This window comes from Physella acuta, unplaced genomic scaffold (genome assembly GCF_028476545.2).
Source record: "Physella acuta isolate Inbredline_101_S28 unplaced genomic scaffold, ASM2847654v3 ptg001434l, whole genome shotgun sequence".
Lineage (NCBI taxonomy): Eukaryota > Metazoa > Mollusca > Gastropoda > Physidae > Physella > Physella acuta.
In genome coordinates this window covers 1-102,722 of record NW_026732949.1, presented here as the reverse complement: position 1 = coordinate 102,722, position 102,722 = coordinate 1, and the positions used below count along the sequence as shown (strand labels likewise).

At 39.7% G+C, this 102,722-nt stretch overlaps 2 protein-coding genes and 1 non-coding gene across 8 annotated transcripts; 2 read left to right on the top strand and 1 right to left on the bottom strand.

The window, feature by feature from the left end:
• The first annotated feature begins 4,556 nt into the window (after positions 1-4,556).
• LOC131927725 (elongation factor 1-gamma) lies at positions 4,557-13,559 on the top strand. The gene is made up of 11 exons (XM_059283508.1): positions 4,557-4,645; positions 4,770-4,919; positions 7,590-7,653; positions 8,175-8,317; positions 8,568-8,711; positions 8,877-9,006; positions 9,247-9,362; positions 9,445-9,515; positions 9,999-10,171; positions 10,486-10,610; positions 13,372-13,559. The coding sequence occupies exons 1-11, from the start codon at positions 4,634-4,636 to the stop codon at positions 13,522-13,524; spliced, it is 1,281 nt and encodes a 426-aa protein (XP_059139491.1). The 5' UTR covers positions 4,557-4,633; the 3' UTR covers positions 13,525-13,559.
• LOC131927726 (small nucleolar SNORD12/SNORD106) lies at positions 9,078-9,167 on the top strand. Its single transcript, XR_009383678.1, has one exon. It is a non-coding gene; the product is annotated as a small nucleolar SNORD12/SNORD106 (small nucleolar RNA).
• A 406-nt stretch (positions 13,560-13,965) lies between the features above and the next one.
• LOC131927724 (serine/threonine-protein kinase D1) lies at positions 13,966-75,000 on the bottom strand. Of its 6 annotated transcripts, none has more exons than XM_059283502.1 (22): positions 38,426-38,556; positions 36,614-36,832; positions 34,767-34,898; positions 32,563-32,714; positions 29,714-29,933; positions 29,403-29,486; positions 27,765-27,897; positions 27,153-27,276; positions 26,718-26,795; positions 25,817-26,081; positions 25,523-25,563; positions 25,173-25,248; positions 24,785-24,891; positions 24,467-24,523; positions 24,048-24,152; positions 23,767-23,865; positions 23,331-23,415; positions 22,455-22,530; positions 21,808-21,914; positions 21,501-21,586; positions 20,844-20,985; positions 13,966-15,396 (listed from the first exon to the last, which is right to left on the bottom strand). In XM_059283502.1, the coding sequence occupies exons 2-22, from the start codon at positions 36,780-36,782 to the stop codon at positions 15,194-15,196; spliced, it is 2,541 nt and encodes an 846-aa protein (XP_059139485.1). In that variant the 5' UTR covers positions 36,783-36,832; positions 38,426-38,556; the 3' UTR covers positions 13,966-15,193. The 6 variants fall into 6 exon arrangements, with proteins under 6 accessions (XP_059139485.1, XP_059139489.1, XP_059139486.1 ...); XM_059283506.1 differs by having other exon boundaries at positions 13,966-14,638; XM_059283503.1 differs by having other exon boundaries at positions 27,765-27,870.
• Between the last annotated feature and the right edge of the window lie 27,722 nt (positions 75,001-102,722).

Genomic DNA, 102,722 nt, shown 5'->3' with positions numbered 1-102,722 from the left:
CCGTCACTAAACCCAGCTCTACGATTTGTAAACATTTAATTTAGCGTGACCACAACTCACCAGACAATGTGGGGGGGGGGGGGGGGGTGGGGATGGTAGTGATAGTGATAGAGAAAGAGAGGGGACTGTAAGGAGGCGCTTGCAGCTTGTTTTCTAACGGCTCCCAGAAGAGAATTATATATATAGATAGATTCCCCAGTGAACGATAATCGAAAAAGTCGACACTTCAGAAGTAGCAAGCATTGAATTGTTGCCCCTGGGTTGGCTAAAGCACGACTGTAGGGCTGGGGCCTGGTACCCCAAGCGGCTCTCAACTGTCCATTTATTTTCTACTTCACCTAATCTCACTGTTCTCTGATCAGTGTTTTAATTATGTTTAAAGTTGTTTTTCTTTGAAGTATAATATTTTTATGCGTTTTGAAAATGAAAGAATGAAATTATTAATATTTGCGCATGGGAACTAGAGAGCCGCTCCTTGACATCAAAAGAGCCGCAGGTTGCCGACCCCTGGGCTAGGAAAACAAATGCAACGTGGAGGACGCACTTGAAATTTTCGGGGGTGGGGGGCAGTAGACTTCGTCGGGGGGGGGGGGGGCGGGACACTGTTAAACAAAATATATATTCTATATAAATTTCATTTCGTTCGGGGGGAGGGGGGTGGGGGGGGGGGTAGGTAGATTTTCTTAGGGGGGGGCGGGGGCGGCGAAGAGGATGCCTGGAGATGCCTACTAATTGGACACAATTTTAATTATTTCATAAAAAACTTAATTAGGCATCCAATTTCGTCAAAGTTTGTGTCAGATTGCATTGTCTTCATGTCGTGCCAACTTTGAAACGAATGTGTCTGTTAGAATTGCCCGTAATTTTCGCTCTAGCATTTCGATCTACGACGACAGAGTAACGACAAACTGACGACTGACTGGACGAGGAAGCAACAGTAACAGTGTTTCTTCCAGACTTTTTTCTCGGGGGGGGGGGGGGGGGGCACTTGGAATTTGCGGGGGGGGGGGGGGGCGGACACTGTTAAAAGTATATATTTTCTATATAAATTCCATTTCGTTCGGAGGGAGGGGGGGTGGGGGGGGGGGTGGGGGTAGGTATTTTTTCTTGGGGGGGGGGGGGGGCGGCGAAGAGATGCCTGGAAGAAACTCTGAACAGTAAAAAGGTGGAAGTGATTTCCACTGAACTTTCACGTATATTATAATCAGTGTTTCTTCCAGACTTTTTTCTCCGGGGGGGGGGGGGGGGGCACTTGAAATTTTCGGGGGGCGGTCAACATTTTTCAGGGGGGGGGGGGCAGACACTAGCAAAAGTGTATGTTTACTATATAAAATCCATCTCGATCGGGGGGGGGGGGCGGTAGACTTTCTTCGGGGGGTTGGGGGAAGAAACTGATTATAATAGTAAGGGGTCGGGATGGCACTTCCAGTGCAATTGCGTTACAAAGATTATGAAGTTTATTGCAAAACAGCTTTTTTTTTTCGAGAAAAAACATAGAGGCGAAAAATTCTTAGAATATGCTGCTTTATAAAGTATGATTTAAAATTATCAAATTGTTATGGTTTGTTGAATAATCGGAAACTTTTTTAAAGATTTAAAGTAAGGTATCCCTTTACCGAAAATCACTTAAAATGTGAAAGAAAAAAAAATACATTAAAAATTACATGTGAAATTTCGTCCACATTGTAAAGTACTATTTCCCGATATCGGATGTAAAACAATCGTTCAAAAGTTGAAAGAAGTGTGTGCACACAATTTAACACTAATATTGAAGGTTTCGTCCACTTAACTTAAACGTAAGTTATTGGCTTTTGAGAAGGGTGTGTCCGGAGCAGATTGACATTTAAATCAAGCTTTACCCCTTAACCCCTGAAGAGGACGCCCAATTAACAAATCTCAGGTGCTAATATGGCCGCTAGGAAACTCTGAGCGCCAAAATGCACCGAGTCGGGGCGCCTTTCCTAAGAAATTTTTGTTAAAAGTAGTAATCAATAAAAGACAAACCCACAAACATACTTTCAATTATAGATTTACCCCCCACCCCCAGCTAAAACCATTGGCTTACACACATGCTAACTTGAAATCTACTTCAATATGAATCCCGTTATAAAGTAGTAAACCTAATCAAACTTTAATTCAGTTTATTTTCCTTCTAGCCTTTGAGGACAGTTAATTATTTTGATTATACATGATGATTATTCCTTGTTGTTGTGTGTTCCTATCGCCACTGCCAATCAATCGTGACAAACGTGTGACGATCTTTGTTAGGTTGCGTTCAACCCCTTCTTGCAGCACTTAGATCTATATTATAACACTTTTAACAATATTAACAACATTAATTGTACTTGACCCCCATGAATGTTATTTCACAACAGTTCTAGATTCTGAACTTGAAGGAAAATCATAGAATTATAACTACAGTCCGATTGTTAACAATCACCACGTAACAATCACGTAACAAATCATTAACGCTATCTTCAATACAGTCCTCAGCGTGTCTCCGTTGAATCTATCTAAAAATAGAAATTATTCCATGAAACAGTCTCAAAGTCTATGGTATTCGCATACTGTTTATAATATATACATTCCTCTATTTCACATAGCACAACCCACACCTAACCTTATTAATCACATGATACACACCAAATCACTTATCCCACTACTCCACTACACACATACACCTCACATCACATGGAGTACACAAAATCTTAACCCATCCGCCCAGAGGCGTAGCGAGGTAGGGTGTCACCCGGTGCGGCACTTAATGGTGCCACCCACCAGAGGCGTAGCGACCCTTCCCGGGGACAAACTTTCAAACTTTTGATTTGCACCCCCCCCCCCCCCTCAAACTTTCGATTTGCACCCCCCCCCCTCAAATTTTTCTCTATATATTTTGCTATTTTTTGTCTTGGTGTCACCCCTTTAAATGGTGTCACCCGGTGTGGTCCGCACCCCCGCCCTCCTCGCTACGCCTCTGCATCCGCCCCACACCCTATTACCCTAAACCACACGACTCTACGATCAGCCCTCACGGCACAATTTCATCACTCCGAAACAAAACCAACACCATTCCGCCCCACACCAAGTTCAAACCCCGAACCACCCCACCCTACACGCCATTCTCCTAGTCACATCACCCAACCGGCAAGTAACACACCCCAAGCTTCATACATTTATCATTCATCTTACTCCATACAGACCACACATACAACACACAGATCCCGTGAGTCCTCGTTCTGAAGCCTTGATGAAAGCCACGCGAAAATCTTGCCTCCAACAACTGTTAATTCATTATATTGTTAAAATCCAACTTTCTTGGGCATAGTTTCTCACATTATCATAGCATTTCTTTCAATCATCTACCAGGGTATGGAGGCAGTTAAATAGAAAATATATACTTGAACTCAGTATCCATCCCCACCTAAACCAACTGTATATTTTTAAAATTATTAAATGTGTATGAAATATTTTGTTATAATTAATTAATATAAGTTATATTGTGTTAGCGTTACAAAATGTCTGCTGCCGTGTTTCGTCTGCTAGACTACTTTGGTGTTTCCGACAGTTCTACACCATCTTTGTAATCGATTACTGTTATGTTGTCGATACTCAACGTGTTATAAACGTGTATAACGTCACAGTTTTGTCACTATTTTGTGAAGAAAAAAGTCTCAAGAAAAAGCCAAAGCAAATTGTGTATTAAAAGTTGTAAAGGAATTATTGCATGCCAGTACGTCTAGTGATTATTATTATTATCATTATTATTCTTTTTAAAGTGCGAAATGTGATGGATACGTAGTCTAAATTAACTTACCGTTAATTTTAATATTCTTAAAAATATTTTAACCTTTGGATCGGCTATTCAATCACATTACTAGATCTATACACACGTTTACTTATCTCGTTAGTTCACAAAAGCATTCAATCAAGACAAAAGCCGTCCATGTATAGAGGGCCACCGAGACGAACACGCCTCTTGGCGGGTAATCCCACTTAGCTGAGGAGCAGCTGACAGCCAGAATCACAAAACACAATACTATTATTACTACACGTTTATATTAAACTGTATGCTTATTAAAATTATTGAAATTTTTGGGGGGGGGGGGGGGGCGGACTAAAATTACCGGCGGAGGGGGGGGGGGGCACTGTTAAAAGTATAGTCTATATATTTTCTATATAAATTCCATTTCGTTCGGGGGGGGGGGGGGGCTGTAGACTTTCTTCGCGAAGAGATGCTTGGAAAAAACAATGATAGCATATTTTAACACACTACATGCGTTGCATATTAGGTAGGCTCCATGTATTATAGGCTTATGGCTTTCACATAATATTTTAGGCGGTTTTTGCATTCACCCTTAAATTAGCTTACGCATTCATTTCCTCTCTTTAGACACCCCATAGTATTTGTTAGTTTTTGCAGCAACACATAGAAGAAATAGAAAAATATATAGAGAGGTCTACAATTTATATAGAAAAAAATATAGTTTCTAGATTCTACTTTTATTAACTATTGTCCTCCCCACCACGGAGAAGGAAATCCTCTCTTCGAAATGTTATGCGAATACGATTATTTGAAGTTTGTAACTGTAATCGGCTTTTGCATTGTGATACTACTTCCTTTTACGTATCTGAGATGGCAGCCGGTGTAAGTGTTCATAGACTTGTATTAATGTTTTATCAATCCAACATAATCAAGTTACTATTTTCTCTTTATTTCACCGCGATGTAAAAATACTATCAAAATAACTCATCCTTTTTATATTTTGCAGACACTTTACACATACCCTCAAAGCTTTAGAGCCAACAAGGCCCTTATCGCGGCTCAATATAGCGGAGCTGATGTGGTAGTTGACAGCAAATTCAAGCTTGGAGAGACAAACAAGTCAGCCGATTTTTTGAAGAAGTTTCCTAATGGCAAGGTAAAATGTGAATAAAGCTATAACTTAGGAAAAACTTTTGTTAAATCGGCTATGTTGCGTGAAAAATGATAGATCTCGTATGGGGTCGTCCATAAATGACTCGGAGGGGGGGGGGGTGTCAGTAATTTTGTGGGGAGGGGGGGGGGGGGGTTCAGATGGCGTGACGTCACACGTTTGCATTATTAAAAAGCAATGTTAGAAAACGAATTTTAGGCGTTATTTCGCGTTTTAGAAAACTTATAAGTTATTAAAATAAAAAGCAATGTTAGAAAACGAATTTTAGGCGTTATTTCGCGTTTTAGAAAACTTAATATAGCTAGTCTCATAACGCGAGTTGAATTACCTCCCCTGACCCGCTTTTTTATGGCCACTTTCTAGTTCGTTTTTTTCGATCGCGTCTCGGCACTGTTGCTAAAAATAGCATTCGCGCAATACCATACGGGTAAATCTGTTTGGCGTCTGCTACACGTGATAGATCGTTGAATGGCCGACAAGCTGATATAAAAATTATTGCGACCGGATGCGATTTTCGTGGAAATTGAGCTAGATTTAGCAAAAGACAGCTATATTTGTGTAAAATATTGTTATTTATACTTCTACTTACACAGATATTTTGATAACTGCAGTTCAGCCGTCCATTTTTCTTTTAAAATGTATCTTTAGAATTTCTGTACCTTTTGGCAATCGGTCAGGAGCATTTGCGCACTAAACCCACCCCCCTACGGCAGATCCGATTTTTTTCCCAGTGAACGCGTACTGACCTCCCACATAGCTAAGATAGTACATTGATACTGATGGGAAAGCCTCTAAATCTGTATTCCTACTAGATCTAGAGATCTAGAAATAAATCTAGATCGTGGAGTTTTTATAATGACTTTTAAATTGAATGTCTCCAGTTTAAGATGTTTTTTTTTTCAAAACATAGCTACTTTTAGTACTATATTTAAGTATTTCAAACCCTTTTGGTAGTTTTTTCTTAAACTTAGACCTAGATTAGATAGGCCTATCTATATTTTGTACTTATAACTTGCAGGCCTATTAAAATAATAATAAAACAGTTTGCTTGATAACTTCATTTGGTCATTTCATAAACACAAATGTTATAAACATATAAAAATCAAAAACCATAGGTAATATCTGAATTCTGTAGCCTACCTTACATTTAGGCTAATACTGAATTAAAAAGAAATTACATTAAGGTTTGAAATTAATACAACTTGTAATTAAGAAAGAAAGCTTCAATTCTAAATACTACAAGATATAATAACAAACAATGAAACAAATTCAAACCCATTTAGTCGAAAAGATTTTTATTTTTTCCGATATTGACCAAAATAAGTTTTTAAAGCTTAGGCCTAATGTTTTTACAAACATAACTCAATTTTATTAGGCCCCTGTAAACATTAATTAAGATTCCTCTGTAGACAAAGCAATCTATTTGGCAGATGAAGTAGAGTTCATGTTTCTTGACCTCGGCATATGAAGTGATTGTCCGTGTGGTCAGCGATATACACAGCCGCCTTTACTTTTTACCTTTAATTTCCCCAATGTATATCAGGTACCCATCAGAAATTGAATTTTATTAAACAAACATTTTGATATAGGCCTAGATCTATAATCTATAACATTCCAAACAACATCTGTTCTGTAGAATTTACCTTTCTGCTTCCAAATGCGGTATTTTCCAATTGAAAATTCATCACAAAACATACAATAAATTATATAAATGGCATTTTATAAATTTATATAAACTATATTCTTTCACCTTGGTGTAAAAAAATGTAGGTATAAGCAAACTGATTTCAATAGTAAGAAATAATCATGTCTTTTCTTGCTTACTAGCTTTAAAACAAGTGAATTTGACTTTTTACCTGCGTTTTTGGTCGCGTTTCTATATATTTTATTTGCGACACTAAAAAAATTATATTTAATCAACCAATTATGCTAAATTAATAAAATTGGTACTGTTGGATTGCATTTTTAAAGCTCTACAATTATATGCTATTCTTTTTATAATTTGAAGAAAATTGAATTTATATGAGACTAACTACTTAATAAATTGGCCGATGCTAGCCGGAATAAGATACGCTTGCGATACGCATGCGCAATGGAGAGAAACTACGACTTGCCTTCGCTGCGATGTTTTCGATGGTACTGCGCATGCGTGTGTTTACAACCACAGAACCCTAACACCAACCCTAACCCTTCCCTTTACCCTGCCTAATCCTAACCCTACCCCTAACCCTCATTCTAACCCTAGCCATAGTTCACTGCGCATCTTTTGCCGACTAAGTGGAGATGTTGGGGAGAAAAATCTTCCGACTAGTCACTTCGTAATAAATTGCAATAGGAATTGATTAAAATACTCTATTTTGACGAGTTCCGACAAGATTTTGGAAAAATACAGATGTTTTAAGAAAAATTCAACTGCAATTTTGAGGGGGGTTGTAGGCTAACGTGCGATGTCATTTTAGGGGGGGGGGAATCGTCAAAAAAAAAGCGTGACATCATTTATGGATGACCCCAATGTTCAAATGATTGATTTTGAGTTGAATTTAAATAAAAATGTCTCTAGGAATCTAGACCTAGGATCTAATTTCTAAATCTATTTTAACATTGCATTCGGATGGTTAAGCCTGTCCTAATGGAATTTTTACTTATTCCATTTAGGTTCCTGCTTTTGAGGGTAAAGATGGATTTGTATTGACAGAAAGCAATGCAATTGCATATTATGGTAAGTCATCCAGTTGTGTGCATTGTTTTTGTTTTTTTTTTGTACGAAGTGACTGCTGTGAAAATGAATTTTCTCCCAAGCGCTATCTGAGCTATCTGGCATGTAAAAGATGCAAAATGAAATGACCTGAACATCTGCGCCATGCGCTCAAATTAAAAACTAGAGCTATGCGCATATTTTTCTGTCTAGAATCAGCCTTTTTTGTATTAATTTATTCAGATAAAACCTTTTTAAGAATGTATTGGGGTGCAGAGATTTGATAAGTATGGGCATAGTGCTGACTACCCCATCACTTACGCCAAAGTCAAGAAACAAACTACTCAAACCACTTAATTTACCTTTTAGATTAGACTGAATGGGGAATGTAGCTTACATTGCAATAGCTCTGTGTAAGAATTTTAAAAACAAATGTTAGTCTCAGCTGGGGATTGAGTTACTTTATATTTATACACTTAAAATTGCCTAAATTGCAGAAAGATTTCATTTATTCTAATTTAAGCCTGGATACATTTTTTCTACAGTATCTAGCTCCCAACTTCATGGTGAAAACAGCAAGGATGCAGCCCTAATTCAACAATGGATCAGTTTTAGTGACAATGAAGTTCTCCCTGCTGCCTGTACTTGGGTTTTTCCTTGCCTAGGCATTACTCAGTTCAATAAACAGGTTTGATCTTGAATTGACACATTTTTGTTAGTTGGCTAACGATAGTTGTTGTGGATGAGGAAGCTGAAGTCTCATCCTGTTTTAGTTCAGAATTAAGCTGAAAACCAGTTTTAAATTAGTTTATACGTTAAACATAAATTTCAACTGAATAACAAAAACTAGTCAGATTTACTAGCGATTTCATCTTTTAACATCACCAGAATGAGACTTTGGACAGCAATCCAGGATAGGTTTTGTGTTTTCTCTGCAGGACACAGACCGTGCCAAGGATCAGATTAAGAGAGTTCTTACTCTGTTGAATGATCATCTTTTGACTCGCACATTTGTTGTTGGTGAGAGGGTAACTCTGGCTGACATCAGCCTTGTTTGCAACTTACAAGCTTTGTATGAACAGGTACGTGGTTATTTTTGAGTTTGTCAAATGAGCTGGGATGATACAGTGGGTATTGAAATTTAATGAAACCAATATCACTCGCCGTACTGAGCTCATGATTTTTTTTACATAGATTTGTATGATAAAATGTAATCATCCAATCTATGTTCAATTGATCTTTTTCAGGTTCTTGATCCAGAATTCCGTAAACCATATCAGAATGTTAACCGATGGTTTACTACTGCTACCAACCAACCCCAGTTTAAGAAAATACTTGGCGAGGTCAAGCTTGCTACTAAAATGGCAACTTTTGATGGTACTTTTTTTTTGTCCCAGAAAAATTTAAAAAAAAAACATGTGGATAGACTAGTATTTATTTTACTAGATGTCTTTGATGATGATGACAAATTTTTTTCCCCGTCATATCGATAAATGATGTTACCATTTTTAAAAGCCAATTTTGACTGAATCAAAGACAATTTTTTAAAATTAAAAACAATTTTTTTAGTTTGGCAGCAATTAATTGTTTCTTGATAATTTTATATTTAACTTTCAGCTAAAAAGTATCAGGAATTGCATGGAGGTGCAACTGGAGGTAGTGGAGATAGTAAGAAAAAGGAGAAAAAACCAGCTCAACCACCACAACCCAAGAAAGAAAAGCCTGCTCCAAAGGTGATTATCAGTTTTTTTTTTTTTTATAGTTAATTTAGCTATTTAATGAGGCTAAGCATTTATAAAAAAATTTCTTTCTTAGCCTGAACCTGAAAATGAGGATGATGAACCAAAGTCTGAGTCTAAGGATCCATTTTCAGTTTTTCCTAAAGGGTAAGGATTATTTATGAAATGGATAGTTTTTAATGAAAACCCTCTCTTCAAAGGCATGCCTGTATTGACTTTGTGGCAGGTGTGTAAGACTGAGAGGTACACTATTATTGAAGTTTAACCTGTTGCAGTTCTTAGCAATTTGCTGGATTGTTCATAATATTCTTCATACATGTTTTTGTTGCAAATGTAGTATAACCTCATTGAAATTAAACATTTGAAATACAAGTGTCAAATTGTACAAATGCTGGTGTGAATTCAAAATAATTTTGTGACCAGACTGTTGACCTTTAAGATGGACAATTTAACACCAACAATGTAATTGCTATTTTAAATCCTGTTATAAACCTATACTTTACTGTGTCCCCAGACCTACTTAAGGTTCAAAAGAAGTTAATTTTAATTACTTTCAATGAGAAATAATTTTGTTTAAAACGTAATCTAGTCCCTATAGTCTTTTAATATTGTCTATTTCATATTATTCAGCACCATGAACTTGGATGAATTCAAGCGTGTATATTCAAATCAAGATATCTTGACTGAGGCTATACCATATTTTTGGAAAAATTTTGATCGTGACAATTATTCAATTTGGTATTGTGAATATACAGAAAATCTTCAAGGAAAGATGGCATTCATGGTGTCAAATCTTGTTGAGGGTATGTAGTGTAGGATTTAGTGTATACAGATGTTTGATAAGACTCTTCTGAAAATAGGTGTTACGTATTGTAATTTTGTTCAATGTTATGGATAGAAATTATAGTTAAGTGTATGGCAGGACTAGCATTGTGGTTAGGGATAGAGTAAGCATTGACATTAGCAAGACATGCGTGTAATTAGTTAACTTCCAGTAACTTAACACCCTTTTTAAGAAGAGTAATATTGCACACTGGTATAAGAAACCCACCGTATTTCATAGCTACTGTACATTGTGTGTGGAGCGCTTGAGTATTAGTCATTTTCTTCTATTTAGGTATGTTCCAGAGGTTAGATAAATTCAGAAAGAATGCCTTTGGCAGTATGCTAATTTTTGGAGAGTCCAAGAACAATTCCATTGCTGGTTTGTGGTTTTGGAGGTGTCCTGATCTTGCATTTAAGGTAAATTTTTCTCACCTCTAGCACACAATTTAAACTAAATTTTTATTGTGTATTACAAAAAAAGAATGAAAAAAGGCTTATTTTTTTGATGGACTTATTTATTAGTTCTTTAATGCATATACAATAGGACCATGATGATACTTGTGGGAATTGATGCTAATGAAATTAATCTCTCACTCGCCGTACTGAGTTCTGTTGGTTGCATTTATTTGTTCAGGGATGACATACCTTATTTTGGCAGATTTTCTATATCTTTCTGTTCTATTTTATTATTTCTATTTTCAAATTAAATACTTTTACCATAAAATAAATTGGGCAAGAAGTATTTTAAATGTTGCTGCTCCCAGTTTCTTTACTACTGTGTTATAATATGTATAATTAATTGACCTAAATTTTTAAAATCTTTTAATTTAAACTGCTAGTGTTAACTACACCATGTACATTTTCCTTTTTCCCCCACTTAATTTTCGAACTTGAAATTAAGGTGAATTCAAGTAATAGGTCTCAAAAACGACACCTTATTATTACATATCACTGATTTATAAAATAATGTAAACTTAGCCACCCCACTTTGGGCGAAAAAATAACTGAAATAGTTAATAGAAATGTTACTCTTAAGATTTTTTCGGTCTCGTTTATTTTTGAAATATTTGTGAAACTATTGAAACAATATTTCTGGTTGTTTTCATAAAATTGTTTTTAAAAAATTATAGCGCTTACTATTTCAGTAATCATTGAATTAAAAACTAGATTGCAAATGTACTAAAATTCTGTAAAGGGAAGCATTTTTGGTACAAAGGTTTAAAGTGAAATTTTAAAATGCTTTTCTGAGAGAATTATGTGTGTAATATTTTTTATATTCTGGTCACATCCCATTGTCCTAATTGCTCTATAACACATTCCAGTAGAACTATGATGATACTTGTGGGAATTGATGCTAATGAAATTAATCTCTCACTCGCCGTACTGAGTTCTGCAATTGTGTCTGCCATGCTTGTAATATTTTGTCTAGTCCTAATTGCTCTATAAATTTATTTCACTATGGACTATGATGATACTTGTGGGAATTGATGCTAATGAAATTAATCTCTCACTCGCCGTACTGAGTTCTGCAATTGTGTCTGCCATGCTTGTAATATTTTGTCTCGTCCTAATTGCTCTATAAATGTATTTCACTATGGACTATGATGATACTTGTGGGAATTGATGCAAATGAAATTAATCTCTCACTCGCCGTACTGAGTTTTGCAATTGTCTGCCATGCTTGTAATATTTTGTCTCGTCCTAATTGCTCTATAAATGTATTTCACTATGGACTATGATGATACTTGTGGGAATTGATGCTAATGAAATTAATCTCTCACTCGCCGTACTGAGTTCTGCAATTGTGTCTGCCATGCTTGTAATATTTTGTCTCGTCCTAATTGCTCTATAAATTTATTTCACTATGGACTATGATGATACTTGTGTGAATTGATGCTAATGAAATTAATCTCTCACTCGCCGTACTGAGTTCTGCAATTGTCTGCCATGCTTGTAATATTTTGTCTCGTCCTAATTGCTCTATAAATTTATTTCACTATGGACTATGATGATACTTGTGGGAATTGATGCAAATGAAATTAATCTCTCACTCGCCGTACTGAGTTCTGCAATTGTGTCTGCCATGCTTGTAATATTTTGTCTCGTCCTAATTGCTCTATAAATTTATTTCACTATGGACTATGATGATACTTGTGGGAATTGATGCTAATGAAATTAATCTCTCACTCGCCGTACTGAGTTCTGCAATTGTCTGCCATGCTTGTAATATTTTGTCTCGTCCTAATTGCTCTATAAATGTATTTCACTATGGACTATGATGATACTTGTGGGAATTGATGCTAATGAAATTAATCTCTCACTCGCCGTACTGAGTTCTGCAATTGTGTCTGCCATGCTTGTAATATTTTTGTCTAGTCATAATTGCTCTATAAATGTATTTCACTATGGACTATGATGATACTTGTGGGAATTGATGCTAATGAAATTAATCTCTCACTCGCCGTACTGAGTTCTGCAATTGAGTCTGCCATGCTTGTAATATTTTGTCTAGTCATAATTGCTCTATAAATGTATTTCACTATGGGCTATGATGATACTTGTGGGAATTGATGCTAATGAAATTAATCTCTCACTCGCCGTACTGAGTTCTGCAATTGTGTCTGCCATGCTTGTAATATTTTGTCTAGTCATAATTGCTCTATAAATGTATTTCACTATGGGCTATGATGATACTTGTGGGAATTGATGCTAATGAAATTAATCTCTCACTCGCCGTACTGAGTTCTGCAATTGTGTCTGCCATGCTTGTAATATTATAATTTTGTCTAGTCATAATTGCTCTAAAAATGTATTTCACTATGGACTATGATGATACTTGTGGGAATTGATGTTAATGAAATTAATCTCTCACTCGCCGTACTGAGTTCTGCAATTGTGTCTGCCATGTTTGTAATATTGTCTCGTCCTAATTGCTCTATAAATGTATTTCACTATGGACTATGATGATACTTGTGGGAATTGATGCTAATGAAATTAATCTCTCACTCGCCGTACTGAGTTCTGCAATTGAGTCTGCCATGCTTGTAATATTTTGTCTCGTCCTAATTGCTCTAAAAATGTATTTCAATATTGGTTGCAATGATTTTACTTGCTATCAATAATTTAACCTTATTACTCTTGATTACACTCATCAGTTACATTTTTCTATTTTTAACAGCTGTCACCTGATTGGATGGTAGATTATGAGTCATACTCATGGAGAAAATTGGACCCAGATAGTGATGAAACAAAAGAATTAGTGAAGAAATACTTCCTTCATGATGGGGATTTTGGTGGGAAGACAATTGCTGATGGAAAAATATTTAAATAGATGCATTAATGGACAATAAAACTGTTAAGCCTATAGTTCTCTGAATTGATTCTTTTTTACCGTAATGCAATTAAAAATGTGATGTAAGTAAGTTGTGAAAACACTTAGAAAAGTTAAAGTGAAAACAGTACCAAAATTTATTAACCATTTTATTAAAAAATTCCTTCTTAGTTACACAATTTTAATCTAGAAATTTCCATTAGCCATAGGTTGGTTGTAGCCCTTTAACTATTTTCTTGTGTAGCAGCAATCTTATCACTCTTGAGTGCAAATCTAGGCTTATTAGTCTTGGAACAAAGTTGTATAGTATTAATAATAAGCAGCTAATTTAATTGATTTGTATTGAGTATAAATTGACATTATTTTACTATGCAAGTTAAGAATTAATTTGTGGTCACAGGATAAAATTACTAGAATTAAGTAATTATGTAAGTAGTGGCATTTATACAGGCGCCCGAATATGGTAACTATGTGTTAACATTCTCACTTCATGACAAGTAATAATTAAAACAGGTGATCATACTGAAATAAAAGGAAAAAAAATGGGTTAATGTTACTTAAGAATTCAAATAAGGGAAATTGTTCTAGAAGTGCTTCTTGGGCTTTTTCTATCTACAGATAATGACTAAATGAAAATAAGACAATTTAACTATTGAATTCTTTTAATGAGCCATTTGGGTATTAAAAATGACCCCTGCCCAGTCAGATAAAGCACATATACGTTTTAAGATACTCCCATGTTTCTTCATCAATGGCCCAGAAGTAAAATCACATTTATTTATAAATAACTACAACTATACATTACAATGACCATCAATATAACCACTAATTTCTGATCAAGTATTTGATGAATATTTTACTCACAAGAAGTTGAAAAAGGAACAACTGATACATCATTAAAAGTATAAAATATATCTTTCTCTTAAATTTTAAGTGAAAGACAAGAGTAGAGAGAAATAAAAATACATAAGATCTAGACTTATTGTGCACCAGACACAACATGCCAGTTTTTTAAAGATCTAAATAGATTACTGGACAACTACACAGAAGTTAAAACTAATATGATGTTCATGCTTTACATTACAATTTTTGAAGCTTTTTTTTTCTTAGTCATCTGTAATAAAGAAAAAAAAGTATCTAGAGTGAATTAAATGAAAAAAAATTATTGAAATAACACAAAAAGCACCATTACTTACCCTGAGCTGAAATGGAGGTGATATCAAACCCTCCATACATTTGAAACCCTAGTTAATTGCTTCTTAATTGATGGAAAATCTAATTATTTCTCTCAAGTTTGATTAGCTTGTGGATACTTTACTGTGTTCTCTTAGCGCTCAAATTAGGGATAATTTTGTTTTGTTCTATATGGATCTTTGCGTGCAGGTGAAATAGTTTGAAAACCGGTGCATAGATTGTTGCTATTTTGTAGATAAAGAACTATTGAAATCTACAAGAGACAACATTTTGTTTGCCTAGCTGTGCAAAACACTTCACCTTTAACAAAAACGTTTTCATCATGTAAGAACTACAAACATCAACTGTTCTAAAGTGGCTGAAATAGTGCAAGGTGCAACTTGAATAAGGCACCATATAAAACACCATTCTGCTTTAAAAATCTACTGACATTTAGCTGCTGTCTAAGAGGCAGCTTTATAAAATCTACTGACATTTAGCTGCTGTCTAAGTGGCTGAGATGGTGCAAGGTGCAATTTGTAGTGGGCACCATAGAACAAGAGAGGTAGTTACCACTGTTAATGTCATAGTCGTCATCGTTGTGATCACCAGGCCCGGACGTGTGATCAATGCCCAAAGTTAGGAGCAGAAAACTTTTGGGTAGAATTTCTTTTATACTAAACTCATTTTCACTAAAGTCTGAATTGTGGAGAAGATAAATAATACTAAACTGTTAATATTAATAAACATAGCAACAGTAGAGATTTATTGTTTATAAATACATTCTAAATAAAAAGAGATTTTTAAAATCACGTAAATAAAGCAAAAAGAGGAGATATATAAACACAGACATTTTCAGTTTTTACTAAACACAAGTATTTATATTTCACACTTAACAACACATGCCACTTTGATCTCAATTTAAAACTGGACCATAGTTTAGTGATCTCATTTATTTTCTTGCAATGTTTTCTAGAATACAATTAAAAAAAAAAGCTTTATACAAGATTCAAATTTATTTTTATACAAATACATTAAGGGGGAAAAATTGAAGTCCTTGAATTGATAATAAAAACATTATCAGACATGGAAATATATACTGTTGTGATAAAAACATGATTAGAACCTTAAAATTACCAGTCACAAGGACTGAAAAATGTAATGAATCTCAAAATCACCAGTATTAATATTATTATTATATGTGTACCAGTATTTAAAACTAATAAATAACTATGCTAAAAGAACTTGGCCCAAAGGATTTACAAAAAAGTAAGCTGAGAGAGATAAGATACCTGAAGCAATTACTGTTTACTACATAATGACTTGTTATTTCATTTCTGGAAGTTAGGTAGCTTACTTTCTGTAAAATTTGAATTATTCTCTTTTGGTGGGAAAGTCAGTATATTTTAATTTATAATTTTTTAAAATCAGTATCGGTAAATAGATATGTGAGTTATGAGTTACACATTTTTAAACTGAGTCGTTTTCATAAAACTGAAAAATATGGACCCTTTTCTAGTATAGTCTAGATACTTAACAAGTGATGAATATTGAATGATGACCAGCTAATAAAAGGAGGACAGTAACAGGATAAAATTAAAAAGATAAAAACTTTAGCATTAAAAACCAATTTGCACTATACATCCTTGTGACACTGGCCTGGCTATCTCAAACAGACAAAACCAGCTGATACTAACATTATGCATGGCACACAAAAATAGTCAAATGAAAACAATAGAACAACTTTATTAATTAATTAAAAAAAATGATTTTGATTCAAAGACAGAAGAGTTCCTACTGGAGATTTCATGATAATTAAACTGATTTAACGCAATAAAGAAATGTGCACAAGCAATTGTTGAAAAAATATAAGCAGAGGTACTCAAAACAGATTATACTACATCGCAGAAATATAGGTAAACAAATAATAGTCTCATACAATTATAACATGAAAAGATGTCTAGTAAATTTATTCTAAAAATCTAACATATTACTAACATAATTTGCACAATAGAAAAATGCAATCTTAAAAAAATAACTAATTATTTAATCAAATATGTATGTTGATTTATTAAGTATTTGTTCAACAAGTTGAAATTTAACAAAGTTTTAAATCAACACCTGAATAGTCTAATGTAATTGTTTTGATTTAGATAGCTATGATATATTTAGTATTAAATGTTTACCCTAACAAAATGCAAATGCTTCAGTTTCTACATACAATTTCAATTCTTTTTTTTTAAAACTTTTGCAAGAACTACATAATCAAAACTTAACAGTACAGACCTTATCTATATACTAAAAAAAAACATGACACACTTTAATTCTAATATTAAACCGATTAAAGTTTTTAAAAACCTTCAAATACTAACATTAGTTTTTTTTAAAATTCTAAAATAAATACATGTTATAAAATACTATTCCAGATAACAAATGTTGAATTTTTAAAGTGACCACAAAATGTATTAATGTTTTACAAAGCAATGGAATGTTTGAGAAGACCAAATAAAACAAACATAACAAAAACTATGAGACAACAGCTATCAACAAAGCAGTGCAAGTTGAGACAAAGGAAAATAACAAAGGAAAATAATTCTGAACATTTCAAATGGGGTTCCAATATATCTAGCTATGTGATCTATAAAGCTATGGTATTAGTTAAGATACATTTAGGTTTTATTTGAACCATTTCACAAATATTTCCCACAAAAACAACCAGCTAAATTAAAAGCAGTACAGAGCAGTTAAAAATGCTAAAGCAAAACAAAGAAAACACAACAATCTCAGATTTACAACATTAGAAAACCATACTATCATACAAATTGTCTGTGCAATCAAATTATGTAACAGTTTTATACATCAATCAATGAGATTCCTAATGGAATCAGTCAACAAAAATATCAAATTAACAACAAATTGTGAAACATTTTTCTGAATTTCTAGCATATTGATGCTTGTTGTAGCTAATGCAAATATCCAGGAAGTGCTAAATTGTCTTCTAATAAATTCTAAGATTGAGATCACACCGTAAAATATTTCTACTTTCTAGAAAAAATATCTTTTAGCCTGTTTTAAAAGCAAGTTTTAAATAAAAATAGTATGAATTATTCATAAAAAACGGAATCAAAATCATTCTGCGCAAGAAAACCACGTAGACTATTGCGGTAATCATCTTCAGGTAAGCCTGCAATGTAAAACATTACTCTTCTTGTAAAACAACTTTGTACTGCCTATTAATATTAAGTAAAGGGTAGATTAATGGAATAAAAATTTCTGATAGCTAAAGATTTAAACAATAATATATCTGCCTAAGAGCAAAATTAACTACGGTCATTTATATGATATAAATATAATTTGAAATTTTTAATGTAGAAAATGGTAACAACATTTAGATTTAGTTGAAATATTAATTTTTTAATTATAGTTTTTAAAAAAAAAATCTCTTTAATTTGATTTTTTTAAAAAATTGTTTCGATAAATGCCAGAAGCAAAAAATGAGATGAAAGGTTTTTGTAGAGAATGCAAACCTTTGCTAGAATAAAGCTTGAATGAAAACAGATCCAAGAACACAGTGCCTGAGGTCAAGTCATGCTGTATTATTGAATCATGCTGGAATTGTACAAACTGATAACATATCAGAATGTTAATAACTTGCCAGGGCAGAATGTATTATATTTGAAAGCAAAGTCAAAAGCTTTTGATAAAATGAATTACAAAAAAAAAATCTCTTTCAACAAATATATAGAGGTATGGACAGTGATTACTGCTAAAAGAAAGCAGAGTAATGTTTACATTGATTTTAAGATCAACAGAACTTCACAACCAACCAACATTTTAATTTTCAGAGCTAAAATATAGTGATTCTAATCAAACATGGTTTAATTTACATGTTTATGTACTATAAATCTTTGACACAAAATAGAATAGCCTTGATTTTTATTATTGTAAATTGTTGTAATTTAGATTATGGCATAAGTTATACAAATATAATTTAGAATATAGATTCTAGTGATCTTTTTCTAATATTGTTAAGAAAAGTACATAGTTGTTTATCCTTATTAATTTTGAATATCTCTTGTCCTATCCATAATTTTAAAAAATTGATATTTTGAAAGAAAAGAACAAGCAAACAGTTTTAGAAATTTTTACTAAAAAAAAAATTTGTAGCAAATCCTACTACTGAGTGATCAAAGAATTGACATGCACAATTGTTATTATATGCCCCTTGCAGAATATCACACGTGTTGATACATAAGAAAATATGCCAACTCAATAGTAAATATAACTTTATAAATAGAAATATAGTAATCTTGTATTATCTGAAACTATAAAACAAACAGCTAAACACCTTGAAAAAAACCTTCAAAAGTTTTTTAACAACCTTAAAATTACTGTTTTGAACAGCTGTAAATAATTTACCAAATGCATATACAAATTCATTCAAGAAAACTTCACAACACAATATTTAAATCTGAGAAAATGAAAGATACCAGGGTAAGCTGAAACACGTCACACACCAAAAAGTTAAAACTCACTGTTTCTAAATAATTTTCATGAGTGGAAAATGGGGTAAAAAATGAATCAGTAGGCCTATGGTAAAATAAATCTTTCTGTCTGGCATAATTTAATTGTATACAATTAGCAAAATATAATAAAAAGTGAAAGCAATTTAGATTTATTATAATTATAATCATGAGAATTGAACATTCTTTATTAGATAGATAAAACAAGTTTGTTTACCTACATAGGATCAACCGATAAGACGTATTTAAAATACCATATCCTTATTAAAATACTTGAACACTTTGAATGAAAAGCTCTGTATTAGCTTTAATTTATCTTAGGCCCGTAGAGAAATCCACTGAGGTCAAAGAAGAGGGGAGTTAATTCCTATCTCTAAATACACTTCAACAATCAAAAACCTTTTCATTTATTTCAAATACTATAGGGGGCTATTTATAAATGAAGGATAGAAATATTATGCCATCATTGTAATATGAAACTGATCATTTAAAATTAAGGATGACTACCAATCATACAAGTGTTGACAACAATTAGCATAGACACACTGGCGATGTGAAGCTTATGTGGAACACATAGAAGCAGACACCTCAGCAGCAACAGTTCTCACTGTCTATAATAAATTCATGTAAAAGACGAAGATATGTACAGGGTGGGTGGGAGGTTTATACAGTTTCCATGTTAAAAATACCAGTTTCACAACCAACAAGTCCCTTGCTAAATACAAAAGTTGAAAAACAAAACACAACAAAACAAACCACCTTTCAAAAATTATTAAGGCACTTAACAGTATGTATGAAAATTTCTTACTTTAGAGTAAAATAATTTTAAGTAAATAAGGTGATCAGACAAAAGCCATATTTGTGTTATCTTTGTGCTGTTTATTTAAAAAAAAGAGACCAAAAAATTGAATTATGGACCTCAACTATTCAAATGAAAAAAAAAATTAAGTTTTATTTTTATCAAAATAATCAATAATGCCATCATTTTAAAATAACATGTATGTATAATTACTATAATTTCTGGCATAATGTGATGAAAGTAGTTAGAGATTAAATTTTTAAAAATATTATTATTAATATTATGCATAAAGATAACTGAGGCGAAAATTGTCTATAAAACTCTTGATACTTTGTTGTAAATAATTCTAACTTTTTATTGTTGAAAACTTTTTTTATAAATAGATCTAGATCTAGTAAATAGATAGATTTATCTGCAAAGTTAAAAAAAAATTATTAAAACCACCATGTGATCAAAACAAGGGAACAAAACTGGTTTAGCCATCAGATCATCAGTCCCATCTCTACCTGAGTAACAATAATGTAATTAAGTGTTTCAGCCTAGGAGCAGAGTCATGCTGCATAGTTTAGTGTAAATACCGCAACATTCTCTGTGGTCAAAGTAACACAAGAAGTTGGAAAGTATGGAAGTAAAAGCACAACATGAATAAAATAAAAAAAGAGGAAGAGAAATTGAGAATTGTTTTGTGTACAAGTGTAGCGAGCATAGGGTGGCCGCATACAATACAGAGCAAATAGCACAGTGGTCATGTCATGAAGCTGCTTTGTTATGATTATTAGCTTGCTTTTCGCGAAATTTGCTGAATGAGTATTTTTCATTCACACCTTTCTGACCAATCTCATCCCAGGTTTTTAGGTTCCTCTCCTGGCGGTATTTCTCCCACCTTTCATCGTCAGACTCATGGGTGAGGTACCTGATGCCTACCTGTCTCTCCAAGATACGCAGGTCACACCAGGTTTGGTAGTCCTAAAATAAAAGTCAAGGGGATTTAACTCAGCCAAATCTTGTGTCTGATTGGTTACTAAAAATAAAAGTCAAGGGAAACTAACTAAGCCAAACCATGTGTCTGATAGGTTACTAAAAGAAATGGAAATGGGGGCCCTTTCAGAGATAATTGAAAAAAGTTGACCCTGAATGGGCCACATAGAGATCAAATGAAAATACAGCTATTGTGGTAAATAAAGAAAACAGGGAAGGCTTAGGGAGATATGGAGATGCACAGTTGAAAAACAACTGATGAGTCAGACTGTCTTGGGGAACTGCAAACAAAGTTGTCAGAGACCGACAAAAGTTGAAAGTGTTTTCTGTGTCAGTCAATGTGTCCTGGGCAGAAGAGAAAAAGAGATAAAATCAAAGAGTGTCCACCCAACAAGTGGCCACACAGCAGAAGTACAGCAGTCCAGTGGTTTCTACCTGATTGTGTTGGAACTAATGTTTGATGCCAACATTAAATAGAGTAGAATAAAGCCAGGAATTCTTACCTGCAGAAATACATGGTTCAAGGACTTATCAACTGTAAACCTCTTGCGCATCTTAACTTGTAAAAGGTTGGAGATTAAATCAATGCCTTAAATTATAAAAAGTTTATAATAAAAATAAAAAATACGTCAATGCATACAATTGCTACAATCTTTAGATTTTAATTAACAAATAAAAAAAAAAACCAAAATAACAGATAAGCTAATTTATTTTTTGGTACATTTGTAATAACAAACAACCAAAATTAACACAGCATTTGATTTAGAAAATAAATTAATTTTCAAAGAGTTCAAATAAAGAAAGCATTACCTTCCTGTGATATGTCCTTCCATGGGTTGGGGGGATACATGAAAGATGCGTTCTGAATTTGGTCTGATATCTCTTCGTCTTCATTAAAAGGGAATGTTCCACTAAGGCTGGAGGAGACAGAAAGCATTCATTCAACCACTGAGTGATTTTAATCATTCATCATTCAACCACTGAGTGGTTTAAATCATTCAACCACTGGGTGATTTGAAATCATTCATCACTCAACCAGTGAATGATTTTTAATCATTCATCATTCAACCACTGAGTTATTTTAAATCATTCATCACTCAACCAGTGAGTGATTTTAAATCATTCATCATTCAACCACTGAGTTATTTTAAATCATTCATCATTCAACCAGTAATTGATTTTTCAGCTTGTGATGGATTTGAAATCATTAGGACATTTTATAATTTGATGGATGAACTACATCAGTATGTGTGGAAGAATGATTTTGTCGCTGGTTTCATTTAAAACAATCAGTGAGTGATACACTGAAAACATGCACTTCAATGAGAAAATGATAAACTAGAACCATGCACATGAATGAGTAAGTGATACAAAATGATATTTACGTAAGAGAATATTTAGGTCAGAGGGCATTTTGGTCAGAGGATATTTAGGTCAGAGGATAATTAGCCACTTACCTGACATAAACTACAACACCAACTGACCACATGTCTAAGGACCGGTTGTAGCCTTTTCTTTTTAACACCTCAGGAGCTGAAGTCAAATATCAAATATTAAAGTTTCATGTCAGGAGTTTTAAGTCAAGCAATAAAAATAAAAACAAGTTAGAAATTAAAATCAAATAACAGAAATTAACATAACAATTGAGAAAGTTGAGTCAACCTACAAAATGAAAGGAACATTGATTCAATGATATTGAGAATAATACCTGATCTTATGATAGCTAAGAAGCAATGTAACTAATACCTCAAAACGAAACTAAAACAACAATTATACAATGACCTCCTTAACTGACTCATTGCAACATTTCTCATTCACCTATTATATTATTATATCTCATTTAGTATTATAACTAAGTAATATTATTTCTTTATTCCAAATTTTTTAATGCTATGTTACTGCTATGTGTTTACTACTCCATTGCTTTTTATTAAAATGCTGTTATGTTTTTTTTTAAACAGCCAATGTGAAAAAAGGCCTCCTTGCCTACTGTTGTTACCGTTATTGAATAACTTGAATACCTCAATATGCATGTGTTAACATATCTCACTGTGCTATTGTTAACATACCTCACTGTGCATATGTTAACATACCTCACTGTACAGGTGTTAACATACCTCACTGTGCAGGTGTTAACATACCTCACTGTGTAGGTGTTAACATATCTCACTGTACAGGTGTTAACATACTTCACTGTACAGGTGTTGACATACCTCACTGTGCAGGTGTTAACATATGTCACCATGCAGGTATTAACATATCTCACTGTACAGGTGTTAACATATCACACTGTGCAAGTGTTAACATATCTCACTGTGCAGGTGTTAACATACCTAGATATGCAGGGGTTCCAACTACAGAGCGACGGAATGATTTTTCTCCAATGATTCTAGCAAAGCCAAAGTCACAGAGTTTCACCTTGAATGTATAGAAAAAATCATTGAGTAGAAATGAAAAGTTACCTACAGGTCTACACTCAAGGTAATATAGTCATCACAAAATTAAACATACATTTCATAGTAAAATTAATCAACGGGTACTAAATTCATCAAAAAATTAATCTGCAGGAATTTAATACATTTTACATCACAAAATTAATCTAAAATTATCACATAACTTTACTTGTAAGCAAAAATCAGAACTAACTTTATCACTGCGAATTTACAAACATTAAAATAAATGAGCAATAAAAATAAAAAAAAGGAAGTTTGAGCATAACAAAAAAGTGAAGGTACGTATGAGCTAGTTCAACAAAAAAGGTGGTTCTACCTGAGGAAATGCAGTCTCGGAAGAGAGTAGAACATTCTCTGGTTTGAGGTCACAGTGGACAATACACTTGGAATGCAAATGTTTTAAGGCAATCAGGATCTGGAGACAAAAATATATTTTTTTGCCTTAGTAAATCAACACTTAAACAAATACAGGGCGACATTGTTCACATGAAATGTTACATTATATTTGAAATTGTGTTAATAAAAAAAATTCATAAAAATTTACATTGTAAAAATGGTCATTTAGAATGGAAGTAGCCAGTGCCACTGAAGGATTACCTGGGATATAAGGAATTTAGTGACCCTCTCACTGAGACGACCTTTCGGACTAGATAAAATCATTTCTAACATATCACCTTTTAACTTCTCCATCACAACAAATATCTAGGAGAGAAAATGGTTATCTTTAAACAGTTGATAATGAGTTACTTCTTTAACAAAATGTGTGCCCTAGTTGAGAGAGATTTTCTATGACTAGAGAGGCCTCAGTATGGTACCAGTGAAAGGCTAAAGGTTGCATGGCCACGATTTCTTGGAGTAATTAGAAATCTCCACACGAACCCTCACATTAAAGTAATAATAAATCTCCACTCCAATCCTCACATTAATTAAAATAATAATAAATCTCTACACCGACTCGCTCATTAGTTAAAGTAAAAGTAAACTCATTAATTAAAGTAACAAATCTCCACACTGACCCTCTCGTTAGTTTCAAACATCTGCTCCAAGTTGACCACACCTGGGTGATGTAAGTTCTGGTCAAGGAAACAAAACAAACCGAGTTAAACTTAGTCTTGGCCAGACAGAGCTCCTTTTGTAAACCAAGTGATGGTCGAATAAACATTATGTCAAAACATGGAACTAATGAAAGATAATTAACTTAATCACATAAAAGGTGACATAGAATCAAAAGCAGAGGGACAAGTAAAAGCTAGATGTTTATTACAGTGTTAGTGGTACAAGAGCAGCTTCTTTAGATATTGTGGTGGCTAAGATCATCAAGCTAAAAATAGTACCTTTAAAATCTCCACTTCTATTTTTAGCTGAGCCTCTTGTTTGGTGGGGAATCTCATTTTGTCAATCACTTTAATCGCAACTTCACGATTTGTTTTCTTATGCCGACCTGAGGAAAAGTTTTAAAAATAAAATAAAATTAAAAAGTAAAATATAAAGGTAACAAAAAAAATAGTAGTTCATATAATAATTTTTTAATTTGATGACACAATGAATATATTTTAGTCCTTAAAATAAGCAAATGTCCCTAATGCAAATGATCATACTTATAGTACGATCCTTTGCTCATTTAATCATTTAATTACTCATAATTCACATCATTTTAGAAAATATGTTCAATGACTAGTATAGTGTATTGCACAAAATAATTCACGCAAATATTTTTTTTACCTCCATAGACAATTCCAAACTGGCCAGAACCTAAAACATCCTCTGGAATTATCTGGTACAGGTGGCTGATTTCAGCCTGAAACAATGGCGTTATGGTTTGTTAACATTTGCAACTTGATTGGTTTATTTGTTGGAAGATTTGAAGAATGATTAAATGGAAATATTTTAAATTTAGGATGATAACACTGAAAATGTTTTAATTATAATTTATAATTTAACCTTTTAAGTATTTTTCACTTTATAACAGAGTATAGTATGGTGCCATTAAAATAAACATTAGCAGTTCTACACCATAAAATTGAGATACACCTGTGTAATTTTGTTAACCAGCTGATCTATCAGACACTTACCTGTCCAGGTTTTTGGTTCTCATCATTGCCATTACTGTCTGCTGCAAAACAAAAGGTTCATGTAACAGCTGTTTTGTTTATCTGTTCTATAGTTTAGTATTCTATTCTTAAATAAGCTAAACTTAAAAACTTATTTAAACAAGTTAAACTTTTAACACTTGTACCATTATTTAACATTATTAAGCGTACTTGCATGATGCGCCCCTTTGAAAATTTACAAGTAATGATTTGTACTAAAGAAAACTAAAAGCAGGACATCAATTATACATCAAAATTATTGAGTAGCAAGTTTACCAGGGAGATTAGCAACACTGGGCTGTGGAGTGACAGGCATCAACGCCTGGCGGATGGCGTGCTCCCAGTGGCGCGCCTGCTCCAGCCCCACCCCACTCTCAGGGGAAACAACGATGTTTGATTCCTGGCCGTAGGTGGGGTCCTCCCCCACATAGTACGTCATAGAATCCGTGGAGAACTCAAACACATGAGGAAACCTGGAGTAGTCCTGGCCTTTGGGGGCTTTGGCTGATTCAACACCCGTAATACTGTTTAAATCTATTTTCTGACAAGTTTAAAAAAACAACAGTTAACTTATTGAACAACAGATTTATTTTGTTAACGATTGACAAAAAATGGTATTTAAAGACTTTGATATATTTTTTTAAAAATCCTGGACATATTTAACTACAAAAATTGGGGAAAAATGGTTTTTAAGAGATGGATATATTTTTCGAAAACCCATGTGCACCTAACAATGAATATACAATAAAAAAAAATGGGCACTCTTCTACAGCTTATCATGGATCATGCTAACTGAACATTTGCTTTTACTTAATAGTCACATTTTTTTTTACAAAAACAGGAATTTCATTTAAAAATGTGTCATTGAATTAATGAAAGCCTTCTTCTTCTCAACAAAAACAACTACTACAGTATTACTATTTAAAATTAAATAATTTAACTGGAATATAATACAAGTATTTTTAGTAAATAAATAATCTTCTCTCACAGATTTCTAGTAATTTTCAAACTGCCATGAAATGAGTAAACAGAGCTGTAGATGAGTACAAGTAAGGTCTTTGATAACCAATACTGACACCATGACATTAAAGACTAGATGCTAACATTTCCTGACCTTTTATTTACCCCTGGGCAATTAGACTGACCACATTTCTTTTAAAGACCATGTGACTCCTACCTTATAATACCTTGTTGATTTCTCATCTATAAATAAATAGATGGACTTTGGATCCAGTCGCCAGAAATGTCTTTTTCTCTGTAGACAGAAACACAATAGAGCTTATTAAAACAAAAAAGAACAAATTAATTTTAACTACTGTATTAAAAGAAACTGTATTAAAAGAAAGACCAAATTAGTTCATTTAAGAAACTTATTTAAAAAAATGAACTAATTGTAACTACCTTATTAAAACAGGAACACACTAGTACTTCACTTAAGAAATTTAATTTAAAAAAAAATTTAACTACCATATTATAAAAAAGGGAACAAATTAGTTTAAGAGACTTATAAAAAAAGAAAACTAATTAATTTTATTTACATGTGTTTCACTAATAAAAGAACCAAAAATTTTAACTCAGGGTTTTAACTGATTCTAAAACAAAGAAGAGTCACCATTTTATCCTTGTCAGTACAGTGGACCATCCAGCCTTCCTTCAGTATCCTGGAACCTGCTCTCTTGGTGTGTTTCACTGACTGGACAACTCTCATCAATGGAATGTTGCTGCTGTCTATGGGACTGTAGGGGAGAAAACATCTGCTAGAGCTTTGTGGGGGTTACAATATTAACTCGTGTATAGTTTGATAACAACAAGCTGTAATACTTTGAGATTTGAAGTTGGGCGAACATTTCATGAAAATATCATTACAGTTAGATTAAAATTAGTCTACTGAACTAAAACTTATTAATGAATTATCATTTGGATTTTAGAATATTGTTTTTAACATTTGTGTTAAAGCTTCAGAAACATTATTGTTTCTTTGGTGTGTTTTGTTTTATTTTACTTTTTTTCCCGGGCTACAAATACATAGAGTAAATATTTTAAAGAATGACATTTAGACAATAGAAGAGGTTTATAGAATGACATTTAAACAATAGAAGAGGTTTATAAAATGACATTTAGACAATAGAAGAGGTTTATAGAATGACATTTAGACAATAGAAGAGGTTTATAGAATGACATTTAGACAATAGAGGCAGTTTATAGAATGACATTTAGACACTACCTGAGAGGTGGTTTAGGCTCGACATCCTCAGAGTCATCATCATCTGTCACTGACGGGGTGCCGTCATCCTGTCCCTCCATGTTGTCAGGGAAGGTGTCGTCTTGATCTGCGTGGTCAATAGATTCTGATAGTGCTGTCCACCACACCACCACCACCACACATCAACAACAAACAAACACAGAGACAGAAGAAAACAAAAAACTGCTGAAATTGTCAAGTTACTCAAACCAACATTGCACATAATAACATTGGGAGCTACTGATTAAATAAACTTGTCCTAAACTTATATTTAAAAAAATTATGTGGGCAATTAAAATGTTTTAGTATAATAATTAATTTATAAATAGATGTTTCTAAAAATAATAAAGTATATATATATTTTTAACTCTGGACAATGTGGGGAAAAAAAGTATTTATTCCAATGGGACAAATTTAAAAAAAGCATTTCTCATATTATCTATAAAAAAACATACAAATATTTAGCAAGAATACTAAAAAAAAAAATGTTATTAAAAAGAAAATGCACACTGGTAAGAAAAACAAAGTGGTTAAATGTTGATGTGGTTAAAACTCACTTGTTTAAATAAGCACTTCTGTTAGGGTCAAAGACAAACCAAGATGATTGGTTAAAATAATTCTATTTAAAACACGTGCAATGTTAATCTTCACAACTTCAAGCAGTTCTCAACACCACACACAACACAAACAATTTCTCTACACAAAACACAAACAATTTCTCTACACAAAAACTACTTCAACATTAACAAGATCATATTAGACATTAATGGAGTAATATACATTTTTAATGTAAGCAAATTAATTTTCTTCTACGAATATGCAAGGTCTAGGATTAAAAAGTTAAGAATAAAAACTAACTTACAAATCATTTAAACTACAACATAGAGAGAACAAAGGGAAGATAACACTTTGTTTAATGTTATGTTTACTAGTGAAGACAAAAGGCTGGCTATTTTTGCTTCATGTCATCTACTGCTCTGTATTCATGTTTTACTTTTAAGTTCACTCTTAAATGTTTGTCCTATAACATCGTGTCAATTGCTGTCAGTTTACAAATGATATCAATTGAAGTATTTTCTTCTTATTACAAATTTTTCTAGAATTATTTTCTAAAATCAGATTTGTATTAAATAGCCTAAATAGCCATGTTTTTCAATTCATAGCTGACAGCTGGGCTGGCTAGTTGCTAGCCTGTTAGCAAGATTTTCATGTCTATGTTAATAAACATATATATATATATATGTATATATATATATATATACACATATATATATGTGTGTGTGTGTATATATATATATATATGTGTATATATATATATATATATATATATATATATATATATATATATATATATATATATATATATATGTATATATATATATATAAATATATATATATATATTATATATATGTATATATATTATATATATATTTACATATACCCATACATAAACATACATTTAGTTTTTGAAGCAAGCTCAGTTCTAAATTGAAATTAGCCTCTACACTAATGTTACAACATTCACTCAGACAAACTCTTAGTAAAATCTACAATAGATTCCATGTTAGAACATGTGGTAGAAACAGATGCTAGGATCAACCAACAACATGGGTGTTTACCTTCTACACCATCATAGGGAAGTTCACCAGCGCAGTCATTGGGTACCAGTGGCGCGCACCTCCTGTGTGTGTTAAACTTGCAGTCTGGTGAGGTTCATTACGTTTAAATTAAACTTTCAATAACGACAGTTTTTAAAATGAATGGATGGAGTATTTATGTCAAAGTAAAGGAGCATAAAAAAATGAAATATGGAGTATTTATGTCAAAGTAAAGGAGTGTAATAAAATGAAATATGGAGTATTTATGTCAAAGTAAAGGAGTATAATAAAATGAAATATGGAGTACTTCTACAAAAGTAGGAGACGTTAACCTTTGCATTGCATCCCCTGGCGTATAATGCCTCGCAGGAGTTTCTTGCAGTACTGGCACTGGGTGGGTCGTGTGTAGTTGTGGACAACAAAGGTATGCGGCACCTTGATGCGGCTGGCGTACTCTCGCTCCAGCCAGATAGGTCTGCCTGTCCATGACTTGGAGCGTCCACTGCTGGGTGAGGGGGGTGTTGGCCCAGGGGATGGGACACTCAACAACGTCTTTAGTGATGAGAAAAAAAGGTGAATTTTAATTGGCGGATTTGGTACCCACAAAACACAAAACTTTTCGTAGACATAAAAGAATAATATAAAAGTTGGAAACAGTCAAGTTGGACAAATATAAAATGATATGCAAACATTTTTCAGTCAGATGACAATAAGTTTAAACCACAAAAGTAATTTAAAAAGTGACAATATCTTTATAAAAACACATTTGTTAAAGCATTACAAATGTGGATTTAGAAACTTGTTATTATAAAAGGTTTTGTACTTGTTTTATTCTCAACACTTAAGTAACCACAAATTAAAAAAAAATAGTAAGTGGAACTTAAGTTTTAAAACAATTAGTACCAAATTTATTCTTTGCATTCCATTTGTGTGTAATTAAGTCCAAATTGAGTTGACCCTACTTCGACCCCAAACAAATGGATAAACAGAGAGATCTAAGACAAAGCTTGAAGAGAGACTGAAGTCTTTTTAGTTCACTGTAGTTAAGCCAGTCAGTTACTCTAGTAGAAATATTATATACTTCATTAAGGCTACTACAGCAGACACACCCCTCTCCCCCAAACAGTTCCTGCCTGTGACACTAATGTAATATTAAGTCACAGTGTGAACGATCAACCCAATAAAGCAAGACCTGACTGCTACAACTGGCACCTAATGCCGGATAACATTTCACACAATAACACACATACATGGAAAAGAGAACATAAAACATGTCAAACAACACATTATAATATATAGCCACATTAGCTGGAGAGAAAAAGAGAATTTATTTATAGCCTTAATGTGTGTTGGAGCAAGGGGAATGTGACATGAAAACGCTATAAATAGAACAGACACAACAGCATTAAACTAGTTTGTTTCTTTAAAAAAAGGGTTTTTTAAAAAGTGCGATTATGGGAAGAGACAGGTGCTATAAATAAAGTGAAGGCTGGGCCTTAGGGACATGAGCTAACCTAGTTCACATGAACAAGATTAAGGTGTTCGGAGAATTAAAACTAATCTATGCTTTATAACCAGACATTTACTTTTATGGAATTTTAAAATGAACATTATTGAAAAACTAATTGCAGTTGTTATTAACACAAACAAAATTAAAAAAAAAATAATTTTATAATGGAAGAAATTAATGTATTAACTTTTAAAAATAGTTGTGTCAGTGTCGTGCTGGAAACCTATACATACATTAATCAACACTGCAGTACAGGATCTAAAATAGCAATTAACTGAAGGGTTAGGAAACATCTGATGCCCAACATAACCCAAACCATAGCTTGTAGAGGCTTGTTTACTATGTCAGCTAGCTAGCCCAGAACTGCGCCTCTGCTAGCTAGCCTACAACTACCTCTGCTAGCTAGCTTACAACTACACCTCAGCTATCCAACAACTACACCTCAGCTAGCTAGCCTACAACTACACCTCTGCAAACTAGCCTGCACCTCTGCAAGCTAGCCTACAACTACACCTCACCTAGCTAGCCTACAACTGCACCTATGCTAGCTAGGACACAACTACACCTATGCTAGCTAGCACACAACTACACCGCTAGCTAGCCTACTTCTCAGCTAGCTAGCCTACAACTACATCTCTGCTCGCTAGCCTACAACTGCACCTATGCTAGCTAGCCTACAACTGCACCTATGCTAGCTAGCACACAACTACACCGATACATCTCAGCTAGCTAGCTACAACTACACCTCTGCTAGCTACCCACCCCCAGCTAGCTATACGCTCTTTAGCTGTCCTATTGCTACTTCACATGATGTAAAATAGCTGCACTGTATCACACTTGATTTGTGTCCCTTGGTTGACTGTTTCATTACAGCAGTAAACATAAATATTTGATAAGGACCAGGAAGCACTTTTTCTGTGACACATGTTTTGGTTCTAACAATCACAACAGTACACACAACTCAAATACCTAGATATTTCTGTTGCAACTGCTTGTGTATACTTCAAATACACCAGGATTAATCTATCTTTACCAGAACAAATCTTATTTTACATCTTTACCAAACAAAAAAAGATTCTATAATTTCTAATATAGCCTCCCCATCCCAAATAAACCTTACAACTATATAATTAAATTGATTCAGTTTAAACATGACCAACATTGGCAGTACAAGAACAACATAAACATTTTAAAACATGATTTCAGATCCAATCACCCTGCACCATAAAATTTTTAAAAATCTGGCAACTATTATTCCCTTTACTCTCTAGTGTTTGAAGGTAAGCAGCTTAACCAGCCCATTGATACAGTCTTTTATCTACACTACATCAAATGGGATTTCCCCAATCTGCACAGTGGAATGTTGACATAGGTGAACTAATACCCTTCAAATCTATAGATCTCTCTTTTCTTGGTTCAATTCATCATGGGCTCAGCCCTTGTCTCAAAATTTATGACTACTTCAATAAATAGCTAGTAATTACTTTTTTAAAGAAAGAACAACTTTACCGATAACCGTATTATTTAGAAAAAAAAGTCCCATGTAATATATGCCTCAAACCTACCCCATCTATTAAGTCACATGTAAAATATTCAGAACTTATACCAACAAGACAAGGTCCACAAACCTACCCCATCCAGTGAGTCCCATGTAAGACCAGCTCCACGTACCTGTACTTGATTGTCACAGCTGGACAAACTGGTGTCGGCCTTGAGTGGCAAGGTGAAGGACACACTGGAGGAGGAGTAGCGCCTGAACCTGTCGTGTGCACAGTTGTTGGGGATCTTGTAAGCACAGCGTTTGTGGAAGTTTAGTCCACATCCTGAAACATAAAGTTTATGGAAGTTTAGTCCACAGCCTGAAACATAAAGTTTATGGAAGTTTAGTCCACAGCCTAAAACAGGGGTCTCCAAACTACGGCCCGCGGGCCGGATGCGGCCCGCGAGGTCCTCTCATCCGGCCCGCGGAGATCTTTTTGTCCACGGGAAAAAATGTTTCTTGGAGGTGGCTGAGGAACTTTGCCCAGAAAATTCAAAATAATTTGAAAATGTAGCTTTGGTTGCAATACCATTGCCCGCCGTTTTGCAGACATTGGTGAAAACGGCAAGCTTTGTGTGCTAAATATATGGACTTAAGCTGTGTACTGAATACCCTAACGAAGATGGTGAATTTAATAAGGTCATATGGGCTTAACCCTAGATAGTTTAGCGACATGTTGAAAGATACAAACACAGAATCGCAATATTTACTATATTACACAGCAGTACGATGGCTAAGTTGTGAGAAACTTCTGAGCAGAGTATTTAAGTTAAGAAAGGAAATAGGTGACTTCCTGGAAAGTAGGCAAGCCACGTCCATAAATGTCTGGTGAAGAATGGGTATAGCAATAGGCCTCTGCTGCAAACATAACTAGTCATTGAAATTTTCTGAACCCATAACTATAAGAGAGGGAAATATAGTTTCTATACACCCAACTAAAGGCATTTCAGCTACCCCGAAGAGATGCCTGGAAGAAACTCTGGCCCCCGAACTAATATTTGATAGTTAATGCGGCCCTCGGGCTGAAAAGTTTGGAGACCCCTGGCCTAAAATATAAAGTTTATGGAAGTTTAGTCCACAGCCTGAAACATAAAGTTTATTTAATCCACAGACTGAAACATAAAGTTTATGGAAGTTTAGTCCACAGCCTGAAACATAAAGTTTATTTAATCCACAGCCAGAAACATAAAGTTTATTTAATCCACAGCCTGAAACATAAAGTTTATGGAAGATTAGTCCACAGCCTGAAACATAAAGTTTATTTAATCCACAGCCTGAAACATAAAGTTTATTTAATCCACAGCCTCAAACATAAAGTTTATTTAATCCACAGCCTGAAACATAAAGTTTATTTAATCCACAGCCTGAAACATAAAGTTTATTTAATCCACAGCCTGAAACATAAAGTTTATTTAATCCACAGCCTCAAACATAAAGTTTATTTAATCCACAGCCTGAAACATAAAGTTTATTTAATCCACAGCCTGAAACATAAAGTTTATTTAATCCACAGCCTGAAACATAAAGTTTATTTAATCCACAGCCTGAAACATAAAGTTTATTTAATCCACAGACTGAAACATAAAGTTTATGGAAGTTTAGTCCACAGCCTGAAACATAAAGTTTATTTAATCCACAGCCAGAAACATAAAGTTTATTTAATCCACAGCCTGAAACATAAAGTTTATGGAAGATTAGTCCACAGCCTGAAACATAAAGTTTATTTAATCCACAGCCTGAAACATAAAGTTTATTTAATCCACAGCCTCAAACATAAAGTTTATTTAATCCACAGCCTGAAACATAAAGTTTATTTAATCCACAGCCTGAAACATAAAGTTTATTTAATCCACAGCCTGAAACATAAAGTTATTTAATCCACAGCCTGAAACAACTGTATCCACTGAGCAGAAAATAAAAGTCCATAGTAAATTAAATTTAACTTGTATCAGATGAATGTGACACACCAAACTAACTTTTATCCACTATTGTGATACATTTCTCACATCCACTATATTGATAAGCTTTTAACATCCACTAATGTGATAAGCCTCTTACACAGATGCAAGGAAGTTTGGAACAAAGTGATGAGTGATCAAAGTCCACTTTTTGACCCCATGAACTAGTTTCACAGCTCATGCCATGCTGATGTTATCCACGGTGCTAGACAGGGTTAAAATATGGGAGAACACATCTTGTTTTATATTGTTCTCGCTCTCTCTTCCTCATATACACAAAACAACACAAAAAAGGTGTTTAAAAATAATACTAAGACAAGTGACCATTAACTGTGTTGCCATGGTTACTGGTCTTTGTTAAGACTGACTGGACTTACCATCACACTTGAGTCCCTGTTTGACCAGTCCAAAGAGCATCTCCCCACAGAAGTCGCAGAAGTGTGGGGACTTGTACGAGTGGACAAACAGCAGGTGGGGGCGGATCTGCAGCTCCTCCATAGTGGCTTGCTCTGGGGTAGACAAGAAACTTGGGGTGAGTACTTCATGGGGGGTGTTGGTGAGTACTGCATGGGGGGTGTTGGTGAGTACTTCATGGGAGGGTGTTGGTGAGTACTTCATGGGAGGTGTTGGTGAGTACTTCATGGGGGTGTTGGTGAGTACTTCATGGGGGGTGTTGGTGAGTACTTCATGGGGGTGTTGGTGAGTACTTCATGGGGGGTGTTGGTGAGTACTTCATGGGGGGGGTGTTGGTGAGTACTTCATGGGGGTGTTGGTGAGTGCTTCATGGGGGTGTTGGTGAGTACTTCATGAGGGGTGTTGGTGGGGACTTCATGGGGGTGTCGGTGAGTACTTCAGGGGGGGGGTGTTGGTGAGTACTTCATGGGAGGTGTTGGTGAGTACTTCATGGGAGGTGTTGGTGAGTACTGCATGGGAGGTGTTGGTGAGTACTTCATGGGAGGTGTTGGTGGGTACTTCATGGGAGGTGTCAGTGAGTACTTCAGGGGGGGAGTGTTGGTGAGTACTTCATGGGAGGTGTTGGTGAGTACTTCATGGGAGGTGTTGGTGAGTACTGCATGGGAGGTGTTGGTGAGTACTTCATGGGAGGGTGTTAGTGAGTACTTCATGGGAGGGTGTCGGTGAGTACTTCATGGGATGGTGTCAGTGAGTACTTCAGGGGGGGGGGGGTGTTGGTGAGTACTTCATGGGAGGTGTTGGCGAGTACTTCATGGGAGGTGTTGGTGAGTACTTCATGGGAGGTGTTGGTGAGTACTTCATGGGGGGTGTTAGTGAGTACTTCATGGGAGGGTGTTGGTGAGTATTTCATGGGAGGGTGTCGGTGAGTACTTCATGGGAGGGTGTCAGTGGGTACTTCATGGGAGGGTGTCAGTGAGTACTTCATGGAAGGGTGTCAGTGAGTACTTCATGGGAGGGTGTTGGTGAGTACTTTATGATATTAAGGAGTACTTCATGGGAGGGTGTTGGTGAGTTCTTCATAGGAGGGTATAAGTGAGTACTTCATGGGATATTTAGAATGTCACTGGGTTCTTTAAAGCATGTAGTACCTAATACTTCACGAAATATTTCAGTATATAGAACGGTTATAGGTGGATTACCTATAGTAAAATAGTACTATTTTAATTTTAAAAACTAATGTTGAAGATTTTTTGGTATACATTGTGTTTTAAGGGGGTGATTCCTAGAAATGTTATATAACATTATATAAGATGGTGAGTGGAAATTGTGACATTTTAGTTACATCAAATCTGCGCACGCTCCCTCAACAATAAAATCAGTTTAACGCATAAGAAAAATTGAGCTTAAATATAAACATTGGAAATCACACTTGGAAAGCTTCTAAATCTAAGCCGCTTATCATGTCAAAAATTTTGAAATTTCTGTTCTTCAATGTATCTAAAACGTATTTAAGACACCCGAAATTCCGACTGGGCTGTCCTATATTTACACACCGCCATTTTCATGTCTACATACCACTAACCTGTCGTCTAGACATCGCCCCCCCCCCCCTCTAGTTTTACCAAGTAGTTAACTGTTTCAGCGCCCAGGGCCGACTCTCTACTCCACCACTCCTGTAGACAAATTTATTGAGGCGGACTTCTAATTAAGCCGCCTAAACTATTTTTATATAGTAAACGAAATATGCCGCCCGGGGGGGGGGGGGGGGGGGTGACCGCCCCACCCAGCAGCGCCAACACTAGCATCCTACCATCGTCCTCATCCACATCCATCGGCTCATCCTCGGCGAGGCTTCGTTGTTTAATTTTTAACTGCTGCAACTGTTGGCTACACAGCTGAAGACTTTCACTCAGGGTATCCATGAGGTGTGGGGGTTTTAAATCGTCATTCAGGCTGGCATCGGTTCTATTCGTGTGCATGAAATCTTAATCACACACTTGTGTATCGATTTGTTTTAAAACTCTGGGATCTGGTAGGTTTAGACGGGATTAGGGGTCAGCACATGGGATCTGGTAGGTATAGATGGGATTAGGGGTCAGCACATGAGATCTGGTAGGTATAGATGGGATTAGGGGTCAGCACATGGGATCTGGTAGGTATAGATGGGATTAGGGGTCAGCACATGAGATCTGGTAGGTATAGATGGGATTAGGGGTCAGCACATGGGATCTGGTAGGTATAGATGGGATTAGGGGTCAGCACATGGGATCTGGTAGGTATAGATGGGATTAGGGGTCAGCACATGGGATCTGGTAGGTATAGATGGGATTAGGGGTCAGCACATGGGATCTGGTAGGTATAGATGGGATTAGGGGTCAGCACATGGGATCTGGTAGGTATAGATGGGATTAGGGGTCAGCACATGGGATCTGATAGGTATAGATGGGAGTAGGGGTCAGCACATGGGATCTGGTAGGTAGAGATGGGATTAGGGGTCAGCACATGGGATCTGATAGGTAGAGATGGGATTAGGGGTCAGCACATGGGATCTGGTAGGTAGAGATGGGATTAGGGGTCAGCACATGGGATCTGGTAGGTAGAGATGGGATTAGGGGTCAGCACATGGGATCTGGTAGGTAGAGATGGGATTAGGGGTCAGCACATGGGATCTGGTAGGTATAGATGGGAGTAGGGGTCAGCACATGGGATCTGGTAGGTATAGACGGATGGGGTCAGGTGAAGAACCCCTTACCCAAACACTGAACCAAATAAACTCCCCCCCCCCCACCCTACAGCGTGAAACCACAGAGACGAGTGGCGTGTGTGGAGGGGTGAGACAGAGGCGTGTGTGGAGGGGTGAGACAGAGACGAGTGGCGTGTGTGGAGGGGTGAGACAGAGGCGTGTGTGGAGGGGTGAGACAGAGACGAGTGGCGTGTGTGGAGGGGTGAGACAGAGGCGTGTGTGGAGGGGTGAGACAGAGACGAGTGGCGTGTGTGGAGGGGTGAGACAGAGGCGTGTGTGGAGGGGTGAGACAGAGACGAGTGGCGTGTGTGGAGGGGTGAGACAGAGGCGTGTGTGGAGGGGTGAGACAGAGACGAGTGGCGTGTGTGGAGGGGTGAGACAGAGGCGTGTGTGGAGGGGTGAGACAGAGACGAGTGGCGTGTGTGGAGGGGTGAGACAGAGACGAGTGGCGTGTGTGGAGGGGTGAGACTGGGAAATGTCACCTCTCTGTCAGATGTAGAACACGAGAAAGACGGTGGCCAGTGACAGACTAATTAAGGTCCTAGTTGCGGTAATGAGACAAGAGAGTACCCAGACTGTCTAAAACTTTCAAGACGCAACCATTTCAACCTTCCCCAGCGGTCTAAGTCGGGATTAGTGTAATGGATAGAAGATAGAATGTACTAAAACTCTAAAAACACCCACAGATAGCTAAACCATGTCAACACAACAGCATATACAAGCAGCCGTTCTTAGAGTCCCAAGTCTGATCTGGCACAAATTTCAGACACAAAGCAGGTATTTTCTAAAACCTATTGTAAAAACTATCGGACAAAACGAAACAAAAGAATAACAAAAGAAAGATGGCGAAGTAGATTTCTGCACAAAACACTGGCTTACAAATAGCAGCTCAAAACTGAATAACAACAAACTAGATATGGGTTTAAAAAGTCGGGTAACCAAGCACTAAGCCATTCGATGTTGTGTAGTATTTAGTAAGTCCAACTGTCTTAAAGACAAGGATTCCAACACGAATAGCAACAGGTATCCTAACACTCCTACACTAGGATCTCAACAGATATCCGGCACTGTTTATTATCCTGTCCGGCACTGTTTATTATCATGTCCGGCACTGTTTATTATCCTGTCCGGCACTGTTTATTATCCTGTCCGGCACTGTTGATTATCCTGCCAGTCCACGAGAACAGACACAACAAACATGGTCCTGGTGCTGTCATCACGACTGGTGGGACTATCATGTGACCAAAACATGTGCCATGCCAGGTGTTTGGTGGGATCAGGGGCGGCGGTTCCATTGTCTGCAGGGGTTCAAGGCTGATCAATTGGCGCACAGGTTAGTTTAGGGGCGGCGGTTCGATTGTTTGCAGGGGTTCAAGGCTGATCAATTGGCGCACAGGTTAGTTTAGGGGCGGCGGTTCGATTGTTTGCAGGGGTTCAAGGCTGATCAATTGGCGCACAGGTTAGTTTAGGGGCGGCGGTTCGATTGTTTGCAGGGGTTCAAGGCTGATCAATTGGCGCACAGGTTAGTTCAGGGGCGGCGGTTCGATTGTTTGCAGGGGTTCAAGGCTGATCAATTGGCGCACAGGTTAGTTTAGGGGCGGCGGTTCCATTGTCTGCAGGGGTTCAAGGCTGATCAATTGGCGCACAGGTTAGTTTAGGGGCGGCGGTTCGATAGTTTTCAAGGACTGTGTTCAAGGCTGATCAATTAGCGCACAGGTTAGTTAAATGATGTTACAGGTCATTTAAGATTTTAAAAAAGATGGTTGAGTAGAATGGTTTGAAGGTTTAACTTCTTATTCGTTCTTAATTTTAGTGTTGGAAGGGAACCCCATCCAACACAATTAAGTATACGTGTCAACTAGTTATGCGCCATTGAGGCCATTGACTCCGATTTCAGCCTGCTTTTCTTTTTGGATTAGCTTCCATAGCCTTTGTCCAACCAAGAACAAACAACAAGGCAGCAGTTGTTTAATTTTGGAGTTGTCTCTCCTAGAAGAGTGGCTGTCCCCAGCTAACGAGCCTCATCTGCCGAGGGTTCGAACTCGAGACTTTTCCTTGAGCTGTACCGACTAGACCACGCCGACCCCTAAGGTTTAACTAATTAGAGCGAGCAACATCACCAGCAACTCTGACATTCGACTGTACGCGACCCAACCATACAATCTTTATTCTCTTTAAAATACGTAGCAGAACAAGAAAAATACGCCACTGTGTGAAATCGTGTAACTGCTGTTAAAGCTTATCACAAGCTTGAGCGGTTGAGTTCATTGGGTCGCGTGGACCTCTCGATGACGTAATATCTTTCTGTTATTTGTTATACACGTGGGGTGAGCTAAAAAACGGTCACTGGTCAATCCATATTATATAACTCAAACCTAATTAATTATAGAACAACTTTTAACATTGAGCCTCGATATGAACTAGCTCGAATCAAGCGAGACAACTATTGGGGATGGCCGAAATGATACTGCTACACAAAAAATAAGCATACGTACAAAACAACAACATCACCTAGAACAACAGAAAGTAAAAAAATCAAGCGGGAGTGATCTTCCCTAACCTTTCTCGAATACTCTTACTAACACAAAAATATAATATAATATAGTAGAAAAAAGCCTTGCGCACCAAGTGAACAGCAAATAATGTTTGTATAATAATGCGGAACATAAGCACCTTAAAAATTCATATGCGTTTTTTGAGAAATCGGAAATAGCGTTGAGTACTACTTCTTGTCACCGGAAATTAATAAAAATTTGACAGAAGACAGAGAATTAGATCTTTTACTTATTTGTGAATTTCATCTATCTACCTGAAACAGTACTCAAGTTAAATACTTTTAAAAAACGGAAAGTAGATTAAATTCCAATTCCGGTTACCGGAATCGCTGAAAAGTTGATACAAACTACCAATTCGATGAAATACCTATATATGACATTTTATCAACCTAACTGTAACGGTACTCAAGTTATCGTGTTCACAGACACAGACAGATACACAGAGACACAGATACACGCATATACACAAACGGACAAAATTGGATTGTCCAGTTTTTCCGATTGGATGACGCGTAAAACGTAAAATGCCGAGATTTCGATAAATCAGTATTTAGAATTTTTGCCCGATAAAAATAAGTCCCCTATACTCCGTATATTATGAAGTACTGAGGTGTAAAACGATGAAAACCGTCAACATTTCATGTGATTTTTGTGCACATTACAACACTTCCTCTTTATTCTGTCTACGAGAAAGTAAAAAATCAAATAATCAATGACGTGATCAAATTAAAAACCCCACCAATACCATCTGACGGCAGCTGGGAGATGGACTCTTTAATGGACAGGTCAACAGGGCTGACGTCACGCACATCTATAGATAGACACCACCAATCAGGTTTCTTTTGGTCTAGTTAGTTTTAATAGCACTAGTCTTGTTTAGCTACATCTAGTCTAGTTTAGTTTCAATAGCACTAGTCTTGTTTAGCTAGATCTAGATCTAGTTTAGTTTCAATAGCACTAGTCTAGTTTAGAAAGTTGGCGTATTAGAATGATTTTAATCGAGATTTTAAAAATACATATTTAAAGCGAATGAGATCCAATTTTAGGCCTTCTCGATCTTACTAAGATTTCATTTTTTTTACTTTACTTTCTCGTATATACGAAGTATAGAGAAAGTCTTGTAATCACTGATACGGAAAAACATAATTTTGCAATCTTGTCCGTATGTCTGTGTGTCTGTCTGTCTGTCCGTGTGTAAACACGATAACTTGAGTACCGTTAGAGCTAGTTTGATGAAATTTCATATATAAGTATTTTATCAAAATCGTAGATCCGTATCAACTTTTGAGCGATTTCCGATTACCGGAAGTGGTACTTTTTCTTCTTTGAATTTTTCAAAAGCCTATAACTTGAGTACTATTTCAGATAGATAAATGAAATTTCACATGTAAGTAAAAGATCTAATTCTCTACCTTCTGTTAAATTTTGAGTACTTTCCGTTGACCGGAAGCACTAATTTACGCTACTTCCGATTTCTCAAAAAACTAATGTAAATTTTTAAAGTACTAATAATATTGCGCACTATTATGCACTTTTTTATTTAGCGTTCACTCGGTGTGCAATTCTTTTGTCTACGAGATTTTATTCTATTTTTAAAACTTTAAGTATTTAAAATGGATTAAAATTCATGTCTATATCCCGAGTTCCCATCCCCTGTTTTTTTTATATAAGAATATTCGAGAAAGTTTAGGGGAGATCACTCCCGGTTTATTTAAAAAGAATTAATAGTTAAAAATAGAATGTCCAGAAGATTTGACCAAGTCTGCGTGTTGCTGGATAACCAACTTAATAGGCCTGACATGAAGCAATGGATGGTAGCAGGCGGTCAGGGTAGATAAACTAGAGCTAACTAAACAATTGGCACCAATAAAGTACCATGATCAAATAAGAGGTCGGGACACATCGTGTGTGTTAGGCCACACATCGTGTGTGTTAGGCCACACATCGTGTGTGTTAGGCCACACATCGTGTGTGTTAGAGCACACATCGTGTGTGTTAGAGCACACATCGTGTGTGTTAGAGCACACATCGTGTGTGTTAGAGCACACATCGTGTGTGTTAGGCCACACATCGTGTGTGTTAGGCCACACATCGTGTGTGTTAGAGCACACATCGTGTGTGTTAGACCACACATCGTGTGTGTTAGAGCACACATCGTGTGTGTTAGGCCACACATCGTGTGTGTTAGGCCACACATCGTGTGTGTTAGGCCACACATCGTGTGTGTTAGAGCACACATCGTGTGTGTTAGAGCACACATCGTGTGTGTTAGAGCACACATCGTGTGTGTTAGACCACACATCGTGTGTGTTAGAGCACACATCGTGTGTGTTAGACCACACATCGTGTGTGTTAGAGCACACATCGTGTGTGTTAGACCACACATCGTGTGTGTTAGGCCATACATCGTGTGTGTTAGGCCACACATCGTGTGTGTTAGAGCACACATCGTGTGTGTTAGACCACACATCGTGTGTGTTAGACCACACATCGTGTGTGTTAGAGCACACATCGTGTGTGTTAGACCACACATCGTGTGTGTTAGAGCACACATCGTGTGTGTTAGACCACACATCGTGTGTGTTAGGCCACACATCGTGTGTGTTAGACCACACATCGTGTGTGTTAGAGCACACATCGTGTGTGTTAGACCACACATCGTGTGTGTTAGACCACACATCGTGTGTGTTAGACCACACATCGTGTGTGTTAGGCCACACATCGTGTGTGTTAGACCACACATCGTGTGTGTTAGACCACACATCGTGTATGTTAGATCACACATCGTGTGTTACACTCACAAGTCCAGTTAAAACACATCGTGTGTGTTACACTCAGCTAATCAATACAAACAGTAGCAGCTGTTGGCCAATTGGAGGTCATTTACCTTTTTCTAGGATAGCTGGCCACATAGCACACTGGCCACACTTCCCAATTACAGATGGCCCCATACTGGCCACACTTCCCAATTACAGATGGCCCCCATACTGGCCACATTTCCAAATTACAGATGGCCCCCATACTGACCACATTTCCCAATTACAGATGGCCACATATCACACTGGCCACATTTCCCAATTACAGATGGCCCCCATACTGGCCACATTTCCCAATTACAGATGGCCCCATACTGGCCACACTTCCCAATTACAGATGGCCCCCATACTGGCCACATTTCCCAATTACAGATGGCCCCATATCACTCTGGCCACACCTCACCCAGGCGCGATGTAAACAGGTCAGCCAGCGAGAGAGAGCAGCCCAGGTCGACGTGTGAGCAGTTACAGAAACTGATATGGGCGAGTCTGTTGTCAAACATGAGATTAGAACCAGGGACTAAGACATCGCAGACAGCAGCTAATGACAGCCGCAGACACCCTCCCCACCCTCCCTGGACAGCTTAAGACAACCTCCCCACCCTCTTGTATAAACTACACCAGTGAATGTAGACTTAAGCCTACGTCAGAGTTCTAGGGTCTGCTCACTAAAAATAGAAGCGAACGCCACCGGTACAAAGAGACGTCAAATAGATGAGACCCAAGTTAATAAGATGCTGACGTTACATGAGACCCATGTTCATAGAACTAATACGATACGACCCAAGTTAGGTTTAACTAGTGCAAATAATAACTTAGCGATGAGTCATGGTGGCAGGTTAATTAATTGTAGCGGTAGGTATAAATTAAGTGACATAACATGGCATGGATTTTGGATGCTCATTAGGTCCCTTCACACACATAGACACATACATACACACACATTCCAAAATAAGATTTTAGGTCCAGGTATAACAAAAATTATCACATACGAGTCTGGGGTTTGGCTGCAAAAAATGGACCAAACATAATTCTAGGGTCTGTATCCTGGATCCACCTTCAACGTAAGGTAGGTAGGATTGTTTGTGTGGGTGGAGGGGGACGGGACGGCTCATACACACAATAACATGTGCTTATATTTAAACATATGCAGAAACAGCGGAAAAATAAACACATCATCTCTCAACCACCATCTATCTATCTATCAAACGTGTAAGTGAATAAAATGTCAAAAAATGTTTACCCTTTGTTCTGAGTCCATTGTCACAAGACACCAAACGTGTTAGCTTGATGATCTTAGCAGACGAGTTATCCATGGCGAGAAATCAGGTCTCTAATCAAGTCCCATTTCCTACAGCATATATTAATATATCACTTCAACAAACCTATGACAGTTTGTACACACCACAGTCGCCTCTATGACAGTTGGTACACAGTCGCCTCTATGACAGTTGGTACACAGTCGCCTCTATGACAGTTGGTACACACCACAGTCGCCTCTATGACAGTTGGTACACACCACAGTCGCCTCTATGACAGTTGGTACACACCACAGTGGCCTCTATGACAGTTGGTACACACCACAGTGGCCTCTATGACAGTTGGTACACACCACAGTCGCCTCTATGACAGTTGGTACACACCACAGTCGCCTCTATGACAGTTGGTACACACCACAGTCGCCTCTATGACAGTTGGTACACACCACAGTCGCCTCTATGACAGTTGGTACACAGTCGCCTCTATGACAGTTGGTACACACCACAGTCGCCTCTATGACAGTTGGTACACAGTCGCCTCTATGACAGTTGGTACACAGTCGCCTCTATGACAGTTGGTACACACCACAGTGGCCTCTATGACAGTTGGTACACAGTCGCCTCTATGACAGTTGGTACACACCACAGTGGCCTCTATGACAGTTGGTACACAGTCGCCTCTATGACAGTTGGTACACAGTCGCCTCTATGACAGTTGGTACACAGTCGCCTCTATGACAGTTGGTACACACCACAGTGGCCTCTATGACAGTTGGTACACACCACAGTCGCCTCTATGACAGTTGGTACACACCACAGTGGCCTCTATGACAGTTGGTACACAGTCGCCTCTATGACAGTTGGTACACAGTCGCCTCTATGACAGTTGGTACACACCACAGTCGCCTCTATGACAGTTGGTACACATCACAGTCGCCTCTATGACAGTTGGTACACACCACAGTCGCCAGAATACCGGGAATCTCCGCTCCTTATATCCAGCCAGAACCGTCAACACCACTGGGATTAACTTTCCCCTGCTCCACTTTCCTTGTGTCGCAACGTCGGCAGTATCAAGCACGCGTGGTCCGATGTGGACCAACAGTTACACATTTCACGTCGATGCACGCCAAAACACAATGCTCTAAGCTTGTCCGTGGAACGCAATTCTATCCGGCCGTGACGTCATTCTGCTCAAATCTTGCGGCCGACGGCGGATGAGTACGTTTTAGAATCGTGCGATGAACTATCAACACAGAAAGCGATACGTCGCCGGGTTGTGAAATATTTATACAAACAAGCAAATCTTGACCAAAAATAACAAAACAACAACAACCCTATCTAGTGGAAAATATGATTTCAGGACGGTACCACTCGCCTGTCCAGTCACGATTTTTATTTTAGCCGACACAATTTTTAGAAACACTTCCAGCCTGACCTAGTTCCAGCACACAACAGAACGCAGTGCGAACCACATTAGGATAATGACCCGTAGAAGATTGAACTTAAACTGTGCTAGTCTGTTTCCCCACACACAGTTCGAACTATTGGTAGATATCAACTGTAGCACATCGAACTATTGGTAAATATCAACTGTTGCACATCAAACTATTGGTAGATATCAACTGTAGCACATCCAACTATTGGTAGATATCAACTCTAGCACATCCAACTATTGGTAGATATCAACTGTAGCACATCAAACTATTGGTAGATATCAACTGTAGCACATCAAACTATTGGTACATATCAACTGTAGCACATCGAACTATTGGTAGATATCAACTATAGCACATCGAACTTTTGAAACAACAACAGCTTAGCTATGAACTGTAGCATACCGAACTATTGAAACAACAACTGCTTAGCTATGAACTATAACACATCGAACTATTGAAACAACAACTGCTTAGCTATGAACTGTAGCACACCGAACTATTGAACTGAAAACCGCCTACATATCAGCTGTTACCTATCACGAGCAGGTGAGAATTCAGAGAAACTTACAGACAAAAAAATGTCTTTTGTTTGAATAAGTTACATAAATAAAATAACATGGCGGATTTTTATGTGGAATTTATTGTATCTATTGATTATTTTTTACAGTCATACGGTCATAAATAATGTCTTAAGTCGGTTAGGTAAAACACATTGAAGCATGTATCACGTCAGTTAATTTAAGTATGTTGACGGCAATGTGTCACGTCGGTTAGTTAAAGCAATGTGTCACGTCGGTTAGCTAAAGCAATGTGTCACGTCGGTTAGCTAAAGCAATGTGTCACGTCGGTGAGCTAAAGCAATGTGTCACGTCGGTTAGCTAAAGCAATGTGTCACGTCGGTGAGCTAATCGATACGTTAGTGATCTGATCGCGATGAGTTGTACTGTTACCTGCGGTGTCATCAGAGGTGATGGGCAGGTAAACTCGTGGGAACATTTGAAAGCAGACACTTACGGTGGATGGTAGATAAGTGGGGGGGGGGGGGGGGGGGGGGCGTACGGGAGGTGGGGGGGGGGGGGTTCTACTGTAAAGTGATTTATAGTACATACTTAGGGGAGGGGGTAAAGAACTAATGTACAGGTTTTAAATTTATAATGAGGTGGCAGCCGCAATAGGGCTTGGCGGGGTAATTTTAATGTAATGTGTAAGGTTAGGCCTGGTCATGGCCGGGGTACACCTAATGTAAGAGGTGGGGGGGGGGGGGGGGACGATGTATTGGAGGGGGGGTGGCATGTTAGGTAAGACTCGTACAACAAGCTGCGTAAAATAACACGATGTTTACAACAATTAACATAATATGTACAACAGTCAGCCATTACACAGTTGTACACACTACATCACCCACAGTTGTACACACTACATCACCCACAGTTGTACACACTACATCACCCACAGTTGTACACACTACATCACCCACAGTTGTACACACTACATCACCCACAGTTGTACACACTACATCGCCCACAGTTGTACACACTACATCACACACAGTTGTACACACTACATCACCCACAGTTGTACACACTACACCACCCACAGTTACCCCGTGTAAATCACCACCAACCAGTAGATTCTAAGTACTGACGTTTCTAAGGGAGATCATGACACACTAAGCTAAGCTGAAGTCATGGTCCCCTAACGTATAGCTACAGAGCACCCCGCTACCATGTCTGATCAAAACTATCCCCAGATTAGAGTTAAGCCGATTACTTACGTCAGATTGGTATCTGGGGAAATGTATGCTAATCTTTATTGTGTTATGTACATTGTGTAATAAATATCCTCACACATTGTCGTTATGTAAAGAAATGCCTGGGAAAATGTTTAATTATATATGTATATATATATATATATATATATATATATATATATATATATATATATATATATATATATATATATAAATGTTTATATGAGGGTAAGTATGTGAGATACTATGTTAGTAAGAGTAAGCATGTGTTGGTATGAGGGGAAATGTGTGAGCATGTTGGATAACAGGATATTTTGTGGGTATCTATCAGGTGGGGGGGGGGGGGGGGTTAATGTGTGTTAGTATCTGTAATTCAATTCAGATGTGTAAACCTAAAGATCGCCCCCCCCCCCTTTCAAATCGTGTCTATACACATATACATACACACATACATATTACAATCAGAGCTTCATTAATCAGCTAATAATTCAAACATGCTCTGTTATAATTACCCCCTCCCCCTCCCCAAATTTCCGTTCTAATGAAGCCCATATAATCAATCATGTAAATGTTAAAAATATTTATAAAATCTCAGAACAACTAACCCCTATCACATTTTCTTTCTCTCCCTTATTTTCATTGTTAAACAGAAGCCCGAACCTTTTAAAAAGCTAAAGTAATTATGCGCATGCGTAGAAAACATTAAGATTAATCAAGGAAGTGTCAGAGGCATAATGGACAATCAAGCGGAGAAATAGGTTATCGAACTCTCGCGAGGAAATGGGTGGAGGGGGTTGGGGGGGGGGGGGGTCAAGTGTGGGGGCGAGTAAATCGATTTAGTGCACTTAAACTTTCTAGTTTACAGGCCCTGGCTCTTCTTTCTGTAGACTCACATTGAGTCATTAACATTGATATATAGGTAACAGCGATACATTGTATAACCAAATACATATATATGTAAATGCTAAATATGGCTTTTGCTTTGAAACATCTTTCGTCTTACAATTATTTTAACTTAAAAAGTCAGCATAGAATAGAAAAAGAATTTGTTTAGTTATGTTCTCTCTGTGCCGGGCTCCTTGCCTTGTGATTTATTAGAGAAACTCAGAGTCGGACAGCTAATCAAACCTAAGTGGTTCCGTCTCTCGCGTCATTTACTATTCGATGGAGGGTTTTTTAATCATGTAAAAACGTCTGTTTCTGTCTACGTATATTTTTTTATCCCATGTTAAACCATACGTCTGTGTCAATGTATATTTTTATTCCATGTGAAACCGTAAGTTTATAGCAAGTATATTTTTGTGCAAGGTAGCTAAAGGGGAATCTACTCAATACCACATACACAGCTGTTGTTTGACGTCACAGATTTATTACAACGAAACGTCACCCCCCCCTTTCCAATTGATTGCATCAAGCAAACAGCTGTTTCTGTACTTAATAACACCTTGTACAACGAAATATATCAGACCAGCCCACCCCTCCTAATTAGGACGTTATTAGGTCTCTATCATTTACTAACATGCGATACTATACCAAGTCTTATTTTAAGGTCTTAAGTTCACTTGATTGGGGTATCGACAAAATTCATTCTCGAGTAAATATCACTCAGCAGTTTGTATACTAGACACCTATAGCAACACATCAACCACGATTACAAAAGGTAAATCTATATAAAGGTAGAATTTAAATCCATGTCTAAACGGTGTCGATATAATCACGTTAGAAATTTGATTGGGTATACAATAATTGAAACAGAGAAATACAACACAATCACATTTACTGTTAGTTCTCTAGAATAGAGAATACAAAACTATCCGCGATAAAATACAGCAAAGTGAAATATCCAATACATTCAGACTTCATGCTATGAAGCTAAAAATACAATTCAGAAACCTCTGTAATCAAAACAACACAATCCTCCTTAATTCAGTAAAACGAAAAGCATACACCACCGTCTTCCTTAATTTCCTTAATTTGAATTTTTTTTCCTAAATTGAAAAATACACCAACAGCTTCCTTAATTTCCTTAATATGAAAAATACACCACCATCTTCCTTAATTTCCTTAAGTTAAAATTTTTTTCCTTAAGTTGAAAAATACACCACCATCTTCCTCAATTCTCAGAAGTAGAAACCACTATCACCCTGGGTCTAGGACACCGAATAAAGAAAGCCATTGTAGCGAGCCGCGTCATCCATCTCTACCTGAGTCTCATCCAGGTAAAAGTCGACCTACTTCCGTCTACGGCAGCTCGCGTCAACATCCAGTGAGCGATTCGCTGTCAGACGGCGGTGGGTTGTAATGGCGGTCAGTCACACGTCAGTCGTTCATCTGGCACGACTTTGTGGGCCGGTCAATAGGTCATCTGACATAACTGGCCATCTATCAATACAGTTAAATAATCGTACGTAACTATGTCCATCTATTTATATAATTAGTTCATCTGAATAAAAGTGTCTATCAATACAGCTAATTCATCAATAGCTCATTTTATATAATTATGTCATTCTGTCATCAATAGTTAGGTAATCTTACATGTCTTTCCACTCATCTGTACCGTTATTATTCCTTACAAACCTTCCAATACTAACCCACCAGTATAAAACCCACTGATACAAAACCCACCAATACAAAACCCACGAATAAAAAACCCACCCAGGAGATCAATATGCCTCGAGTGTACCGTTCGCCTGAGAAAATATCATCACGGGCCATTAGTCGACTGGTGATGCTGGAACAAATCACGCTGTGGATTAATTTTTGTTGGTGTAGTTCCTGTTCGGTGGGTGTGAAATATCCTGTACAACATGTCAGCTACTGAGGTTAGGGCCGGTAGTTGGGTGTGAAATATCCTGTACAACATGTCAGCTACTGAGGTTAGGGCCGGTAGTTGGGTGTGAAATATCCTGTACAACATGTCAGCTAATGAGGTTAGGGCCGGTAGTTGGGTGTGAAATATCCTGTACAACATGTCAGCTACTGAGGTTAGGGCCGGTAGTTGGGTGTGAAATATCCTGTACAACATGTCAGCTAATGAGGTTAGGGCCGGTAGTTGGGTGTGAAATATCCTGTAAAACATGCCAGTTAGGGCCGGTAGTTGGGTGTGAAATATCCTGTACAACATGTCAGCTAATGAGGTTAGGGCCGGTAGTTGGGTGTGAAATATCCTGTACAACATGTCAGCTAATGAGGTTAGAGCCGATAGTTGGGTGTGAAATATCCTGTACAACATGTCAGCTAATGAGGTTAGGGCCGGTAGTTGGGTGTGAAATATCCTGTACAACATGTCAGCTAATGAGGTTAGGGCCGGTAGTTGGGTGTGAAATATCCTGTACAACATGTCAGCTAATGAGGTTAGGGCCGGTAGTTGGGTGTGAAATATCCTGTACAACATGTCAGCTAATGAGGTTAGAGCCGATAGTTGGGTGTGAAATATCCTGTACAACATGTCAGCTAATGAGGTTAGGGCCGGTAGTTGGGTGTGAAATATCCTGTACAACATGTCAGCTAATGAGGTTAGGGCCGGTAGTTGGGTGTGAAATATCCTGTACAACATGCCAGTTAGGGCCGGTAGTTGGGTGTGAAATATCATGTACAATATGCCAGCTAGGGCCGGTAGTTGGGTGTGAAATATCATGTACAATATGCCAGCTAGGGCCGGTAGTTGGGTGTGAAATATCCTGTACAACATGTCAGCTAATGAGGTTAGGGCCGGTAGTTGGGTGTGAAATATCCTGTACAACATGTCAGCTAATGAGGTTAGGGCCGGTAGTTGGGTGTGAAATATCCTGTACAACATGTCAGCTAATGAGGTTAGGGCCGGTAGTTGGGTGTGAAATATCCTGTACAACATGTCAGCTAATGAGGTTAGGGCCGGTAGTTGGGTGTGAAATATCCTGTACAACATGTCAGCTAATGAGGTTAGGGCCGGTAGTTGGGTGTGAAATATCCTGTACAACATGCCAGTTAGGGACGGTAGTTGGGTGTGAAATATCATGTACAATATGCCAGCTAGGGCCGGTAGTTGGGTGTGAAATATCATGTACAATATGCCAGCTAGGGCCGGTAGTTGGGTGTGAAATATCCTGTACAACATGTCAGCTAATGAGGTTAGGGCCGGTAGTTGGGTGTGAAATATCCTGTACAACATGTCAGCTAATGAGGTTAGGGCCGGTAGTTGGGTGTGAAATATCCTGTACAACATGTCAGCTAATGAGGTTAGGGCCGGTAGTTGGGTGTGAAATATCCTGTACAACATGTCAGCTAATGAGGTTAGGGCCGGTAGTTGGGTGTGAAATATCCTGTACAACATGTCAGCTACTGAGGTTAGGGCCGGTAGTTGGGTGTGAAATATCCTGTACAACATGTCAGCTAATGAGGTTAGGGCCGGTAGTTGGGTGTGAAATATCCTGTACAACATGTCAGCTAATGAGGTTAGGGCCGGTAGTTGGGTGTGAAATATCCTGTACAACATGTCAGCTAATGAGGTTAGGGCCGGTAGTTGGGTGTGAAATATCCTGTACAACATGCCAGTTAGGGCCGGTAGTTGGGTGTGAAATATCCTGTACAATATGTCAGCTAATGAGGTTAGGGCCGGTAGTTGGGTGTGAAATATCCTGTACAACATGTCAGCTAATGAGGTTAGGGCCGGTAGTTGGGTGTGAAATATCCTGTACCATATGCAAGTTAGGGCCGGTAGTTGGGTGTGAAATATTCTGTACAACATGTCAGCTAATGAGGTTAGGGCCGGTAGTTGGGTGTGAAATATCCTGTACAATATGCCAGTTAGGGACGGTAGTTGGGTGTGAAATATCCTGTACAATATGTAGTGCCGGTAGTTGTGTGTGAAATATCCTGTACAATATGCCAGTTAGGGACGGTAGTTGGGTGTGAAATATTCTGTACAACATGTCAGCTAATGAGGTTAGGGCCGGTAGTTGGGTGTGAAATATCCTGTACAATATGTAGTGTCGGTAGTTGGGTGTGAAATATCCTGTACAATATGCCAGTTAGGGCCGGTAGTTGGGTGTGAAATATTCTGTACAACATGTCAGCTAATGAGGTTAGGGCCGGTAGTTGGGTGTGAAATATCCTGTACAATATGCCAGTTAGGGACGGTAGTTGGGTGTGAAATATCCTGTACAATATGTAGTGCCGGTAGTTGTGTGTGAAATATCCTGTACAATATGCCAGTTAGGGACGGTAGTTGGGTGTGAAATATCCTGTACAACATGTCAGCTAATGAGGTTAGGGCCGGTAGTTGGGTGTGAAATATCCTGTACAATATGTAGTGTCGGTAGTTGGGTGTGAAATATCCTGTACAATATGCCAGTTAGGGCCGGTAGTTGGGTGTGAAATATTCTGTACAACATGTCAGCTAATGAGGTTAGAGCCGATAGTTGGGTGTGAAATATCCTGTACAATATGCTAGCTAATGAGGTTAGGGCCGGTAGTTGGGTGTGAAATATCCTGTACAACATGTCAGCTAATGAGGTTAGGGCCGGTAGTTGGGTGTGAAATATTCTGTACAACATGTCAGCTAATGAGGTTAGAGCCGATAGTTGGGTGTGAAATATCCTGTACAATATGCTAGCTAATGAGGTTAGAGCCGATAGTTAGGTTTGGAAAAATAATGATGAAACTTGTGTAATATGGCAGTCACAACAACTAGACTACACCTAGACTGTGACATTACAATCTGATACAACTAGACAATTACAATCGCTTCTTGCCTCCCATTAACCACTTTGTTAGGGTAGTAATTATGTTGTTACGAGTGTTAGATGCAATAAATTACTGAAGAAACCGTTAAACCCAAGGCCACATACCTGATAAGGTAGAGCGTCACGATGGTGCAAGTTACCTCACACCACTGGTGTGCATGCTACAAACTAAACCTTAGCAGTCACAGCAACATTTTAACATCCCATATTAAAATCTCTAAAGCAGCAAAATTGAACATGATTTGATGAATATATTCCTACGCAACTCCAAAAGTCGTACTTGGGTCAAAATGTGAACATAGATTACCACCCGACAAGACTGTAGAGCACACACACCACATTATATCTGCATACGTTAAGAGAATAACGAATGAAACCTACACGACGACGTGCCATTTACTTTAACAAATAGCCTGCCTTACATCATGAAGCCCCCTCACCCCCCCTACATTAACATAACCGGAAAGGACTTGAGTCCGGGGCCCTGTAGATTATAACCACGAGATAATAAATGTAACAATCGGGGATTACGTCCTCACCCGCGCCGGAGCAGAGATTAAAGACCGTCCGCGGCAATCTGTCACTAGACACGCCACGGGACCCGAGTGCCGGCAACATTCGCCAGAGTGCCGGCAATATTCGCCCGAGCCACTCAATAAGGGGAGAGCATTTATCACATCAGTTTTGTATGCGCATATTCTCTGCTGGCCGGGAGCCTGAGGGTTTCCTGGATTATGGCCCCTGGTCTCCTGCATCGTTTGATGCTGGTGATTTTTATGTTGACGTTACTTGTTAACGATTGATTAAATCTTAACGATATAAAGCAGACACTAGTATAATTTATTGATGATAAGGAATTAGTTCTTATGCACACAACTCAATAATAAGGAAACATATAAAAAGAACATCTGGGAACGATGGGCCGAACAGACGCGTTAGACGGGCTAGATAGGAAAACACTGCTACATCAAATCAAATAACATTTCAGAATTACGACGTTATCAAGGACGACGTTAACAACGACAATAACAATCAGCTGAGTACGTTTCTGTAGGACACAACTTGACCAACAACAGTAGTCCAATTCTCTGGTCATTGGCACAACTTGACCAACACCAGTAGTCCAATTCTCTGGTCATTGGCACAACTTGACCAACAACAGTAGTCCAATTCTCTGGTCATTGGCACAACTTGACCAACACCAGTAGTCCAATTCTCTGGTCATTGGCACAAATTGACCAACTGTCCAATTCTCTGGTCATTGGCACAACTTGACCAACTGTCCAATTCTCTGGTCATTGGCACAACTTGACCAACTGTCCAATTCTCTGGTCATTGGCACAACTTGACCAACTGTCCAATTCTCTGGTCATTGGCACAACTTGACCAACTGTCCAATTCTCTGGTCATTGGCACAACTTGACCAACAACAGTAGTCCAATTCTCTGGTCATTGGCACAACTTGACCAACTGTCCAATTCTCTGGTCACTGGCACAACTTGACCAACAACAGTAGTCCAATTCTCTGGTCATTGGCACAACTTGACCAACAACAGTAGTCCAATTCTCTGGTCATTGGCACAACTTGACCAACAACAGTAGTCCAATTCTCTGGTCATTGGCACAACTTGACCAACAAAAGTAGTCCAATTCTCTGGTCATTGGCACAACTTGACCAACAACAGTAGTCCAATTCTCTGGTCATTGACACAACTTGACCAACAACAACCAAATTCTCTGGTCATTGGCACATCCATACCCAAAAATAGACCTTTGTCTTATAACCGATCCATCTAGACCAGCAAGAGAAGCCCGTCAGATCTTAACGATGTAAGGCTTGATATCACCAGCATGCGATGATGGATGTGTATAAGAAACATCCCCTCACTGTAGAATGGTGCAGATGAATTATGTATGGCCATCACCACACAAAGGATAGGTTAACGACGGGACACGCACTAGTAGTCTGTCATATGGACTTATTGACAGACGATCTTTTGACGGATCCGTTTTTAATAAAACATATTCAACACACACATGCTTGCCACTTCTTTTCTTGATTAACTTCAAGGGTTGAACAATAACTATTGTTTAAAAAATTCTTTTATAACCAGGCACATTCAAACAAACGTTTTCTCAGACGTGTGGACAGTCAGACACAGACAAGGATAAAAAGTACGGTAAAAGTTGGTCCATTGGAACAAGTACGGTAAAAGTTGGTCCATTGGAACAAGTACGGTAAAAGTTGGTCCATTGGAACAAGTACGGTAAAAGTTGGTCCATTGGAACAAGTACGGTAAAAGTTGGTCCATTGGAACAAGTACGGTAAAAGTTGGTCCATTGGAACAAGTACGGTAAAAGTTGGTCCATTGGAACAAGTACGGTAAAAGTTGGTCCATTGTAACAAGTACAGTAAAAGTTGGTCCATTGTAACAAGTACGGTAAAAGTTGGTCCATTGTAACAAGTACGGTAAAAGTTGGTCCATTGGAACAAGTACGGTAAAAGTTGGTCCATTGTAACAAGTACGGTAAAAGTTGGTCCATTGTAACAAGTACTGTAAAAGTTGGTCCATTGGAACAAGTACGGTAAAAGTTGGTCCATTGTAACAAGTACGGTAAAAGTTGGTCCATTGTAACAAGTACGGTAAAAGTTGGTCCATTGGAACAAGTACGGTAAAAGTTGGTCCATTGTAACAAGTACGGTAAAAGTTGGTCCATTGTAACAAGTACGGTAAAAGTTGGTCCATTGGAAGAAGTACGGTAAAAGTTGGTCCATTGAAACAAGTACGGTAAAAGTTGGTCCATTGGAACAAGTACGGTACACAATAGCACATCTGATTGACGTGTTAGTATCGTCCATTGATAAAGTCATGGTAACAAGAAAAGCTGATTCCGACGGGGTGTTTGAGAGTACTGAGTATTGTGACTAAATAGTTTTTTCCCCCTTTTTCAATTTCTAAATACTTTAAAAGAAATAATACAAGCGGACATAGCTACTCCATTTTTACATGTAAAACTAAAAAAAAAATTCCGGTTCAAATCACTACTCCTAATGATGTGTTGTAATACTTTGAATTTTTTTTTTCTCAATGTCTTTTGTGTTTTCTATTTGATCTGCTATGCTGACTCCACACTTGGGATATTTTTAGCAGGAGTCAACAATTTGTGAGCTTTCAAAATTTGATTCAAAGAAAAACTAATTAGTTCTACTTTAACATGATTATTATTATACTAAAAGTTCTAGATCTAGCCCTGTCAACCAGACACCAGATCATGTGTCATAATGTGTCAGACAGCAGGCCAGATCACTGAGACACCTTTAGACAACCCAACAAGACATTTTAATGACGCTCTCTGTAACAACGACAATATGGCTGTGATTAAAAACTCCCCCGTACCTTGACACGAGAAAAGAAATGTAATGACGAGATTGAAATGATCTCATTAAAACTTGTGTAACTAGGACAGCTGGAGAAACAGATGCTGATGGATGGTTGGGTCAGTCAGTGCGGCGATCTTAAAACACATATCATGGCCCGGTAGTGTTGGCCTTCACTGCTCCTGTTTATAGTTGGTTACATGGGTCTGTGATCGGATGGGAGATGGGGGTCTAAGAACAAACAAGGATTCAATTGGGGTTAAAAGACTATAAAGGGTGGGGTGGGCATAATGGGGTTTTGGTTGGTTTTGTACAGCCGATAGACCTTCTGCGACCTGGAAACTGGGTGGCCTAGTTACGTTTAAATTTAAATGAATAGAAGAAGAGAAAAAAAAAGTATATTTTTTATATAGGCCTAACGTAAGTCATTTAAATTTGTAGGCCATATGTCGGTCTGTTTCGAACGACGTAACATTCAAAGTGAACACAAGAGAAAGAAGAACTTCAATCATCGACACATTTCGGGTGCGGTAAAATTTGGAACACCGGATCCATTGGACTTGAAATACGTCAGCGGTAATCACAAGATGTTCTTTTAACGTTTGTTTGGCTGCTCAGTTGAATGGGTGCGCGAGAAACAAAGAGCTCAGCGCTTGAAAGGATGGGTGTCAGGTAGCTGTGTGCGTTACGTATGTGGGTGCGTCAGGTTAAGGCTAATTGGTTTATTCCAATTTTTTTCTGTCTAAATCTACAAGTTATGAAATAAGTAGTTTAGTAAAAGCTTGATGAAAGTCTGAAACAACAGTCACAACAGATGAGGCTCGTTAGCTAGGGACAGCCACTCTTCTAGGAGAGATAACTCCAAAATCAAACAACTGTTGCCTTGTAGTTTGTTCTTGGTTGGACAAAGGCTATGGAAGAAAATCCAATAAGAAAAGCAGGCTAAAATCGGAGTCAATGGCCTCAATGGCGCATAACCAGTTGACACGTAATCCTTAATTGTGATGGAAGCATGGTCGAGTCGGTAAGCTCATGGTTGATACATTCGAAAAAAAAAGTCTCGAGTTCAAACCCTCTGGCAGATAAGACTCGATCCCTCCCAACACTAAAAATTAAGAACGAAGAAGAAGAAAAAAGACACTACAGGCTGATCTAGCGGGACAGGGTCTGGCGAGGGTGGACATGGAGATTTCATCTCTATTGTTGTTGGGGCAGATTCCTGATGAAACACAGCAGCGACTGGTTTACACATTTACACACCGGCTGTCGATTCGAGTTGAAATAAGTTGAAACTAAAATAAAAAGTAGATTTATACACCGGCTGTCGATTCGAGTTGAAATAAGTTGAAACTAAAATAAAAAGTAGATTTATACACCGGCTGTCGATTCGAGTTGAAATAAGTTGAAACTAAAATAAAAAGTAGATTTATACACCGGCTGTCTATTGGAGTTGAAATGAGTTGAAACTAAAATAAAAAGTAGATTTATACACCGGCTGTCGATTCGAGTTGAAATAAGTTGAAACTAAAATAAAAAGTAGATTTATACACCGGCTGTCGATTCGAGTTGAAATAAGTTGAAACTAAAATAAAAAGTAGATTTATACACCGGCTGTCGATTCGAGTTGAAATAAGTTGAAACTAAAATAAAAAGTAGATTTATACACCGGCTGTCGATTCGAGTTGAAATAAGTTGAAACTAAAATAAAAAGTAGATTTATACACCGGCTGTCTATTGGAGTTGAAATGAGTTGATACTAAAATAAAAAGTAGATTTACACACCGGCTGTCTATTGGAGTTGAAATGAGTTGAAACCAAAATAAAAAGCAGACTGGCTGAGAAGCCGTGTTTCTTCCGTGGAGGCTCTCACCCCCCCTCCCATTGTTTGTCGTCGTCCCCCCTGTAGAAGTTTCAAATCCGTGTCCTCCTTTTCGGAGAAAAAATGTCTCAAAGAAACCCTATCGTTTCGGCTACAGCCAAAAACCAAAATATGATATACTTGTATAATGGAATCAAGAAAGAGGCTTGTGTCATTCTGCGGCCCACCAAGCCTGACTGATCAATGAAAAGAAAATATAAAACACTTTATCATTTAGACAGGCACACCCACGCATTCACTAATGGAGTAAAATCTTGCCTGACTTTTTTTATCACCCATTTGCAATAATCAACATTTTTAGCATTATTATCCAACTTAAAATCCTTTAAACCACCCCCCTCCTCCCTCAGAAAATCTACAAATGAAATAAAAAATCAATTTTTTGTATGAATTTTTTATGGCATAAATCGGAGAGCTAATCTGATTCAAGTAATTCCTAGAAGCCGACTCGACGCTGAAAACTCTATTAATGTCTGCCGTTCTGGCGGGAGATTTTCATTATGGGAGTGCATGCCTTCACGTTCGGCTTCAGATCTTTAAACACGGCTTAAAACACTGGCACCGGCGGGAGCTGGGGAATCCCGGAGCCGGGCAGGTCTGGGAAAACAATGGGAGCCGGGGGGGGGGGACGTGATGAGAAATGTTTCTTTAACGTTAATTGTAACAACGTCAATTGACGATAGAGTGGGGTGGGGGTGGAGGGGGGGGGGGGACGACGACGACAAAATTATTTCCATCTAATGTATACTCGTGTAGGCCAACATGTTTTGTGGTTCTCAACCTTTTAGACATTGTCAGTTGTCAGATGAAAACAACCACATGCAGTAGGCAATTAGAATGTCAAAAGTTTCAATAATTTAATTTATGACTAGTAGTAAAGCTATCTTGTAGGCTTACAATCTACAACATTACAAAAAAATTTGATGTTAGTAACCACAAGTCATAAAAAAATGTCCCCAGTCTATCAGGCTTAAAAGAAATACGTCCCCATCCTCACAGCCGCCATCTAGACATAAATATAAGAAGGCGGGTTTTAAATATATATATTTTTTTAAAATCCCTTAATACCGTTGATGTTAAAATGAAAGGGGATCTGTTTTAAAAAGATGTATAGCCGCGCCTTATTTCTGGACTAGCTAGCTGCAAGCAACAAAACCTTGACAGACAGCTACAAACAACAAAAATCTTGTTAGAAAGACAGCTACATGCAACAGAAACCTTGACAGACAGTCAGCTACATGCAACAGAAACCTTGACAGACAGTCAGCTACATGCAACAGAAACCTTGACAGACAGACAGCTACATGCAACAGAAACCTTGACAGACAGTCAGCTACATGCAACAGAAACCTTGACAGACAGACAGCTACAAGCAACAGAAACCTTGACAGACAGACAGCTACAAGCAACAGAAACCTTGACAGACAGTCAGCTACAAGCAACAGAAACCTTGACAGACAGTCAGCTACAAGCAACAGAAACCTTGACAGACAGTCAGCTACAAGCAACAGAAACCTTGACAGACAGTCAGCTACATGCAACAGAAACCTTGACAGACAGACAGCTACAAGCAACAGAAACCTTGACAGACAGTCAGCTACATGCAACAGAAACCTTGACAGACAGTCAGCTACATGCAACAGAAACCTTGACAGACAGTCAGCTACATGCAACAGAAACCTTGACGGACAGTCAGCTACATGCAACAGAAACCTTGACAGAGAGACAGCTACAAGCAACAGAATCTTGTTAGACAGACAGCTACAAGCAACAGAAACCTTGACAGACAGACAGCTAGAAGCAACAAAAACCTTGACAGACAGCTACAAGCAACCTAATCATCTATGTTTTTTTCAAAATCCCCGGCTTAACTGTGAAATAAAACCCTCTTCAACTCAGCGGCAATCAATATCATTTAATTAAAAACATACACTTGTTTTAGGCTACAGTGAGAGAAAAATGGCGAACTTTCCTAACGTCACCCACCCTCAATTACAACAGTATGGATCGGCGTTATACTTGACAACATTGGCGTGCATATCGCACACAAACACACCGATATGAAACCCCCACAAGAGAGGTCGGAGGTCAAACACAACAATCGATCGGGGCTTTGTTGTATCTGTAAACTTGTTGAAGTCTTTGTTTACAGGAGGGAATACAGTTCTTACAGGACAAGGGAGGGAATAAATCAGTTACAGGACAAGGGAGGGAATACAGTTCTTACAGGACAGGGGAGGGAATAAACTTATTCCAAGACAAGGGAGAGAATACAGTTCTTACAGGACAAGGGAGAGAATAAAGCAGTTAGCCCACATAACAAGGGAGGGAATAAAGCTCACGCAGGACAAGGGAGATAATAAAGCTGCTGCAGTTCACCACAAGTTTACTGCCAAATGAGGACACTACATCAACTGGCTAACTCCACATGATGCCACAGCCGACAGGCATACAGCTCTGTACATACAGCTCTTACATCTCTACAGCGCTATTACAGCCCTACAACACGCAGGTCTGACGATCTGGCTATACAGGAATAGGACTGGACGAGCTACATACTGTGTAGTAGGTGACCAACACACCATACACACTGTGTAATAGGTGACCAACACATCACCGTGTAATAGGTGACCAACACCCACCTAACCCATGACACAGTGGACGTGCTACACACCATACACACCATGTGTAATAGGTGACCAACACCCACATAACCCATGACAAACTGCTGAGAGCTGAAACATCCAGGATGCTGTGTAGGGCCGGCCACCCACTGGGCTAGTTATTGCCAGATAATTGAGGGGACTGTGAGTTATTTCCCCTGACGGCCAATCGATGGATAATTATATTAAATGCAGGGGGATTGTTCAAAAGGTGTTGGAATGAAATGTTCAGATTTTCGAATTTCGTTCTAGATTTGCGTCATATCAGCCACATCTCACAAGTGGTAAATAAATGATCGTCAGGTCACAAGATATACGGCCCGTGTTAAGTCGAACAAGCCAAGGTCTGAAATGTAAAGGTTTGGAGAGTGCTATAAGGTCTGTGGTTATAAAATATCATACTCTATACAGGACTATATCTTTAGTGAAGAGGATGGCATCAGATTTATTCTTGTGCATACCAATAACACACATTAAAGATGAATAATTTTACACAATATGTTTAACAGCTATGCATATAGCTAATTCAACTCTACTCATCATCGGCTATACTAAAACGAAGCTCCCTTATCTGGTACGTAATTCTATATTCATCGCGTCGTACCCACACTACAGACATTCTATAAAACAGCAAATACCCTCGAACCATACCGTCTATCGTCAATACTAATTAACTCTAAAACGTCCTTATTAATTTTAATGCCTTACTCTATCTTTAGTCCAGTTACTTATACATCTACAAAAAGACAGAGCGAGTTAGTTCACAATTGCACGCCACCGACATAAAGTTCAAAACCGTTTCAGATTTCTGGACTTGTTTTTAGTTAATGAAATTTCCAATTCGAAAAAGAACGGTTTTTATTGCAAACGATGATGATAATCGGTATTACGATAGTCTGTAGACGACATAGACGAGGGACTTGGGATAAAATACGGACAGCACTGGACAACACCGGCCACTCGATGGGTCAGGCCTGACTCTCTTGACCGTCTCCACCTAATTGTGAACTCAAGCACCCTGTTCAATTCCACGGGCCGGTCTCCACCCAAGGGAGATAATAAAAAAACTGAATTTAAAAGCGATAGAACAGCCCTAATTCGATCGGGGGTCGGGGTCATCAACTGATGTTTGGCTTTCAGATGGGTACACCTAGAACGTTCTGTGTGACGACATAGCTGATTTTATAGCCAGCCTTACCAGATAGAACAGAGATACACAGATACACACTGAGTTCATCCATCACATCGGCCCTACAGATGCTGGTTTCTAACATCAAATCGGCCCTACAGATGCTAAACTCAACCATCACATCGGCCCTACAGATGTGAAACTATCAAGATCCCAGTGCAGAAAGCTGGTGTCTAGATAAAAAACAACTTGACATCAAGAGAACAAATTGGACATTTAACTGCGGGGACAAGGTAATGATTTTCCTGGAGATTTTATTTTAAAAATAAACTGACCAAGCCATATAAAATAGACTCATTATGTATTAAAGGTGACACACTCTTTTCATCAACCATGGGTGATGTTAACATGGACCTCTACACTTCTCTCTACAATGACTAAGGTTATTATAATTTTAACCGGTGGTTTTTTTGTGTTGTTATCAATTTTAATTAATCTCCAGGTCAATACACTTTTGTTCCAAGATCCTGCATAATCTGGCACATTGTTCTATCACAGTGACACCTTTTATCGAGATAAGCACAAATGGACGTTGAAAACCTAATTGAATATTCAACAAAAACAAAATTATCATTAATCCATTATTCTCGGGCAAAAATCACATTTATCTTTTGCCTGGAGATCTGCAATCTCGACTACAACATGGAATCTGAAGCATTTTATCCCTGCATAATCAGCCAGCCAGGACAAATCCATCACACTGAAGCCATTGTCTCTGGGTTTGTTCTGCATTGCAGAATAATCTCGCACCCCGCCATTATACCGCCATGAGGAGAAAAATACCCCCAGCTCCGTGGAGCGATCAGGAGAAATTGGGGGCAGAGCTAAGATCAAATATGCGCACGGGCCAACCCCTCCCCCCAATTCAATGCGGTGTGGTATAACAAGTAATACCTCTGTAAACCATGTATATATCGTTTGCGTGGATGATACACCGGACGTATTCCTACATTGCACAATTCTAGACTTATTTCATACAGAATAAACAACAAAGGTATTAGATTTAAGAATCTGGCTGAGCTGGTCTTTATTTCGGAATATTATTTGAAAAAAAAATATGAACGATTACAAAAAAGATGAGAAAATAAAGAGAGAAGATAATCTCTATTCAAACAGAACACTTTCCTTTTTAGATATTCCCAATACTCTTCTCAACATTCTGATATTTTTATGTTATTTCTATTGCTTTTGTATTCCATAACATTTTGCTATTATAAAAAAATGTTATTCCAATAGCGGTGTTCGATCGCCAATTGGAAGTTTTGTCTAGCTTGTTTACGTATGCTTGTCACACGGCCCCCACTTGTGTGTAAACAAATCAAGCAAGTCGATCGGTGTTCGATCGCCTATTGGAAGTCTTGTCTAGCTTGTTTACGTATGCTTGTCACACTGCCCCCACTTGTGTGTAAACAAATCAAGCAAGTCGAGATGTGATCGGGCATTCACAGACACGTCGCGCCGCTCGGTGCACTTAAGTCACTGTCTCATTCTACAATAGGTGGGCTACATCGTGTGTAAGACTAGCCTATGGTGTCAATGTCGTGTGCAAGACTAGGATAAAGTGTCAATGTCGTATGCAATTAAGGCTATGATGTCAATGTCGCGTACAGTGCAAACCGAGGCTAAAATGTCAATGTCGTGTCTAAGACTAGGCTAAAATGTCAATGTCGTGTGCAAGACTAGGCTAAAATGTCAATGTCGTGTTCATAACTAGGCTGAAATGTAAATGTTGTATGCAAGACTAGGCTATAATGTCAATGTCACGTACAGTGCAAGCCGACATAAAATGTCAATGTCGTGTGTAATACTAGGCTAAAATGTCCACATTGTGTTCTTCTAAATATAACTTGATTGTCCGTTTTGTTGTTAATGCTAAATAAAATTGCTGAAATAGGCTAAAATGTCCATATAGTTGTATAGACTAATTGAGATTTCATGTATGATGATTAAGTAAAATTGTCCACTGTGACCTAGACAAACGGCTATTACAACACCAACCAACATTTGATGTAGCTGGTCAATATCTACGTGATGTATGCGGGCGGTAACTAGACTGTTTTATATCAACACCAACCAACATTATGTTGTAGCCAGTCAATAACTACGTGATGTAAGCTGGCGGTAACTAGACTGTTCTATTACAACACCAACCAACATTTATTGTAGCAAGTCAATAACTACGTGATGTAAGCTGGCGGTAACTAGACTGTTCTATTACAACACCAACCAACATTTATTGTAGCAAGTCAATAACTACGTGATGTAAGCTGGCGGTAACTAGACTGTTCTGTTTCAACACCAACTAACATTATGTTGTAGCAAGTCAATATCTACGTGATGTAAGCGGGCGGTAACTAGACCGTTCTATTACAACACCAACCAACATTTGTTGTAGCCAGTCAATATCTACCTGATGTAAGCTGGCGGTAACTAGACCGTTCTATTACAACACCAACCAACATTTGTTGTAGCCAGTCAATATCTACGTGATGTAAGCTGGCGGTAACTAGACAGTTCTATTACAACACCAACCAACATTTGTTGTAGCTGGTCAATATCTACGCGATGTAAGCTGGCGGTAACTAGACCGTTCTATTACAACACCAACCAACATTTGTTGTAGAGCTAGTCAATACCTACGTGTTGTAAGCTGGCGGTAACTAGACCGTTCTGTCCAACACATGAGCTGATTTAGATTCAGGTGATTTTTATTTTAATGAGCGTCGAACGATTAGCTGTCACATTGATGAACATCAGCTGTCACTGATACAAAGGGTAATTGCGTTGATTGCTCCCCCCCCCACCCCTTTAACAAATATAATCAAAGGCTGTTGAGAAAAAAAAATTAATCGTTTGAAATGTTTTAAAATGAAGAAATAAAAGGGGAAGTAAATTTCTTCGCGTCGGACTAGGAAGGTCGTTAACTTTTATTATTGTTTGGATCAGTCGAATTTGTCGAGATTATAGATAACAAACAGTGATTGGTTGGCCCGTCGTTAAAGTAAACAAGCTCATAGAAACTTGTGAAGGGACAACAACCATTATTCTACAAATTGTTTAAGAAGTTTACTAAAATTCAGTCTCCACTGTATGCATTCTCTAGCTTTGCTCCACCATTCTCTATCCACCATTCTCTAGCTTTGCTCCACCATTCTCTATCCACCATTCTCTAGCTTTGCTCCACCATTCTCTATCCACCATTCTCTAGCTTTGCTCCATCATTCTCTATCCACCATTCTCTAGCTTTGCTCCACCATTCTCTAGCTTTACTCCACCATTCTCTAGCTTTACTCCACCATTCTCTAGCTTTGCTCCACCATTCTCTATCTTTGCTCCACCATTCTCTAGCTTTGCTCCACCATTCTCTATCTTTGCTCCACCATTCGCTAGCTTTGCTACACTATTCTTGCTCCACCATTCTCTAGCATTGCTCCACCGTTCGCTAGCTTTGCTCCACCATTCTTGCTCCACCATTCTCTAGCATTGCTCCACCGTTCGCTAGCTTTGCTCCACTATTCTTGCTCCACCATTCTCTAGCTTTGCTCCACCATTCTCTAGCTTTGCTCCACTATTCTTGCTCAACCATTCTCCAGCTTTGCTCCACCATTCTCTAGCTTTGCTCCACCATTCGCTAGCTTTGCTCCACTATTCTTGCTCCACCATTCTCTAGCATTGCTCCACCATTCTCTAGCATTGCTCCACCATTCTCTAGCATTGCTCCACCATTCTCTAGCATTGCTCCACCATTCTCTATCTTTGCTCCACCATTCTCTAGCATTGCTCCACCATTCTCTATCTTTGCTCCACCATTCTCTAGCTTTGCTCCACCATTCTCTAGCATTGCTCCACCATTCTCTATCTCTGCTCCACCATTCTCTATCTTTGCTCCACCATTCTCTAGTTTTGCTCCACCATTCTCTAGCATTGCTCCACCATTAGAGTAGGACGGTCCCTCTAGCGTGTAGCACCAGTAGAACAGCAGACGCTAATGGGAAAAACAAATCTCTGGCTTGGCACATCCCTGGCTCATGTGACAAGTCAATAAATTCAACTTTTTTTTTATACAGCGGTGTTTGCTGTACGTCAACACTAGTAAAACACAACAAACACGGGTCTTTTAGAAACTGTAACACAGGTCATTTAGAAACTGTAACACAGGTCTTTTAGAAACTTCAACACAGGTATTTTAGAAACAGTAACAAACACAGGTCTTTTAGAAACTCTACCACAGGTCAATTAGAAACTAACAAACACGGGTCATTTAGAAACTGTAACAAACACTAGAAAAACACAACAAACACAGTTCATTTAGTAAAGTGATATCAAAACCGTCGACATTTTGAATACTGGCCACCAAATTCAGTAACCTTTCTACGCCTACATATCGTCAGATGGTAAAGATGGCGCATACGTTAAAAGCTGGGGTCCAACTAGTGTTACTGACAACTTCAAGTTTATTTAAAGTACAAATCCCGCAACTGACCGTAAAAAAAAGGTACCTTTAAAAACACATTAGTTATCAGTCACGTACCGTGTGACATGATTTAAGCCTCAGAAAGTGCATTAAGACAAGACGCTTATAGACCACGGGAGAGGCGTTAAACACACTTGTTCAGATCGACTGATTCACTAATTTAACCACTGATGACTAACCAACTATTTCAGACTGAGGGTTATATTCAATTGTTATCTACGTAGTAAAATGGATTTTAATTTATTGAAATCTTTCATTGGTTAAAAAAAAAGCACGAAACGATTAACAACTTCTCTGTGAAATAAAAAGGATTTAAATTAATGTATTCGGTTCGTAAATTTTATCTTGACCGACGTTTTTATGTCTGTTCTTTCAACTGATTTAAAACAAAAGCCAAATTGCTTAAAGTTCTAAAGTATAAAGATATTATCATCAGCCATCTGGACGACCCAGATAGGCCAGACTTCCCTAATGAGTGAGTGCAGTAGCGGGTTGAGCTAGAATAGGGCGTAGTCTGAGTGTGTGGAGACAGACAGTGTAGTGTAAGACTTTCCTAATGAGTGAGTGCAGTAGCATGCATTCATTGAGCGGTCTACAGGAGGGCGTAGTCTGAGTGTGTATAGACAGACAGTGTAGTGTAAGACTTTACTAATGAGTGAGTGCAGTAGCATGCATTCATTGAGCGGTTGGAGCTAGAATAGGGCGTAGCCTGAGTGTGTATAGAAAGACAGTGTGGTGTAAGACTTTCCTAATGAGTGAGTGCAGTAGCATGCATTCATTGGGCGGTCTACAGGAGGGCGTAGTCTGAGTGTGAGGGTGACAGAGGGTAACATCATGTCTCCATAACGGGAGAGGGAACTGTAGATACGACACAAAACTTGACATGTTTGAAGCAAGCATGTGTTTGTTGCATACGACACATGTTCGCCTCATAGGATGAGGTTAGAGACAGTGTGTTTTGGGCATCTCTCCGAGGGACACTGCCCCGGAAGTTTAAAAATCTCCCCCCCCCCCCCGGGAACAGGAGAGAAATGTCTAATAGAAACCTTGGTTAAGGCTTGATTAAAAAACAAACATATTATACCTTGAAATAAAATAAACTGGCTAATAAAATCTTTGAAAATACTATGCATCCTGAATCTACAATCGATTAGCCCTAAAATATGTTGGCCTAAGTGAAATTATATCTGCGGGCCATTTAACTTTGAATCAGATTAGATCAAGCCGGATGTATATCATTTTATATTGGCAAACTTTTACTTTCTCTAAAGAATGGAAGAGATATATTTCAAGAGAGCAATCAAAACTTAACATGTAGTAACAGCTCTGTCTCTCCCCTCGAGTGTTGGACGTGTATATTTTCCCTTGCTTTCATACACCGCGACAGGTATTTAATCCTGTCGCACTCTGGTTTGATGGATGAGGGTGTCATCAATATGGATTGACAAGAGACGTGTGTATGGGGGAGGGGGTGATTGGGGGGGGGGGGGGGCACACAACAGACCAGAAGCCACGGAGAGACGAGCAACAAGAGATGTCAATATTGCTTTTACATCTTTCCAAAAAAATGTCTGGAAGTTTATAGACATCAACACGAACCTTTATCTTGTAATACACTTGGACTGAAGTTTATTTTCATGTGTTTAAGTTGGGTGATGAAACAAGGACATAGTAAGGAAGTGTTAACATTACCGTGAACAACATATGAGACATGTAATGAGACATGTAATGTGACATATAGTGAGACATATAATGAGAGATGTAATGAGACGAGTAGTGAGACATGTATTGAGACATGTAGTGAGACAAGTAGTAAGACATGTAGTGAGACACTGGTAGTAACGTCTTAACATTACTGATGACGTGAACATAAGAGACATGTGGTGAGACATGTAATTAGACATGTGGTGAGACATGTAATGAGACATGTGGTGAGACATGTAGTGAGACATGTAATGAGACATATTGTGAGACATGTAGTGAGACATGTAATGAGACATGTAATGAGACATGTAGTGAGACATCTAGTGAGACATGTGGTGAGACAAGTGATGAGACATGTAGTGAGACATGTGATGAGACATGTAATGAGACATGTAATGAGACATGTAGTGAGACATGTGGTGAGACATGTGGTGAGACATGTGGTGAGACAAGTGGTGAGACATGTGGTGAGACATGTGGTGAGACATGTGGTGAGACATGCAGTGAGACATGTAGTGAGACAAGTGGTGAGACATGTGGTGAGACATGTGATGAGACATGTAGTGAGACATGTGGTGAGACATGTAATGAGACATGTAGTGAGACATGTGGTGAGACATGTGGTGAGACATGTAGTGAGACAAGTGGTGAGACATGTGGTGAGACATGTGGTGAGACATGTGGTGAGACAAGTAATGAGACACTGGTAGTCACCTGCAAGACTGGTACAACTGGAACTGAGCCGCTGGGTGGTGACTCGCAGTGACGACATGGTCATCTGGCACCGGACACACGGGACTTGAGAGAGGAACTCTTGGAGAGACAGATGGTCAGTTCACGGCAGGCTATGCCAGGCGGAAATTTAATGCGCCATTTTTTTTAGTTATTCGTTATCCTTCCAGGCTTTCAACAGAGAGACACAAATGTTTTGCTGAAATCCTACGAATATCCAACGGCAAGATACTTGGTAACCCAAGGAGAAACAGCCAACAATTTCTCTCTTGACCACTTAATTCAGTATTCGGGTTCTACTACACTAGTTGCTGATATTGACCACTTTATTAACACATGAATACTCTAGTGAAATGTAACAGTTCACTATAGAAACATTTGAATGTACGCGACAAAAATATCCTCGTCACCAATAATGATTAAAACATCCGTCCTGTATGCTCATACAATAACACAAGGCCCTCGTCATACAATACACTAGACCTCTGTCATACAATACACACTAGACCTCTGTCTACAATACACACTAGTCAGCAGTAGATCAACAATACCCACTAGCCTTTAGCTGTCAAATAATTTGTACCATGACCACACATCCCGAGCTGAAATCCAACACGATCATAATTTCAATTATTTAATTACTCGCACTAGTAATTATGTTTGAATAATTAATGAGCACAAATCACAACACGTGCATCAATAATTCACGCGCACAACTCGTATTCTAATAACTGACGAGTCCCAACAATTCACGAGTACAAATCAAAATCCGTGTCCCAATAACTGACGAGTACAAATCAAAATCCGTGTCCCAATAACTGACGAGTAGATGAACAGAAATCAGCGAAGTGTTCCCCTTAACTTGGAGCACTTGAGATAATGAAAACAGAGATCATCTTCTCATCAGCATCCTGCCGACAGATTTCTCTTGACGACACAAACACTTGAGCTATTTTAAACTCCCCATTTCTCGGCCAATACAATCCGTGATTAAAGTATCAAATTTGATTCGTTACAAATCAAACAATGGCACTGAATCAACACGAGATTTATGAATACAACAACACAATGAAAGTCAATAAAACAACGACAGCAAATCACCGTGGATTAAACAAACTTGCTTGCACACTTCTACACAAATTTAACAGCTATTTATTTTTTTAATTAACCCAAACACATTCTGAAATTTAAAACCAGTTTAAAAGAGAATCCCGCAAGACATTTAATGCCTCCGTTAATTCAAGCCGCAATGCTTGCACAATGCGAAAACTCTGGTTTAGAGTTTTAACTATTGATATCGCGGTCTCAGGTTTCACGCGATTAACCTTAAGCAGTTAACAAAACGTGATGTCCCCGTGAATAGAACATTGAAATGATTGAGTAAAATTAGAACTGCATAGATTTCAAACACTGCCATCTATTTGTTACTTGAGTTCGACAGAACTTTATTTTAAAAATCACTCCGAGAACTACTTTTTTTATTTTTCCAGAAATGATTTTGAAAACACTTTTAAAACAAAATAAAAAAGTGATCACCACACATTTCAAAATATGAAAGTGCACACTTGCCGGTTAAAGAATACTTAGAAAACTTATTTGACCAAAGTCTGGTTCAAACTTCTAGACAAGCTACACCACGCCGAAAATGTGAGCGCGCACCGTGTGAGGCGATAGTGTGTGGGGCGACAGTGTGAGATATCACGAGTGGGATATGTGGGAGCGCTCGGTCAGTTCACCCGTCCCCCCAGTTCACCCGTCCCCCCTACCCCCAGCTAGGATCCCCGCGGATGTGCCGAGCCACACTTACAATCAATAGTTCGCATTTTTGTCCGCTTTTTAACTTTTTGGGCGACAGGGAGAAGCATTAGCGGAAGATCACCTCTCCACTTTTATAAAGGGGATATCACCCCATAACAAGGTGGACGGGATGGGGGGGGGGGAACCAGGGGGAGGAAGGGTACCAATAATGGAATATCACTCTTCCACTTTTTTAAAAGGGGATATCAGCCCCATAACAAGGTGGACGGGATGGGGGGGGGGGAGCAATATTTAGTGGAATATCACCCTTCCACTTTTAAAAATATGATATCAAAGTCCCATAACATGGTGGATTGGGGTGGATGGGGACCAGGAAGGAGGTGGGGGGGGGAGCGCATCATTGGAATATAGCCCTTATACTTTTATAAAAGAGATATTAGAGTCCAACAACAAGGTAAAGAGAGGGATGAAGGGGAGGGGCGGTGAAATATCATCCTTACACGTTTTTAAATGATTGATCAAAGTCCCGTACCCATGTGGAGGGTGGGTGGGGGACTGGCCGTGTGACCGACGCTAGGATCACAAGTCAAAAGATAGGACCAGACCAGCTGATAGCAGGTCCCACGACGTGAGAGCATCTTCCATAATTAATTAACCACCGACCAAAGCGTGGTGTCAGACTTATCTCCATTCATATCTACTGGGGGAGGGGGGGGGGAAGAAATACCATAGGGGACTAAATATAGCTGGCTTTGAACATAAACAATGAGACTTTGGTTTAGGTCTAAACTAGAGGTAATAAATACATGGTTTAGATGTCTGTTTCAAGTCGCTTTATAGAGCTGGATTTGTCAGTAGGTTTTTAAACGTAAATAGTGATCATGATGGCTTAAGATGGAACAATAGCCCAGACCTGAGAATAAGGTGCCCCCCCCCCCCCCCATACTGTATACTGGGAGAAGCAGTCACATGATGTTTGCAGAGGTACAAGGTAAACTGTGACAAACATGTATATGTTAAATGTGTACGTTACCTAACCCGATAAATAAACTGATTTAATTCGAGTGGTTAGGTCAAGAGACTGTTAACCAACGCTAGATCTAGCTAACCAGGTTATCGGAGAACACACACGAATAAAAAAAAATTTTATTAACAGCATCCAACTTCTTTAAAACAATAACACCTATCATCCTACACGCATTAAAAAGTATGTGTCAATACTATTGTATCAAATTTCCCGTATGATATGTCATTTCAAAAGCTGAAAGATGTGTCAATCAATAAAAGATAAGGAGCAATGTGTGTGTGTGTGTGGGGGGGGGTGTCAGATTTTAATGTTGTATAGGCACATAGGAATCGATTAATAAATGAGTGGTGGGAACAAAGACTTAATAAAATTTATGAGTGGTAGGAACAATAAAAAGGTAAAATAATAAAAGGACATCTATACTTTTTTTCTACATCTGTCAGTGTAATGAGCGACAATGACTTAAATGATACTATCCGTAACCTTTGCTATTTCGGCAATCAATTTACAACCATTCACTGTTGTATCTTCTCCACATACCACTAAACTGTACTCGAACCCACAAGGCTACTAACGGCCACACCACTCGCCTCCACATACCACTAAACTGTAATCGAACCCACGACGTTAGTAACGGTCACACTAACCCGGAGGGTGGGGGGGGGGGGGGGGGGGGATGACAAGAGTAAGACAACAGACACAGAAGGGGAATTAATCAGCATTACCGTCTGCTCGCTGTCTGTAAGGGTTACGCAATACAGCGAGAGTCATTTTTCAAACAGACCTAACTACATTTTCACTCTCTAAATACATTTCTTCGTGTTAATAGGTTCTACTTTACCCGTGTTAATAGGTTCTACTCTCCCTGTGTTAATAGATTGTACTTTCTTCATGTCAATAGATTGTAATTTCTTCGTGTTCATAGGTTCTACTTTACCCGTGTTAATAGGTTCTACTCTCCCCGTGTTAATAGATTGTACTTTCTTCGTGTTAACATATTGTACTTTCTTCGTGTTAATAGGTACTTCTTGCTTGGTATGATTTGATTCTACCTCATTTCTTCTGTTGATTAGTTTCAATTTTATCTTAGTTTAAGATCCCTAGCGAACTGCTAATGATTTGCCAAAGTAGAAAATGAACTTATAATAACCCGATAGTAACGATAGACTAGTGAAAAGATTGTAAGCGTAATACACGACCTAATCTATAGCCTGTTCATATCCTTTTCCCTTCAGTATTCAGGAAACATGAGGCCGCGATATAGTCTGAAAGACTAGCAAAAAAAAATCCTCTGATAGTAAATATAGAAGCTAGTCTACAGCCTGACATAATATCAAAGACAGTGTCATTGATTTTGTGTTGACTGACCGAACATCCCATTTGTTTCAGGGAAATGTGTTACGGTTGATCACAGAGTCACATCAACGGCCACGCCCAAACCAATTTACCGGCCGATAGGGGCGGGACGCTCGTTCGAGGGAAAAGGGCCGAAGATAAAATGGCACCCACGTGCGGCTACGGTGTCGTCTGCTAGAGAAACGGCGACAGGCGCGCTGTAAACAAAGTAAGCGCTCAGAGCACCACCACCGGGGACCCAGCATAAAACAAAGCAAACATTAATTCGGTGGTTTTCATTCGATCTTAACACACATAATGGTGACCTGATGGATGGAGTAGGGTGGGGGAGGGAGAGATGTGAGGGGGAGGGCGAGTTGGGTGGGGGAGGGAGAGATGTGTGGGGGAGGGCGTGTTGGGTGGGGGAGGGAGAAATGTGTGTGAAGTGTGGGTAACATACTACACCCACATAGAAATACGTTTAAATATTAAAAGAACTATGAACTTATACATCTTCAAAAATGTTCGCACATCTAGCTAGATACATGTTTTGTTAAACCTATGACCTCATGACCTCACGTGATAGCTAGTGGAGCGTGGCGATATGACACTGTTGTGGTAGGATTTAGCCTATTGAGTCGTGAAATATTGATCAACAACGTTTGCACTTTTGCTTAATTTCTAAAGCCGTTGTCGCAGTAGGTATACGAGAAATATACGAAGGACTTTAGCGGATGACATACAACACCAACACAAGATATTTAAAAGAGAAAAAACAACGAAACAACACCCTAAGTTAATCGAGTTTACAAGTAAAGTTCTTGACTTAAGAAACCGGACGGTAAACGGAGCGCCAGCCCAACGCCGCGTCAAAGAAAATGGGCCCATTAAGTTAAGCATCTTTCATGGGCCTACGTCTGAGGCTGGTATTTGCGATCTCGCTCAATCTCGCTAATTAACGTGACTTGCCACATCTCCGGGTCGGACGCCGAGACTGTGCTCGAGGGCAGCGGAGTCAGACACAAAACGCGAGTCTTGGATTTAGTGGATGAGTCGAGCGGCGGTGGAGGCTGAGTAGGGGAGGTATGGGAGTCGGGGACCAGGATATTTAATTAGCATTGGCCTGCGGTCATTGAATTCTAGTTTATAACATATGGACGTACGTTTTACGACAACATAACCATAACATTTATCAGAGGGTTAAATTGTTAGGCATATAACACGACAGGATAGTTAATGAATTACTAACACACATTTTTAAAATAAGAAAAAACGCATTTTATCGCATTTCGTATACTGAAAAATGTGATCATTGAAAACAGCAGCCATAATTTGCTTAAAATTATTAGTTCATCATCATCTCATCCCATTCGTATCCAATCCACAATATATGGGGCAGATGAAGTAGAGCGCACCTGTTTCAATCACCTCGACGTACATGGGGTGGTGGTGTGGTCAGCACTATGTCCAGCCTCTATAATAGTTTCCCTTACGTGAGTTAGATGCCCACCGGAGCTGGGTGAACTCAGAAACGCTCGATAGTCTCGAACTCAGGACTGTCGTGTTAGCAGCCGTAAGCTCTACCATCCGACCACGCCGAGTTGCAATTAAAAGTTGCAAGAAAAAAACAACTGACCTGATAGCACGACTTCAATAAGGCATCCATCCTTGACGTCAGACACGTTGGTGACCTTCTGTAGGATGTTGGGGTCCGCGCAGTCGTGTCGGAACAACAGGAGCTTATCCACGATTTGATAGAAGCCATGTTCTGGGAACTGAAAGGGGAGAAAATATATGGTAGTGTATTGTACATGTACACCGGAACAGATGGTAGTGTATTGTACATGTAGACCGGAACAACAGGAGCTTATCCACGATTTGATAGAAGCCATGTTCCGGGAACTGAAAGGGGGAAAATAGATGGTAGTGTATTGTACATGTACACCGGAATAGATGGTAGTGTATTGTACATGTACACCGGAACAGATGGTAGTGTATTGTACATGTAGACCGGAACAGATGGTAGTGTATTGTACATGTACACCGGAACAACAGGAGCTTATCCACGATTTGATAGAAGCCATGTTCCGGGAACTGAAAGGGGGAAAATAGATGGTAGTGTATTGTACATGTACACCGGAACAGATGGTAGTGTATTGTACATGTAGACCGGAACAACAGGAGCTTATCCACGATTTGATAGAAGCCATGTTCCGGGAACTGAAAGGGAGAAAATAGATGGTACAATCTTGTTCTTGTACAAGGGGACATATGGTAGTGTGCTGTACATGTACACTGGTATAACAAACGGAGAGAAAACAGCTGGTAGTATGTGGTACATAAACACAGGGTCAGATGGTAGTATGTTGTATGGAGTAGCATATTCTTATTTCAAACATGGATACTTTGGAGCATGAGCTGGCGCTACAACGAGTTACAGCTATTTACAACTATGGCTATACTTGGTAGATAACATTATGCTCATAATACAACCTTTGTAATATGACTTCAGTACATACTAGGAGGCTTTACATTTATCTATACTTGGGTACTCAGGCTATTAAACCTATAAAGTTATATGGCTGTTATATGACTAAGTCCAAAACCTGGGTACTAAGGCTATGGCACCTACAATGGTGCTATGACTAAGTCCAAAACCTGGGTATTAAGGCTACGGCACCTACAATGGTGCTATGACTAAGTCCAAAACCTGGGTATTAAGGCTACGGTACCTACAATGGTGCTATGACTAAGTCCAAAACCTGGTTATTAAGGCTACAGCACCTACAATGGTGCTATGACTAAGTCCAAAACCTGGGTATTAAGGCTACGGTCCCTACTAAATATTTCGGACATGACTGATGGTTGGAATATGAAGGAAAAATTTCCCAAGAGATCTCAGTACGACGTGAGGTAAATACAAACATTCGTCTGGCTATTGATTTCCTTGATGGATTTATCAAAGAAAAAATCCCCAGTCAGACAAAGTCTACAGAACTTATCCCCACCCGCGGGAGGGATCAAGGCGTTATACCACATCATTAGTTTAGGCACCTCGTGTCGTAACTATCGTCTTTTACCAGTATGACATGATGCGCCTCATATACAACTATCATATTTTCTACCAGTATCACGTTATGTACCCTGTATTTAAAACAACCAGTGTCAGCACTAACTCAGTGCGTTAAGAGCACCATATGATGGGTCAGTAGTTCATCACACCTCCTGGACGCCAGGGTTCACCTGTCTGCTTACACAAACGGCAGGTGTCGGGGATGATATTGACTTCATTCATAGACCACGGGCTGACATCTAGTGGCAGGATACAGCTTCAGTCCTTGGGGAATGGGGGTGGCAGTGAGTGGGGCAGCCTAAATCGAAATAAACCCTTAGCCTTAGTTTGGGTCGGTGGGGACCACAGAGTGGTATCTTAGACAAAGTGTCGTACAGCGGCGCCCACCCCTCTCCATACCGGATCACAGCCGGATGCCTCCATCTATGTGGCTCGTCTTGGTCACGAACCCGTGGCCTTTGAAGTCCATCTAGGAACTCTTGCGACCTGGCCAGTGACCTTTACCGTAAGGCTATATTATACGCCCATATATACATATCCAATAGATTTAAGATTGTATTTTTTTAGTTTATACGACGTAAATTCATTTTTAAACGGTAAAGATACGGAGACACGAACGCACCATCGCCAATAGCGGAAATTTGTTAAGTTTTTATTTTGGGGGTATGGGTAGTAGTTTCTACCCCCCCCCTGCCATTCAGGTGAGGAAGTTATATTTACTCCATTAATAAACCGCGGTGGGATAACTAATGGTCAAAACACAAACTGACCTCTAACTTGTTTATTACTGCCGCTGTATATAAAACACACTATTCCTTTAATTTTTATGACCCCCCCCCCACTGTCATCAGCATTCAACTTTTGACACTACACGAGAGCACTACATTTATGACACCTTTCTGTGAAGAGCACTAAACGTATAACCCCCCCCCCCCCCCCAATTGCCAGGAGCACTAAACGCATCCCCCCCTCAAGCTGTTGGAAGGTACCTCTAAAATACCAGTAAAAAAAAATTAAAAATTACTTTCAATAAAAAAGGTACTGAACAAAATATAAATAGAAGCAGAAAAAATTATGATGTAATACAACATTATTGCATCCTTTTATTATCCATGACGAGTCCATTTCAACCTAACCTAACAAGTTGTAATGTCCAGGATCTGACAGCTACCCACACAAATAAAACCCCGCATGTATCCCTTACCCAGCATAACAAGCATACCTCCCAACTTAGTGTAACTACCTGGTCAAACAAACGTTGTGGGGACGTCATCAAACCAGGTGAACATTCTCTAAACGGTCGGCCCGTCTATTGTGTGGGTTTGTCTTAAGCTAACACTGGCGTTACCTGAACAATTTCACGGCGGGAGGACGGGTTTTCGATCGATACCCGGTGTTGACACTCGTCATTGCGGCGACATTGTGTCAAGGGAAGCTACCGCTTGAATAGCTATCAATACAGAGTAATCACCGATAGCTTCCCCTTAACTGGGTGAACTGGTGTAAACATTGCGTGCCTGCACGTTGACCTTATTTTGTTGTTTTGTTTTTAAGTTAAAAAAAAATACATTAGGGCTAAAAGCAAATGGTAGGCTATCACAATAAATAGAAAACGAAGCCGTTAAAAATACGACAAACATAATGTAGGATCACATTTTAAAAACGTATGATCAACAATAACAACTTCACATATCCTTTTGGTTGGACTCAATATTTTTTTTCTGACAACTGGGGGTTTAGAAGGGAAAAAATATTCGAAACGCCGGAACTCCTAACAAATGGAAAAATCTAAGCACACGGGAGGCACTTAGTGAAGATTATAGGCATGACAAGCGGAATATTTCAGTTTTCATCCCTTTGTTTTACAGTGAACTTTCCACTTAAGCAAGACGAAGGAAGATGGAACGGCGTGGTTGAATGGCAGAATGTTCGGCTGCTAGTCCGAATGTCTCGAGTCCGACATCGGGAATACAGGACGTACCACCCAGCTCTAATGCCTACCTGTTTCACGTTTGGGAAATACAGGGGTAGGGTATTGTGCTGACTACCATCCTTCACATGCCCAGGGGCCAAGAAACATATGAACTCTACTTCATCTGCCCTATGGATAATTAGGTATGAAGGAGAAAATTTACTTCTATAACAAAGAAATTTATTTTGAAAAAAATGCCAATGCGATATTAATAAAACTGATATTTTTTACAAATTTACTTATTGTTTTGTGGATTATCCAGATAATATTTGCCTCCCCCCCCCACCACTAGATGAGGTATTTGGTATCAAATGACTCATGTGTATTGCGGCACTGACATTTGTGTATGTAAATTACGGATTGCCCTAATCAAACAAGTACCTTACAGCCAAGGCCTAGATATTAGTTTAACAATACACAATTCTGTTACATCAATCGTATGACCTGGTGTTGGTGTAATGTTGGTACGGACGGGCTCAATAATCAAAAACCAGTTTCTACTGTACTCTCAACACTAGTGATGATAATGTCAAAATAAAATAACGCATTTTCTCATCTGATAGAAAAACATTGATGTCTCAACTGACCCAAGTATTACTCCCGCACTGAGACTTGAAGAATCGAAGGAAAATGTGGACATTTTTTTAATGTGATTTTTCCCCCAGTTCATTATAGGGCCCTCACTGATACCGGAGTTCTCGGCATATGGAGAAATAGAAAATATCATGTTGCTAACGGAAATGAGATTTTATCTAGCTAATGGAAAAGTTTGATTATGTTGCAGTACGTTTGAGCCCGATAGATGAATACAGAGGTAATTCTGTATATATATATATATATATATATATATATATATATATAAAAATATATATATATATATATATATATATATATATATATATATATATATATATATATATAAATCTAAGTGATTGCCAAGTTGGATTCGTATTTTTCGATCACTTTGGCACTGGTATAAAAACCATTAGATGATACAATATTTGGATCTCCATTTACAATGTAGATATTACAGATACTGGTAATGATTTAGGTAACCAAGAAATATATTGGGATGGGAACCTAAAATCCCCCCCCCCCCCCCCCCTACCACTGTTTTGTGACAACAATTATAACGGCAGTTATCCCACGTGTTCAAACTCTAATCAAATGAAACTATTTGAGCTATATAATAAGTCGGGAATATTCGCTCGTTTGGAATATATTTTCAATGTAAACATACACTTTGAATAACAACTTTAGGTTTTAAATTCAATACTATGTAATTTCTAAGTTTATTTTTTTAATTATTGAAAGGTTATTTGTAAAATAATAGTGGTAGGTGTTTGGTGGTGGCGCCCATAGCAACAATATACCATTAGTCCACTTCTGCATCATCACCAACCACAATAGACAGACACTCTTTTCTATTCGTGTGAAAATATAAAATGTAAAATTAATCTTTGATGAACATTGCAGGTAAGAGATAGCCACTTCCGGTTCATTTGGAACAACGTCTTTTAGCCCCTCTAGATAGCTTCAAATGTCCTTACACCAACAAAAGACGACCCAGCCCCTCTAGAGAGCTTCAAATGTCCTTACACCAACAAAAGACGACCCAGCCCCTCTAGAGAGCTTCAAATGTCCTTACACCAACAAAAGACGACCCAGCCCCTCTAGAGAGCTTCAAATGTCCTTACACCAACAAAAGACGACCCAGCCCCTCTAGAGAGCTTCAAATGTCCTTACACCAACAAAAGACGACCCAGCCCCTCTAGAGAGCTTCAAATGTCCTTACACCAACAAAAGACGACCCAGCCCCTCTAGAGAGCTTCAAATGTCCTTACACCAACAAAAGACGACCCAGCCCCTCTAGAGAGCTTCAAATGTCCTTACACCAACAAAAGACGACCAACTAGATCAGCCCCTCTAGAGAGCTTCAAATGTCCTTACACCAACAAAAGACGACCAACTAGATCAGCCCCTCTAGAGCTTCAAATGTCCTTACACCAACAAAAGACGACCAACTAGATCAGCCCCTCTAGAGAGCTTCAAATGTCCTTACACCAACAAAAGACGACCAACTAGATCAGCCCCTCTAGAGAGCTTCAAATGTCCTTACACCAACAAAAGACGACCCAGTCCCTCTAGAGAGCTTCAAATGTCCTTACACCAACAAAAGACGACCCAGCCCCTCTAGATAGCTTCAAATGTCCTTACACCAACAAAAGACGACCAACTAGATCAGCCCCTCTAGAGAGCTTCAAATGTCCTTACACCAACAAAAGACGACCCAGCCCCTCTAGAGAGCTTCAAATGTCCTTACACCAACAAAAGACGACCAACTAGATCAGCCCCTCTAGAGAGCTTCAAATGTCCTTACACCAACAAAAGACGACCCAGCCCCTCTAGAGAGCTTCAAATGTCCTTACACCAACAAAAGACGACCAACTAGATCAGCCCCTCTAGAGAGCTTCAAATGTCCTTACACCAACAAAAGACGACCCAGCCCCTCTAGAGAGCTTCAAATGTCCTTACACCAACAAAAGACGACCCAGCCCCTCTAGAGAGCTTCAAATGTCCTTACACCAACAAAAGACGACCCAGTCCCTCTAGAGAGCTTCAAATGTCCTTACACCAACAAAAGACGACCCAGCCCCTCTAGAGAGCTTCAAATGTCCTTACACCAACAAAAGACGACCCAGCCCCTCTAGAGAGCTTCAAATGTCCTTACACCAACAAAAGACGACCCAGCCCCTCTAGATAGCTTCAAATGTCCTTACACCAACAAAAGACGACCAACTAGATCAGCCCCTCTAGAGAGCTTCAAATGTCCTTACACCAACAAAAGACGACCCAGCCCCTCTAGAGAGCTTCAAATGTCCTTACACCAACAAAAGACGACCAACTAGATCAGCCCCTCTAGAGAGCTTCAAATGTCCTTACACCAACAAAAGACGACCCAGCCCCTCTAGAGAGCTTCAAATGTCCTTACACCAACAAAAGACGACCAACTAGATCAGCCCCTCTAGAGAGCTTCAAATGTCCTTACACCAACAAAAGACGACCCAGCCCCTCTAGAGAGCTTCAAATGTCCTTACACCAACAAAAGACGACCAACTAGATCAGCCCCTCTAGAGCTTCAAATGTCCTTACACCAACAAAAGACGACCCAGCCCCTCTAGAGAGCTTCAAATGTCCTTACACCAACAAAAGACGACCCAGCCCCTCTAGAGAGCTTCAAATGTCCTTACACCAACAAAAGACGACCCAGCCCCTCTAGAGAGCTTCAAATGTCCTTACACCAACAAAAGACGACCAACTAGATCAGCCCCTCTAGAGAGCTTCAAATGTCCTTACACCAACAAAAGACGACCCAGCCCCTCTAGAGAGCTTCAAATGTCCTTACACCAACAAAAGACGACCAACTAGATCAGCCCCTCTAGAGCTTCAAATGTCCTTACACCAACAAAAGACGACCAACTAGATCAGCCCCTCTAGAGAGCTTCAAATGTCCTTACACCAACAAAAGACGACCAACTAGATCAGCCCCTCTAGAGAGCTTCAAATGTCCTTACACCAACAAAAGACGACCCAGTCCCTCTAGAGAGCTTCAAATGTCCTTACACCAACAAAAGACGACCCAGCCCCTCTAGATAGCTTCAAATGTCCTTACACCAACAAAAGACGACCAACTAGATCAGCCCCTCTAGAGCTTCAAATGTCCTTACACCAACAAAAGACGACCCAGCCCCTCTAGAGAGCTTCAAATGTCCTTACACCAACAAAAGACGACCCAGCCCCTCTAGAGAGCTTCAAATGTCCTTACACCAACAAAAGACGACCCAGCCCCTCTAGAGAGCTTCAAATGTCCTTACACCAACAAAAGACGACCCAGCCCCTCTAGAGAGCTTCAAATGTCCTTACACCAACAAAAGACGACCCAGCCCCTCTAGAGAGCTTCAAATGTCCTTACACCAACAAAAGACGACCAACTAGATCAGCCCCTCTAGAGAGCTTCAAATGTCCTTACACCAACAAAAGACGACCCAGCCCCTCTAGAGAGCTTCAAATGTCCTTACACCAACAAAAGACGACCCAGCCCCTCTAGAGAGCTTCAAATGTCCTTACACCAACAAAAGACGACCCAGCCCCTCTAGAGAGCTTCAAATGTCCTTACACCAACAAAAGACGACCAACTAGATCAGCCCCTCTAGAGAGCTTCAAATGTCCTTACACCAACAAAAGACGACCCAGCCCCTCTAGAGAGCTTCAAATGTCCTTACACCAACAAAAGACGACCCAGCCCCTCTAGAGAGCTTCAAATGTCCTTACACCAACAAAAGACGACCCAGCCCCTCTAGAGAGCTTCAAATGTCCTTACACCAACAAAAGACGACCCAGCCCCTCTAGAGAGCTTCAAATGCCCTTACACCAACAAAAGACGACCCAGCCCCTCTAGAGAGCTTCAAATGTCCTTACACCAACAAAAGACGACCAACTAGATCAGCCCCTCTAGAGAGCTTCAAATGTCCTTACACCAACAAAAGACGACCCAGCCCCTCTAGAGAGCTTCAAATGTCCTTACACCAACAAAAGACGACCCAGCCCCTCTAGAGAGCTTCAAATGTCCTTACACCAACAAAAGACGACCAACTAGATCAGCCCCTCTAGAGAGCTTCAAATGTCCTTACACCAACAAAAGACGACCCAGCCCCTCTAGAGAGCTTCAAATGTCCTTACACCAACAAAAGACGACCCAGCCCCTCTAGAGAGCTTCAAATGCCCTTACACCAACAAAAGACGACCCAGCCCCTCTAGAGAGCTTCAAATGTCCTTACACCAACAAAAGACGACCAACTAGATCAGCCCCTCTAGAGAGCTTCAAATGTCCTTACACCAACAAAAGACGACCCAGCCCCTCTAGAGAGCTTCAAATGTCCTTACACCAACAAAAGACGACCCAGCCCCTCTAGAGAGCTTCAAATGTCCTTACACCAACAAACGACGACCCAGTCCCTCTAGAGAGCTTCAAATGTCCTTACACCAACAAAAGACGACCCAGCCCCTCTAGAGAGCTTCAAATGTCCTTACACCAACAAAAGACGACCAACTAGATCAGCCCCTCTAGAGAGCTTCAAATGTCCTTACACCAACAAAAGACGACCCAGCCCCTCTAGAGAGCTTCAAATGTCCTTACACCAACAAAAGACGACCCAGCCCCTCTAGAGAGCTTCAAATGTCCTTACACCAACAAAAGACGACCCAGCCCCTCTAGAGAGCTTCAAATGTCCTTACACCAACAAAAGACGACCCAGTCCCTCTAGAGAGCTTCAAATGTCCTTACACCAACAAAAGACGACCCAGCCCCTCTAGAGAGCTTCAAATGTCCTTACACCAACAAAAGACGACCCAGCCCCTCTAGAGAGCTTCAAATGTCCTTACACCAACAAAAGACGACCAACTAGATCAGTCCCTCTAGAGAGCTTCAAATGTCCTTACACCAACAAAAGACGACCCAGTCCCTCTAGAGAGCTTCAAATGTCCTTACACCAACAAAAGACGACCCAGCCCCTCTAGAGAGCTTCAAATGTCCTTACACCAACAAAAGACGACCAACTAGATCAGCCCCTCTAGAGAGCTTCAAATGTCCTTACACCAACAAAAGACGACCCAGTCCCTCTAGAGAGCTTCAAATGTCCTTACACCAACAAAAGACGACCAACTAGATCAGCCCCTCTAGAGAGCTTCAAATGTCCTTACACCAACAAAAGACGACCCAGTCCCTCTAGAGAGCTTCAAATGTCCTTACACCAACAAAAGACGACCCAGCCCCTCTAGAGCTTCAAATGTCCTTACACCAACAAAAGACGACCCAGCCCCTCTAGAGAGCTTCAAATGTCCTTACACCAACAAAAGACGACCCAGCCCCTCTAGAGCTTCAAATGTCCTTACACCAACAAAAGACGACCCAGTCCCTCTAGAGAGCTTCAAATGTCCTTACACCAACAAAAGACGACCAACTAGATCAGCCCCTCTAGAGCTTCAAATGTCCTTACACCAACAAAAGACGACCCAGCCCCTCTAGAGAGCTTCAAATGTCCTTACACCAACAAAAGACGACCAACTAGATCAGCCCTCTAGAGAGCTTCAAATGTCCCTACACCAACAAACGACGGCCCGGCTAGAAGAATCAATTATTCAAACATATCTAGCCTTACACCGAACATTCAACAAACTGCCACAGAATATCGAACCAAACTTAATTACTTGAAAGAAATAATACAATTCTATTTTCTTGGACATTCAATCATTAAAAAAAAATTCCTTAAGACGATGTAAATATTTCGCAATGCTAAACGTAGGCCGTATAGTTTTTTTTTCATGTAGGAATAGATGGATGTGAAATACGAGACTGAAACTTGAGAATGATGAACATTTAGATGGCATTAACACAAGGGGAAGATAACTCGAGAGCAGCTTGGGTTGTGGCGCTTGAACTTTACACGCATCCTAGGGTTTCTATTAAAACATTGACTGTGATTTAAAAATTATTAACTTGAAAATAGGCAAGTTGAGCGTAGAATATAACAGGAGGGAGGGGGGGGGACGAGTGGACGGAGATGGGGGATAATGTCCGTTATTAAAATGTAGAAGTGTCGCTAACGAAGCTCACAGGTAGTGGGTATCTTCACACTAAACGTGGCCATAGCCCGAATTATTTGAGTAAAGATGGGGGAGGAGACGATGATAATTGTATTTGTCTACACAAAATGATAGAGCACATCAGGATAGTTCACCAGTATATGTGACGCTTATACAATGGGTGAGTATATCAGGATAGATCACCAGTATAGGTGATGCTTATACAATGAGTGACTATACCAGGATAAATCACCAGTATAGGTGACGCTTATACAATAAGTGACTATATCAGGATAAATCACCAGTATAGGGGACGCTTATACAATGGGTTTATGGCACATCAGGTAAAAAACACAAGTTTAGGAGACCCGTATATAATGTTTCTAGAATCAGCCCTGCAACCAGTAACGTCCCAAGCTCCTGTACTATCCACTCAGCCAATGAATCTATTAAAGTTTGTCTGACCCATGTAATGTACTTTCTCTAAATAAATAAATAAAGTTTCCCGACAATCCACGACTAAATCGATACATCAAGTTAAGAGAAAATTGACCAGCAAAGGGAAGCCAGGAGCAGCGTATGAAAGCAATCACGTCTAGCAGTCAATAATCATAACGAAAACAAAATTGGGCGGCAGCTTATCTGTCTTTTATTCATTTTTCTGAACGGGCCGTCTAGATGAAGTAAGTGAATATTTTATCACTCGAGAAACACAACTATCAATCACTAGCAGTTAACGCGGTGCTAATGGAAATATAACTTGGCGGGGGAGTATGGGGGTTTCTTGTGGCAGGGCAGAGGGTACGTCTGAGGCTTCTTGGGGCAGGGCAGAGGGTCCGTCTGAGGCTTCTTGGGGCAGGGCAGAGGGTCCGTCTGAGGCTTCTTGGGGCAGGGCAGAGGGTCCGTCTGAGGCTTCTTGGGGCAGGGCAGAGGGTCCGTCTGAGGCTTCTTGGGGCAGGGCAGAGGGTCCGTCTGAGGCTTCTTGGGGCAGGGCAGAGGGTCCGTCTGAGGCTTCTCGGGGCAGGGCAGAGGGTCCGTCTGAGGCTTCTTGGGGCAGGGCAGAGGGTCCGTCTGAGGCTTCTTGGGGCAGGGCAGAGGGTCCGTCTAAGGCTTCTTGGGGCAGGGCAGAGGGTCCGTCTGAGGCTTCTTGGGGCAGGGCAGAGGGTCCGTCTGAGGCTTCTTGGGGCAGGGCAGAGGGTCCGTCTGAGGCTTCTTGGGGCAGGGCAGATGGTCCTGTTGAGCACTTTTAACACAACCTTCAGTGTAGGGGAGTGAGGTGGTGGGGGGGGGGGTCGCTCAGACAACCAGAGTTGGATTCCTTGTTTTTTTTTTGTTGGGTACTTTTAGAAACATCAAAACAGTAGTCGTTTGTTACAGGTTAACACAACCCACAATAAAGGGTTGCTGGGATTGGAGGGTTGGTCATAAGTTCAATTAGATAGTGGTGAGTTAGAGTTGTCCTCAATATCAACATGAAAGTAGTTAGAGTTTAGCACAACCCAACTAGAAGGTTGCTGTATGGAACAGTAGAGTTGGCCACTTTTAGCAACATCGATATGATTCTGACCAAGAGAACCAGATACAGCGGTACACCTAATCCTATCGGCTTTACAACAACAATGGTGTCTGGGGCCAGGCAGGGAGCCATGAGATACGTAGATGAAAGGGTATCACAGACGGTGGGATCAGAGGAGCAAAAAAACCCACTGATCAAAACCTCACGAGAAAGCTTTCTGAAGTCTCCCCCCTCCCACATTTCCCTAATTAGGGTCCTTTATCTGTGAAAATATTGAGGCGATTTGAGTTGTTGTCAGGGGCCGACTTCCACACATATTGTCTAGATTTATTTACTTTTCCCATCACTGAGACGGCTGGTGTTGTACATAAACTGCTTTAAATTTAGTTGAACTACGATGTGAACAAATGGTGATGTATTAGTGTAACGTTATTAACAAGAGGCTGCAGTCAACTATATCGGAAACTATGGTAATAAAGGGAAACTATGATAAATTAATGCATCAAATAGAAGTGTAGCCTACATTAAGCATAAAGACAGCTGGCAGAGTAAACTCAAAACTATTTGACACAAAACAAAACACGATTGTGACATAAGCTCTAGTAGTAGTAGATACATAAAAAATCGGAAGAATTAAAATATTGACACGCAACAACATAACAGAACAGGTTACAGAATAAACGAAACTATCTGACACAGAGATATACGACAAACAGGGTACAGAATAAACGAAACTATCTGACACGGATATATATATATATATATATATATATATATATATATATATATATATATATATATATATATATATATATGACAAACTAGAACAGGTTACAGAAAAAAAATTAAACCATCTAGAACAAAGAACACCACACTCTCCTAACTTCAAATACTTCAAAGATGATGTATTGTAGAACGTGGATCAAAATTCAAATAGATGATACTAAAGTAACGGATCAGTCAGACAGAAGTGGGATGAAATTAAATTACTGGGAATTGTGATGAAGAGGGAACGAGGCTGGTAGGACGACTGAAGACTTAAATAAAAGAAAAAAAAGCTTTTTTAAAAAAAAGCATCCAGATAAAAAGCTGTCACCATGGACTCGCTATTTCCACAACTGGGAATCGCGCAGAATGAGAATTTAACTATCTTTTTAAAGTCAGCCAGGAAGTCATTTCACGGGAGTCATTGCTGATAGTCTGCTTGGTGAGACCACATTAAAGGGGAACCACCGTGTTTACACGAACGTCCTGTGGTAATAAAGGGAGACAAGATTGTTCATTTAAAAAAAAAACAGAACGATGCCTTACTATTTAGTAAAAAAAAAGAATTTTAAAATAACCAAGTTTTTAAAATCTATTGTCACAGGCCCAAGATAATTTAGTTAAAGTAATTAATTTAAACTGATGTGAAAGGGTAGAAAACTCGAATATTTATAAGCCTGCAACTAAACTAGTGAATATACTGCAATGTTGATATCTAGGTTCTTACATTATTTATATTACTTTTTATCCATAGTAATGAATTCACTACAATGTTGATTTTCAAGTTCTTTCAAAATGTATATCATTTATTGGTAAAACAGCGCCACGAGTTTGTATAAGCAATAAATACACAAAATAGAAGACATTAACAATTCATCAAGCTCCCCCTTAAAGTCTGAAGTACCCTAGTCCTGACCAATAATTAAGACGCCCCCCATTCAGCTAATGCGTGTGGGGGACCAGGGGGTCGGGTGTGAAGTACAGACGCCGTGAATAATAGAAGATGGCTGCCAGACCGGAGAACAGAAGACATTGATTGGCAGTAGCGACAAGATGTTAGTCATGCATCAATGGAGCTCCGATAAAAGCATTTGTGCATTAAATTCGTTATTTCAATTGTTTTAAAAATCGACTGGATTAGACTAGATCCAACAAAAGCTTGTGTGTATTGTATTCGTTATTTCCAGTCTGTTTAAAAAAAAAAAATCGACTTAATTGAGTCACAGCTGTAATCTATACATCCTTTCTCTTGGCACACCAGGTCAATGATGTGTATGGGCACTAGTGCTTCGTCTGGCACTGCTGTCTTATAGGGGCATTATTGTCTTATAGAGGCACTTCTGTCTTATAGTGGCATCGCTGTCTTATAAAAGTACTGATGTCTTATTTGGGCACTACTGTCTTAATGTTTCAGTAATGTCTGGCAGAGGCTTACCTGCCTTACATATAAGAGGCAACAGTTATGATCTATTATGTATAGTAAATGTACTTGATACTAAAACCGATGTTATTCCTAAAACGAACAGCACGCAGGATATATCTAATTCGTAGACAATAAACAATACTGAACCCTCGCCATTCAATTAGGCAGGCAACACAAAAAATAAACGTAGTCCACTTTTAAGTCCACTTGCGAACAATTACGTTTTAAACGTAAACAACTAGTGGGTGAAGCACCATCCAGCGCTACAACTGCTCTGACCGTTAGAAAAGTGTGGTACAGCTAGCCACACATACAACCACACATACAACCACACCAGTGGGTCAAGCACCATCCAGCGCTACAACTGCTCTGACCGTTATGTGGTACAGCTAGCCACACATACAACCACACATACAACCACACCAGTGGGTCAAGCACCATCCAGCGCTACAACTGCTCTGACCGTTAGAAAAGTGTGGTACAGCTAGCCACACATACAACCACACCAGTGGGTCAAGCACCATCCAGCTCTACAACTGCTCTGACCGTTATGTGGTACAGCTAGCCACACATACAACCACACCAGTGGGTCAAGCACCATCCAGCGTTACAACTGCTCTGACCGTTATGTGGTACAGCTAGCCACACATACAACCACACCAGTGGGTCAAGCACCATCCAGCACTACAACTGCTCTGACCGTTATGTGGTACAGCTAGCCACACATACAACCACACCAGTGGATAAAGCACCATCCAGCGCTACAACTGCTCTGACCGTTATGTGGTACAGCTAGCCACACATACAACCACACCAGTGGATAAAGCACCATCCAGCGCTACAACTGCTCTGACCGTTATGTGGTACAGCTAGCCACACATACAACCACACCAGTGGGTCAAGCACCATCCAGCGCTACAACTGTTCTGACCGTTGTGTGGTACAGCTAGCCACACATACAACCACACCAGTGGATAAAGCACCATCCAGCGCTACAACTGCTCTGACCGTTATGTGGTACAGCTAGCCACACATACAACCACACCAGTGGATAAAGCACCATCCAGCGCTACAACTGCTCTGACCGTTATGTGGTACAGCTAGCCACACATACAACCACACCAGTGGGTCAAGCACCATCCAGCGCTACAACTGTTCTGACCGTTGTGTGGTACAGCTAGCCACACATACAACCACACCAGTGGATAAAGCACCATCCAGCGCTACAACTGCTCTGACCGTTATGTGGTACAGCTAGCCACACATACAACCACACCAGTGGATAAAGCACCATCCAGCGCTACAACTGCTCTGACCGTTATGTGGTACAGCTAGCCACACATACAACCACACCAGTGGATAAAGCACCATCCAGCGCTACAACTGTTCTGACCGTTGTGTGGTACAGCTAGCCACACATACAACCACACCAGTGGATAAAGCACCATCCAGCGCTACAATTGCTCTGACCGTTATGTGGTACAGCTAGCCACACATACAACCACACCAGCAATCAATCCTCTACAGTGCCCGGGGCTGACCATAAACGACCAGCGAGCTTGAACTGCCCACGCCTTTAAAAACGGCGCTCGCATGAGCTAACAACGAACCGGTATTTAAAAGCCTAGAGAAATGACCATTGTAATGTACCAATCAAAACGTAAAGGTCGCGGTGTATTGATCCATGCTCGGCCTATCGTATTGTGCTTTATTGCTTGGGACACGGCGGGCTCTTTTAGCTAAAATTTTGTGGAGGTAATAAAGTTTCGGTCTGTACAAAACTTGCTCTTTTAGCTACAATTTTGTGGAGGTAATAAAGTTTCCATCTGTACAAAACTTGCTCTTTTAGCTACAATTTTGTGGAGGTAATAAAGTTTCCATCTGTACAAAACTTGCTCTTTTAGCTAAAATTTTGTGGAGGTAATAAAGTTTCCATCTGTACAAAACTTCCTCTTTTAGCTACAATTTTGTGGGCGTAATAAAGTTTCCATCTGTACAAAACTTGCTCTTTTAGCTAAAATTTTGTGGAGGTAATAAAGTTTCCATCTGTACAAAACTTGCTCTTTTAGCTACAATTTTGTGGAGGTAATAAAGTTTCCATCTGTACAAAACTTCCTCTTTTAGCTACAATTTTGTGGAGGTAATAAAGTTTCCATCTGTACAAAACTTCCTCTTTTAGCTACAATTTTGTGGAGGTAATAAAGTTTCCATCTGTACAAAACTTCCTCTTTTAGCTACAATTTTGTGGAGGTAATAAAGTTTCCATCTGTACAAAACTTCCTCTTTTAGCTAAAATTTTGTGGAGGTAATAAAGTTTCCATCTGTACAAAACTTGCTCTTTTAGCTAAAATTTTGTGGAGGTAATAAAGTTTCCATCTGTACAAAACTTCCTCTTTTAGCTACAATTTTGTGGGCGTAATAAAGTTTCCATCTGTACAAAACTTGATCTTTTAGCTACAATTTTGTGGAGGTAATAAAGATTTGATGTGTACAAAACTTGCTCTTTTAGCTACAATTTTGTGGATGTGATAAAGATTCGATCTGAACAAAACTTGCTCTTTTAGCTACAATTTTGTGGATGTGATAAAGATTCGATCTGTACAAAACTTGCTCTTTTAGCTAAAATTTTGTTGACGTAAAATAAGATTCGATTTGTATAAAACTTGCTCTTTTAGCTACAATTTTGAAGTAATAAAGGTTTGATCTGAAAAAAAAAAGACGCGCTAAAATTTTTTCAGTTTGATAATCCCAAATATAGCCTAGATCTATATGTTAAGGAAATACCATTAAAATGTAATTTTATGGTCATTTTTTTCAGAATCATAACATAACAGTTACCGTAAAAAATGCCTTACACATTTTCATTAAACTGTTAAGCTGTTTACAACTCGTTGAATAAATTGGTTGGAATATTTACACGTTTCATTAAAATTGTGAATAAAAATCTAGGATAACGCAGAGCTTCACAAAGTTTCATTACTATTTTTAAAAGCTGTATGCATCCGATGGACGTAGATTAATTGTATGAGCCGAAGTAGAACCAACGGATCATGGCATTTTCAACATCTGGCAACGTTTAACTTCCTATGTGCATGGTAAACATCGATATCGTGTAGCATACAGTAAATAAAATATTACCAGAGTTAAAGCACATTAATTAATTCAATGCATTAGCAGTACCACATATTTGATTCGTGTTGCGGTTTCTGCGGGATGGTGCAATTTTTTATCTGGCACACGCCATGTTAGGTTTGCTGGGGTAGTAGATAGTGGCGATATCGTGTAGGAGAGGTAGAGCTGTCCTGAAAGATTTGTCACTACAACCAACTGCTGTCTGTGTTTATTTACACTAACCTACCAAACAGGGTGTAACACGCCAACATGACGCTGTAGGGATCACAGCATCTATTTGTACATTTGAATACATTAAAAAAAAATTTCTTACACGCTAAAGCATGTAGCAGGATAATGTGTGGCTTTGTCTTAGTCCCATCCCTTTCCCCTCATACATGGGTTAACTTTTCACCAGTTAGGGTCACGCTGGAGTTAGGTGTCTGACTGAACCATGTATTTCACCCGGGAAAGTCCAGTTATATAAAGAAGGGTCGATTGGCCAAGACTACAGGTATACCTGACCACCCACCCAGGTAAAGCTGACCACAGCCATCGTCAGTTATCCATAAGTCACAGAAAAAATGTAAAAGTCCTAGGTGTTGAAATAGGAGAACGAGAATGTAGGCTTTAAACAACGAATAATGAATAATACAATTACGATGATAATATTTATTATAGGCTGCACATGTGGCGGATGGTAGAACTCTTTGTACAAAAGTATTTAACGTCTGGTTTAGTAATCACCCAAAACAGCTTTAAGTCCTCTATATCCCACGCTTAACTTTATTATTTACATACCAGTGTTGTTACAAGTGTGGCCATTAAATGTGGCCATTAAATAAATACTGGAACACAAAGAGTTCTATCATCCGCCACATGTTCAGCCTATAACAAATATTCATCATCATCGTAATTGTATTATTCATTCTCTGAAGCCTAGATTCTAGTCACCCTGCTCTAACACCGTTCACATCGTACGTGGATCCAGGCTGGCACCCCCTCTATTCTACCCGTCTGGGTTGGCACCCTCTCTATTCTACCCGTCTGGGCTGGCACCCTCTCTATTCTACCCGTCTGGGTTGGCACCCTCTCTATTCTACCCGTCTGGGCTGGCACCCTCTCTATTGTACCCGTCTGGGTTGGCACCCTCTCTATTCTACCCGTCTGGGTTGGCACCCTCTCTATTCTACCCGTCTGGGTTGGCACCCCCTCTATTCTACCCGTCTGGGCTGGCACCCTCTCTATTCTACCCGTCTAACTGGCACCCTCTCTATTCTACCCGTCTGGGTTGGCACCCTCTCTATTCTACCCGTCTGGGTTGGCACCCTCTCTATTCTACCCGTCTGGGCTGGCACCCTCTCTATTCTACCCGTCTGGGTTGGCACCCTCTCTATTCTACCCGTCTGGGTTGGCACCCTCTCTATTCTACCCGCCTGGGCTGGCACCCTCTCTATTCTACCCGTCTGGGTTGGCACCCTCTCTATTCTACCCGTCTGGGCTGGCACCCTCTCTATTCTACCCGTCTGGGTTGGCACCCTCTCTATTCTACCCGTCTGGGTTGGCACCCTCTCTATTCTACCCGTCTGGGCTGGCACCCTCTCTATTCTACCCGTCTGGGCTGGCACCCTCTCTATTCTACCCGTCTGGGCTGGCACCCTCTCTATTCTACCCGTCTGGGTTGGCACCCTCTCTATTCTACCCGTCTGGGTTGGCACCCTCTCTATTCTACCCGTCTAACGTCCAATAAAAACAAGATCGAACTGTACCAACAACTAATCAATCTGAATGCGGTTTTTATTGCAGCATGGGTATCGACTCACACACGCAGACACGCGTCAATAAACACACACACGCCAGAATACACCCATACACACACGTCAGTAAACACACACACGCCAGTATACACTCATACACACACGTCAGTAAACACACACACGCCAGTATACACTCATACACACACGTCAGTAAAAACACACACGCCAGTATACACTCATACACACACGTCAGTAAACACACACACGCCAGTATACACTCATACACACACGTCAGTAAACACACACACGCCAGTATACACCCATACATACACGTCAATAAACACACCAACACACGTCAATAAACACACCAACACACGTCAATAAACACACCAACACACGTCAATAAACACACCAACACACGTCAGTAAACACACCAACACACGTCAATAAACACACACACAAACACACGTCAATAAACACACACACACCAACACACGTCAACAAACACACCAACGTATCTACTTCCTGCACTTCCTGAATTATAATGGCAATAAAAAAAAATTATGAACAGCTGCGGATCCCCCCCTCCCCCTCCGACCTTTTATGGAATCTATGACAAACGCTAATAGATTTTTTTCTATAGCAAGTTTACAAAGTGAATAGCAAATACTAGACCCAACAAGTCAAAAAATAAAATAAAAAACCTCGCCATGGGTCAACGCCGGAAAAACTGAGCGAAACAAAAGTAATGGTAGTAATGATGGCAGCCGCCAAGAGCTGGATAGATTGAACCCTAGACTGCCTGCACGGTCTAAGAGGATTTGGTGTTGTTTGTAAAGTAGGATGAGCAGATCGAGAATCCGAACCTTGCCAGTGGCGCGGGATCAATAGTCACGTGACGGCATTTAGTGGCTCTCGTACAGTCGACCGACAACCTAGCACAAACGATAAGGGGGGGGGGGGGGGGAACCAGGTGAGACAGATGGGGAGGGAGAAACGAAGTCGCGACTTGGTGCTAGACTCAAGAAACATTTTATCGACGTCTTGCCTCTATCGTCAGGGCGGGGGCACGTGCATGGTGTCATCGACAAATGCCTGGGTAGGTTGTAGGGATAGGTAGGGGATTAGGCTGTAGGAACAGGTGAGGATTAGGCTGTAGGAACAGGTGAGGATTAGGCTGTAGGGACAGGTGAGGATTAGGATGTAGGGACATGTGGGGGATTAGGATGTAGGGACATGTGGGGGATTAGGATGTAGGGACATGTGGGGGATTAGGATGTAGGGATAGGTGAGGATTAGGATGTAGGAACAGGTGAGGATTAGGCTGTAGGGACAGGTGGGGATTAGGATGTAGGGACATGTGGGGGATTAGGATGTAGGGACATGTGGGGGATTAGGATGTAGGGACATGTGGGGGATTAGGATGTAGGGACATGTGGGGGATTAGGATGTAGGGATAGGTGAGGATTAGGATGTAGGAACAGGTGAGGATTAGGCTGTAGGGACAGGTGGGGATTCGGATGTAGGTATAGGTGAGGATTAGGATGTAGGGATAGAGGGGATTAGGCTGTAGGAACAGGTGAGGATTAGGTTGTAGGGATAGGTGAGATTAGGGTGTATGACAGGTAGGGGATTAGGCTGTAGGAACAGGTAGGAGATTAGGCTGTAGGGACAGGTAGGAAATTAGGCGGTAGGTACGAGTAGGGGATTAGGCTGTAGGGACAGGTAGGGGATTAGGCTGTAGGACAGGTAGGAAATTAGGCGGTAGGTACAAGGGATTATGCTGTAGGGACAGGTAGGGGATTAGGCTTTAGGAACAGGTAGGAGATTAGGCTGTAGCGACAGGTAGGAAATTAGGCGGTAGGTACAGGTAGGAGATTAGGCTGTAGGGACAGGTAGGAAATTAGGCGGTAGGTACAAGGGATTATGCTGTAGGGACAGGTAGGGGATTAGGCTGTAGGGACAGGTAGGAAATTAGGCGGTAGGTACAGGTAGGGGATTAGGCTGTAGGGACAGGTAGGGGATTAGGCTGTAGGACAGGTAGGAAATTAGGCGGTAGGTACAAGGGATTATGCTGTAGGGACAGGTAGGGGATTAGGCTGTAGGACAGGTAGGGGATTAGGCTGTAGGACAGGTAGGAAATTAGGCTGTAGGACAGGTAGGGGATTAGGCTGTAGGGACAGGTAGGGGATTAGGCTGTAGGACAGGTAGGGGATTAGGCTGTAGGGACAGGTAGGGGATTAGGCTGTAGGACAGGTAGGGGATTAGGCGGTAGGTACAAGGGATTATGCTGTAGGGACAGGTAGGGGATTAGGCTGTAGGACAGGTAGGGGATTAGGCTGTAGGACAGGTAGGAAATTAGGCGGTAGGTACAGGTAGGGGATTAGGCTGTAGGATTTAAGCAGCAAGAATAACGGGTTTGGAACGAGGAAATAATCCAAGCACAGAATCATTATTGACATCCTTAAAAACGGCATCAAATAATCGCTGTGTGCCGAGGACAACTGAATGAATGATGCACTGTACTTCAGCTGATACGTCGATACAGTTGATAAAATTACTGTATATTTAATTATTTTTTTTTTAAAGTAGATAACCATACTTTAGCCATGACATTTGCAACATCACAAAAAACAAACAAAAAACATTGTAGTAAAAACTAAACAAAAAACGTAGGCCGGATGAAGCAGTGTTGGGTGTGTATTTTTACTGCCGGTATTCCCAGTATGATCACATTTAAGATAAGGGCTGTAGAGGCATGCTAGTTAAAAAATAAAAACTTCAGTTAGCAAATTTGGCATCTTAATTGTACCATCAAATATCATCAAATAATGAGGTCTTTAATCTTATTTAAAGCATCAAAGTATTTAACCATGTTGACCGCAGTCAGCGAAACAAAAACACGTGATATCTAAACCGCTGATCACCGTAAAGTGTGAATCAGGGTGGGCGGACACATACACTCAGTCAGGAAGTTATTGAGAAAACAATGGGTACGGCGGGAGCTTCTTCAAACCCCCGCCTCCTCCACATGTCCTGTTCCTGTAGTGCATCCTGTATCCGGGGGGAGAAAGGTTACCTCAGCAAGCTAAACAGGTTTAGCAGAACAGGTCATATATTTTAGGCGGATAAAATGTAGATATAACAGGTCAAATGGTCAACAGAACAGGTAAAATAACTCTTGTCAAACTCCGCAGGTAGAACTGGTCCCATATTGATAGTTGGTGTTGTGTGTGAAACAGAGTGTTGTTTGGAGTACGAGAGCAGCTGGAAACAGTAAAGTGTCACTTCCGGTTACCGGAAATCGCTCAGAATTTGTGAAAGAAACCTATATATAAGCTCATCTTTAAATACATTTCGTCCGCCTAACTGTAACGGTTCTCAAGTTATTGTGTTCACTCCTCTTCTCCCACCACAACGCACGCAAACAAGATTGCAAAACTGGGCTTTTCCGACTCAGGAAGGTGTAAAACATCGAAATTTGTCCATTTCTTTTCCCACGGCCACAACACTTCCCCCAGGAGTTGCCAACTAGTGTAGGCTGGTGTAGGAAGTCCCGCCCAGGTTGTGAAACAGGTTGTACGCGGGAACGAATCTCGTCGTCAAATCGAAAGTGATCTATGCCCGTGTTGTTTTGGTTTTACCATCGTGTGATCAAAGTAAACAAACACACACACGTTTTGCCTATTCGTGCAATTACCTTTGCGATCTAACTGGGCCGACCTACGTGATTCCAAGAAGTATTTCTATTTGAATGGATACGGTCCAGCGACTCTATCTCGGCGGGATGGGCGAATTAGATTACCGAACACCGGATCCTGGCAGTCGGCCTTGGCTGTTAGTGTTATACCAACCGGCGTCATGGAGATTAAAATTCAACCATTCAATGCAGTGTCTTAAGATCCTTAACGAGGTATTGTACAAGTGCAATCTTCGGAAATTTCCTTTGTGTTTAGAGGTAAAAAGAAACAACACCCACAAGGTACTTTTTTAAAAAAAAACACAAGGAACTGTGTTAAACCGACACAGGGGCAGTTAAGGTTAGAAAAAAAAAATTGTGGGCCAGAATAATGTATATAGATAGTGTGTTGTAATGCTGTACACTAACAAGCTCCTGATTTGGGATATGTTCTGGAGTTCGAGTAATGCTGTACACTAACAAGCTCCTGATTTGGGATATGTTCTGGAGTTCGAGTAATGCTGTACACTAACAAGCTCCTGATTTGGTGGGGTATGTTCTGGAGCTGGAGTATTGTTGTACACTAACAAGCACTTGATTTAGTAAAAAAAAATAATTCTGGAGCTCAAACTACCGACGCCATGTCTCTCTCACATCAACCCAACCCCCAGTATCTATTGAAGTATAAGAAGTAGCTCTATCAGATCGCCGACCTACGCCATCTACCACACGGGGTGTATCGGCGGTATCAACAATCATTATTAGCCCTACATCTACGCTCGTTATATGGAGCTTCACGTTAAAAAAAAAAGAGAAAATATTAATTAGCTGGAAATGAATACATTTTAAAAGGGTGCACACGCCTCTCTTTTTCTATTATGCTTAATTTATTAACAGCAAGGGGTTTCAATCAATTGTACAAAAAAAATTGATAAATAAATGTAATGTTATGACCCTAGTCAGCTCCGGGTCCGAATTACTGAATCTTTTTGACGTAATCCGGGTCGATAAATGTTTTTTAAGGCTGAAGAGCTGCATGGATTTTGTACTCCCCGCCATTAAATATTTAACGGCAGCGGCAACCCGTGGACGCTGGTGGAAATATCTGCAGCAGACTTCCTGGCAACCCGTTGACGCTGATGGAAATATTTGCAGCAGACTTCCTGGCAACCCGTGGACGCTGATGGAAATATTTGCAGCAGACTTCCTGGCAACCCGTGGACGCTGATGGAAATATCTGCAGCAGACTTCCTGGCAACCCGTGGACGCTGATGGAAATATCTGCAGCAGACTTCCTGGCAACCCGTGGACGCTGATGGAAATATCTGCAGCAGACTTCCTGGCAACCCGTGGACGCTGATGGAAATATCTGCAGCAGACTTCCTGGCAACCCGTGGACGCTGATGGAAATATCTGCAGCAGACTTCCTGGCAACCCGTGGACGCTGATGGAAATATCTGCAGCAGACTTCCTGGCAACCCGTGGACGCTGATGGAAATATCTGCAGCAGACTTCCTGGCAACCCGTGGACGCTGGTGGAAATATCTGCAGCAGACTTCCTGCCCGTGGACGCTGATGGAAATATCTGCAGCAGACTTCCTGGCAACCCGTGGACGCTGATGGAAATATCTGCACCAGACTTCCTGTCTTACGTCGCCGACCTGGTGTATGCACGTATCACCCGCCACGTAATAAAGCACATACATAATTGATGAGAGCACGAAACACGGATCACACAACTCGTGTTGCTACCCCCACACAAAGCCTAGACTCGGCATGCGACTTTCTCGTTAAGTCATTAGAGGGAGAGATGCGCGGATATAACTAGGCACACATTTTTTACTTTGTCAAATCCGTGGATTTCACCAGACAAGTTTTTTAATTTACCAAACGATTAAATAGGGAGAAATCCGTGGATTTAACTAGACAAAAGCTTTGACTTTACATAGACAGGAACAGATATGGATAGCTAATTAGACCTAAGCTATTGACGCTACCAGTGATCAGACTAACCTGCCCCACCTTTGCAGTAATAAGAGGCACGCCTATGTCACAAGAAGAACAGCTCTAGCTTACCCATAGGCGTCTGCCAGTCAACATGTATCAGACATCAGGAATTAAGTTTGCCAGGGCCAAAAAAAAAAAAAAAAAAAATCAACGCAGTAAAATACCATATCTACGGCGTAGATGAAGTAGAGTTCATAAGTTTCTCTGGCCTCGGCATATGAAGATAATACCCCCGCCTCTTCTGCTTTCTCCAGTCATCTTCCCGACACAGCAAGGGGTTAATGGTACAAAGGTAGTTCACCTCAGGATATTATTCAAGCCTCTGCCTTGAATCGTACATTATGTAAACATGTTTTAAAAGATTTAGCCTACACTCGTTAATTAATGTTCCGCTGTGACATGCTAAGAAAAATGGAGGTCATTGGGTAAAAAAATACCATACACATGATGAATATTACATGGGTTGAAGGATTATGTTCGCACATATCAGAATGTAACACTTGATGAATATTACATGTGTTAAAGGATTATGTTTACACATATCAGAATGTAACACTTGATGAATATTACATATGTTAAAGGATTATGTTTGCAGATATCACAATGTACCATTAGTTTGCATTTATATATATATATATCGGGAACAGGGCATTTCCCCCCTGTCAATTAACCCCCGGATATTTCCCCCCCGACATTACCCCCCAGAGTAATTACCCCCCCTTGTCAATTACCCCCCTTGTCAATTACCCCCCCGCCCAGTAGGACATTACCCCCCCCCCCTCCCGGACAGGGTTAGAGTTAGGGTTAGGGCTAGGTTTAGGTTTAGGGCTAGGGCTAGGTTTTAGGGCTAGGGTTAGGGTTAGGTTTTAGGGCTAGGGTTAGGGTTAGGACTAGGTTTAGGTTTAGGGCTAGGGTTAGGATTAGGATTAGGGTTAAGGCTAGGGCTAGGGTTAGGGTTAAGATTAGGGTTAGGGTTAGGTTTTTAAGGCTAGGGTTAGGACTAGGTTTAGGGCTAGGGTTAGGGTTAGGGTTAGGGTGTGGATTAGGATTAGGGTTAAGGCTAGGGCTAGGGCTAGGGTTAGGGTTAAGATTAGGGTTAGGGCTAGGGTTAGGGTTTGAGCTAGTTTTAGGGTTAGGGTTGTGTCTAGCTTTGGTTTTGGTTTTGTGTAAGATGGATGCTTAGGTTTTGGTCTTTTTCTTAAGGTTTCGATTAAAGTAGTAAATAGGTATACAATTCTAGTTAGAGTTAGGATTTTAACTTGAGAGGGGAGGGGGGGGGGGGGGTAATTCCCCCCGGGGGGGGGGGGGGGGGGGGGGTAAATTGACAGGGGGGGGGGGGGGGGTAATTGACAGGGGGGTAAATACGGGGGGGGGAAATGTCCGGGGGGAAATATCCAGGGGGGGTAATGTCCTGTAGCCATATATATCATTAAAAAAAACAATCGAACATAGTATATTTTGCAGTTAGATTGTTTCGGTCTAAAACAGCTTGTAATGCAAGATAAGAAAAATAAATCTATCATTGAAAACCTATAAACATAAAAGTCAACCAAAGTACTTAGCACTAGTAGCACACTGTCGACAGTACTGTGACACAAGTCGATTGCATCACTACCCCGTCACTAACCCCCCCCCCCCCCCAATCCAACTCCCGCAGTTGATTCAAGAACCTTTAATAAATAACGTATGGCCTTATTGTGTAGCTGCACAACCCCTTCTTATGTAGGAGAATAAACACGCCAAGTATTTCCTAACAATCTGTTCAAGGGCGGAAACAGTTGTATTTTTAGCACATTTATTTAACCAATCAGGCAACACAACATATATGTAAACTTTACAGAAACCTTCAGCCACTACAGAAATATTCTCTTCCCCCGGGTATGTTCGACATATCGACCCCCCCCCCCCCTCTGACAACATCTGCCATCTTGTATGTGGGAAAATGGCCACAGCCAGAGAAACAAAGCTTTTCACGGCCTAAATAAAGCAAGCCATAAACGCGACCATCCAGGGACCGTTAAATTGCCACGTTGGATGTCTATACCAGTTTATAACCAGCACAATCGTCGCCAGCCAGCTCTATGGTGTGGGGTTTGTCGTCAGGACAATGGGTTTACAATCGTCAGCTCGGGTTCACTGGTAGCCCAGGTCTTTCTAAACCTGACAGGTCAGCAGAGGCGTAGCGACCCTTCCCGGCGCCCGGGGACAAACTTTCGATTTGCACCCTCCCCCTCAAACTTTCGATTTGCACCCTCCCCCTCAAACTTCGATTTGCACCCCCCCCCCCTCAAACTTTCAATTTGGCGCCCCCCTAAAGTCGGCGCCCGGGGATATATGTCCTCGCCCCCCCGCCCCCCCCCCCCCCTCGCTACGCCTCTGCAGGTCAGTCTAGCGCTGTGTGCACTTTATGAGGTCAGTCTAGCGCTGTGTGCACTTTATGAGGTCAGTCTAGCGATGGAGTGTGCACTTTATGAGGTCAGTCTAGTACTGGAGTGTGCACGTTATGAGGTCAGTCTAGTACTGGAGTGTGCACTTTATGAGGTCAGTCTAGCGATGGAGTGTGCACTTTATGAGGTCAGTCTAGTACTGGAGTGTGCACTTTATGAGGTCAGTCTAGCGATGGAGTGTGCACTTTATGAGGTCAGTCTAGCGTTGGCGTGTGCACTTATGGGGTCAGTCTAGCGTTGGAGTGTGCACTGTATGAGGTCAGTCTAGCCTTGGAGTGTGCACTTTATGAGGTCAGTCTAGCGGTTGGCGTGTGCACTTTATGGGGTCAGTCTAGCGTTGGAGTGTGCACTGTATGAGGTCAGTCTAGCCTTGGAGTGTGCACTTTATGAGGTCAGTCTAGCGTTGGAGTGTGCACTTTATGGGGTCAGGGACGACTGGTCTCTACCCTTGACCTTTGTAGTAGGTATTGGCCGCAGTACTTCTTATAACATTAAATGATATACAATATATTGTACTAAATCATCGAGTAATGTATACAAGCATATCAGTGAGTTTGGTTTAGTTTTATTTAAATTGCATCTCTTGAAGGTTCAGACTAGGAATCTGAGAGAAAACGTCTTTCCTCTAATCTGGCTGGGTCGAGTCTGTAAGACGATAGCGACATGTAATGCCACTCGATTGGCTGACGTGAGGACAAAGACGTGTGCACTTCAATGCACACACACGGCCATAAATTCCACGCTAGTCTACACACACACACACGGCCATATATTCACCGCTAGTCTCTAGTACACACATACGGCCATATATTCCACGCTAGTCTCTAGTGCAGACCAGTGCACACACACGGCCATATATTCCACGCTAGCCTTAGATTTGTCGGTGCACATGATTTATTCAGCGTGCAGCCCTTCAAATATGATGTAATCCAAAAGTTGATTTAGTCGTAACGGAAGTTGATGTCATGTAATTGCCCGTTGCTAGCGGACTGGTACTACCAGATAGTTGTAGCTAGCCGAATATAGAGAGAGGATTTCTTTAACGACCACAATAAGCTGGTTTGGGCCGGCTGACTTTACTCATAATCTAGTGGTTACTGGT

Excerpts from the sequence above, each read along its gene's own strand:
- LOC131927725 (XM_059283508.1), top strand. Across the intron at positions 9,007-9,246 it reads TAAAATGGCAACTTTTGATG|CTAAAAAGTATCAGGAATTG; the intron begins GTACTTTTTTTT and ends TTTAACTTTCAG. Across the intron at positions 10,611-13,371 it reads GTCCTGATCTTGCATTTAAG|CTGTCACCTGATTGGATGGT; the intron begins GTAAATTTTTCT and ends TATTTTTAACAG.
- LOC131927724 (XM_059283502.1), bottom strand. The coding sequence starts at position 36,782 with ATGCACACGAATAGAACCGATGCCAGCCTGAATGACGATTTAAAACCC. Across the intron at positions 29,934-32,562 it reads GCTGTGACAATCAAGTACAG|ACGTTGTTGAGTGTCCCATC; the intron begins GTACGTGGAGCT and ends TCATCACTAAAG. Across the intron at positions 23,416-23,766 it reads CCGAGACTGCATTTCCTCAG|GTGAAACTCTGTGACTTTGG; the intron begins GTAGAACCACCT and ends TATACATTCAAG.